At 46.2% G+C, this 144,179-nt stretch overlaps 3 protein-coding genes and 1 long non-coding RNA gene across 7 annotated transcripts; 3 read left to right on the top strand and 1 right to left on the bottom strand.

Annotated features, from left to right (window-relative positions):
• The first annotated feature begins 5,951 nt into the window (after positions 1 to 5,951).
• Positions 5,952 to 7,035, top strand: LOC144110466 (uncharacterized). The gene is made up of 2 exons (XM_077643374.1): positions 5,952 to 6,253; positions 6,337 to 7,035. Exons 1-2 carry the CDS (start codon positions 6,056 to 6,058, stop codon positions 6,613 to 6,615), a joined length of 477 nt encoding a protein of 158 aa, XP_077499500.1. The 5' UTR covers positions 5,952 to 6,055; the 3' UTR covers positions 6,616 to 7,035.
• Positions 7,036 to 24,605: 17,570 nt separating this feature from the next.
• On the top strand, positions 24,606 to 41,673 carry LOC144110669 (uncharacterized). Its single transcript, XM_077643727.1, has 2 exons — positions 24,606 to 24,820; positions 39,132 to 41,673. The coding sequence occupies exons 1-2, from the start codon at positions 24,736 to 24,738 to the stop codon at positions 40,463 to 40,465; spliced, it is 1,419 nt and encodes a 472-aa protein (XP_077499853.1). The 5' UTR covers positions 24,606 to 24,735; the 3' UTR covers positions 40,466 to 41,673.
• Positions 41,674 to 62,291: 20,618 nt separating this feature from the next.
• LOC144111395 (uncharacterized) lies at positions 62,292 to 64,334 on the bottom strand. Its single transcript, XR_013310042.1, has 2 exons — positions 63,107 to 64,334; positions 62,292 to 62,413 (listed from the first exon to the last, which is right to left on the bottom strand). It is a non-coding gene; the product is annotated as an uncharacterized LOC144111395 (long non-coding RNA).
• A 3,657-nt stretch (positions 64,335 to 67,991) lies between these two features.
• Positions 67,992 to 134,178, top strand: LOC144111369 (uncharacterized). Of its 4 annotated transcripts, none has more exons than XR_013310031.1 (7): positions 67,992 to 68,474; positions 124,632 to 124,706; positions 125,371 to 125,445; positions 125,977 to 126,085; positions 126,161 to 126,430; positions 127,060 to 127,221; positions 133,757 to 134,169. XR_013310031.1 is itself a non-coding variant. In XM_077644649.1 (5 exons), exons 1-5 carry the CDS (start codon positions 68,193 to 68,195, stop codon positions 126,256 to 126,258), a joined length of 639 nt encoding a protein of 212 aa, XP_077500775.1. In that variant the 5' UTR covers positions 67,992 to 68,192; the 3' UTR covers positions 126,259 to 127,053. The 4 variants fall into 4 exon arrangements, 1 of the variants encoding a protein (XP_077500775.1); XR_013310033.1 differs by lacking the exon at positions 67,992 to 68,474 and adding an exon at positions 119,447 to 119,781 and having other exon boundaries at positions 133,757 to 134,178; XR_013310032.1 differs by lacking the exon at positions 125,371 to 125,445 and having other exon boundaries at positions 133,757 to 134,172.
• The last annotated feature ends 10,001 nt before the right edge of the window (positions 134,179 to 144,179 follow it).

Here is a 144,179-nt window from a genome sequence, read left to right as displayed (position 1 = left end):
GGTTGCAGACCGCTCTGCAGTCACTGAACTGTGATTGTGTATGTACTGCATGACAGTGCGTGGATAGCAAAGCAGTTAACCAACAAAGAGATGCTTGTTCATATCGTTTACCACACATATAAACAACATCAATGAAACAGGATGCTATGTGTAACTTTTTGACATGTTCCTTTTTGGCAGCCTCTAAAAATGTTTCCGCCTAAATGAGCTGGCTTGTTTTGCAACAATATAACCACGGGACTGCTGTAAATTGCCACATTTTCAAATTGTATGAAAATCATTGCATGTGAGGGGTCACAACTCTATCCTGTTTCTTGAAGGTCCCGTTGCTTTGTTGGCAATGCTTGGACAACCATGGCCAGCTTTCCGCATTCATGTGCACAGGGTATGTCCATTACGTGCATGCCTTTCCACCTAGTAATGGCTTACATTGCAAACTGACAAAAAAAACACATAGAGCACAAGTACAGATAGTATTTGTAGTCCACACTCTTCTTCTTCACCTCAGTAAATATGGCACATACCCACGCGGGGGGATTGGCCAAGGTACAGTGGAGATTGCCAATGAAGTATTTGCACGGGAAAAAAGACGTGAGGCGGCGGCGTAGAAGACTGAATCAAGATAAAGATAGGAAAATTCAATTAAATTTAAGAAATATGAATTACCAGGAATAGAACCAAGCATTTCGGACATGAGACCGAATTTTGTATACAGCTAACAAGGTAACCGATCAGTTGCACTTATGTAATCATGAAGGTAGCCACAAACACTGCTTAACGGGAATTCCTTGGCGCTCGCACCGAACGAGAGAAGAACTGGAAGAGACTGGAAGAGGGACCTCCAAATACTGATTTCCTTGAACAACCGCCGGCAAGAGAGGAGAAAATGGTCTAATGTTTCAACTTGCCCACATGAGACACAAAGGTTTGTCGCAGGGAACCCGTATCTGCGTAAGTACAAATTTAAGTGAGGGATTCTGCATCGCAGAAGCGTCATTGACACCTCAAAACGCCTTGATTTACACCACCGGACATCCCATGGGTACTTTAAGTGGTGAAAATCCACGGTATTGAGAAACGGATCACTCAAGCTGGCTGAAATATGTTGGAACCACTGGAAACGTGAAGTTTCCAACAGAATGAGGTGAGGGACGGGATAGATTAAGATTACAGGAGCGCTGAGAGCTGACCTTGCCAATAAATCAGCCACCTCGTTAAAATAGACACCCGAATGCCTGCAGGTACCCGGACAAAGCGGATCTCACGCACTGTGCACGGAACAAAAAACCTACGCGGCCGATTCAATAAAGATTTTACGGAGTTTTGGAGAGAGCCTAAAACTGAAAGGCAGTCTGCAAGAATAAGAACCCGTGCTACAGGTCTGGGAATTTTGAGAAGAACCAAACCAATAGCCAAAAACTCTACGAAGGATTTAGAAGTATAATCAGGGATACGAACGGAATAGCTGCAAGCCAGATCCTGCGAATATATCCCAATCGCCGCCTTCTGACAGCTGCCGGAGGCATCAGTGGAGAGAACAGTATGATGAGGAAAATTGTGTAGGTGTTCAGAAAGAAGACCATTTAGGATATTTGCGGGCATATGTTTCGCATGGAACGGGTAAATATGGTCGTAATAGAAGACGGGGTCAGCCTGCGTATCAGCAACTCGTTGCAAGGAGATCAGATCAACCTGAAGCGGAGCTTGCGTGAACCTAACTTGCGGAAGCTGATAGCCTGGCCAATGTTGCTGTTGTTGTTAGCCTATCAAAAGATCGCACATACCCACACTGGGCGATCGGCGAAGAATCCGGTGGCTATTCATCTGTACTCAATTAACAAAAAAGAAAACCACGCGGGAACGCAACACTGGCGGATGTGCTGAATTTCAGGAACAAACCATGCAACAAGTAACAAAATATGCCTAAATCAGATTTTACATTGCATAATGAACCATGACTGTACCAAAGCAATGAGACATAAGTGAAGCATTTCATTCCTTTCGTGACATAAATGAGTTATGAGGTTTGTTGAACAATTAAAAAAGTGAATTTTCATGGCAGCCAGCATGGGTCATTTCAAGTTATAGCTCAAGATTACAATCACATCTGATATAGATGACACGCATGCTATGAAAGCAAGATAATTTTTTTCCTTTTTTTGTGAGAAATGCACTGGCAGTTTCAAGGCTTGCTTCACAATTTAATTTCTGGCGTATACACAAAGGCATGTCTATAAATTATTTGTGCGTTACACCAGAACCAACACTACTTAAGTTGGTAAATCATGTTCATTACCTGGGTGTCATTCATAGCAAACATATGCTAATGCTGCTAATGTTATAGACGAAAAAACAGCGGTTTTATGAAGGCGTTAAGCAATACGTGATACTGTTGTGTCCATCAGGTAATTAACTGTGCGGCACTTTCAGTTTCTCTTCTCTTATTTTCAAATTCAATTCTCTTACTTTCAGTTTATCTTCTTCAGAGTTTCAGTTTCAGTCACATGCATGTTGCTTGACACCGCGTATACGTGACGCAGGAAAAGTAGAGGGGGGGGGGGGGTCGGAGGAAACTTGGCGTCAGCATGACATCGCTCGCTCCGGTGTGTCGTTCGATCTTGCATCTACAATACAACAACGTGCCGACGAGGTAAACCTTTACTATGAGTTTCACGGGATCTTACGCCCCCTCGTACATTCCTGCAAACCCCGGATCAGCCACCAATACCATGGAACCAGTGGAAGGCACTGTTTTCTACCTACATAGAGGCGTCTGGCGCCTGAGTTTCCTGCATCCCGGCGCAAAGCTATAGATGCTTCTGCAATCGCGCGGCGTCGGAGGTCAGCGTCGTTCCGGAACGCCTCCCGCCACGAGCGCAATTTTAAAATGAAGGAGACCTCAATTAAGTGAGGTTACGAAACGCGAAGATGCGTCGAAGGTGCCTCCGCCCGCCTTCCGTCGCGGAGACAAAAAGAGGGCTCCTTCCTAAAAACTGAGAGAGAGGGGAGAGTAACAGAAAGAAAATGGGGAACGAAGGCGCGAAATCGCCCAAGTGTGAGTTATTGCAATGGGTTACTGCCCTATATGGAGCATCACGCTCTATTATCTGCAAAGCAGGAAAAAAGAAATAAATAAAATATATAAAAATATAAAACGTTGAGGGGGGGAATAGGCCATATGCTTTGCTCTCATAACTATTTTCTCTGGTCATGAGCAAGAAAGACTGGCAGGGGGAGGAGAAGGGCGGCATGTGGAAGCAAGCACGCAAATTGGCATGACCTCAGGCGATGCAGTCCGGGTGCTGTGAATTTCAGTAGGGCTAGGACTATGATCTCTGAAGTGTGGAGAGAGTACCAGGGTTTTCATTCATACCGGCCTGCACAGTATTAAACTGATATATAAAGTATGACTCTCGTTGCTCACGCTCACGGGCATTTTGGAAGCCGCTCTGTAGCAGCGTAACTTTTAGTTTGTGAAACTCGTGACCTTCCTGGGAAAGATGTTTCGACAGGGGGAGGAGAGAAAGAGATCTGGTGTGCGCGCGGTGGTTGTTGAATCTAATTCGGAAGGAATTCTCTGTTTGGCCAATGTATTGCATCTGACAATCGCCACACTCGAGCATGCATACTACGTTACTACTGTCACAGTTCAAGTTTTCACGGATGGAGTGTTTGAAGTTAGAGTGTGTGCTTTGAGCTAGTGTTGTTGTCCGCATGTGCTGGCAAACTTGACAGCGATTCTTCCTGCATGTTTTTTGGTAGTCTGTAGGTAACCTGTAGAACTGTTTGAAAAATTTTTGACAGTCGATCGTTTTGTTCGATTATGTTGAAATGTTTTTTTTTAGAGTTTTGTTGACATTAGGAAGGTTGTTTGCGAAGGTTAAGACGAGATTAGAGCGGTGTTCATTTGCGGTTGCTAATGGGGGATCCCCAAACATTTCATTACGATCTGTTGCTTCCGCTTTCGTAACGGCATCATCAATAATGGAGGCCGGATAGCATTGGTCCCTCAGAACCTCCCGCATACGGCTAGAATTTTTTTCGAAGTCTTCTGGTCGCGAGCAGATCCGTTTGAATCTGATGGCTTGAGAATATGGAATTGAAGTTTTGCAGTGGCGTGGGTGGCAGCTCTTCTAATGAAGGTACTGTTGCCTATCCGTGGGCTTTCTATAGACACTGGTGATTAAGGTACCCTTCTCCATTCGAATTGAGACCTCCAAGAAATTAATTTGACTGGTGGAGTAAGGGTGTGTGAAACAGATGTTTGAATGTACGTTGTTAAATGCTGAAATAAACTGGATGAATTGGTCCTCTGTTTTCGTCCATACCATGAATATGTTGTCTAGGAAGCGTTTGTAAAAAGCCGTTTTTGTTGGGTATGAGCGGATAAACTCCGATTCAATGCTATGCATATATATGTTGGCATAGTTTGGGGACATTTTCGTTCCCATAGCGGTACCACTCGTTTGTAGGTAAAGTGGAGCTTGAGGACCAGATCAGTAAGTGCAGCGATGGTACTTAATTTGGCTAGGAGCATCATCGTTTTTGTGTTTTCCATAGGATGCGACCAGAATCGGATGCCATCATCATGCGGTATGTTTGTGTACAGAGACACTACATCAAGGGTAACTAAATATATATATGCAAAGTTGAGAGACGCTTCATTTAGACAGATTTATTTGGAGTCGACATTTCGGACAGAGCCTGTCCTTTCTCAAGACAGAAGTTACAGCGATCTTCCTCCCGTTCTTGAGGAGTTGTAATTGGCACACATGTCCGCCACATGAAAATAGCAACAAGCAATCGGGTGCTGGAAAGAAGATGGGCAGAAAAGAAAAATACTAGAGAAGGAAGAAAGAGTAATAAATAGAAAAAGAATACGCGCTTTCGCACCCTGTCCACCGAAAAGCCGCTGGGAGCGTGCAGAAAAAAAAAGAGAAAGAAGAAAAGGAAAACGAGGAGCGGGAGGAGAGAATGGTCGCCCCTCAAGGCAGAGCGGCGGCGAGTACAGAAGCAGACGGTGGCGGATTCGCGGAGATGCGTGTACTCGCGTGCCCCTGGCCAAAACGAGTAAAAAAAAACAGAATAAAGCGCAGACATGGCAGGACACTTCCCTGGAGCCTCTTCGGCAGGAATAGTCAATGTGGAATCAGCGGCGCAGTTTGCTTAAGTAGAGACATGTGCACTGTGCATGCAAACACAAAAAATAAAAAAGGCGACAAAACATCTGAGTTCGGGAAAGTGTCGTGGGGGGGGGGGGAAGGGGTGAATGGCGGGAGCATTTAGGCAAGGGTTCTTCAACTGCACCCCGCTCGGCAAAGTGGTCGAACTGGGTGGGGTGGAGGTAAAGATGCGCTTCTTTATCCCACGCACGCTGCCACGAACGTGGGGAATTCTGAAAAAACTCTAAGGAAAATGTGTCTGTCCCCAACCGGACATGACGTCATTAAAAGTCACGTGACCATGACGTTAGAGGCGTGACGTCACTTTTTTTTGGGTTGTTCAGCAGAAGCGTTTCGGTGCAGGTGGGCTGGAAACGCTGATTGGTCGATGGGATGCGCGTCTCCGTGACGTTTTTCTGCTTCTCCCTCGTTCTCAACCGGACGTGCGTCACCGCGCCCACTTTGGACCTGTCCCTAGAGCACCTAGGGAATCGCTAGGCGCCCCCGCCGCTGCCGCCGCGCAGCATGGCATTCGGTTCGTGGGGCTCGGCAGCAGCGCTTGTTTCGGCAGCTGTCCAGCTATGGCTGTTTTGCGTGGTGTGCTCGTCGGCGACAGCCAGCTGAAATTTTTGTGCAGTTCTCGCTTGCGGCTTTCGCCGGTAGTGAGAACATGCACTTTCAGCTTTAGCGGCCACGACGCAATCAGCCTAGCTGAAATAATTCCCGAGACATGCTTTCGGCGCGCCGATTTTGTGTCGACAGAGGAGATGACCCGCGAGAAATCGCCAGCCACATAAAGTTACGCATTTTATCTCAAATTTTGCTTCCAGCCACATAAAGGTAGGCATTTTATCTCAAATTTCGCTTCAAGAAGTGCTGTACCGCTTACTTACATGTCTTGCGCATTCCAGGACCTCGTTTTGCTGCTGCAGGAGAACGTGGCCAGTGTCGTGCTGGTCTTCAAAGTCTTGCCACGCCATTTCGATGAGCCACGTAAGGCGCAATTTGAGGACCGCCGGCGTCGCCAGCTGAACCGCCGTCTGTCAGCCACGCTGAAGCGCTTGTCGGGCGTGCACATTCTCAACCCCGAGGTAAGGGTTGAACAACATTTTCGCAAGTTTTCTCGAGCAGAACTCACCAAATTGCGGCGCTTGTAACGTAACTTTTTTTGCAGCATCGTTTCCTGGATGCTTCTGGCAAGCCGATGCTGTCCTTGTTTGCCGCAGACCGATATCACGTGGCGAGAGACCGGGGCATCGACCAGATGTCAAAGATTATCGTCGCGGCCCTCATCAAGATCTACGGACCAGGGATAGCGTCGGCTTCAAGGGCAAGACCAGGAGAGGTGTACGTCGTGCACCGGTGTCGTCGGTGCGGAGCCAAAGGGCACAAGACGGACCACTGCTGGGCCTACTGCTCACCGCGCCGCCACGCCGCTGCAGGTCGCGGTTGAAGTGCTCCTGCAAACGGCCCTTTTTAGGGCCACCTCATTGTTTCCTGGCAGATCGCGAGCGTCCCGTTTCGTGCCCGTATTCCCTCTCTGTCGAAATCGACGCCAGACATCAAAATCGCGCGGTGTGAGCTAGTAAATCGCTGGTAGAGACAAAAACTCGTGCTTGTATACAGACTTACCCATCTCCAGTGCGCCTTTGTTTATTTCCGTAGGCACTACTCGCGCTTTGTAGAAATCGACGCCAGCCGCGAAATTTTACATGTTAGACCTCGCTACAGCATTAGCGCAGCGTGCCTTCGTCTCTTTACGTTCTAACTTTTATGCAGCGCACCTTTGTTTGCTGGTTACTTTTGTTCTTTTCAGTCGCTTCCTGAATCCGTCCAAAGAGCCGGGCTAAATGGATGATTATGGAACCACATGGCGATTGCACTGCGTACAGCACGACTTCGGTCCCTGTGTTTTTAAATAAAAACATCAGATGTCGAAGGTCATGGTCGTGTCCGAGGATGGCTTCCACAGCTGGGGCCTAACCATAGGGACCGCACACGCTTTGTCGTCGTTGCCAAGTGGAGAGGCCCAAGATGGCTGGCATCCTTAATAAAGATCCCTTCTCGGGGCCGCTTTAGTGTTTCCTGGCAGATCACGCGCTTTCCATCCTGTGCACATGCTCTCATTTCCAATTAAAGGTCCTTTAAACCCTGCAGAAGGCATGAATTAGCAAGTGCTAATAACAGGATGTTGCATGGTACTTGAACAATAGCGGCTACAATGACAAAGGTGAAGTGCTGGAGTTACACGGAAATAAAAAAGGTTGGGGGTGCCCACATAACAACCTGAAATGGTTTTGGACAGGACTCCTAGTTAATTGCATTTGGAAGAGAAAGACAAGGTTTAATTTTGCAGTGTAAGCTTGCTTCTCTAGAATGAACAGAGAACGTTGCCTCACACTGCTTGGGCCACTTTCCTTGACCCCATGAAAAAAAAAACAGGATGCCTCTGGGAAACTATTTGCGGAATCTCCGCCCCCCCCCCCCCATTCAGGAGGGAAGGGTGGGTGGGGGGGGGGGTGACGGCCTCCTCTTTGTCGGGCTCGGCGCGACGCACGATGGACAAGACGGCGAAAGGAAGGGGGCTGTCAGTGACGCATGTTCCGCGCTCTTCGCTTAGCCAGCGTACAAGTCCCTTCGACAGCCTGAAATGCCTTCGGTGGGCATCGTCACGCATGTCGAAAGGATTGTCATGCACGTGCGACCGCCGATAACATTCCTTGCAAGCTTATTCATTGCCGTGAAAATCGGGCGGTGAGCATTTCTGGTGCGAAGTGAAGGAACTTAGTAAGGTCTGCAAGGAAAGACCTTACGCAACTTTACTGGGGCATAGCCGCCTTTCCGAAATTAACCGTGACAAGTGCCTAGCTATCTTTGGATTCCAGCGAAGTTGCAGCTGTACCTCCGAATCCTCCTCGCCCGTTCCCACGCGGCTTCGCATGCCATGTCGCCATGTGCGGTAAAAAGAACAGTTTGCGGAGTTTAAATGGTTCAAGTATGAAGCTATGCAATGAAGCCAATTACAGACTTCTGTACAACAGCTAGAGGAATTTCAAGAGTATGCTGTGTGATGCTAGTCAAAACTAATGCAGTCAACTATATTTCGTATTTTTTTGACCAAACAGACATGAAATGTCTGAAGATGAATGTGTACCAAACACATCGGTGCATCAGTTAATTGTGATGCGTGAAAAAAATTGTACTAACATATAAATGCCCATATGTCGTCATAATCAGGAATACTGAAGAATTAAGGAAAATAAAAAGTTTTTTTTTTGTTCAGGCTCACACACCTGCTACAAACATCTTTATACGCGTACGTAACAATTTATGACTCTGTAAGAAGCATTTTGGGTAAAAAGTACAGTATGGCAGAAAGGAGTCTTTAGGAAATGCACTGTGTAGAAATAGCCATACCAATTTCATGTGATCGTTCGATAAATGTAACAAATACCGTGCAAACAAGCTCGCTGCATAGTATAGTTTTTTTGCAAGTTACTGGTTGCAGACCGCTCTGCAGTCACTGGACTGTGATTGAGTAAGTACTGCATGACAGTGCATGGATTGCACAGCAGTTGCTTGTTCATTTCGTTTACCACCATCATTTGTAAGAAGGGGCCATTTCTCATATACATGTGTTTCTCTGCGAGTGTCGTTCTGCGCAGCGAGCGTTCTTTTGTGCCCGCATGTGTGCTTTCGGTGCGGGAGGGCGTCCTTGGCGGCACCCTCCGTTCTGCGAACGGACCGATGGGCGCCCCCTTCGTTAGCTTATTGGTGTGGTCGTTAGGGCCGCGGGAAATGCCGCCGCTGCCCGAAGTACGAACCGGAGAGCCGTGCGGCGTCTCCTTTCAAGTGGACCCATGCACGTGTGCGCGTGAGAGTGTGTGTGTTTGTGTGTGTGTGCGCTTCCGGTGCACTGCAGGTGCGCGGTAGCCTGCAGCGCTTGACTCAGTCAAGTGACAGACGGCAAGGAAACCGTGAGAGTGTGTGTGCGATGCTATTTTAGCTTGTAAATAAGTTTTCGTAAATATACCCTTTTGTATTTCCTTCACATGAGAGTTTAATCGTTTCATTTCTTCAGCGCGTATTTGTAACATTAATTTAATCTTAAGCCTCATTTCAAACACAATGAAACAGGACGTGTAACTTTTTGACGTGTTCCTTTTTGGCAGCCTCTAAAAATATTTCCGCATGAATGGGCTAGCTTAATTGTTTTGGAGCAATATAAGCACGGGACTGCTGTAACTTGCAACATTTTCAAATTGTGTGAGTATCACTGCATGTGAGGGGTCACAATCATATCCTAGCTGTTTCTTGAAGGTCCCGTTGCTTTGATGGCAATGCTTGGACAACCATGACCATCTTCCGCATTCATGCGTACAGGGTATGCCCATTACGTGCATGCCTTTCTACCTATTAATGCCTTACAATGCAAACAGACAACAAATAAAAGGAAGAGCACAAGTACAGACAGTGTTTGTAGCCCACACTCTTCTTCTTCACGTCAGTAAATATATATGGCACATACCGACGCGGAGGATTTGCCAAGGTACAGTGGAGATTGCCAATGAAATATTTGCACGGGGGAAAAAAAACACGTGAGGCGGCGGCGTAGAAGACTGAATCAGGATAAAAATTGGAAAATTCAATAAAATTTAAGAAATATGAATTACCAGAATAGAATCAAGCATTTCGGACATGAGACTGAATTTTGTATACAGCTAACAAGGTAACCGATCAGTTGCACTTATGTAATCATGAAGGTAGCCACAAACACTGCTTAACGGGAATTCCTTGGCGCTCGCACCGAACGAGAGAAGAACTGGAAGAGACTGGAAGAGGGACCTCCAAATACTGATTTCCTTGAACAACCGCCGGCAAGAGAGGAGAAAATGGTCTAATGCTTCAACTTGCCCACATGAGACACAAAGGTTTGTCGCAGGGAACCCGTATCTGCGTAAGTACAAATTTAAGTGAGGGATTCTGCATCGCAGAAGCGTCATTGACACCTCAAAACGCCTTGATTTACACCACCGGACATCCCATGGGTACTTTAAGTGGTGAAAATCCACGGTATTGAGCAACGGATCACTCAAGCTGGCTGAAATATGTTGGAACCACTGGAAACGTGAAGTTTCCAACAGAATGAGGTGAGGGACGGGATAGATTAAGATTACAGGAGCGCTGAGAGCTGACCTTGCCAATAAATCAGCCACCTCGTTAAAATAGACACCCGAATGCCTGCAGGTACCCGGACAAAGCGGATCTCACGCACTGTGCACGGAACAAAAAGCCTAAGCGGCCGATTCAATAAAGATTTTCCGGAGTTTTGGAGAGAGCCTAAAACTGAAAGGCAGTCTGCAAGAATAAGAACCCGTGCTACATGTCTGGGAATTTTGAGAAGAACCAAACCAATAGCCAAAAACTCTACGAAGAATTTAGAAGTATAATCAGGGATACGAACGGAATAGCTCCAAGCCAGATCCTGCGAATATATCCCAATCGCCGCCTTCTCACAGCTGCCGGAGGCATCAGTGGAGAGAACAGTATGATGAGGAAAATTGTGTAGGTGTTCAGAAACAAGGCCATTTAGGATATTTGCGGGCATATGTTTCGCATGGAACGGGTAAATATGGTCGTAATAGAAGACGGGGTCAGCCTGCGTATCAGCAACTCGTTGCAAGGAGATCAGATCAACCTGAAGCGGAGCTGGCGTGAACCTAACTTGCGGAAGCTGATAGCCTGGCCAATGTTGCTGTTGTTGTTAGCCTATCAAAAGATCGCACATACCCACACTGGGCGATCGGCGAAGAATCCGGTGGCTATTCATCTGTACTCAATTAACAAAAAAGAAAAGCACGCGGGAACGCAGCACTGGCGGAGGTGCTGAATTTCAGGAACAAACCATGCAACAAGTAACAAAATATTCCTAAAGCAGATTTTACATTGCATAATGAACCATTACTGTACCAAAGCAATGAGACATAAGTGAAGCATTTCATTCCTTTCGTGACATAAACGAGTTATGAGGTTTGTTGAACAATTAAAAAAGTGATTTTTCATGGCAGCCAGCATGGGTCATTTCAAGTTATAGCTCAAGATTACAAACACATCTGATATAGATGACACGCATGCTATGAAAGCAAGATAATTTTTTCCTTTTTTATGAGAAATGCACAGGCAGTTTCAAGGCTTCACAATTTAATTTCTGGCGTATACACAAAGGCATGTCTATAAATTATTCGTGCGTTACACCAGAACCAACACTACTTAAGTTGGTAAATCATGTTCATTACCTGGGTGTCATTAATAGCAAACATATGCTAATGCTGCTAATGTTATAGACGAACAAACAGTGGTTTTATGAAGACGTTAAGCAATACGTGATACTGTTGTGTCCATCAGGTAATGAACTGTGCGGCAGTTTCAGTTTCTCTTCTCTTATTTTCAAATTCAATTCTCTTACTTTCAGTTTCTCTTCTTCAGAGTTTGTTTCAGTCACATGCATGTTGCTTGACACCGCGTATACGTGACGCAGGAAAAGTAGAGGGGGGGGGGGGGGGTCGGAGGAAAGTTGGCGTCAGCATGACATCGCTCGCTCCGGTGTGTCGTTTGATCTTGCATCTACAATACAACAACGTGCCGACGAGGTAAATCTTTACTATGAGTTTCACGGGATCTTACGCCCCCTTGTACATTCCTGAAAACCCCGGATCAGCCACCAATACCATGGAACCAGTGGAAGGCAGTTTTCTACCTACTTAGAGGCGTCTGGCGCCTGAGTTTCCTGCATCCCGGCGCAAAGCTATAGATGCTTCTGCAATCGCGCGGCGTCGGAGGTCAGCGTCGTTCCAGAACGCCTCCCGCCACGAGCGCAATTTTAAAATGAAGGAGACCTCAATTAAGTGAGGTTACGAAACGCGAAGATGCGTCGAAGGTGCCTCCGCCCGCCTTCCGTCGCGGAGACAAAAAGAGGGCTCCTTCCTAAAAACTGAGAGAGAGGGGAGAGTAACAGAAAGAAAATGGGGAACGAAGGCGCGAAATCGCCCAAGTGTGCGTTATTGCAATGGGTTACTGCCCTATATGGAGCATCACGCTCTATTATCTGCAAAGCAGGAAAAAATAAATAAATAAAATATATAAAAAATATAAAACGTTGAGGGGGGGAATAGGCCATATGCTTTGCTCTCATAACTGTTTTCTCTGGTCATGAGCAAGAAAGACTGGCAGGGGGAGGAGAAGGGCGGCATGTGGAAGCAAGCACGCAAATTGGCATGACCTCAGGCGATGCAGTCCGGGTGCTGTGAATTTCAGTAGGGCTAGGACTATGATCTCTGAAGTGTGGAGAGAGTACCAGGGCTTTCATTTATACCGGCCTGCACAGTATTAAACTGATATATAAAGTATGACTCTCGTTGCTCACGCTCACGGGCATTTTGGAAGCCGCTCTGTAGCAGCGTAACTTTTAGTTTGTGAAACTCGTGACCTTCCTGGGAAAGATGTTTCGACAGGGGGAGCAGAGAAAGAGATCTGGTGTGCGCGCGGTGGTTGTTGAATCTAATTCGGAAGGAATTCTCTGTTTGACCAAGGTATTGCATCTGACAATCGCCACACTCGAGCATGCATACTACGTTACTACTGTCACAGTTCAAGTTTTCACGGATGGAGTGTTTGAAGTTAGAGTGTGTGCTTTGAGCTAGTGTTGTCCGCATGTGCTGGCAAACTTGACAGCGATTCTTCCTGCAAGGTAGGCGAACCACAGGGTTTTACTTATTGACAGTAGAGTGAACTACATAATTCTGCATGTTTTTTGGTAGTCTGTAGGTAACCTGTAGAACTGTTGGAAAAATTTTTGACATTCGATCGTTTTGTTCGATTGTGTTGAAATGTTTTTTTTTAGAGTTTTGTTGACATTAGGAAGGTTGTTTGCGAAGGTTAAGACGAGATTAGAGCGGTGTTCATTTGCGGTTGCTAATGGGGAATCCCCAAACATTTCATCACGATCTGTTGCTTCCGCTTTCGTAACGGCATCATCAATAATGGAGGCCGGATAGCATTGGTCCCTCAGAACCTCCCGCATACGGCTAGAATTTTTTTCGAAGTCTTCTGGTCGCGAGCAGATCCGTTTGAATCTGATGGCTTGAGAAAATGGAATTGAAGTTTTGCAGTGGCGTGGGTGGCAGCTCTTCTAATGAAGGTACTGTTGCCTATCCGTGGGCTTTCTATAGACACTGGTGTTTAAGGTACCCTTCTCCATTCGAATTGAGACGTCCAAGAAATTAATTTGACTGGAGGAGTAAGGGTGTGTGAAACAGATGTTTGGATGTACGTTGTTAAATGCTGAAATAAACTGGATGAATTGGTCCTCTGTTTTCGTCCATACCATGAATATGTTGTCTAGGAAGCGTTTGTAAAAAGCCGTTTTTGTTGGCTATGAGCGGATAAACTCCGATTCAATGCTATGCATATATATGTTGGCATAGTTTGGGGCCATTTTCGTTCCCATAGCGGTACCACTCGTTTGTAGGTAAAAGGAGTTGTTGAATTCAAAAAAGTGGAGCTTGAGGACCAGATCAGTAAGTGCAGCGATGGTACTTAATTTGGCTAGGAGCATCATCGTTTTTGTGTTTTCCATAGGATGCGACCAGAATCGGATGCCATCATCATGCGGTATGTTTGTGTACAGAGACACTACATCAAGGGTAACTAAATATATATATGCAAAGTTGAGAGACGCTTCATTTAGACAGATTTATTTGGAGTCGACATTTCGGACAGAGCCTGTCCTTTCTCAAGACAGAAGTTACAGCGATCTTCCTCCCGTTCTTGAGGAGTTGTAATTGGCACACATGTCCGCCACATGAAAATAGCAACAAGCAATCGGGTGCTGGAAAGAAGATGGGCAGAAAAGAAAAATACTAGAGAAGGAAGAAAGAGTAATAAATAGAAAAAGAATACGCGCTGTCGCACCCTGTCCACCGAAAAGCCGCTGGGAGCGTGCAGAAAAAAAAAGAAAGAAGAAAAGGAAAACGAGGAGCGGGAGGGGAGAATGGTCGCCCCTCAAGGCAGAGCGGCGGCGAGTACAGAAACAGACGGTGGCGGATTCGCGGAGATGCGTGTACTCGCGTGCCGCTGGCCAAAACGAGTAAAAAAAAAACAGAATAAAGCGCAGACATGGCAGGACACTTCCCTGGAGCCTCTTCGGCAGGAATAGTCAATGTGGAATCAGCGGCGCAGTTTGCTTAAGTAGAGACATGTGCACTGTGCATGCAAACACAAAAAATAAAAATAAAAAAGGCCACAAAACATCCGAGTTCGGGAAAGTGTCGTTGGGGGGGGGGGGGGGGGGGCGGCGGGGGGTAAACGTGAATGGCGGGAGCATTTAGGCAAGGGTTCTTCAACTGCACCCCGCTCGGCAAAGTGGTCGAACTGGGTGGGGTGGAGGTAAAGATGCGCTTCTTTATCCCACGCACGCTGTCAAAAACGTGGGGAATTCCGAGAAAAATCTAGGGAAAATATGTCTCTTCCCAACCAAACATGACGTCATTAAAAGTCACGTGACCATGACGTCAGATGACGTTTTAGACGTGACGTCACATTTTGTTTGACCAATCAGCGTTTCCAGCCCACCTGCCCGCAAACGCTTGTATCGCTTGTGCCATGGGGGACGCCATTTTGAATGAACTTTTCTGGGCACAACGCTGCCCCCAGTTGTGGAATTATGAACTGCTGGGATAGAGAAACACCTAATTGGAAGAGTAACGTCAACTTTTTGCCGGAGCCTCGCCGTATGATTCTTTTGTGGGTTGATAAACTGCGCGTTGTTTACGAGGCCAGGCCCCACCCTTTTGCACAGGATGGCATTCACTACGGTGATGCCTCTGGCAAGAGGGTGGGTAGTAGGATAGGTCGCCAGGCAACAGGTTTTTTTGGGGGACCCAGAGCTCTGAGGGAACCAGTGTAGAGAAGGAAGAACCAAGATCAAAGGGATGATGGAACCATAGGAGAAGAAATAGACACAAGCTCCAGGGCCAAGTTAATTCAGATATATGTTTCATTAACATGCAAATGGCAGGAATAGACTGAAACGGGAGGAAATAGAAGAACAGTTAAGGCAGGAGGAATTAATGGTATATGGTTTAGTGTTAGAGACATGGAGCAACCACCCTGTAACCCAGACTACGCATGGGAATATTACAATAGAACAGAGGGCAGCAGAAAGGGGGTGGAATTGGGGCATTCTTTCATAAAAGTAAGAATTTCCAAAGGGTTAAACTGGGATGCAAGGAACATTTATGGCTAAAAGGAAAAGTGGCAGGGGAGCAAACACTCCTTGGCTTTGTATACCTGTGTACAGGAGCTAATGCCAAAGAGGAAAACCGGAAAATGTTATAATGTATTTATTGCAAGCGACATTGATGAGCTAGGAGGACAGGGCAACAAAATTATATTAGGCGACATAAACGCACGTATAGAAGACCTGGATGAGTACACAGATTCGACAGGAAGCATGCTGCAGGACATGTGTGACAGGCATGATTTAGTTTTATGCAACAGTACCGAGAAGTGTGAAGGGCTCATAACATGGGAGGCAGGGTGTCTGCACTCGACGATAGATTATGCACTGATGTCACAGAGGATGTATAATAGATTAGAGGTAATGAGCATAGATGAACATGGTTCCAGAAGTCTAGGTAGTGACCACAAGCGTATCAAGTTGAGTTTCAGAAGAGAAACCAAAGTAGGACTGAAGCGAGATTAAGAATAAGAAGGGAATTTTTACTCAAAAAATGATTTGGAAGCAGCAGCCAAAAAAATTGAGAAAGTAATTTTCGAGGATAGTGAAACAGAATGGACTTATACCAAATTAACTCGATTACTGGAGCTATAGAGCTAGCTAAGGTGCGAGTAAAGCTAAAAGGGAAAAGACGCAAACCCAAGAGTTGGTGGGATGAGGAGGTCAAGAGGGCGATAGAGAAACACCAGGGAGCGTCCAGGGAACACAGATATTCCAAGAAGAGGGAGAACCAGAAGTTGAAGTAGACAGAAAATGGAATACCTTCATAAAGTAGATGGAAAGCATCCTATTTGATTAATGAGAAAATTAGAAGAAAGGGTGCCCAATGGATGCCAAAAGTAAATAAAAAGGATAGAAAAGCAGTTCATATATTCTGGAAACATGTAAATGGAATGAGTAATAAGACTAGGCTAGAACAAATGTTTATTGTTACAGATCAGGGTATTCGACTAGAAGGGGATGAAGCGATAAAACACATAGGAACAAGGATGACAGAAAAATTTAAAGAAAGAAATGTTGCACATAATTTATCCAAGGAGGATAGACCGGTTACTGCAATAGCTTCACTTGAGCAAAGCGAGTGGGAAAGGGTAAAGAAGAAGGTTCCTACTGGCACGTCAACAGGACCAGATGGTATTCCGATTATGTTAATAAAGAAGCTAGGACCAAAATCCAAGCAAACATTAATACAGGTAGTGAATAAAATGATAGTGGATAGGAAAGTCCCTAATGAATGGCGATTAAGTAGAATGAACATGATATATAAGGGAAAGGGGGACAAAGCGGATGTAAGTAACTACCCTCCCATAACAGTGACATCTGTGGTGTACAGGGTGGTGATGCATATTATAAAGGACAGATTGCAGGCTTAGGTAGAGAACGAGGGGGTGCTAGGGGAGCTACAAAATGGGTTCCGGAAACAAAGGAGGTTGGAGGACAATCTGTTTTCATTGACGGAGCGTATAAAGATTGCTGAAATGGAACACAGGCCCCTATGGCTAGCATTTCTGGATATTAAGGGAGCCTACGACAACGTTATTCAAGAGTATCTCTGGGACATACTGGGCACATTTAATGTGGAAGATGGAGTAATTAATCTTTTAAAAATTATATATAAAGGTACCAAAGTGCTTATAAAATGGGAAAAATGTATCAGAGCCTGTAGAGATACAGCGGGGGCTTAGGCAAGGATGTCCTCTGTCTCCTTTGTTGTTCATGTTGTACCTGCTAAGGTTTGAGACCAAGCTAGAGAGGAGCGGACTAGGCTTCAACCTTTATTTTTTTCAAGCAAGGAGAGTTGAATAAACAGTCATTACCGGGACTAATATAAGCCGATGATATAGTGCTAATCGCTGACAACAAGGAAGATTTGCTTAAGTTGATAGACATATGTGGTACAGAGGGAGATAGGCTAGGCTTCAAGTTTAGTAAGGAAAAATCTGCAGTCATGTTATTTAATGATGAGGGCGGCGAGCATAGAATACAGGAGTTCACGCTTGAAGTACTGAATGAGTACAAGTATCTTGGAGTGTGGATAAATAACGGTTCTAAGTATCTGACAGAGCATGAAAAAATATGTAATGAAGAAAGCTAGTAGGAATGCAGCTATCATGAAAAATAGGGCACTGTGGAATTGCAATAGGTATGAAGTGGTAAGAGGGATCTTTAAAGCGGTGATGGTTCCTAGCCTGACTTTCGGTAATGGGGTCCTGTGCATGAGACCAGATGTTCAAGCAAGGTTAGAAATTAAACAACGTGGCGTAGGGAGGGTAGCTTTGGGAGCACATGGCAATGCACCAAATCAGGGTACAGGGTGTTATGGGATGGGCGTCATTCGAGAGCAGAGAAGCTAGCTGTAAGATAGCATTTGAGGAGCGATTGAGAAAAATAGGGGAAAAGCAGTAAGGCTAGGAAAGTTTTCAGACACTTGTGTATAAGGAATGTTGATACGAAATGGAGAAAGCGAACTAGAAAATTGACAAGCAAATATCTGGACAGCAGTGGGGGGCAAATCGGCAATTGTCGGTTAAGAAGAAGGTTAAATAAACATAGAGAGCTCTGTGGAAAACAGGGATGCTGACGATATCAGCACCGGGAATATACAGGATTATTAGGCAGGAAATTGCCAAAGAAAATATCTATGATAATTGTAGGGGAAGCTCTTTGTTGTTTGAGGCCAGGACGGGAGTTTTGTGGACAAAGTCAGGTACCACGAGATAGACACGTTGTGCGTTGCGTGCGGAGAGGAGGACGAAACGGCTGAACACTTGATAATTTTCTGTAAAGGGCTTCACCCTACAGTAGAAAGCAGCGGGGCTGATTTATCCAAAGCATTGATGTTTAAGGGCAGTGAAGGGAAATTAGATTTTAAGCGGGTAGAAACAACCAATCGAAGGTTATCTGATATCCATCCATCCGTCCATCCATCCACCCATCCGTCAATCCGTCCATCCATCCAACATCCATCCATCCATCCACCCATCCACCCACCCATCCATCCACCCACCCACCCATCCATCCATCCATCCATCCATCCACCCATCCATCCATCCATCAATCCATCCATCCACCCATCCTTCCATCCATCCATCCATCCATCCATCCATCCATCCATCCATCCGTCCATCCATCCATCCACCCATCCATCCATCCATCCATCCATCCATCCATCCATCCATCCATCCATCCATCCATCCATCCATCCATCCGTCCGTCCGTCCGTCCATCCATCCATCCACCCACCCACCCATCCATCCATCCATCCATCCATCCATCCATCCATCCATCCATCCATCCATCCATCCATCCATCCACCCATCCATCCATCCATCCATCCATCCTTCCTTCCTTCCTTCCATCCATCCATCCGTCCGTCCGTCCGTCCGTCCGTCCGTCCGTCCGTCCGTCCGTCCATCCATCCATCCATCCATCCATCCATCCATCCATCCATCCATCCATCCATCCATCCATCCATCCATCCATCCATTCACTAGGTGCTTTTTAAGGGCGGCAGAACCCGCGCGCTGCGTAGCGCAGTGGTTCGTGAACTCGCTTCACACGCGGAAGACTAAGCTTCCATTTCCGCTTAATGAGAAATCAGATTATTATTGTTTACTTTAAGCCACTGTTTGTTTTAGTGCAAACAAGCCGTAGTAGCTAGAAAAAAAAACAACCGAAACCGAAACTGAACTGTGTGCAGCGCCGCCTGGCTGCTGCCGTGGATTTCGCCTTGTAGAGTGAACTAAAAGATAGCGTGTGTCAAGCGCCTATGCCGCCTGTGTATCAAAATTGAGGCAAAAAAAGGGTAATTTCCGCTAGGATCGCTGCGAACGTTATTTTTCCCTAGGTGCCTTTTCAAGGGCGGCAGAACACGCGCGCTGCATGTCGTAGTGGTTAGTGAAATCGCTTCACATGCTGAAGAGCAATGTTCGATTCCCGCTGAACAATTTGTTTTTCTTTTTATTTTATTTCAAATCACAGTTTGTTTTAGTGCAAACAAGCTGCGGTAGCAAAAAAAAATCAAGCCGAAACCGAAACTGAAGTTTGTGAAGCGCCGTCTTGCTGCTGCCGTGGATTTCGCCTTGTAGAGTGAACTAAAAGATAGCGTGTGTCAAGCGCCTATGCCGCCTGTGTATCAAAATTGAGGCAAAAAAAGGGTAATTTCCGCTAGGATCGCTGCGAACGTTATTTTTCCCTAGGTGCCTTTTCAAGGGCGGCAGAACACGCGCGCTGCGTGTCGTAGTGGTTAGTGAAATCGCTTCACATGCTGAAGAGCAATGTTCGATTCCCGCTGAACAATTTGTTTTTCTTTTTATTTTATTTCAAATCACAGTTTGTTTTAGTGCAAACAAGCTGCGGTAGCAAAAAAAAAAAATCAAGCCGAAACCGAAACTGAAGTTTGTGAAGCGCCGTCTTGCTGCTGCCGTGGATTTCACCATGCAAAAATACAACGGCCTGATCTCCGTGCCGCGGCGGCTGCGTTTTTATGGAGGAAAAACGCTAAGACGCCCGTGTGCTGTGCGATGTCAGTGCACGTTAAAGAACCCCAGGTGGTCGAAATTATTCCGGAGCCCTCCACTACGGCACCTCTTCTTCCTATATACTTTTACTCTTTCCTTTATCCCTTCTTTTATGGCGCGGTTCAGCTGTCCAACGCTATATGAGACAGATACTGCGCCATTTTCTTTCCCCGAAAACCAATTATTATTGAATATCTCCGTGTCCGCAGCGTCAACTTTGGATGCGCGTTTAGAGCACACCCGACGTTAGTCTTCAAGCTCCGATTTGTGCTTTTAGCAGACGAGTCAGACAAACACGCCCTTCAAACAATGCGGGCAATTGTTTCGTTCAGCTTGGCGTCTACAAGTTGCACAGAGTGCGTCACGCAGACGTACGCTGTCACTTTAGAATGACGGCTTCTGGGGCGAGTTGCTGCATAACTGAAAGAACTGCGTCGCAATGAAGACAACACAAGGAAGAAAAAGACAACTCGCCGCACACTGCCAACTGTAATATGCAAATTAAAAGATTAAAAACAAAACGCAGAAGGCTTATCTACAATGCGCTTAAAGCCCTAGCTTATATAAAGATTACACAAAGCACTATAACTTATAATAGAAAGATAAATCAAACAAATCTTAGCAATAGCAGTATCACTCAATCGTAGCAAAGGCAGTGTCATGCATTCGACGCAAAAGCAGCCTAAACCTTAAACGTAAAAGCAAAACAAAACAAGATAAAATAACAAAAAACAAACAACAAAAGCTACAACAACAGCACCACCCAGGTTTGGAAGTCGGTTGCAGGAAAGGAAGAGAACTCTTGGCGGCACGGCTCTTCATAAAAACGTTTCAAGATAGCAAATTTCATTACCTTGTAGAGATACAGAGCTATCAATGCATGTGATCCCCTTCTTTTTAATCATATAGGCCACATCATAATCATAAAACTGGTGTAACCTGGTGAGTGAGGGTTGTACATGTGCCCCTTTTCTTCCAATAAACAGTTGGTAGTGTGAGCATGTGTTGTCTTTTTTCTCCCTTGTGTTGTCTTCATTGCTACGCAGTTCTTTCAGTTATGCATCAACACGCCCCACAAGCCGTCATTCTAAAGTGACAGCGTACGTCTGCGTGACGCACTCTGTGCAGCTCGCAGCCGTCAAGCTGAACGAAACAATTCCCAGCATTGTTTGGAGGACGTGTCTGTCTTACTCACCTGCTGAAAGCACAGATATCGGAGCTTGGAGAGTAGCGTCGGGTGTGCTCTAAACGCGGATTCAAAATTGGCGCTGCGTGGCACGGAGTTTCCGGCCGTTATATTTTGAGAATGTGAAATCCACGGCAGCAAATGAGACTGCGCTGCACAAACTTCAGTTTCGGTTGCCTTTTGTTAGCTGCCGCGGCTTGTTTGCACTAAAACAAACAATGATTTGAAATAAAATGCAAAATAAAAACAAAATGCTTTTCTGCGAAAAATGTACCCTATAGTAATCCACGTATGAAGCGAGTTCAGTAACCACTACGCTGCGCAGCACGCGTGTTCTGCCGCCTCTAAGAAGACTCCAATGCCCCTTGAAGAACATGCCTAAAGCGTCAGGGGCACGTTCCTCCATGGTCAGGGGTTTTTCTGCCCGCCGCTGAGCGGGCGTCCGCCGTATGGCGGCGCTGTGAGATAGGGAAGGGCAGTGTTCCTGTATACAGTATTGTGCGTTTTTATCGCTGACACTTTCAAAAATTTCCCCGCCTCAACCGCTGGCTCGTTTGCGGTGAAACTGCACACAGAGCTTGCGTATTACGGTAACTTTTGTATCGTAGCAAGTTTGACAATGGTACTTACTTAGTTCAGGCGCACATGATGCGAAAACGTAAGCGTCTACTAGAGATCGGGCGAGCTAAAACCCGCAGACAACACTTTTTCGCTGAGAACCGGCAGTGGCGCCATCTGTTTTGGGCAGTGGAAAGCGTAACGACAAGGCCGCCGAGGCGAGCATTGCAAACAATATTCTTTAAAAGGTAAAGCCTCGTTAAATCATTTGTTCTGATATTTTTCCGCTTAATTAGTCGGAAATGTTGTAAGCGCTTCAGTAGAAGCAGACGAAACGACAGGAACGGCATATTCAAACGGCCCCCGCGCTCCTTGCAAACGCTCTCCTCGACGACCTTGCCGTCACGCTTTGCGCTACCGCAAACAGATGGCGCCACTGCCACCCTTCAGCGAAAAAAGCGTCGTGGTGCGGGTTTTGGTTGCCGATCTCTACGTAGACGATTATGTTTTCGCATCATGCACTGCTCAACTAAGTAAGTACCGTTGTCAAACTTCCTACGATAGAAAAGTTACCAATAATACGCAAGCTCTGTGTGCAGTTTCACCGCAAACGAGCCAGCGTTTGAGGCGGGGAAGTTTTTGAAAGTGTTAGCGATAAAAACGCACAATACTGTATGTTCCCGCAGGGAGCATACACACGAACACTAGTGAAGGGAAAGTAGATTTTAAGAGGGTAGAAGTAAGCAAGCGAAGGTTATACGATTGGTGGCTGAAAGCAAGACAGGAGTAAAATTTCACAAGACATGGAATTGAGCCACCGCCCGATTTGAAGGGTTCAGCCGTATTCATTCATCCTAGCAGACGACACGCAGGCAGCACAGAATTTTCTTGTGACTGCCGTTGCATGAAAAAAGTATGCCTTCTGGTGCGCTGTTTCTTATATTATTTGTGTGGTGTGTTTAGTGTTACCGTTTGATAAGTGACGCGTCGATGACTGCAGTTGCTGGAGGGAGTAGCGAGTGAAACTGCATTGCTGTTGCGTTCCGTTTTGGATGGCAAGTCAGCGAAACAAGAAGCCAGGCGTTTTCATTCCATGAAACTCCTGCCGACTTAGAACTCTGGAAAAGACGGCTCAAGGTAATTCGAAGAAGAACTGGCAGCCAAACACAACATCAAATTATTCTGCAGTTCGTAGCTTGCGCATTTCCAGCCAACGAAATGCTACTGAAGACAGTTTGACTGCATGTTCACCAAGACAGGGGTGGACTCTTTTAGCCGTCGTTAGCGCTCCGAAGAGTGTTACACGGCCTCAAGAAGTTCTTCGATATCATGCTCAAAGACCGAATGCATCTTCAAAGGCCACTGGACACATATGCTTGTTCTACCACTATAGTGTGAATAAAATTGCGGGTTTGCCTGTCCTGACGTGCGAGAACAAGGATAGCGGCCACAGGGAAGCACTGCTGCATATTATATGCCAAAAGTTCATCAAACCGTGTCTATAACAAACCATGCACTTGACATAACCGACAAGAACGCAGTTGCGAAGATGTACAACAAGAAACCTCTTTCCCGAAAATTATTGAAACGGCAGCAAGAAACGATTTCCGCCGCCTTCATCGCACCGACGCATGCCATTTTTCCTTGTAAGAGCGCACATGTCTTTGCCTTCAAGCGCAGTTTTTTTTTAATATTCACAAGTCGCTCGCCATGCCTGATACTCTCCTTGTTCCAGTTGGCATTTCATCAATGCACATGCTTGTCATTTGGAGAAATCCGGTCAGTCCAGGCCTGCTGTGTTACTCCCAAAGTCACTGTGCAGGAACCCAGTGAGCTGTGTTTCTTGCGGAAAGAATAGAGAAGAGGGGCATGGGTTTATAAGAAATTTGTCAACGTTATTCAAGGAGGCGCCGTTCGGCGAAAACTCGTCGGAAAAATGACTAGAAACAGCGCAGGCTGGGCCCTCCAAGATCTGCTTCGCGTGATCGAAACATCTCTCGCAATGCTCAGCAGCAAGACTGTAACAGACGCATGCTGCGCAAAGTTCTAACAACATTCGATATGAGGGATTAGCCCCCTGCGGGCCAGGGACTACCCAGGCAGGTTACCCCGACGTCTCCGGCTTCCATCTATCGAGCGCCATGCAGTCCTCCTTTCCCAAGGGTCACCTGACTACTGTTGAGAGCTCAGGTAATTCCGCACTTCTTCCTGTCCTGATGCTATCTCGTGGATTATTTTTTCCTTTTTCATTTCTCCGAAGCAGTTAATGATTTCTTGCCATTGGCAGCAATACAATATACAACCATGCACCGTGCAGGGTAAATACTTATTTTGCGGCATTTCTAGCCACTTCAAGCACTTGTTGCAATATGGATATTTCGAATATGTTTCTTTTGTTGTAAACCGTCCAAGAAATACTGGTTATGCAGCAGACAAAAGGTCCTAACGGCATGATAGAACGGCGTGCGCAGCCCCCTTTCAGATTTCGAAATCGAAACTGATGATCCTCTTTTTGTATTATGTGGAAGTCAGCACAAATTTTTTAAGCATTTCCTGCCCTATGAGATACTGAAAAACATGTTTTTTTGTCATTAACACAATAAAAGTTGCTCAAAGCCTGAAAAAAGAATAAAACAGCACTTGTTCGGGAGCCGCACATCACACTCTCCCAGCCATTGAAAGCGAAATTGAGGGTCATCTTTTAGCGTTGCCTAGCGGCCAGTCTGCGCAATGTCGAGGCGATCTCGGGACCCATTGAAATCGAGGAGACGCTTCAGGCATGTTCGTCAGGAGGCATTAAAGACGCCTAGAGAAGGATAACGTTCGCAGCGATCCTAGCGGAAATTACCCTCAATTTTGATACACAGGCGGCATAGGCGTTTGACACACTCCAGTGAATCCACAGTCTACTTCACTCTAGTTGTGAAGAGGAGTGCAGGAGGCGCTGGTTGTGAAAGGTGGTGCATGGCAGGCGCGTGATCGGTGCGCGCGGCATGCTTTGACTTTTGCGGGATGAGTGCAGGTTATCCGCAGGCACCGCTCCTGGAGATGTCGGAGGTCGGGGAGACGGCGACACCTCAGGAAGTTACTGACTACGGTGAGCAACGGAGACGCCCATCTCGGCTTGCTTCCTAGACGCGTACTACATGGCGCGTCCCTTGTGTTGCACGCGACGCTCGAATGTGTCGAGCAGGCTGGAACGACGGCTGTGTTTTTCGAGACTGCTCGGTTGGTATCCTGAACGCGGCGATGCGTTCCGCCTAGCAATTTATATATTTTGTTTTGAAATGCAACGGCGCTCATTATATTCCGGGCGCTGAGTCGTGTGGGTGCGCGACTTGTCGCAGCGCGTTTTTCTACGCGACAGCGTGAGCAGCCGCGTGCTTGTCTGTGGCTGATTGCGCTGTTTGGCGTCGTCGTCTGCAGGGCGCTACAGCGGACAGTGTGCCTCTGACGAGAGTGTTCATCAGAAGCCGCTGTGGATGGTTTCGTGAGCGCAAGTGGATGGGCGACCCCTATACCGGAGCCGTTCAGCTGCGCGATTTCTTCATGATGTCGTTTTTCGCTCCAGTTTAGGATGAGTGAGGAGGCCGTGATCGAGTTTCACGTGTTGTTCCGACTCTCGCTGTAGTTCAGCGATCGTGCACATCCACTGAATTTTTGTAACGGCGCCAGTGGTGCGCATTGTTATTGGGCATTTTGTCGTAGTGGATTGAGTAGTAAGATTTTGCGTTGATGTATCTGAGCCGGTGGTGCTTTCTATCTACGTGCCTGCCGCCTGCTGTGTTTTTTTTCTTCTGGTCTGCGTGTTTTCAGTGTTGTTTTAATCTCGATTCCGCTCTAGGAAGGCCATGTAAAAATAAATGCGCAATTGTTCTCTGCGTAGCTTGTCTGAACACGCTCGCTCGGTCAAGATGGAAGGTGGAAAGGCGATTTGAATGCTAGACGATGGAGGAGAATATCGGCAGAGGCAGTAGTCACATGCAGTGGCTAGGCCGGTTAGGCCGAAGATGCTAGGCTGAAGATGCAGGACGGAGTGGCTAGACCGAAGACGGCAGCTAGAAGATGTCATGCCACGTCCCGGAGTGACTCTTCAACTGCTGAGGAGACAGGTTTGAGTTCTCGAGAGCGTCGGAATGAGACTCTGCATAGACGACGTGCCGAGGAAACGAAGCTTGCGCAATTCAAATAGGGTTAGCCAGAGCTAAACCACAGCCAATTTTTATTTTAAGCGACAGCATAAAAGCAGCTTGGCAGCGGAAAGCTGGCATCGGTTGGGGGAAGCTACTAAAGCAGTAAAAAACTTCATAGCTGGGGGAGCGCGATCCGAATCCGCGGTGGTGTTGTTGGGATTCAGGTAGCAGCATCCAACCGCTGCAACCAGTTGTTGGGATTCAGGTAGCGTGACTGGGCCAGAGAAGAGGCGAGGACGATCGGAGGAAGAAAACTTGGAAAACTTTATACGAAGACTATTTACATAATGTACAAGTAGGGCAATTGAGAGTGCCTCTCAGTAGAGAGAGCTTCTTAGCAGTCAGGAGTCTCTGGTATCTCTCAAGAATGGGGCTCTCTTCTGGTACCAAACCAGCAGCTCCTTAAAGGGACACTGAGGAGAAGTTGAAGTTGGCTTGTATCGATAGAATAGCAGCTCCTGATCACAAAAATGCCACTCTTACTGAAAACAAAGCTCTTGTAATGTAGAAAATAGCAAGAACCAAAATACAGGTGTCGCCGCCACAGGCCAATCTCGCAAGTACAAGCGTGATGACTTCCTAGGACAAGAGGCGCCACCTAGGAGGAATTTTCCTTCATGAAAACCACGAATCTCTGAGGCTGGCAGAGGAAGGTTGCGCACCGCACCGCTAGCCGTCAGAAATCACGGAGTCTGCGTTTACGTCACGTATCACGTCACTCCGTTCTGAAACGTCATAAGAGTTGCCGTGGCGTCATAAGAGTTCCCTGAGTTTGAATCAGAGCGGCGGGAAGAACTTTTTCATCTTCGAAACCAAATTTATTTGAAATAAATGCATATTTCGCGCCCGGACAAGCGGCAACAAAGCCATGAAATGCCGAACTATCAGATTTTGCTAACAAAAAAAAAAATGATAGAGTTCTCCTCAGTGTCCCTTTAAATACTCTTCGTATTCCCCAGATCCCTAGCTGGGGAATATAGTTCAAAGAATGATGTCCAATCCACACAATGGCACTGATGGTACCACTCACTGCAGGACGGTCCTGATGTTCTCTCGCAGCTCGGTCGAGGGAAAGGGAACAGGACCCGGTCACGTTGTTGTCCATGCGGCCTCCAGGCGGGCGCGCACGTGTGACCGGACTGCGCCCATGTGGACCTGGAAGGCGCCTGTGTGACACAGGAATGCAGCCTGTCTCCCAGCGGGGGTTGAAAGATCTTGTACTGATGACCGGAACGCGGAACCTCTGTCGAAGGCGCGGCACTGGGGCAATTGTTCAACCCCAGCGTGACCGAAGGGGACCACACTGATCCCGCACTTCGTCGTCTGAGGACCGGAACGAATACGTGGGGACGCTATGGTCGTCGCTGCTTCCGGTATTCCTGTACGAATACGTGGGGACGCTATGGTCGTCGCTGCTTCGGGCATTCCTGAACGAATACGTGGGAACGCTATGGTCGTCGCTGCTTCCGGCATTCCTGTTCGATCATGTGGGAACGCTATTATTGTCGCTGCTTCCGGCATTTCTGCAGCCACGTCTCCCCCAGAGGGCTCACCCACCCTCGCGGTGGTCCTCAGGAAATCCTCCCCATGTCGAAATTCGCCGAACTCAACAGCAGGAAGGAAGCGCGAGCACAACAGCGTGAACAGATTACTCCTGCTGTCCACTGCTTCAGACCACTATGCCATCGCCAAAGGTTTTTTTTAGCATGGTATTTATTACATTGAAAATGTATTCTATTTATGTTAACTAAATTATTTACAAAGCTTTTAATAAATGACACGAAACATCACAAAAAGAGCAACAGAGCACTACATGCGAGGTAAGGTTGAGCACATCACCAAGAGGGAGTGCCATTCCGGTTTAATGTCGGTCAGTTCATACACTTCCCTTAGATGAACAATTATTTAGGAGAAATGTTAACATCCTGCCTGTACGAACTTGTACGAACTGCCAAGCTCTCGAGCAGGGCTTGCAGTGTTAGCGGCTTCATAACGTTCCCGCATTCACGTGAGTTAAACTTCGTCTCTGATGCTTTAGTTTAAAAACGTGGTCTTCATCATTTTCAACCTGTGCACGTGGAAGCGTCATGAGATTAGCATGCAACAAGCTGCACGAAATGGTGGGAGATCAGAAGCAGTGAAATTCGAAAGACCCAATTCTATCCCAGTGATTACGACCCGAAGTGTACACAATGTGGTGAAATAGTCGCTTACGAGCACATATTGGGGAACTTTAAAGAGGAGCCACATACCACTTGAATCTCTAATACAAGCTACTCCCGAGCAATGGGAAGCCGTGTTGGTGAGCTCGAACCTGGGCATTCAAACCCGGGCCATTGAATGGCCTACTTAGGTCACTATTAGCCGTGAACTGGTAGCCACCTCGCACGGATCATCTGCATTTTGCCTTCTGATGAAATAAGTGTTTTGCAATCCAATGCTATCGTCATGTCATCGGGTAATTGTAATTAGACGACCTACAAACTTTCCTTGTTCTCAGTTTATTCTGTGCATAGCCCTTAGTAATTTTCGTGATAAATCTCCTGCATTATTTTCTGAGTGTTCTTGGCATATATTGGTTTTTGTACAGAGACACAACAACGTGCTGACCCATTTTAGCAGTGCGTATAGATAACAATGGAATGTTATAAGTGCAGTACACATGTATGCATGCAGTGTGTCCCAGAAGTAAAGGCAGAGAGATATTTTGGGGCTCAGCTCGCAACTGTCTCGGTTTTTTTCTTATGTATCAGTTCAAACAACACACACATACGTTCACACTCACACACAACGATATATGGATCTACCCTCTCGTCCAATAGTGTCTTGAGGGTTTTTCTTATATGTTTATTACTCAGAATATTGCCACAAGCTGCTGACTATAAAAAATAACTCAAGTTTCAAAACTTATTATTGAGGGTGAGGATGAGGGAGGGCCAACGATGTGAGGGCCAGGGAGGGCCTGCAGATTTTTCGAAGTGTGGGTGAGGTAGAGCTGGATAACTTTTCAAAATGAGGGTGACAGAGGGCCAAGGATTTGGAAGTGAGAGTGAGGGAGGAAAAGTAAAAATGAGGGCATTTGCCCACCTCTGGCTGTGGGCTCTAATCTTCAGCTGCTTTTTTCATGCTGCGAATGAACCAGTGTTTAACTCCATTGTAGTTGAGAATGTTTTGTCAGTTGCAATTGTTCCAAGTTATGGGATCTGCGTATAAATCAATAAAATATTCTTTTCGTCCTTGCAGGGTACAAGAATGGGTTAACTGCAATGAGCTGGAGCTATTGACAGCTTTGCCAGGCAACGTCCTGTGCATGATGACATATATTAGCTTGGGCAGAGAAAAGGGAAAGAAAATAATGTTGCCCAGCATGCACCGCCAATGGCACAACGGGCTTACACGATGACAGTGGAAACACGTTATAGGCATATAAACTTGTGTCATGTGGCATAGAAGCTCAATTAGATAGCTATAGGTTTAGTGTTTTGGAGTGCATATTGTTTTTATATTTGCAAAGAAGGAATGGTTTAAAAATACTCCCAGTAGAAGGTGCCACGCGCCCTCCTTATCACGGTGTTTTAAATATACATTGCCTTTGAAATAGTGTTTCAGATTTTCACAATTTGTTTTAAGGAGCACTGCTTTTCATTAGGAAGGGACGACATCGTCGGTGCACTGTGAAATCATAAAACTGGTCTGAAAACTCTTTTGGCACGTATTCCTATAGCACGCTGTTATTTTCTAGGTGCACTCCTGCCTAAGTGGATTAAAGCGTAGACTCCCTTGACCGGGGTGACCACGGCGGCGGCGTCAAGTGGCCAGTCTGCCCTCAGGTCACCGAATGGAGTGATGCTGTTGAAATGTCATGCTGAGGATGCTAATCGAAAGACAGCTCCGACCTCGACAGAGCTCCCGCGTTTCGGAGGATAGGCAGGGAAATACAAAGACTTTTTTTACCTGCTGGGAATCGGGGTACCATTCCTTTCCCAAAGAGGCACCGACTGGACTGCATTGGTGACGTCGATGTGACAGTGTTCGCAGATTCCACTTTCCATTGCCCGAGCTACGAGAGAGCATGAGCACCGCCTCCTGCTGTGGGCATTACCACAGTGGGCCTCTTCGATTATCCATCTCTAGCTGCTCACTGGCTTCCTGCAGGTTGCTAGAACACGGAGCCAGGCGTTTGATTTTCTTGGGCTTCCCAGCACATTTCCAATTGCTTCACAGAACATGTTCATTTTTTTTTCGACAGTGTGCCTGCTGGCTGGCTGGGTGGTTTCAGCCTGTCAGGAGGCAGCCGGACTTGCCCAGACAATTTTGTGCTGGTAGTACTTTGGCAACTAGCTGATGACGGAGAGGTGGCACGGTAGCAGGAAGTGTGCGTGGCCATTTTTATATGGACTAGAAGGACCGTGGTTCTTCATGCAATGTTTTATGTGATGCAGACGCTCGTTTTGACTAGACCACGGTGCATATTGTCTGTGTCGCCAGCAATGACACCTTTTGCAGTAGCTCTCGCTGCTCATTTATTTGTTTTGAGTACTTGTGTATGATCGCAGTTCAGTTGTCTCACCACCTCGGAAGCACAAATGCTTGCTTCATATTACAATTGCAGTGTTATTCACATAATATCTCTGCTGTTCATTTCGTTTGCACGGCTTATATTCCGGTGGTGTTCAAGGCCTTTTAAGAGAGCAGCCGCAGATTCCAGCTCCCAGTACGCGCACATATATGCATGTGCTGAACGTTTTCTGCGAGGTTTAGTGCAATACGGCTGCGTATGGTATTCACTGAGTTTTGCACAGTAGAAAGGTGGATATGCTTTGAGAAATGCTTGATTAATTGAAACGTGTCCTTTATTAAAAGCCCTCACAAGCACATTGCTCGAGGGTTGAACGACATTGATTGGTGCGGGCATATATATGGGTGCACAGTTTTCACATTACGCCAGCCGAGCCGTGCTGATTCTGTGATCGTCGACTGTCATAGAGCTTGATGCTCAAGCCTTCTGCCACAAATGAGAAGTACCGTACGCATGGATCTCCTTGAATTTGGCTAATTAAAGAGATAAAGAGAATTTCCCAACGCAGATCATCATGCAAGCAAACGTGCCAACGACATGCTAGGCCGGATTGTAGCGCCTTTAATTCGAGTGCTAGCCTCTATGGTAAAGCTGTATTATATACAGTTATGATACAGAGCTGAATAGTACAGTACACCCCCTTGCTCTAGGTAAATGTTCAATCAGCTGATATGCACATTTATCGAGATTATGCGTGCATTCCTTGCCGGCAGCAAAAGATGGCGGCTGACAGACTACATTTCAAAGCAATGTATCCTGACTCTTTCTGATTGCAGCCTGGGAAATGAGATTTCGGCAGTTTCGTGTTTTGTTTGCTTCAAGCTGATGCTTGTGTTTAGCGGGGATCAGTGGCACAAGGTCTGATCGTCGATGCATTAGTGCAAGGTAGAGGACCCCTTGAAATTTTTAAAGAACTGGGCATTACAGTAGACCCCACTAAAACAAGAGAAGCTATTTTGGTCATTATGCGGGCGGAGGAGGTGAGAGTCGAGGCAGACGAGACTTGGGAAACGATTCTGGAGCGATGGTTCCACGAACAGAAAAAGCAAGAACTTCGCGTGGAACGACAAAGAGAATGGCAAGCGAAGTGTCGCGAGAGACAGGCGGAGTTAGAGAAACTGCACGAACACGAGCAGCAGGAGCTCACACCTAAAGTTCAGTTGCTGAAATGGAAAAAAGGGAGAGCTCATTGGAGAACTTTTCAAAGAGGAGAAAGTTTTACAACTTTCTTCAAAGATTTTGAGCAAATTCGTGCTTAGGAGGAGCTAGTCCAGGGCTGCTGGTTGATGATGTTGCTGACCATCCTCCCAGGTGATGGCGGTGTATTAGTGTGCCTGTCCGATGAGGAGTTCTACAACTATGAGACGGCGAAAAGCGCTCTCAGGGCAGGTATAAGCCCCGAAAGGTACGCCAGTTCAGCAGCTTCAGGGGCAGCATTTGTCGATTCAGAGGCAGGGAAAAAAGAGTTCCAGCTACCCCTTCGAAAACAGAGCCGAGTGACTGGCTTCGTTAGCGAGCTCTGACAACACGAACAAATGCAAAGTGTCAGTCTCTAGCCCTGGAGCAGAGGCTGCTTTGACAAGTGAGGCTGATGCTTTCTTTCAAGAGGAGAGTGGTGAGTTTGCAGGCCAGTGCAGTAAAGGATACAAAGGAGGCTCCCCTTCGATGCAGCCCGCAAACAATAGTAGCCAAGTAATGGAGACAACGCTTTGCTGTAAAAGATTGACAGCGAGTCACGTGAGTGTGCCGTTTGAACCTGGGGCCAGAGTGCGACGTTAGTGAAAGAGTATGGTTCAGATCAAGTTGCGGGACAAGGAGTTAGGATCGTGGGGTCAGATAGCAAGCCTCAGGAGAGCAGGTTGCTAGGGTAAGCAGAAAGGAAAGTGCATTCGAGACATTTTGGTGGTAAGGCGTACAGGGACTCATCGGAAGCATGAGCCAATAGTTAGAATTCAAGTGGGAAATGCGGCTCGGTGCTGCATCGAAGAGCAGATGTGAAGGGTCAGGGCTCTGCCAGAAAGGGAGATGCACAGGACAGCAGCCAGAGCAGTGTCCGGAAGGCAACCATGTGCAAGGAGAGCCAAGCCATGCAGTAGTCTCCAGAGAAAGGACAAAGTATGGGACCAAAACATTGTAAGGCTGAAGGCCTGTCAACACTAATCGTTCGAGGCTGTCACCGCGGCACTCAAGATGCGATAGGCACCGCACGAATGTGAAACTGACTAGATTGGTTGAGACAAAGTGAAAGCCACCCTCCCCATTGTGGCGACACAGTGGAAGTCGTTGCACGACGAGTGAGTCTTGCAGTGGGCCACAGAGAAAAACGCACCGCTACCACATTAAAGAACGCAGCAGAACCTGCCCCGGTCATGAAAGAAATAAAGGATATTCCGGAACCGAGAGATGAATACACACGTGCATTTCTTTCATGCTGCTCAGGTGTAGGGGACGTGCGGCCGGCCGGTGTGCAGAACAAATCATTGTCATGTGGCATCTGGAGCTCGCAGGCATCAACGTCCACAGGACCTTCAGTAGTTGTCGTGTTCCGGGGCTGCTGAAGCCAGTCTGCAACAGTGCAGGGCGAGGCTGAACAACAGACAACCTCTTCCAAGAACACCTGCGCTGGAGCATCGCTTTGCAGCATGCACTTGTGCATAGGCTTAGCTGCCCATTGTGACCGCAGCGGTGGCCAACTGGTTGAGCATCCGCCTCGTATGTGGGAGGAGCGGGCTTCGATCCCCAGTGCCGCCAGGTACCCGCAAGTGATACAATGGGTACAGTCTATCCCCTGGTCTGGTGCTAGGCTTATTTAGGGTGAAATGCTTGGGAAATGGGTCTTTTACCCCACCTTGTGAAGTCGAAAATATCTTGTGCCATGGCGCTTTTTGGCCATAAGATGCCCTTGTGCCATAAAAATCCTTAATCATCATCAGCTAGCTGCACATTGTGAGAGTGTCCACTGACGAGCAAAAGTACAGCGAAGTAACTCATGGGCCGACGTGGCGTAGTCCCTTGCGTTGGTGCTACAAGATCACTTCGAGCTTTAATTTTGTCAGCTTTGTTATCTGGCTTTGCAAGTAAGTTTACCTGCAGTATTTGTTACTTGTTAGTGTCTCCTGACATGAAAGCACAAGCGAAGCCTCCCTTGGACACTGTAGCTAAGGTTTGCGCACGAGAGCTCCTAGAGATGCTACCTTTTCACCTGTATTAAGTATTTCAGCATGTTACTGCTTCTGGACTGTGTGCAGTGCACGTTTTGCACATTTACGGCATGTGTCATACGTGTCTGCTGTCATGAAGGACGGAAAGGAAGACCGCACTTGTGCCAGTTAGGATTGGAGAATAGCATGGGTCAAATTTAACATCCTCTGTCTGACTTCGGTAGATTCCTGCCTGCCCGGGTGTTATCTGAGATCGTTTCAACCTTTCGACTGATTGTAGAACAATTGTAATTTTCCTTCTACCCTTCTACCTTGAAGTTTCATGCACGATGACAACGCTTTGGAGAAGTCTGGACACCTGAACATTGTATCGGGTTTGTGCTTCGTGTTCGTTGAGGAAAATTTTGGTTGATATCAGATTTTACTTAGAGGGATGTCCATGTGTAATCAGTTTTGTTTTGGTGTTGGTCTTGCAGGACGGGTGGGCTTCAGACGGCATTTGCTTCTGTTGTGCGTGGCTTGGCATTTGTTGTCTCGTTTGGCTCGCCTTCCAGAGATTCGAAAACTGGACATCATCTGTAGAGGAGGAGAGTCCTGGAAGGCTGCAGAACGAAAGCCCATTCTCGCACGTCCAGTTAGATGAGCTGCACAGGAGCAGCTCATCGTCCAGTACGCATTATCTGGCGGCGGGGTGCCGTTATGATCCGAGTGCACTCCAGCCTAAGTGGATTAAGCTGCGGATTCCCACGACTGGGGTGAGCCCGGCGGCGGCGGTGTCAAATTGCCGAGTCTGCCCTCGGGTCGCCTGACGAAGTGATGCTGTTGAAAGGTCACGCTGGGGACGTTATTTGAAATATGGCTGCGACTTCACCAGAGGTCCCACGTTTCGGACAAAGGGGTGGGGGGATCCAAGAATGTTCATTCACGTGCTGCCATTCGGCATGCCATTCCTTTCCCACGGAGGCACCAACCAGACCGCGCAGGTGACGTCGACGCGACAGTGTTCGCGGGTTTGCCTTTGCATCGACTGAGCTGTGAGAGAGCATCAGCACAGCCCCCTACCGCAGGCGTTACTACCAGTGTCTACTTCTGCTCTCTTAATTGGACATCGTTCGCCGAATTTTAATCGCCGGTCATGGATCTGGGAAATATAAACGGTATTTATCAGGCTGCTTGTTTGTTACTGAGAGGCTCCCGGTTGCTAAGAAGCTCCCTCAGTTGCTCTAACTTGTATATTGTGTAAATTGTTGTATGAAGTTTTCCTTGTCTTTCTCGTAATCCCCTCTTTGATCTTCCGCGTTCCTTCTCTGACCCGACCACGCTGCCTGAATCTAAACAGTGCTGTCCTCCTGGGAAGGAAAAACTGGCCACTGGTGGCTCTGTGTGCCCACAGTGGAGGCACCTGGCCGGTGCAGGGTGCCTTTAAGTGAGCGGTAAGTCGATGATCTGCTGTAGGAGCACTAAAGAAGACAGCACGGCACCGTATGTAGCAACGGACAGGACACTGGAAAGAGTTTAATTAGGACTGATATGGTTTGATACCTTAGACAGCTTTTCACGTCTAACATGTCTTGGTCCAAGCACATCAGTCTTACTTTCAGTAAACACTTCAGAGACGTGGGTATCTATGGCGCACATTATGCACTGCGCATCTTCATGCAAAACATTTAGCTTACAAAACTGTAATCCGACCTCTTATCGCATACAGCTCTGTTGTTTGGAACCCACATCAAGAATTGTACTGCGAGAAATTTGAATCTGTCCAAAAGAAGAGAATTTGTTTGATTATCTACTGTTGCTATGACAGAGAATTTTCACCCCTGTCTAATCTCTCGAGCACTATATCCAACCGCACTTTAAAGGCGCAGATGCTCAGAGTGCCTCAGGCATGTATACATGCTCATTAACTCTCTGCACTTCATGGCAGTGAGCACGTATGTTAATTTTTCTACTCCATTATTAACTAGGGTGCGTTTATATGGAGGCAAAACTCTAAAGTGCCCGTGTGCTTTGCGACGTCAGTGCACGTTCCCCTGGTGGTCGAAATTGTTCCTGAGCCTTCCACTATGGCACCTCTAATTCTTCCTTCTTTCACTCCCTCCTTTAACTCTTCCCTTACGTGAACCGTCCATATATGAGACATATACTGTGCCATTTCCTTTCCCTAAAAACCAGTTATTATTATCAACTATGCGGCATCATAGTTTAAATATTTCTCCACTTTACACACTTACTGACATATATATGCAGCTTCTTCCCACATACCATTGGAAGCTGGAACTGCCTGCCTGGCAAAATTCATTCACTTGCACTTCCATATTTTTTGGCTGGTATTGAATGTCATTAGCACCTGTGCTTTGTTCATTTTATATTGTATCTTGTACATACTTCTGTGTATGTAGGCATGCATGAATCAACATATATATGTGCACTGCTTACCATGTATCCTGTATCCCCACTCCTGCAATTGCCCCTTTGGGGCTGCAGTATGTATAAACAAATGAATAAATACGAATAAGTCGGCCGTGAAACTCTGCCTACATTCGGGCCTGCTGCACAGAATTTCTCAATGACATGAAAGTAGTGTGTCATTTGAGTGTTTCTTTATAATAAAGCTAGTCACACACTTAAGACAACAGCCTGGACGCTCGAAAGAGGTGAATTATAATTAGTATGGTCGTATACGACTAAGTCTGAAGTGAATCTCTGCCCGCATTCATAACCACTGCACATAATTTCTGTTAAGAAAAAGCAAACTGTCAAAGGATTTCTTGTTACTTGAGGAGTTTATTCACACACTAAAAAACAGCGTGGCACCCTGTGTAACAGTGGACAGGATGCTTGGAAGAGATGAATTATGACTCGTATGTTTAGATAACACAAAGTCCGGAGTTAAACTGGTCACATTCATGACCACTGAACAGAATTTCTCTGTGAAGTAGTATTATGTTTTTAAAGTGCTTACTTAAGAAAGCTAATCGCATGACTTTATTATCTGCTCAAAAGTTATGATCCATCTTACTTGTTCAACACAGTGGAACTTTAGATAGCTAATTTTGTTTAATGTTGGGATTGGTTCATTCCATCTTACTTGTTCAACACAGTGGAACTTTCGATAGCTAATTTTGTTTAATATTGGGATTGGTCAGTGCAGTAATGCGGCACCCTGTAGGAAAAATTTTTTAAGTTGTACCCTACTACAGTGCACAGAAATTGTACACGTGTTTCCAAGAACTGTTTCATCCCTATTAACAATTTTTGTATTGCTTTTAGGCTGGAAAACTGCAATAAGTGATTGTGCAATTGCCATCGTTTGATCGTGTCTTCTGTGTTCTGTAGCCCATGCTGTTGAGTAGCTGTCTAAAACGGTGGTGTTGAGGATAGAAATCAATTGACTCAAAGTGTGCCATAAGGCCACATGTTATACGTTCAAGCAGCTTTGAGGGGATGTTTGTCGTAGGTATTCGATGATAGTTAAGATCTTGAGTGGTTTTTTATTCAAAGATTGGTGTTCTTGCTTTTTCTTGCTTATAAGTCATGTGAGGCATGAAAGAACTGCAATAAAATAGCTGCTTCCTCGTTTTAATTCACTGTAATGCTAAACCCAGGCTCCCTCAAGTGATGGAATGATAACGAACGCAGAAGCAGCGATTATATTGCAGTTCTGTCATGCCGCACGTGACCTATATGGACACGTTGACGTCGCAGTCATCGTTCAGCTGTTGAAACTGAAGAAGCATGACCAAACAATTCGACTATGAAATATGTACCGGTCCTAGGCAAATATCACGTGGTGATTAATGCATACTAGTGTCTTCTGCATCATTGTAGAGAAGAATACCTGCCATCAAAATTAGGTGTTTATACTTCTTGAACAAAATGCTTGTTTGCAGCATTGCAGTTTTTACTCTAATCAACTTTCTTGCTCTGTTTCGTTTTGCAGGCATTGAATTGAATATTGGCAACCAGTGAGTACACAAGCTGCCCAAACAACCATCTTCCGAAACCAATGCTTTCAGCATTTGCAGGCTGAACTGCTTGACGTTCAAAATGTGAAATAGCGTAGCCAGTAATGTCAGATTGTGGTGGCATGGCACAAAATGGGACGTATCAGACCCTGCCTTGTTAACACCCGGAACACTACCTCACCGTTGCAGTAACGAGCCATGGTGTCTCAGTGGTTATGGTGTTTGCCTGCCGACTTGAAAGATGTAGGTTCAATCCCAGCCACTGTGGTTGCATTTGATGGAAGCAAAATTCTAGGCTGCCCATGGGATGTGTGTGTCAGTACATGTTGAAGAACCCCAGTTGGTTGAAGTTACCTGGAGCCCTCCACTATGGCATCCCTCATAGCCTGAGTTGCTGTGGGATGTTAAACCGTATAAACCACCTATGATTCCAACGTGAACAATGGATATCGTAAAATATTCTACAGGTGGAATTGTGCATGATTGCTGAGGAAACCTGGTGATCCAGTAGACTGCAGCACAAGTTGCAGACAGAAGCTTGAGCACACAGAGCAAAAAAACCTGCAGTAGAAAAAGCGCATGTGTTTGTGTGGCTGTGCCTTTCGTGCATCATACTCTGTCTTGGTTTTTGTGCTGTAGTCTCACAGGTTTAGCTCTTCAGTTTCTATTGTCGTTCTGTCACCCTTTTGAGGTTCCATCTCATTATTTCATGGCTTATTGTTTTCTGTGTTTCTACATATGACTTCTTTATATGAGCGCTGCGAAGCAATAGTAATATCTTTTAATGGGCTGTCAGAGATTGTGGGGTGAATCTTAATCACTGCTGTTTTATCTGTCATCTACACAAACTTCTAGTGCGTGTGCTTCTATTTGCTGTTGGGAAATATTTATCTAGTCTGGTTTGTTGTGATTTGCTATCAATGATTCATGCTTATTTTTAGTGCTATGTGTTACATTCGTGACACTGCTAACAAAATTGGTTTGTTCCTTGTGATTTTTAATGTGAGCTTTTCCGTTGTGCATTTAATTTACTTCGTCAGACCACGAGGCCTCATTATGCTAGATTTTGTAGAGGAGTTCTGCCTTTGTCATTTTTTTACTTTGCTTTAATATACAGAGGGAATACACTCATTGCCAGTGTACTGTGTCTCTAGTGAAAGCTCATAGATATGTTATTATTAAAAGATATGTTATGCCTAAAAGATCTCCATGTAGACAGGCATTATATGAGCACTTTAAGTTGCTCCGACTCTTAAGCTGGCTACAGAGTATGCTCATTGCTGTCAGTAATTGTTCAAAAGCTAAAACATTGTCCATCCAGCTCTATGGAAATTTATAAATACTAGGAAATTTTGTTTAAAAAGTAATCTTTCTGTTTTGAAGGTCACCCACTTTCCTTGAAATAAACTTGTTAGGTTAAGTATTGTTTAATATTGCCACCACCGAATTAGCTATGATGCTCATGGTCCCACATTTCTCTGAAAACACCCCGCCTTTCTTGATGCAGGCCTGGTCACAGCTGATCCCAAGATCGGAGTGCTGTCTGGGGAGAACAAGAGTCAGCAGCTGCACCAGTCCCCCCACTGCAATCGGAGCTTCACGAAGAAAAACAGCCAGGAGCAGCACCTTCTCACCCAAACGGATGACCATCCCTACAAGTGTAACCATTATGTGGGCAGCTTTTCTCAACAGATCACTCTGACAGACCACCCACGTACTAACACTCACGAGCGTCCATACAAGTGTGGCCACTGTTACAGCAGCTTTGCTCTCAAGAGCACTCTGAGGATCCACCTTCGTGCCCACACGGGTGAGCGTCCATACAAGTGTGACCAATGTGGGAACAGCTTTTCTGAAAAAAGCGGACTGGCGAAACACCTTCGTACCCACACGGGTGAGCGTCCATACAAGTGCGACCACTGTGACAGCAGCTTTGCTCATAAAAGCCACATCAAGCGACACCTTCGCACCCACACGGGTGAGCGACCGTACAAGTGTGACCACTGTGACAGCAGCTTTGCTGAAAGTGGCCACCTGAAGCAACACCTTTGCACTCACACAGGTGAGCGTCCATACAAATGTGGCCACTGTTACAGCAGCTTTGCTCTCAGGAGCACCCTGAGGATCCACCTTCGTACCCACACGGGTGAGCGTCCATACAAGTGTGACCAATGTGGGAACAGCTTTTCTGAAAAAGGCACACTGGTGAAACACCTTCGCATCCACACGGGTGAGCGTCCGTACAAGTGTGACCACTGTGACAGCAGCTTTGCTCAACACAACCACATCAAGCGACACCTTCGCATCCACACGGGTGAGCGACCGTACAAGTATGACCACTGTGACAGCAGCTTTGTTGAAAGTGGCCACCTGAGGCAGCACCTTTGCACCCACACAGGTGAGCGTCCATACAAGTGTGGTAACTGTTACAGCAGCTTTACTCGAAAGGACCAGCTGGACCGACACGTTCGCACCCATACTGGTGAGCGTCCATATAAATGTGACCACTGTGACAGCAGCTTTGTTGAAAGTGGCCAGCTGAGGCAGCACCTTCGTACCCACACGGGTGAGCGTCCGTACAAGTGTGACCACTGTGGGAACAGCTTTGCTGGAAAAGGCACACTAGTGAATCACCTTCGCACCCACACGGGTGAGAGACCATTCCAGTGCCAGCTCTGCCCCATGGCCTTTACAGAGAGTGCAAGCCTTGCTAAGCATGTGCGAGCCCATAAGAGTGAAAGACCTTATCAGTGTCAGTTGTGCACAATGACGTTTAAAGAAAAAGACCATTTAAGACGCCATGAGAACAACAAGCATGCTTCAAAGACGATAGTTCCTTAGAGTTTTGATACCTGTTCCCAACATTAGATGTTAAAACCATTGCTAGCTAACTTGTCTCACTTTTTAATTTTTTCCGTATTGAGGAAAGAATTGCAAAATTACATGTCTTCAAAGTACTTCCAGAGTAATCCTTTGGTTGCTTTCACTCCTCCATAAGAAACCTGAACAGAGCAACCTGGTACTGTCATGAATGGGACTGGAACCGTGGCATGTGCAGTTATGATCTTGCCATTTTACTAGTTTCAATGCATTGACTGATGTATGTGAATTGTGGTTGCAGTGTTTGCCACTAGCTAGCCAATTGACTTACGTCAGAGCAGTTTTTCATTCTGTATACAAGTTTAATGCCACCAGAGAAGTATGCTGTTTTATTAATCCTTCCATGCTTGTGTTGTGGCTGTATTATTGGGACTAAAGAGCAGAGAAACCAAGCTCAGCCTCCTGATGGTAAACATTGCTCGCTTTTGTTTGCAGGTTTTTAAAGTTTTCTCTTGCTTTAAATTTAAAAGAATGAAGGCTTTACTGCACTAGATTCCTGTGTATTGTATGTTGTCAAATAATCCACCATTGTTGCATGTGGCATCTATTACAAATTGCATTTGCAGTCTTGACAAACGTGCTTTATTGATTTGGAGGCAAACAGTCACCTCACTGCCTCAACAGCATTTGTTCTCATTCCATTTTATGGCAGAAGTTTCGGGGTATTTAATCATTCCTACAGCAAGCTGCTGTATATTATTCTGTGCTTACAGAAACTCAAGTGAACTTGCTTTGGTGACTGTATTTCTCAAGGTGCAGTTGACATAAAAAATCCCAATTCAAAACAGCTTGTGTAGTTGCACTTGTTAAAAACCAGTTCCATCCTTGGATTTAGCTATGTGTTGTGAGCATTAATACTTTTGAAAACAGAGGCACCAACCAGAAAAAAGGTCTTGACGTTTCTGCTCCTAGCACATGGTCCTGTTCACAGTGAAGATGCAGTCTACTGGTCGGCGTCTTTGTTTTCAAATGAATCCCTCCGTCTAGACAGCATTCCATTGCACTCTCAAATTTGTGCTTCAATACTGCATCTGCTTTTTTCATGAAGTTGATTAGGTCACAAATGGTTTATTTGCTGCTTGGGAGTGTTTTGTCAGTTGTAATTGTGTGCTGTAACAGTTTCCAAGTTTGTAAATCAATAAAATTTTTCTCATCTATACAAAGTATAAGGATGTAGTGCCCACAGAAAGCTGAAGCTGTTGGCAGCTTTGGTCTCAAGAGCACCCTGATGCACCACCTTCGTACCCACACGGGTGAGCGTCCATACATATGTGAGCACTGCGGCAAAGCAACTGCCTTTACACATGATGGCAGTGCAAGCACATTACAAACATGACACGGATGTACGCCAACTAACAACTGGTCGCTCTATTTATTTTGCATTTAAATTTATGGGCTGAGATATATGGGACTAGATTATAAAGCTGAATTAAAAAAATACAAATCATGAATTCAGCCATGCTTAGATGTGTCGCAGATGTTGCAAAGTGGGACGGGTCAAAGAACTGAAACAAAACCAAAACAATGACTGCTACACTTACTGATGGGATATGAATGCAAGCATTTCTTTCTATAGGGATCCAGAACACTTCAGATAATTTGTGTGCGCACATCTTCACGTTCATCGTCTTCATCTTGGCAAGGGATGTTTTGGTTTGCTGAAACAGAAAAGAAATAGATTGGGAAGGTTTGTCACCACTATTTGGGATGGCTGCATTGCGTCAACAGCAAAACTTTAAAACCTTTTTTAACACGTTCAGTGCGTCGTGGGTCACCGGTGGGTCACGTCGTAAATTCCTGCTGTGCGACACGAATACTGAGTGGCGCTATGAAGCCCTGAGGAAGATCAGATTTTTCAAATACCCAGCGAAAAACGCACATTCCAGGTTGCTATTGGCATCTGCTGTCAGTTCCTGCAAGTTTACACCGAAGGCTTATTGCATGGTGGGTCACACCGCACTCCTGAAAAATCTAAGGTTGGCCCACGGGTGGGCCACGACGCACAACATGTAATAGGGCCCTATAAAAACCGCTGCCGCAGTGAACGTGTTAATTACCCTTATATATATATATTATGGGGTTAACTTCCCAAAGCGACTTGGGCTATGATTAACGCTGTAGTTGAGGACTCTGGAAATTTCAACCACCTGGGGTTCTGTGTACTGTGTACTGACTTCGTACAGTACGCAGGCCTCTAGAATTTTGCCTGCTTTGATATTTGACCACCTTGGCCGGAATCGATCTCTCGAGTTTTGGGTCAGCGACCGAGTGCCATTACCACTGAGCCACCACGACGGCCATATATCCCAACAGTTCTATAAAATTATCGCGCCCTTGTTTTCATTCTTTTCTTTCATCTCCTGACAAATGAGATGTGTTGATTGACAATGCTCATTTTCATTTCTTCAGGAAAGTGAGTCTACCACAACCTCATATGACATGCAAGGAACAAGCAATAAAGTAATGGAGAAGCTAGTGAAATATGCCCAACATATTGCATACAGAAGGTTAAAATCATGCACCTCCATGGTGTGGCAGCATTATTTAGGTGGTGTTGCTAATTTAGTTTGGTACCCGCATGTTCTTGAGGGTTGAAAAAGAGTAAGACAGTAATTAGAGACACCTGCACAGAGAGGATGTTATTTGGTGGAATGGTACTCAGCTGTACATACACCTCTACTATCCAGCAGTTCAATAAAACATGACACTAAGGGGACACGACAAAGGCGAACGCTATAGCGTTTGTCTTTGTCGTGTCTCCCTTCCGTGCTCATCTCTTTTGTGTTACATCTTTTTTCAAGTATGTATCCGGCAGCATATGCATGCTTTACACTGCTAAGCACAAATTTGTATGCCTGTTCAATAACCAGTTAGGAGTGGTAGAATATTGTAAAAAATAAGAAGAGTATAGACCTCCTGCATGTTTGCAAACAAACAAGGTGGTGATGTAACCGCTAGTGGGCTCGTGGTAGGCAAGAGGCCTAGGGGTGGCATCGCGGAGAGGTGTGGAGCAATAGGTTTTCGAGCCTTGTAAGTGCGTTTTTGGCTTCTGCGAATGACAGCAGCTGTTGTTGCTTTCAGCATACTTGTACGGCGAAGTATTCAGGGAAACAGTTTGTCATTGTGCATTGCATAGGTATATGGTTAGCAGGAAACAAAGCGTTTCTTCCGTTGATTTATATGCGAGGCATTAAATAAAATAAGTTTTTTAACACTGTGTGCTACTCGGAATGGTTTTACTTCTGGACAGTAGAGAGGGACGCACTAGTATTGTTTTGAAGGTTTGAAGGTTTACTTCCGCATCTAGGTGTTGCGAGGACAGCCAGGAAAAAAGCTGTATAGACAGCTTGAAAGGTCCTGGCTTCCTCTTACAGTGCAGCATTGACGGCGGCAGAAAAGGACATCAAACAAAATGTAAGGAAAAAAAAAACAGGTATGTTCAGTACATAGAACGACACATGTACGTTCAGTACGCAGTACATTCTGCATGTAAAGGAAAAAAAGAACTACTTTAGGTCCAAGAGCCTATAAAGGCAAACGCAGAGAGGAGAAAATAAGGGACAGCAAAATTGACACATCCACTCAAAATGGTAATAGCAAGAAAAAAAAAACTACAGGAACAATTGGGGCAATTCTTTCAGAGAAATATTGGAGACATCAAGATTCTTGTGGTAGTACAACTGGTTCAGAAGTGTCGGTAAAGTATGCTGCAACATTCGTTTACCATAGTTTGTGTGGCATTTCTTAACATTCCAAAGCTCTGCTGCGCCGGTATCATACACAGTTCTGCTTTGCTCTAACCCAGCAAGTGTAAGGAGTCATCATTTTTCATTATGGCGAGTTTATATTTATGGCACAGCCTATAATTATACATGGATTTCATTGGAATAACGTTGTGTCGGTGGAAAAGGCTCGCAGTGTGGAAGAAATACGGCACTTTATATGCAATGCGTATAATACGTTTTTGTAAGACTGTGAGTTTGTTAATATTTTCGGCTGTTGTTGTTGCCCGCACTATACATCCGTAGTTGGCTATGGAAGAGAACAAAGAGTGATAAAGTAACATGTTGACTGACGTAGGAAAATTAAAGCAATGGCGGAGCATGATACCAACTGTTCTGGAAAGTTTCTTAACGACGTAATTAATATGGTTTTGGCAGAGCAGACATGCACTCACCATCAGCTGATACACGTCGCGCAGTTGGAAAAGTAAGGACAGTGCCTTGTCTCTGATCTCCTGTGTCGCGCCTAAGCGCTGTTTCTAGCCGCAAGGTCACGCACCATCCAGGCCGACGTCTCTCTTGTTAAAGTGGTGAAATTGTTTAATTTTTTAATGAAATTGTTTCTTCCCAAGCCCTGGGGTTTTTGTTTCGTATCGAAAAATTATTGGAAAATTTTCAGTGGAAATTTATACATTTACACTTTTTAGATGTGGTCGTCCACGAGGTAACTGTGCTTCTGATTGTCGTGGCATGTCACGAATTCCGCGGGTTTCTGGCGACGGCACCAGCATCTTAGTATCACTACGAAAAAGAAAGATCAGAGGTTTCATTGATTTCAGTGCCACATTTCTTTGACCAAAGCTAAGAGGCCATGAACGAGGGATAAAGTTACAGGTTTGTTTTCTGACGTTTCACATTTTCTGCAATTGCCATTACTCACCCCTTCGTAATTTCGTAATGAATGAAAATAGAATGATTCTATTTGACGCGAACGATTGCTGAGGTGCTTAGGAGTGTAGTAAATCTCTCAATTTTTTTTCCTATGCGTGGAATAGTATATGTTAATTATTTTTGTAAGAAACCTTTTCATGTAACTATGCACATGTAAGTACTAAGCATCTAAAAAGAGAACAAATAGCGTCATCATACACAACGGCTTAGTGAACATGCTGGCATAAAATTTTGTACACGTTCTACTTAATTATTCAAGACCCGGGGGTAAGTTGACAAGGATATTAACTATAACTACTCACGAACTGTGCCAGGTATACCTGAAAATAAAATGCATTACTGTAGTTAGCATATCTCTTTCATATTTGCACCAAACTTGGTTAAATATCTCATGCATTAATACCGAAAACACTTTAGTTTACCGAGTCCCTTCCCAATCACGCTAGGTGTCTTAGTAGCCCACCTGCAGCTGCTTCCTTCCTAACAAGCTTCGCGATCATGTACTACCTCATGAAGCAGCTTACGACACATGCATTATGCAATGTAAAAGCATGTGGCTTTTAGCACACTTGAAGTAAGGTATTTTAAGCATGCCAACATGGCTGCGAAAGATTGACACAACTTACCTGAATTCTTTCTACTCGAATCAAATAATTATGTAAGTGTCTTAAGAAATTGCTTCAAGTGAATAATAAATGCCATAAAACGTGCCATTATACGTTCCTATAACTTCTACACACGTTAAAACATGCTTGCTGTCAACAAAAGAATGCACTCCTTGGCAGCGAGTGAACCTGCCAGTGCCCCATGCACATCGGCTCAAGGTATAAATACGTGCGCAACTACATGTTTTTTTGTTTGCACAATTTTAAGCGCACTATGCTGATGTTCAGGTGAATTAGCGGAGCAGCTTCCTCCTATGAAGTGCATTGACTGGCAGCGCCGATCGACACCCAGACTTTGCGCTTTACTACCGCGGTCCATTTCCTAATGTGACATTTATCTGCGAGAAACCTATCAATGCTAATTTAATTTTCTTTTTTATGCTACTACGGGTATCCAACAGTGACGTAACTAGTCAATACATGCTGAGTGCGCAGGCATCATACAGCTGCCGGTAGCTGCTGTAGGTACGGGCAGGTGGAACCTGTTTTGCCTATCGTGCGAAACTCGCTACTGACATCAGCGCCACTGCATCTTCGTGACATCGAGGGGTCAAGTTGTTCAAACATGCTAGAGGGAAGAATGGCGCAGCATCAAGTAACGAGGACAGCAGAAGAGGACACACACTTGAGCGTGTGTGCGTGTGTGTGGGGCATGTTGCTTTGCATAAATTTGGCCTAGTGGCAGCCAAACAATAAAGTTGAAAGTTGGTGCTTGTGTATGTGTGTGCTCTGCTGTTGTCCTCGTTACTTGATGCTGCACCATTCTTCCCTTTAGCTTTCCAAAAAGTGATGCAAAATTCATGGAGAACATGCCAAAAAGAAAGGCAAAATGTCAACGAAATGGTGACTGCTGTTGAAGACCACATGCCTTCACAAATGTAGCAGAAAAGCTATGTTGTGAAAGCTATAGGCGAGGGATGCAATTGCCATAATTCTAGATATTATTTAAGAAACTTGTGTCACTCAACTGCGTCAATACAGACATGCACTTGGCGTAAGAAAAATTTCCGGGTAAGCTGATTCCCAATAATTACATATGTAATGCAGAGTGTGGCTGGACAGTAAACGAGAGTAACAAATACGCGTTTCGCTCTCAAGCGCTATCATATTTGTGTTAATTGCTGCTAAATGTAGGAAGAATGCAGTATTTCAAACGCTCATGGTATAGGGCTTAACATGTATCCGAACTGTTGTTGCTACAGCGCACTTAAAAAAGTGGCAAAAATGTGAGATCTTTGGCACCCCCCGCGCCCCACGAGTTTCCCCCGCCCGACATCTTCCTCCTCGCTCTCCTATGCTGCCCTCCTCAAAGAGAGTGAGGAGCAGGCTTTTCTGCCCACTCGTTGGCTGCCAGGCACCAGAATGCCCCTTCATGTGGTCACCACGTCGCCATGAGGTGCAAAAACTTGTTTTGCTTGTTTTTTATTTGTATGCTGTCGCAATTAGCCTACATCGTGCAAAGTCCGCTGACACGTGCCCGCACTGCGTGATGTGGTGCTGCTGCTCATTTCGATGTTCAAGCAGGCCGGAAAAAGGATTAACTTTATTTTGCATTTCTCGAGGGAGATGCGATGAGCTGCTTATAAAACAATGGCTGCACAACATATGAAAGACAGACTTTGTCCAGGCGAAAAGGACTGCCTTGAGTGAAGTACTGTGTATCTCTTGATGTTTCAGCATGCTTTGTGGGGAATTTGAGAAATTTAATAAACCACGTTATTTTTTGTCTTCTCGCATTTGCTTTTCTTTGTGTGACTATTTTCAGAAAAGTTGATGTCCACACTGGATTAAGCGGTATGTCGAGAACAGTCGACCCAGGTGAACTAGCAGTTAGCATAAGCAAAGCTGCAAACATTTACTGTTTATGACTCTAACTTGCATCTACATTAATTTTAATCATTGGGCACATCTCATTTGTGCCCATTGAGATCTTCTTTATTACACTGGGCTTTCTACTGTTCAGAACAGTGAACCCAGGTGAACTCGCACTCACTTGTAGCAAAGCTGCAAACTTCTATCATTCGCGACTCTAATGTGCATTGAAATTAATTTTATTCATTAGGCATCTTTTTTTCGCCTCAGCTCTTATTTAAAGAAGTGGCCTTTACTCTGAAATTCTTCATAAATGGCATTCAACACTGTTAATGCCTACGTTGTGTACTAAACTAAACTCTATGAAATGTCTTTTGGGCACCAAAAAACTCTTGCAGCTACATTTAAAAGCTATCTTCAACAACATGTGTAATCATCAGCAGCAGCAGCAGCCTGATTACGCCCACTGCAGTACAAAGGCCCCTCTCATCTCCAATTAATCCTGTCCTGTGCCAGCTGCAGCCACCCTATCCCTGCTAACTTCTTAATCTCATCCGCCCACATAACTTTCTGCTGCACCCTGCTACGCTTGCCTCTCCTTGGAATCCAGTCAGTCACCCTTAGCGACCATCGGTTATTTGCCTTCAATTACAAGCCCTGTCTAAGCCAGTTTCTTCCGCATGAATTAGACCGCTGTCGTTAGCCTTGGTTTGTTCTCTGACCCACTGTGTCTTAATGCTGCACCTATCATTTTCCTTTGTGTTGCTCGCTACATTGTCCTAAGTTTAAGCTGTAGCCTTTTCATTACCCCATTTCTGTACCATAGGTAAGCATCGGTAAGATACAGCTGTTATATAAGTCACTCTTGAGGCATATTGGTAAACTGCCATTCATGATCTGAGAGAACCTACCAAATGTGCTCCACCCCATTCTTATTCTTATAGTTATTTCAATCTCGTGATAGATCTGCAGCCACTACATGCCCTATGTAGATGTACCCCTTTCAACTTTCAACACCTCGCTACCAATTGTAAACTGCTGTTCCCTTTCGAGACTGTTGAACATTACTTTGGTTTTTCTGCATATTAATTTTGAGACGAACCGTCCTGCTCTGCTTGTTTAACTCATTGATCATGTTTTGCAGTTCATCTTCCGAGTGACTTAGCAAGGCAATTTCATCAGCGAATCGTAGATTACTAAGGTATTCTCTATTGGCTCTTATCCCCAACTGTTCCGAATCCAGGCCTCGAAATACCTCTTGTAAACGGGGTGAATAGTGTTGGCGAGATCATGTTTCCCTGCCTGACACCCTGACATCCTTTCTTATTGGAGTTTTATTGCTGACTTTATGGAGGACTGCGGCAGCTATGCAGTAGCTATAGATATCTTCCAGTATTTTTACTTAATGCTCTTCTATGCCCTATTTCCGCAATGTCTCCATGACTGCTGAATTATTTTCGACTGAATCAAACGTGATTAATCTTTAAAGGATATATATAGGGATGATTACACTCTGCACATTGCTCTATTATCCGATCGTCAGTATGAATATGGTCTATTGTCGACTACTTTTTACGAAAGCCTGCTTGATTATTTTGTTGAGGTCTAAGGTTGTCCGGACTCTATTAGCGATTGCCGTCGTAAATACCTAATGGGCAGTAAGCTGATCAATCTGTATCATCTTTTCTTTCAGTTAAGAGTTTTCGGCATTGGGTACCAAATATGTAACTGTTTTTCTATGTATTACTTTTGTATTTGGAACTGTGTGTTTTGGAAGTAATCTGTATATGCCACATCTTACAAGGCGACCAGTGTTGTGACAATGAAATTAAAGATGCTACTCGGGATTGTTTTTAAAATGTGTAAGTGTTTATCGACACATTTGTTTTGTATCTGAAACTGTGTGTGTTGTAATTATTTTGTACGTGCCACGTCTTCTGGCCTTTAAGGGTGACCAGTATTGTGCCAGTAAAATAAGACTGTTTTGCCCGAGTCACTTTGCTGACCAATAGATTTTTGAGAAGAAATAAAAATGACTTTTTTTGTATATGCACTGCCTCTGATTAGCAGTTGTAGGAGCTTACAGATTGAAATTGGGAAATGAAACCATGCAACACTCGCTGCTTTTGCTTCATACATTAGCCAAATGGGATGCCAAAATCAGCCCGTGCGTCATTCATGCGCATATAGATTCAGATTTCTGAAGTGGCTGTCGACCCTGTTCAATGCCATCTGTCTGTTGCCAAGACTGATGGCAGCAATTCCTGGTCAGTTCTACTTTCTGTTCCCGATGCCTCAGTGCACCTGAGAATGTTGCTGAAGTACAAACTTTTCTTGCATTTAGAGCGTGCCTTCTGGTTCGTTTTTTTGTTGTCATGAGGGATACGTGCCACTGCAATGTAACGTAACATTTAGAAGGCGACTGTAATACTTGTGCACAGCAGTTTTTAAATGAACGCTTTCAAGAGCCTGAACAACAAGCCTTCCCATTGACCCTCCCGTGAAAGAATGATTGGAGGAGAACTGAGGAGGAAAGCAGCCAAAGGGAGGAGAGTGTTGCTTCGAAGATAGAAACAACCAACCCAACTGCACCACTTAGCATAATATAGGCTGAGAACAGATAAGTGCACAGTTGACAACAGGTTCTGAAAATTAGAAAATTGGTTTTTGAGCAAAGGAAATATGACGCAGTAACTGTCTCGCATATCTCGGTGGACACCGGAACCAAGGGAAGAGAGGAAGGTGGGAATGAAGGAAGAAAGAGGTGCAGTAGTGGAGGTTTCCGGAATAATTTCAACCACCTGGGATCTTTAATGTGCACTGACATCGCACAGCACACGGATGCCTTTTGCATTTTGCCTCCATTGGATTCTGCTGCCACGGTCGGCTTTGAACCCGTCTACTCCGGGTCAGTAGCCGAGTGCCCTTATAGGTGGTGGGTACGTCGTCTGATGTGTCAAGGTGAGTCGTAGGATCTGCTTGAATGTTATGTGGTTCCTGAGCATGGCCGCGAATCCAGTGTATGCGCACAGGACATTGGTACTTTGCGCAGAGTACATAAATTGATCATGTTACTGGAATGTGCGTTTAACAGCATTAAGCTGTTTAAGGGCGGCGAGGGAGTCGGTGCAAATATGAACACTATTGAATGTGAGAACGGGCGGAAGGGAAGCAAGGGCATTGTAAATGGCTTTAAGTTTCAACGCCCGGGGAGTGCACGTAACCGCGGTATATGTCGCGCGAGAGTTGAGAACCGGATGGGAGGAACTATACACAACAGTAACTCCCCTCTCTGCAATATGTGATGCGTCTGTGTACAATATGCAGCCTTCAGGCAGATGTGCGGCTAGCTGATACCGACGGGGAAACAGTGGGGCGATTTTTTGTGAGGCGCAGTATGACAACGGAGCTAGTGTCTTTAAACGATGAAGTTCGAGACACTAAGCACGCCAACGTGACCGCGCAAGAACTTCTTTCTACTCGAGTCAAATAATTACGTCGGTCATATTAAAAACACTTTCAAGTAAATATTAAATGCCATAAAACGCGCCATTAAAACATGCCGTGCTATTAAAAGAACGCATTCCTTGGTTCAGCTTAAGTTAAGGACCACTCGGCGAACCATGGAAAGGAAAATGATGGGTGTAACGTTAAGAGACCGGAAGCGGGTAGAGTGGGTGAGAGAACAAACACGGGTTAATGATCTAGTCGATATCAAGAAGAAGAAATGGGCTTGGGCAGGGCATGTAATGCGAGGGCAAGATAACCGCAGGTCCTTAAGGGTAACTGAGTGGATTAAAAGAGAAGGTAAGCGGAGCAGGGGGCGGCAGAAGGTTAGGTGGGCGGATGAGATTAAGAAGTTTGCAGGCAAAGGGTGGATGCAGCTGGCAAAGGACAGGGTTAATGGAGAGACATGGGAGAGGCCTTTGCCCTGCAGTGGGTGCAGTAAGGATGATGATGCATTCCTTGGGGGCGAGTGAACCTGCCGGCGCCCCGTGCACACCGGCTCAGGGTGTAAAATACGTGTGCAGCTATATATGAGCTTTCCTTGTGCAGTCATAAGCGCACTATGCTGGTGTTCAGGTGGATGGACGCAGTAACTTGCATGCTATTAAGTACATACATTGAGTGGCAGTGCTGATCGGCTCCCTAACTTCGCGCTTTATTACTGCAGCCCCTTCCCTGTTGGCCAGTTTTCTAATGCGGTATTTATCTGCGAGAAAGCTATCGGGGCTAATTTAAATTTACTTTTATGCTACTACGTGGATCCAACAGTGACGCAGCTGGTCAATACATGCTTCTGCAGTGCGCATGCATGATGCAGCCGCCGGTAGCTGTGGTAAGCACGGGCAGGCGGAACCTGTTTTGCCTACCATGCGAAAGTCGCTGCTGACATCAGCGCCACCGCATCTTCGTGACGTCGCGGGGTGAAGGAGGTGCGCGAGCAGCTCCCAGAGGGGGACGCGAAAACGATTACCCACGCACGTCTGGGAAGCTATTCTGATTAAACCCCTACCCAAGAACATGCACCCCGCGCACCACGAAGGCCCACGCACAGCGAGGGCTCGCGCCCTACACACCAAATACGGCCGAAGCGACAATGTGGCGTAGTGGACGCAGCGCAATACCGACAAAACCCCGGAAAAAACGTTTGCATTGGTCGCGGTGAACGGGAAGGGCGCCCGGTTGGCGGCCGCGTCGGTAGAAACCACCTCCTCCGAGACGGCGGAGGAAGCAGCAATAGCCTTAGCTATAGTGAACACGCGTGCTGATATTATATTCAGCGACTCCAAAACAGCCATGCGCAATTTCGCGAGGGGCCGTGTCACATCTACCTCACTTCGCATCCTTCAGAACACCTCCCTTCCGATTAGAGAAGTTGAATTGATCTGGGTCCCGGACTCCCGGCCCACGTCTAATCCAGAAAACGAGACGGCTCATACGCAAGCCCGAGGTTTCGTCGACCTTGCAGTGAGCGTGCCCTCCGACTCGGATTTCACTAGGGACGGGTTAATTGATCTCATTTCATGACATCACCCATCACTTTAGTACGGAGAGGCGCGCATATCCCCCTCCTCACAAATCGTTAACAAAAGCACGGGAAGTTACCTTGCGCCGACTGCAAACACGCTCCCTTCTGAATCCGGCAGTGCTTGCCCTCATGTACCCTGGCCAGTACGACCCAAACTGCCATAAATGTGGTGAAAGGGCCACATACGACCACATTCAGTGGAACTGCGCAAATGATCCGCCTCCGGCGGAGTTGATACAGCTCCCTTCTCCCGAGCGGTGGGAGATAGTCAGCTCGGACCCCAAGATTCAAGTACGGGCAATCGAGCGGGCGAATGAGGTCGCCGCCAGCCATGGGCTAGCGGCCATCTAGTATGTGTCTCCTGCAACCTGCTCTCGACGCAATAAACGTTTTACAATCCAATCCAATTGTTTACTGACGCACAGAAGATAGGTTTGGCGTCATGATATTCGTAGTGAGCTGGCGCAAAGATGTAGGGAGAGGGGAGGGGTAATATATGCCTTCGTGGCATTGAGATAAAATAAATAATAAACTGAACAGAACGCTGCGACGAGAACTTCACATACGCTTACCGCAAGAGCGTTTAAATAATACGGCTGCCTTATTGGGAAACGTCTTTCTGATCAGGCTGTGAAGAAGCCGCTCGGCAGATTTTGATGTAGCCTGGCAGGTTTTAACACTCGCCTTTCAGCTTTCTTGGCCTACGTTCTTGGCTTTCTTCACCTTGGCCTACAAGCGCTTGTGGTCTGGTGGACAAAACATGCCACTTCTGATAGCGTGGTGCAGAACGTGCGATGTGTACTGAGGCGGCTGTAATCGGGAGCAGAAAGGCCGCGACGCTTAACGACAAAGAGGCGTCTCTAATCAGGAGAAGAAATGTGATGGAGAATGCACGAAACATTAAAACCGAGGCGAAAATGGGCCGCGCCCCTTTTCTTGTAGTGAGCTCGTAGTGTGTGTGATGTAGCAGACAGAGACCAAGTTATGAGGGACTGTTGTGCTCCCGGGTGTTCTGCCTACGCCTATTTGGCTTTGCTCGTTACAGCGCGCGCTGAGAAAAAATTGCCAATCGCAGGTCATACCAGACTGCCGGACCAATTAACAGTTGGCCCCAAAGTATGAGAGGTAAGGCATGCGAAACGCTTGTTTTCCAAAACAATTTCTGCTGGGGGCGGAAGTATAATGCACAACTTATCTTTGCATCTTCATAATTATTTAAATTAGCAGCCATAATACGCGCCTTTCCGCATTGATTTCATGGCTCGAAATAAGTAATCCTGATTCTTGGAATAGTAATTAATTGAAATGTAGAGTATCCCGGTCAAGAGATTGCAGTGAAATATGCTACGCAAGTTGTAAGAATGCTATTATGAAGGAATACATCGCAAAAAGAACGCTACAGAAGAGAACCAACACGCATGATGGTACCGACTGTTCATTAGGCGCCGACTTTCTCGGCAGATTAGCTGCGAAAGATGGCATTATTTAGAGTAACTACCTCTGATTCACTGTTCAAACAATCTCCGTGTGAGGTGCACAACAAATTCTCAGAGGATTTTTAAGTGCGGTACGTGCGCCGACAGCAGAGCGCTGCGCGTGCGAATGGTGTGTGCGAGGCGACGGCAACGAAGAGCGTGGAGATCCATCGGACTTCAGCTATCCGTGCATAAAACGACATACACATCAGTCGCCAACCGTTGGGGACGCCGTAAACTTGCTGCAAGTTCAATCTGTCTTTGTCTATCAGGCACCCTACCACAGGAAAGTCCTAGTATAAAAATCCTTGGCTTAATGATTCACCAATCAGGATCAGCGACTGCATGGCTTTCTCAAGCAAAAAGGCAAGCTATTCAGACTTTGGGTTTGATTAGAATTTCCCCTAAAACTGGTGGTGCAGGCTCGTTCGTTGCACGGCAGTTGGTGACGGCAGTTCTGCAGCTACGCATTATCAAACCCAGTTTCAACATCTTACAAGAGCCCAATGGGATCGCCTTGAAGCCGTGAACCGAGAGGCTATGAGGACCATTACGTGCCTTCCATGCATCACACCGGTCATAGCTTTACAAGAGAATGCGCAGCTCAATACAACTGATGAACTGGTGCAGCAGCGCCGTGAAGCGCGCAGCCTTAAAGCCAGTCTATCGCACTCCACGCATGCACTGAGGACTTATGCAACGTCACACTCCCTTCTTCAGCCGCCAACGCCAGTTCTCCCATGGAAGTTTGTACAGCGACAACAAGCCAACAGATATTCGCCGGCCAACATCTGCTCATACGGCATCGTTGCTTCGCCAGAAATTTGAGGAACAAGATGCTTGCCTGCCTGAAGGATCCATTGTTGACGCAGACGCAAGCATACAAGACTGCAAAGCAACAGCAGCTATCTACTGCCCGTGCAGACCTGCCCTGAATCAAACCTCTTGGTTTCAGCTTAAGGAACCCTTTCTGAACGTAAAAGCGCAAAAACACAAGGACACAGACTAAGGCAGACAACACAAGCGCTTCAGAATGGAAAACCAACTCGCCCAAATGCAGCCATTATTAAGGAACCCCCTTCGTCCTTTTGTGCTGAGCTCGTTGCCGTTCAAGAAGCACTCTGCTCGGCAACCGACATAACTATGCTCCCTGCGGCCCACGTTGTCATCCGCACTGACGCCCTTCAATGTCCGGTTGCTGCGACGTGTTAGCCGCTGTCCAACGATATGTTAGGACATCCACCGGCTCGCGACACGCATCCCGCAGCCAGTACGTATTGAGTGGGTCCCACGGGGTCTGCTGACCTATCAAAACCTGGCAGATTTAGTGATCCGCCTTGCGAATCCAAACTCATCACCGCCTCGGCTGCTTCATTTGGACAATTTTACCCTCCTTTCATCAAGAAAGGAACTCCTCAGCGCCGCACATGTGCTCTTATCCCTCTGTGTGCGGTAACCCTCCCCCGCGGTCTTACCCGTGCAGAGGAGGTTGCGCTTAGGAGGATCCGGGTCGGGGTTGCCCTCACACCAGCCGTCACTCGGAAGTGGCCTCAGTACCGAGATTTGTTTCCTCGGCCAAGGTGTCCGATATGCAAACACGAGGACATTGAACTCGAAATTCATCACTTACTGTGGGACTGCCCAGCTCTCAAGCCTACAAGGATCCTGCGCCTGATGGTAGCGGGTTTTTCACCAAGCAACCCTGCTTCATACATTGCCTGGACGCAGGGACCGTACCATCGTTCTGTACTGGACTTCATCAAATCAGCTAGCCTTTTTCCATTCATTTAATCTCTACTACATCACTCATCACACCTTCACCCATCATTGATGCCCTGGAGCAATAAGTTTCGCTTTAAAAAATAGCGTGGAGAGCACGAGGAGCGGAGAGCTGACGTGTCAGAAAACCGAGGTGTGAAGGGAGACAGCGCAGCGGAGGTGGTGTCATTCAAGCGTGAAGGTGGCAGCCGTCAGACGTTGGGTCCATGCTGCCGTGGACCTCCCTTGTATCATCGACGCAGGCCTGCGTTCTCTGCAAGAGTGGAGGTGGCAGCCGATGGACTGAGGGTCCATGCTGCCGAAAGGCACCCTTGAATAGCCTGCATTAAGCCTCCGGCGTTTCGGAACGCCGTCGACAGGACCTCGTTACGTTTTTCCTGCGGCTGTCAAGTTCTTCGGGCTGTTAACGGGAGACCAGCGGCGTCTCCCTGTGTTCCTCTCCGCTCCTACTACCACCTGGCTCCCTTCCACCGCTTCCTTCGACGCAGCGCCAGCGACGCATCGCACTACATCCACTCGCGTCCGCCCTGTCTGCAAGGTAGGCAAACTCTTTTATTGCGCCCAAAAACAGGGGACCAGTCAAAGGACCGGTTGCGCTGACTTAGAGGAGGTCGGCGGGGATCCTTTGGGATGCCGCGGCCTCCACCGCGCGCTGGATAAGCCAGCGTTGGTCTGCTGGCTTGGAAGTACACAGGAGAGACTCCCACGTCTCTGGGGTGTTTGCGTTGTCTGTGTTGTAATGTGTACAAGTCCACACCATGTGTATGAGTGTGGCCGGAGTTGAGCAGTGTTTACACATGGGGGCTATCTGTTCCGGAAAGATCCTGCTGCATAAGAGGGGGTGTGGGAAGCTGCCAGTTTGTAGTTTGCGCCATTGGACGGCCTCGCGTCTTGTTAGATCGCGGTGTGCGGGAGGATATGTGCACCTTTGGAGTCGGTAGTGCTGGAGTATGTCCGTGTAAGTGGTGAGTAGAGAAGCGCGTGGGATATTAGTGTCAGCGGAAGCAGGGTGGCTGATCATACTCTCGGCTCGGCAGCTGAGATCTCGAGCGAGAGTGTGTGCCTGGGCGTTTCCGCTGAGCGACTCGTGGGCTGGAGCCTAAAGAAGTAAGCGAGATGTGGAAGAGGGTGCTGTAGAACGTAGAATGTGTAACGCCTGGCAAGAGATACGGCCAGCATCGTAATTGCGAATAGCCTGTTGAGAGTCACTGATGACGACTTTGGTATTAGGGTCGGCTAGCGCGAGCGCAATGGCAACCTCCTCAGCTGCGGTGACTGTTTCTGCATTGCGAATGCTGCAGGCTGTGTACCAGCTGCGGTGAGGGGCGAGAGCTACCGCCACCATCGCTGGCCTCGATGGATGGTAAGAGGCGTCCGTATACGTGACGTCCGGACGTCCGCTGAAGCGTTTCTCGAACTGACGAGCCCGGTCGGCCCGTCTCTCGGCGTGGTGTTCCGGGTGCATCCGTTTGGGAATGGGAGGAATGCGGAGATTTAGGCGATATTCCGATGTAAGTTCAGCGTAACTTGGGGCCGATCTCGGCGGGGAGATCCCAACTTGCTGCAGTACCGCTCGGCCAGCGTGTGTGAGTGAGAGCCGCTCATACTGGGCGGTGAGGGTTGCTTCGATCAGTTCGCTCACGGTATTGGAGATACCGAGAGCCATGAGCTTATGGGTAGCTGTGGACATGGGAAGACCTAGGGCCGTCTTGTATGCTTTTCGAAGTGACGCGTCTAGCCGTTCGCTTTCGGCACGAGTGAGACGTAAGTAGGGTCCAGAGTAGGTGATGCGGGAGCAGACGAAAGCTTGAACGAGGCGCAGGAGGTTGGACTCTCGCATGCCATGATGCTTGTTGGAGATTCGCTTAAGGAGGCGTCCGATCTGCACAACCGACTGGTCGAGGCATCCCCGCTTCACCTGGGACGCTCAGTACCTGGTGAACTCTTTCCTTTCATTCTGTAGTGTTGTGCACGTGTTGAGTGTGTGTTTTTTCTTATTTTCGTTTTCGTTTCTTATTGGCCCCTTTCCTTTAACTTATAAACACGGCTTCGTTTTGCTGTTTCGTTCGAACCTGCACGCGATAGCGTTCCCCTTCGGAAAGTCGAAGACGCGTTACCAATTCGCGACACTCTGGTACCACTGTCTCTCAGTAGAACACCACATTTCCTGAATTCCACGCGCCACCTGCAGTTTTCTCTTCGAAACGGCGCGCCGCCACATTGCGCTCAATGCAGCTCAAATATGTGTTCGTTTTTCAATGACGTACTGGAGAACGATACCGTTAAAGACAACGAACTAGGATTTATTTGCCACTGCATAAAGAGAAAAGAAACACTGGCCGGAGAGCGTCGAAACGAGAGCCTCGCTTCTCCGGGGTCGCTGAGTGTCTGGCTTTGCCGACCTTGGCAACGCGATCGTCCCCTCCGCGCAACCGGCCTTCACGCACATAAATCGCCCCCACACATCCACACCGCTCTCCCTCGGAGGGACTAGTGGGCGCTTCCCAACTGTTCTTGGAAGCGGCAGCTGAGCGTCCTTCCCTCGGACACAGTGGGCGGCTCGCGATACATCTTAAGACGTGGGGCATCACTGCCTCAAAATATTTAACACAATGCTCCCTCGCCGCAGCTCACTTGACGCGGCTCATAGCCACTGCTGCGGATATTAAACACGCGCTCGCGATCGCCGCTGCACGTAGTCTGCTTCTCGCTTTCATTTTTTTTTATTTCTTGACATCAGGCCTCTCCATGCCGACCTGCTTTGCACCGGGGAGCAATAGCCGCTATCGCAACGATGACTCGCAGGGTCGCCATTTATTCGGGCCGTCGAAAAAAAACCCTCGGGTTTTAAAGATCGAGCATGCGCTTCGCATAAAAGATCGAAAATTTTCAAAATGCGATGTTTATAATATGCATTTGAAGAAGACCTGCTAAGGCACTATCGTCATGTGTAGTTCAAGCTCGGCTGTTGACCCAAAAGTCGCAGGTTCGATCCCGGCCGCGGCGGTCGCATTTCGATGGAGCCGAAATGCTAGAGGCCTCACGCGTGTGCTGTGCGATGACAGTGACCCAGGTGGCCTAAACTACTCCAAGTCCTCCACAACGGCGTCGCTCATAGCCTGAGTCGCTTTCAGACATTAAGCCCCATCAAATGTAGTTCGAGGTAATTAGGAAGTGCTTTTGGAGAGAAGGAAATGAATGTTGGTACCAGGCGCTCTCCCGGAGCTGTTTCCGTCATTGCCGGCATATATTTCAAAGCCGAAACGCACTGCGCCGGAGAGAGAGCCTCGAACAGGTCGCGCTGCCCGGTGTGTGGCGACAGTGCCGGAAGAAAACTTGCAAGATTCCGAGAGCGCGTCAGCGCAGTACGAACCGGACAGCTGCGCTGCACAGATGGATTGTAATCTTGATCGTCTGGAGTCCGCAGCATTACCGACAATTAACGCAGTGGAAATTTTAATATTTTCGCGATGAGGAAACAGACTAAAGGTACGAGATATTTTACACTCGCCGTCTAATGGAGGGGAACAATCCATCCTGATTGATGAGCGGCTATCATGCACAAAGAAAGCGTACAGCAAGCTGCAGGAAATATTCTCATATATCACGTTGACAGTGTGGTGACGCAGAAGCTCATCTGAAGCAGGTCAAGGAAATGAAATTGTGCGAGTGAGAAACTGTTCAAAGCTTATGCGGAGAGCGGAGACATCACAAGTACTGTTCTGTGTTAACGTCGCTACAAGTTTTCAGACAAATACGACAAGCAAGAAAATCATAAAAAAGCAAACGTGTTCAACAACTAAAGACGCGACGTGTAAAAAAAAGCCCTGATGCGGGCTGCGGCAGCTAACAAGAAAAAAAAAAGAAGAAATAGCGCATTTGAAATATAAGCTCGAAAAGAGCTCAGATGAGCATATATGACATCTGGAGGGCCCTCACTCTCCTGCTTTTGAAAATTACAAATATTGCTTAATATCTGGTATATATCATACCACGTGTACTATAACATGTTCAACCATTGCTGCATGTTTGCGCTTTGCGAGGTTTACGTGTATACATTTTTTTCCCTCACAGCGCAACAAGAACGGGACACGTGGCTGTGCTATAGAGTTAGATTAAAAGCACGTCTGGAAGGTAAATGACACACTAAAGCGATAAGCATAATCTGCCATCGATGAGAAGATACATCGTCCGCCACCAACTCGAAACCGAAACAGCGGCAGCTGTATAACGAGTGGCTCTTCGAGTGTCAGGATTTTCGCGCCATTGTCTTTTCTTTGCTACACGAAAATTTGTTTTTAAGATGACCAAGACTCATCGGCACTCCCCTACTTCTTTTAATTACCCTCGGAAGACAAGAACCAGACGAGAAAATAGTGTTCAATGCACGTACCATTTTGCCGCGGAAAGGTGATGACCTGCATGTCTGTTTTCTTCGGTTTCTCTGAAATTACAGGGTTCCCCAACCAATGCACACATTTCTCGCGTTGAGCTTGCCTATTCCGTTGATGTTACAGTAGATGTTACACGAAAACAACGCGAAAAACTGAGAACGGAACGACGAAAGACGCGACTTTTGCATTGAAATACACAGAAGACACCGAACTTCCGGTGGCTTCACATGCACCATAGAGCTGCACTATAGTGCCTAGAGGAGATTCTAGGCACTATACTTGCACCCATTTCGGAAAGCGGGAATGCAGCATCCAGCCAAGCTCCACTACGGCACCTCTTCCTTCCTTTCTTCTTTCACTCCCTCCTTTATCCCTTCCCCTGCGGCGCGGTTCAGGTGTCCAACGATATATGAGACAGATACTACGCCATTTCCTTTCCCCAAAAAACCAATTATTATTATTATCCAGCCACCTAGTGGAGGTCAGTGGCTGTGACTGTCACTAGGGCCATTCTAGCCACCTTACTGTCACTGTGCCTGCAGCGACATTTGGATGGATACCATCACATTTGAGAATGAGGTGTTCAATTCAAATACAGATACACACATCACATGTGTCATCTACTTTGTTAAATTTCTTTTTGTAGCTGAGCGCTCTAAGACACCCCGACCTAGCTTCAAAGAGTAGGGTACTGCCTCTTGAGTTATCATAGAACCCTTCCTTCCTGATCCGCCTTTTCCAGTATATAGATATACGGGGACTTACGCTTTTATGTGCCAGATATAAAAAAAAATTCTTGTGCGGAAAATACTGGTCTAATCGAGAGCAAACACCGCTGACAAGGTAGAATATTATTGCCTAAGTTGCTTGAGATCTAAATAAACATCGGTACTACTATAGAGGCTAGAAGTTTTGACTAGTGTCGTGAGCAGGTGCCCGCGCCAGCCGCCGCTCCGAAGCCTGTTTCGATGCTAGCGTAGGCGAGTTAGGCGAGCAGAGAAGCCGATGCCGCCGCCGCAGCTCCTCGTGTCGCTCGTCGAGTGAAAGCGCGTCTTTCTGGTGCGCTTCCGCTTCGCTAATCTGTGTCTGCATTGTGACCACGATATTGTTTACTGTGTTAACCGAAGCGCATTTCAATCTTTCCAGCATTAGCCCAGGAAATCAAGTGCAAGGTTCAACATCCCGTGGACAAAACAAGGAACCTTCATTTCATTTCTGATTTTCCTAACATCGTAAAATATATAAGGAATGCATTTACTTCTAAGGGAGTCCAGATCCTAGGTGGTAATGCATACGTCGGCGTTATCAAAGAAGCGTGGTAGTTTGACAAAGACGCGCTTACATTGAAAGTCATGCAACATTTAACTTTATCCCATTTGCAGCCGAATTCATTTGACAAAATGCGTGTCTACCTTGCCTTCCAGCTGTTAAGTGATGAGGTTATGAAAGGAGTTTTTTTTTACAAGGATAAGCTAGACAAAATTTTTCGTACGACGGAGCCAACAGAACGATTTGTGAAGCTCATGGAACGCTTGATATTTGTCATGACATCAAGGGTCCTCTCCAAAGGGCTTCGCCCAGAGTCAGCAAGTGCGAGCTTTCTAGAAGAATTTCTAACCTTCTTGAATGAATGGGAACGGTATGCCGCTCAGCACGGCGGTGGATTTCTCAGTGCAGGGAGTGCCTTCGGACTTACCCAGTCAAAAAAAACCATTGGAAATTACCAATTGGAAATTTCCAAATGTGTTTTCGACACCATTGGAAAATTCCAATTGGACTATTCCAATTGGCCGAAACCAATTGGACTATTCCAATTGGAATTTTCCAATGGTGTCGAAAACACATTTGGAAATTTCCAATTGGTAGACTCCAACTGGTCCACTCTATGGCCGATACCGACTGGGCTGCTCCGATTATCGGGCACCAGATGGCTATTAAACAGTCAGGAGGCAAGCAGTGCATTATCTGTAGCATTTTATTAAAGTATAAGAATGAATAAATAAATAGTCGTGACACAAATCTTCTTGCAGGTCCTAGTGCAGGTCCTAAAATTAAGGCTCCATTTCTTTCGCGAGCTCCCTGCAATCAAACAGAAGCATGACACAGATTGCATTACTGCAGAGAATCTACAGATCAAAAAGCAAATAACAAGGAATAAGATTTAATGTGTGAACAAACAAACGAAATTCATCAAGCTGCACACTAAGATGCTCTTTGTGGAATCAAGTTATGGATGAGCATTCAATGCAGTAACTGCGCGAGTTTTGATACAAGCATGCAGTCACAACAGAAACAATAATTTGTGCGTCATGAAAACTGCAACATGGGAATGCTTGTTTTTATTCAGTTGTTGGCGATTCATAAAGCACCACAGGAACTTGCTATGTTTTCTTTCGTAATTACGCAATGCGATCAAATTAATAGCAAAATGCAATATACTGCATTCCAGGAGTAATGTCCTGCGCTGCAAATACAGCACTTTTATAAATGTATACTCCTGAAGATTTGTATTATCCACATCATCAATGCTGAAAAAGTGCCTAAGCTGCAGCCATCCTCCACGAGCAGAAAAAAGATTCAATCATTTTACCTATTCCCATTATCAAACTACGTTCGTTCATTAATTGTTTTGCACACAAAGATGTGACCACGTGCTCTCCAAGCATAGATCGCGGACGTAGGCTCTACAACAGCTTCACAATTAATGCTTAACATTTGCATCAGGCACACACATATCACACAAAGTTAACAGTGAAAAGTGCAGGTAATTACCTCCAAGCATGAGAATGCGGGCCGGATAAAAGTCTGCTTCTCCTTCGGCATCTGTCCACTTCACCTGATGATAGAATCGCGAATCAAAAGTCTTGGGCATTTTCAGGTGCAAAGTCCTTCACATCCGTGACGGGCACCACCGCACAGCTTATATTGTCTTTATACCTGACGTACGCAAAATCAGGCGCACTCGAAGACATCGCGCACACAGGTATCCTAGTACTACACCTAGAGCACTGTACTGCAGCGCAAGAACCACGCCACCACGAGTCCACGACCATGTCGGCCACGCTGACTGCGCGCGCCATGACACGAACACAGTTGTGGTGATACGAAACTGAGGAATCATTTTATTTTCCGAGAGTAAAACTTTTGAAAGTGATTAACAGCAACAAAATTTTTAATACATTTTTAAAATTAAGTATTGCGATTTTGTTTATAAATTGTTAATATTTGACTATTTTGTGCAGTACTCTGCATTATGTGAAAATGTGGATAACATCGCTCACTAGCTGACTGGATCAGCTTGAACTGCAATATGGCGGTCTATGGAGTGAGGCTATGATGGAGCTGCCAGTTTCTGAAATATTGACTGTTTGTATATTTGTAAGAACAGGTGAAAATGCTTATGTCTCGCCAGTGCCGAGTTCATTCACAATTTAAACTCAATATTGCCGCAAATCTTTGTACTGAATGTTTGTTCTTTCATGAAAGCTGCTGGCACACAAATTTATCTCAGTTGATCGCACCGAGGCGGAGCCTTTTCTGCGTTGTTCCAGACTTATGGTAACTTTGCACGCCGTATCTCAGAAGTTCGCTATCAGCTTTAAATTGGGCACGGCCGAGAACAGTGGGCACTCTTTTCGGCGACCGCCGAGCATACTTGTTGCTTTCGTCGCCGCCAAGTAATTCGATCAGTTCATTGTGGGCACAAGTCAGCCGAAAGAGTTTCGTTCAGAAGCTATTTTCGCTATCTTTCCGACCCGCTGGACTGCCGTCATCACAACGTGACATCTGTTGGACCAGTCCATTTGGGAGCAGGGAACCAATTGGGTAGTCCAGTTGGAACAAGGAAAAACAATTGAGCTGACCAGTTGGAATATAAGTCCAATTGGAAAGTTCAGTTGGACCCAACTGGAAGTACACAATCAAGTGGATGGTCCACTCGGAACTAAAGAAACCAATTGGGCTGTCCAGTTGGATTCATCAGTCCAACTGGCTGACCAGTTGGCTCCCAATGGGTCCAGTTGGCTGACCTGTTGGCTCCCAACGGGTCCAATGGGTCCCATTGGCTGACCATTTGGGTCCAATGGGTCCCATTGGAAACTTCAATTGGACCCAATGGTTTTTTTTGACTGGGTAGTGACGCTGAAAAGCACACTGTCACTTGTGAATTATGCGACGTCATCACTAAAATACAATTATTTCCTGGCAGCCAATTTGAGCCAAGACAAATTAAAGAATTTATTTGGAATTGTAAGACAATCATTCGGCTGCAATGACCACCCCTCTCCAGAGCAGTTTTTGCTTATAGTAATAACCTTGCCTTCTAAAATAATTGGCAAAGCCACCAAAGAACGGAAATTCACCAGCTGAGGTTGTAATTTCTCTTCTGCAGCCCTGTGATGCAAGGAAAGAAAAGGCGGCACAGATAGCAAGCCTAATTGATGACCTGTTGGACGAGGGAAACCTGGCACATGCTTCAGCAGTGCTGCAAGAGCAGGACAGCATGTTTGACCATAAAGGCTGCGTAGAAAAGAAAAGCAACAGCCGACTCATTTTCTATGCCGTGGCTACGTTGTCAGGAAATCACTGAAAAGATTCCCATGCCCCGCATGTGCATCTGCCTTGGCTATTCAATTTGCCCCTACAGGCTGATAAAAATGAGATCTAGAATGCCTCACTGACGAGACAGGCTGACCATGGAGGTTTGGTGTACGCTCCAAAGCGCATTGAAGTGCTAGTAACTAAACTAGAAAACGCATTCACTGCCTTTTTCAGCAGAAACGAGCTGCATGCTGGGAGCATGATGTCGTTTTTACATTTTCTACAAGGGCATGAACTCCAAGAAGTTGGCTGCAACGAGCACTCCCGCGCTCTTACAAGGGATGTGATTAGTGTTATGTTTGACGAGGTTGCATTTTTTTACTAAAGCAATGAGCAAAGATAAGGCGTCCAATCGCGAGAAGCAAAATTAAAACTGCTCAAACTGAGGCGATGCCGGTGAGACTGCATCAGTGAAATGTTCCTGTAAATAAACATTGCGTTAATATGTTCTGTTTCCTTATTTATGTGATTACATTAATGTATTCGGGGCTGTAACGACCATCCGTGAATGGTGCCTTCCACACGTGAGGCCGTAATTTCGCTCATTCGTTATATACAAGACGCGCTCAATCTCTTGGATGACGAGCCTTTCTTGTTTCTACGCATGTCGTGTTGTGCTCGTTCATTTCCCTTCGTCAGTGTCTTGTTGCGCACCTTTTCCTTGTTCCTTTTCCCACGAAAATGTGTTAACTAAAGCATAAACAAGCAAAATAACCGCTCGCGGCTTCAACAGTCTATGCCCACCTGAAGCAGTAGCTTCGAAAGTGTTTTGCTGAGAATATCGCTGCTGACCGACGCCGCATGCACCGCAGAACATATGGACACTCGTATTATATTTTGTGCTTTGGCCAAACGAATATCGCAGCCGTTACAGCGAGATGCGCGCAGCGAAATGCTTTTCCCGGCATTGCTGCCGAGCGCGCGCACAACACACCTGCTAGCTGCAGCGCCATCTGTGAGCCGTCATTGCAAATTATTTCCTCTCCGCTGGCGCGTTCACGACACTGGTCAAACCTTCTACCCCGTATCCGGATAGATACAGGCTATCCGGATACATAGCCTGTATCGGGCGGAATTAGCGCGAAACGGTTCTCAGCTACGAGTAAAAACCCCTGCGGTGGCTCAGTGGTTAGGGCGCTCGCTACTGATCCGGAGTTCCCGGGTTCGAACCCGATCGTGGCGGCTGCGCTTTTATGGAGGCAAATCGCTAAGGCGCCCGTGTGCTGTGCGATGTCAGTGCACGTTAAAGATCCCCAGGTGGTCGAAATTATTCCGGAGCCCTCCACTACGGCACCTCTCTCTCCCTTTCTTCTTTCACTCCCTCCTTTATCCCTTCCCTTACGGCGTGGTTCAAGTGTTCAACGATATATGAGACAGATACTGCGCCATTTCATTTCCCAAAAAAAATCAATTATTATTATTATTATTATTATTATTATTATTATTATTATTATTATTATTATTATTATTATTATTATTATTATTATTATTATTATTATTATTATTATTATTATGAGAGTACAGTTTTTGCAGACGCGAGCCAAGCAGCCGGTCTTATAGGCTGCGCCATCTGCCGGACAGCGAGGCAAACAATGCCTCGGCGGCTCGGTAATTAAGCGTGCCTTAGGCCTCGCTGTCCGGAAGATGGCACAGCCTGTGAGATCGGCTGCTTGGTTCGCGTCTGCAAAAACTGCACTCTTAGCCGAGAACAGTTTCTCGCTAATTCCACCAAATACAGGCATGTACCGATGTTTATTTAGATCTCAAGCAACTTAGGCAATGATATTCTACCTTGTGAGCGGTGTTTGCTTTCGATTAGGCCAGTATTTTGCGCACAGGAATTTTTTAAAAATCCGGCACATAAAAACTTGTCTCTGAAGTTGTACACTATGCTTCTTTTGCACTGAATTAATCCAATATTTACCTTCCGCGTTGTTAACCGGTGGTTTAATGCTCGTTCTTTCTCCGCCCCTTGTCCGGCATACTTACTGGTTAGTTTCTTAGTTCGTTTCCGCCACTGTGATTCAACGCTCTTTCTGTATAGGTATTTAAATACAGTATTGTGCGTTTTTATCGCTGACACATTCAAAAATTTCCCCGCCTCAACCGCTGGCTCATTTGCGGTGAAACTGCACACAGAGCTTGCGTATTATGGTAACTTTTGTATCGTAGCAAGTCTGACAATGGTGCTTACTTAGTTCAGGCGCACATGATGTGAAAACGTAAGCGTCTACGAGAGATCGGCGAGCCAAAACCCGCAGACGACGCTTTTTCGCTGAGAACCGGCAGTGACGCCATCTGTTTTCGGCAGCGGAAAGCGTCATGACTAGGCCGCCGAGGCGAGCGTTGCAAGGAGCGCGGGCTCGCCTCTTTAAATCAGTTGTTTTGATATTTTCCCGCTCAATTAGCCGAAAATGTTGTAAGCGCTTCAGTTGAAGCAGACGCAAATGCCGAACGGCATATTCAAAGGGCCCGCACTCCTTGCAACGCTCGCCTCGGCGGCCTAGTCGTGACGCTTTTCGCTGCCGAAAACAGATGGCGCTACTGCTGGTTCTCAGCGAAAAAGCGTCGTCTGCGGGTTTTGGCTCGCCGATCTCTCGTAGACGCTTACGTTTTCGCATCATGTGCGCCTGAACTAAGTAAGTACCATTGTTAAACTTGCTACGATACAAAAGTTACCATAATACGCAAGCTCTGTGTGCAGTTTCACCGCAAACGAGCCAGCGGTTGAGGCGGGGAAATTTTTGAAAGTGTCAGCGATAAAAACGCACAATACTGTACATTATAGCTGCCCGCTTGTTATCGTCCAATTTTACTCTGAGCTGTGTCTGATAGAGATAACAAAAGTCATGTAAATAAATCTGCGGGGGAAATTAGTAAAAAGCGATTGGAGGATTGGTAGCACAAAAGCAGAGAGGAGACATAAGTTTTAAAGTGTAGGAAGGCGTTTTTTAAAGAAAATGGCGAATTTTATTAACAAATTACAGCAGAGCTAAACAAAAATAAAGGAAAAAAAAAACTGAACATAGTGGCAACAACCACTGCTCCGTTTCAAAGGAGACGCTCCTACCACCTTCCATCCGTCCATCCATCCGTCAGGGGCGCAGAATGCAACCAACTTGCCACCCTATCCGAATGCTTCCGAAGTCAGATTTGGAGCTTTGTCGGCTTTGTTTGCTTCAGTACTTCTGAGAAACGGCCGGAGTTGTTGGAAGCGGCGGTAATTTTTGTCGCAATCTTCGCCGCACGCACCATCAAAATGAATCGTCCTTGCTGTGTTGCCGGTTGCAAAGCGAGGTTCGGGCAAAGTAGTGATCGTCGACACTCATTTCCGAAAGATGAAGGCGATCGAGCTGCCTGGATTGAGCGCCTTGGACTCTCCCTGTCGGACAAGCGCAAGCACCTCCGCGTCTGTGGCCGGCACTTTACGCCCGATGATTACACGTACAACCCCGAGTTCATGAAGCAGTCAGGTTTGGCTTGGAAGAAGCTGAGGCTGAAACCCAAAGCCGTGCCGACGCTGTTTCTTCCAACCACAAAGGTACGCTTGCGATACGCACTCGCGATGAAGAAAAAAAAAAGGAGCGTAAAGCAGAGCACGCCACTTTTCGCATTTCTTACATTGCGATTGTACGCAGACTCCTGTTTTATTGAGTACTATATTGTTATACTGACTGCTGCAACGCTAAACGCGCACTGTGCGAAAGCTGCTTGTCATAGGTCGCTGTAGACGACGCGGATTTATAATTCTGATCAAATTAGGAAAGTACATCATCCAGCTTCTTGTAAACAGCGCAAAAGACGTGCACGCAGAAGAGACACACAGGACACATACAGCGCTCTGTATCCTGCGTGCCCCTTCTGCGTCCGCGTCTTTTGCACTGTTTAAAAGAAGTATGAACCACCAACTAGCCCACATGTCTACCCTTGTACAGTACATCATCCAAATTTGGCACTGAAAAAGCTAGACTGTCGTATGCCATCTCTGCGTAAGATTGCAGCTCGAATAAGCGAGCGGTTTAACCGAGAGAAGAATTTTACAGTGCGCGTTAAGCTCTAGTTCACTCTAGTCAAGCGCTGGAACAGTCTATTGGCTATTTTCACGAACTATAGGCGGCGTCACAGTCGAGCCAAGATTGCAACCATAAAAAGGACTCCGTTTGTGGTTGGTTTGGGCTAACAAGTTTTCTTGATGGCACAGTTGAGCCAGATTTTTTTTTTTTTTTTACTGAAGGTGAGTGCCTAGATTTAGGTAAACACTTTGTATTAGTTGGTGTAAGACACAGAACCGATGACAAACTGAGTATCGTTGCCTGTGTCTTCAAAGGTCTGCCATGCAATCTGAACTGCACATGACCGTTGCCCCCCTTCAGGACATTTTCGGCAATGTCAAGATTGCCAGCACACAGTGTTCCCAGACAAAGGGAGCTAAAAAAATGCAAGCACATCTCGTGTTTGCTACTGTATTGGTTAGGTAAGCAGGTCTTTACGAAATCATTGCATAACACTGAAAGAAAATGGTTCGCGATGGTTTCACTTTTGACTGCTTGGATTTCAATTCTGCAAGCTTATCTTCACATGCATTCGCGTGTGGCCATCACTTCAAACGTTAAAGCAACGTCCTTGTGTATAGATTCGTGCAAAGACTTGTTCAGAGAGCTGGAGCAGTATGCTTTGGAACAAATCATAGTGCACAAGTGCTGTGTTAAGGGCAGTGTGCTCGTTCATTGCTTTTATTTCTATGCAGCTTGACTTCAGCATGAGCACTGGTCATGAAACGCAGTGCCTGCTGTAAATTTTCTCGGCATTTACTCTGCAGAGGACCGTTCGAGCTCTTCGATACAAGCCTGCTTACGTTTGTATGTTGCGGTGTGAACTCGAGATACCATTGAGTTGAGGCGCGCGTGTCTTTTCGCTTTCAGGTTTTATTTTGATCACCGTGAAACAAAAATGTTTGGAACAAACAATCACCAATACATATAAAATGCAGAGAGAAAAAAATAAAATGTCGGCGCTTTAACTTCAGCTTGGATTACGACGAGGTACAATTTTGCGAGTTTTACGGTTGCATTGCGGCAAAAATTACAACGACCAGTCACAGTTAACACCCTAGTCGTTCAATTAAAGCCAAAGAAAGCTATAATGACACCGAGTCCTTACCTGGAAGAAAGTAGTCTTCCTGAAACTGCAGCGAACACGTGACTATCGACACTGGGATTGGCTTGCACTTTCTGCTTCCAAAGCTGTCTTCTGTTCGGGCTGCTGGTGGCATTTAAGCAATGCAACAATGCCTCCCGGCTTGTCCATCTCGTTGACATACAAAAAGGCGCGCAACAGTGCTGCCGAGCATTCCTTTTGCTGTGACATTCCGGGGATGGCGTCAGAAGGCGCTTGATATGCAGCACCAGCAGCATGCAGCGTGAATCTGTTTGACTAGTTCTCTGTAGATGAGATCGTGGCACGGTCTCAGTGTCGTCTGTCATGAAAACCACCAATATTTTTGCACGAGAACTGCGGCAAAAACGTCTGAATGCGCTGCGAGAGGGAAAGCACTGAAACGAGGAGGAAAGGACGTTGCCTGGTTGGCTGAGTGATTCTCGCGGCTGGCTGTTACCAGCAGTGGGCAGCATCCCCCACGCTGCCTGTCGCTGCCGCGCCGCGCAAGTCGTGCAAGGGGCAGGGCGCGTGTGTTTGATGGGCGCCGCGGCTGCTGCGGCCACACCGGGCACGCATGTTTGCTAAAGTGGATATGCTCGTACGCCCGCATGAGGCTATCAAATGCGATATTCTTGTGGATGTATTCATACCGAGTTGCTGAGATAGTAAGCGCGAACACTGGTTTTGGATATTTTTCCGATAGATGGCTCTTGAGTGTATCTGTTCCATTTTGATTTTTATAATGCTGCAGATATGGCGTTCAAAGGCAGATAATGGTAATGCTTATGCTCTGTTATCTGGCTTTTTGTAGTGTGCCAGATGGCAGTCAGTGGGAGTGCATACAAATGCCTTTGTAAAGAGAAATGATGGACATATTTTTCTTATAAGGTAAGCTGTAATAGTGATGAGAACAACAGCACTGAAGGGGCCGCCAAAAAAACTTTCAGCACGCAATACACGGCACTATAGGTATACAGCACCATTCTTTTGTATAGTTCACAAGCGCAATCCTTAGAATGGTAGTTAGTATTGCAGCAGACAGCAGCAGATACACAGCCCAGTACAAGTGCTGACTAGAGTTAAAACTTTTCACTGAAACACACACACACATATGGAAGACAGCATTACTTTATCCATGTCGACTGAACATGATCATCATTTGTCAAGAACAATCTTGCATATTGCACACATTTGCAAAAATCCATTTTTTTGAGGAAGAGATTGCTAACAGTTTTATGTAATAATAGTAACAATACTTCATTGCTCCACAGTAATAATACGTCTATTTGTTGAGTCAGCCCAAACTGCAATTTCTTGTAATGGTGTGTACCCAGCAGTCAGTACAAAAGAGTTGCAATAGAAATCAGTTAAGCAATGCAAAATGAATGAAGCATGGTCATTGGTGTTGTTACCTAGAATGCCTTCAGTGAACTATTCAGGTGCACAGACAATCTATTTGTTAGAAAAGGCAAAAATTTTGTAGACAGAATTTGGAACAAGAAAAGGAAAACAAAACACCTTTTGATGGAAAGATTTGGGATGTCTTAATGAGTGTGCAGGTATGTGACGTGTTAAGTTTTCTTGACCTATAAATGTGCAGTTACCACTGCATTATCTGTTAAAGTTTCTGGTTGTTCGCTAAGACAGAAGACCGGGCTTCTTGGTAATTCATCTTTTATGGAAGAGGGCAGAAAAAAACATGATGCCAAGTGTTTGAAACAGGTCATTTCTCAGCAATGTGCAAGAAGCAAGGAAGTTGCTAAATTTGGCATGCTTTCACATTGTTAGCCTGTGCATTTGTGGCATACCTTTTCCATTACTGTCCATGCAGCCTTCAGAGAACTGCACTTTGTGCTACTGGTACCGTATAGACAAATTATCCATGTAAATCAGAAAATCTGCGGTCATTCCACAGTCACTATAGTATTTGGCTGCTCCTCTTCCTCAACCTCGCAGGGGGCCGCAGGGGGATGATGGTGAACAGTGCATCACCACGGACCCGAGCACCCGCGCTTCGCCGTGCGTGGCATCGCCGTGTCCGGGGAAAAGGGGATCCTGGTGGTTGAGCCGATGCCGAGTGTTTGGACCTTTAAGGCCCCTTGGCGGAGGCAACACACCACTTTGGCCCCAGCTTCCTGTAGACGGCACCTCCGGCCTGACCCGACCGGGGGAAATCGGCAGTCGCCTTTTTTCTATCCTCCTCCCCATCTTTTGCTTTTGTATTTTCTTTCTCACAACTATCCTGTCTCCTACTCACTTCCTGGTTTTTCCTTACTTTCCTGGCGGCGAGTGTTAACCTTGTGTGACCAACTACCCTGAGTTGCATCATATTTTGTTATAGTTAGGGTGTACAGCTGGCGTGGGCAGGACTTGCATGCAAGTTCCTGTCCCGTCGCCAAGTTAGGCTCCATGGTGGGTGGCTGGCATCGTAGCTGAAAAACACGCTTATTCTATGGCTAACGTTCTCTTAGCAGCTGATCGCCCTCACAAGAAAGGATGAACCGAGGTAACCGAGAATTTCATGAAAAAAAAAAGTTTCCCTAAGTTTCAGGTGATTCATAGTGAGCAAAGAATAATCTCCCCATTCAATGTGAAAAAATATTTGACGGGTGCTTTGGGCTTTGGCTACAAGGTTAAAAAAATGGCCAGTGGAGACCTCTTACTGGAACTCCAAGATAGCGTCTAACATTCAAAACTTTCCAATATTGTGTCCATGGGTGGATACCCCTGTAACCATATATGCCCACCGATCCCTCAATACAGTCCGTGGTGTAATTTCAGAGAATGATTTTCTCCACCTCACTGAACAAGAAACCAAAGAAGGGCTTGCTGAACAAAATGTCGTTGATGTCCACTGGATAAAAATAAGAAAAGAGGGCAGAGAAATCCCAACAAAGCACATAGTCTTGACATTTGCACATAGTACTCTCCCAGACTCAATTGAAGTCTGTTATCTAAAAATAAATGTGAGACCCTACAATCCTAACCCTCGACGATGCTTTAACTGCCTAAGGTTTGGCCACGGTTCAGTGAGTTGCCGCGGTCGTAAAACTTGCGCAAAATGTAATTCAAAAGATCACTCTTCTGATGACTGCGACGGCGCCCCACGCAGCGCAAACTGTGAGGGAGACCATGCTGCATACTCCAGAGCATGTCCGTCCCGGAAGAAAGAAAAAGCAATAATCACAGTCAAAACTACTGAAAACATTTCTTTCAAAGAAGCAAGAAGGCGATGCACACAAACAAGCACATTCTCCTTCACAGCAAAAATAAACTTCGCGGATGTGGTGTGTGGGCGCGGCGCACCACAACAGGCTTCGGCACCTGCCGAGGCCACTCGCAGTGAACCTGTGGCGGGGCCATCCGCGCCCCCAGGTGGAGTAGGTAACACTACCCCACCAACCCAAAAAGAGGCCTCGCAGACCCCTGTGTCCGTGGCCTCCAAAACCTCCTCCCACAGGTCGAGGTCCAACTCTAACGTCCACGTGCCCTCTGCACAGTTGTCCTCGCCTCTGCAGAGGCGATGGACACAACCCAGGGCAGCCCCATGCCATCCACGTCGGGGGTCGGCGGAGCTCTCTGGATCGGTCAAAAAAAGACAGGTCCCGAATCAAGGGGCGATAAATAACGTGATCTAGTTTCTAATTACATAGGAAAACAAAATTAAGATGGCTTTCATAATGCAGTGGAACTGTAGAGAACTTATGAATAACTACAGTGACATAAAAGAATCCCTAGGAGCACATGCTCCTGTTGCGTTATGTCTACAAGAGACAAATTTAGGGCCTCAAAACAATAATTTTCTTCAGAATTATACTGTTTTCCGCCGCGACCGAGAACAGGCAAGCAGGATGTCAGGAGGTGTGGCAATTATAGTAAAAAACTGTGTCCTGGCTAGTGAGCTTAAACTAAAAACAAGACTTGAGGCTGTAGCAGCCACTCTGCTTGCACATAAAACCATTACAGTGTGCTCTGTATATATTGAGTCACAGCTGAAAATAACACTCCTTGACTTAGAGGGTCTTTTAAAGCAGCTACCAGAGCCATACCTGGTAGTTGGCGACTTTAATGCACATTCTCGTTTTTGGGGAAGTGAGAAAACTGACGGTAGAGGGCAGCTCATCGAGGATTTTATTCTATCCACTAATGCCTGTTTGCTGCACTCAGGTAAACACACATACTGTTCCCCATCCTCGGGGGAGAATGAGTGTTTTAGATTTGTTTTTTAGTTCGCCGTCTGTTTTTAGCGACTTTAACTGGAGTGTTTTAGACAATCCATATGGAAGCGATCATCTCCCTGTTTAATAGGTCTGTCATCCTCGCCAACAGTTATTCCAACAAAACCGCAGTGTTGGAAACTACATTTAGGTGATTGGGCATTGTTAAAAAAAAACCCAGTTTACAGGATATAATTTTAGAAAACCACAGCATAGATGAGATAAATGAAATGTTCACAACATGCATTCTTTCTGCTGCACATGTATCAATTCCAAAATCCACAGGAGTGGTGTGCCAGAACCACAAAGTTTAGTACACATGAGAATGTAAGGAGGCAAAAAAACTGCAGAATAAAGCTTGGGGAGTCTTTCGCAGATACCCAACTCGTGAGAACCTTACTTTTTTCAAAAAGGCGAGAGCACATGCAAGGGGTATCCGGCGCAAGGCCGAGAAAACATCATGACAAACTTATGTCTCTTCTATAAACAGCTCAACCACATAAAAAACAATGTGAGAGCAAGTTCGAAAATTAAATGGCCGCTGCTCACCTTTCACAATTCCTCTTTTCACAGCACCTGGTACACAAACGAGTTTAGGGGAACAGGCAGACAAACATATTGGGGGAGCTCTTTGCTGTAGATTCCGGTTCATCACACTATACGCAGTCATTTCTAAAATACAGAAATATAGCCGAAAAACAAAGGCTCCCAACAAATGGAGGTGCTAATGAAAAATACAGTGTTCTTATTACACTCCAAGAAATCAACACTGTACTGTCTGCCAGTAAGAAAACTGCTCCAGGACCCGACCAAATACACTATGAAATGCTTGCCCATCTTTCCAAGCCTGCTGTAGAGGCACTTTTAAGATTCTTTAACAAAGTATGGGTTTCGGGGAAAATACCTGAAGCTTGGAAAAAAGCTAATATTGTACTGTTCCTTCAACCTGAAAAACCCCAAACCTCTCCTAGCAGTTATAGATCCATAGCACTGACTATTTGCCTCGCAATATCCTTTGAAAGTGTCCTTAATATAAGATTCAACGTTTGTCCTTCAATCCTGTGAACTTCTTGATGCCCATCAGTGTGGTTTTATAAAGTTATGCTGCACAACAGATTACCTAGTCCGTCTTGAAAATACTGTTCGAGAAGCTTTCGTTTGTAAGCAACACTGTCTCGCTGTATTTTTCGATTTAGAAAGGGCATACGATACGGTCTGGCGGTTCGGGATTCTTCGAGACCTTGCCGAGCTTGGCATCCGAGGAAGAATGTTGAACTGCCTAAAAGACTTCTTACCTAACCTTTCATTTCATGTCCTCCTGGGTGCAACCCTTTCGAGGAATTTCATTCAGGAAAACGGAGTACTTCAGAGGTGTATTTTAAGCACAACTCTCTTTGTTGTAAAAACAAACTCTCTTACGAAAATAATCCCAAGGTCTCTTATGTACAATAAATAAACTGCCAACATGGGCAGACAGAAATGGTTTCCGGTTTTGCCCACAGAAATCGGTTGCAATTTTATTCTCACTCAGACGAGACATACATATACAGATCCCACCCTACACCTGAACGAAATAGAGTTACCAGTGAAAAATGAGCATAAATTTCTTGGTATAGCGTTTGACAGAAAGCTCACTTTCCCACCTCGCATAAATGCGTTGAAAAAGAAAGCTTCTCGATCCCTAAACATACTCAAAGTGCTGTCGAGAAAACACTGGGGAGCCGATAGGACATGTCTCTTACAAATTTACCGTTATGTAGCACGCTCCACCCTGGATTACGGAGGTATAGTGTATGGGTCAGCGAGGCCATCGTACCTTAAACGGCTAGGTCCTGTACATAATTTAGGCTTGCGTCTTTCCACTGGTGCATACAGGACGTCGCCCATAGACAGTCTGTATGTAGAAGCGAACGAACCATCACTTACAGACAGAAGAAAGATGCTCATGTGTTCCTACATTCTAAAAATCTGTTCACTACCTGAACACAGCTGTCGCCAAATAGTCCACAAAGTGCCCATCCAGAATACTGTTTAACAACAAACTGTAAAGTACCAGGCCACTAGTCTTGCGTTTTGAAGAGATGTGGCAAAATCTCGGTGTACTGGACATTGCCTGGCAAAAAAAAAAAAAAAACTCCACCACAGCATATATTACAATAATATTTTGCACTCCAGGAAAAATACAGTACTTGCACAGCTTTTTATACAGATGGCTCAAAAACAGATTTTTACGTTGGAAGTGCAGTCGTTCAAGGGAATTCCAATCATATAGTGAGACTACCACAGTGTGCCTCAATCTTCAGTGCCGAATGTTACGTTGTGCCTGTAGCCATTGAACAAATAGTAAAAGAGAACCTCACAAATAGTATTATTCACAGAGACTCCCTAAGTTTACTTGCAGCTCTCCACTCTAGAAATGCAGTCATTCCTATACTTGGTGATATCATACACAACATAGTAATAGCCACTGCTAAAGGACAAAACCTAAAGCTCTGCTGGGTACCAAGTCATATCGGAATTAGAGGCAACGAGAGAGCAGACTTCTGCGCTGCTCAAGCACGTGACAAGCAAATCAAGAAAGTAAATATTCCATTAAAAGATTGCATTAACTTAATACATCGTAGCATAAGACAGAAATGGCAGTCTGCATGGGACATCGAATTAAAAAACAAACAAACTACACAATGTAAAACCAGCTATAAGTGAATGGAAGCCCTGCACCCACCAGGAACGTTTTAAGGAAGGGATTATCTGCCGTCTTCATATAGGACACACGTACCTCACAATTTCCTGCTGACAAAACAAGATCAACCTGTTTGCGAAAGTTACGATTAACCACATCTTAATTTCTTGTGCGAAACTGGAAAAACTAAGGAAAAAGTACTTTACTCAGTTTTATAACAAATACATTCTTTTTCATCCCACACTGCTTTTAGGAGATGATGCAATTGTTGATATATCATGTGTTTTTAGCTTTCTTAACGAAACGGTATTTCTTAAGAGACACTAAACTTTTCACCCACTGGTTTGTTTGAATTTTAGTACACCTCAGCCACTTTCTCATGCCTGAGAAGAAGGCTGAGGCTATTATTTTGATTGGTTGGGAGCCTCAATATCCTTGCGCAGCCAAGGAAAGCTACTGAGGTTACCCAGCCCTCTTTAAAGCTTTTACTAGTAGCCATTTCTAAAATTTGTGTGTGTTCACTGGGTAGTATTAATGTTTGAGGGCCTCTACGCTAGGGATGATTCTTACATTTCTATAATATTCAACAAAAGACTTTTCCTATACCTTGTTCTTGGCACATGATGGCCTCATTTGCCTATGTGCCATAAAACCCAACACAACACAATGCTCCTCTTCCTTAGATGCATAGTCCTCTTCCCATGAGCACATCAATTCTCAATATAGCCCCTAGCAACAGGACTACACATCAACCACTTCTGCATTAAAAGAATAAGAGCACCTGCTTTACTTCACCCACCCTATGCACAGACCTTGTGTCTATAGGCTTCTGTCTGCTTACCCAGGATAAAGGAAAATATGAAGGGTACGAACTTTTCATCTCATGAATAGGTCACCTATGCAGTGTGCACTTGTGCAGTGTGTAGTCGACAGATGCGCTAGTAACAGTGTAACAGTGTTACTGCCACTAGTGGAGACTGTCGAAAAGTTGGGACTAAATTCATTGCAAACTTACTTTTGAATGTAACTTCCTTCAATTTCATCAATTAATAAGTTGCAAGGCAAGAAGCGAAATTTATTGATTACACCTTGTATTATCAACACTGGTCTTTAATTCAGTTTAAAATATTGCAGGTTAAAAGGTGTCTGTTTGCACAAATGACCAGTGGCTGATAAGGTCATAACAAACGTCTTTGTTCTGTCATGACCCACGAAAGACCAACCTTTTCCATGGGCACAGTGAAGAACATGATGGGCTTCTGTGCTTTCTGTGTTGCCAGACAGCATCAGTTATTGCCAGCATGTGCACTACATCCAGGGTCTACATAACCAATAGCGGGTTCTGACTATTCCACAGACAGCTTCCGCAGATATACACCTGTACCTTTTCACTTTGAGATAAAGACCCAGGAGCAATTTCACTTCTTTAAAAATGAAACTGTCGAGAATCACCCCATTCAAGTTTCACTTCACTTGAATAACGCGACAGCCAGCAAGCTGTAGTGTCCTTCTTTCAGGAATAGATTTGAATAAAATAGAAGCTTTATTGTCCACAATTTTACATATGGATTTTCTGCCGCACCTAAGCACCTCGGTAGTATTGAAAGCTTTAGTCATGTCTAGGAACAACGTTAGTGTTATTTCATTGCTGTCTACAGCTGCACGAACGAAATCATTGAAATCTTCTAATAATGTTGTAGTACTGCGATGTTCTCAAAATCCATTCTCAGTATTACCTAATAGTGAGTGTTTATCACAGAAACTGATCATAATCCCATGCAGACATTTTTTTATTATATGTGTTATTACAAGAAGAATGGCTGTTGGTGTATAGTTATTTAGCTGATTTTTTCCTTTTTATGCACAGGTAGAACAATTAAAATTTTCAGTTCTTCAGGCATTTTGGCTATAGCCAATACACAATTTACAATACGTAACAGCAAGTTAGTAAGCTTGTTGATATTAAGGATCAGGCCACGAGGTCTTATTTCATCGTATCCAGCTGGTTTATTGAGCCACCACGGTAGCTCAGTGGTTATGGCGCTCGGCTGCTGACCCGAAAAACGCGGGTTCGATCCCGGCCGAAGCGGTCGATTTTCGACGAAGGCGAAATTCTGGAGGCTCGTGCTGTGCGATGTCAGTGCACGTAAAAGAACCCCAGGTGGTCGAAATTTCCGGAGCCCTTCACTACGGCATCTCTCATAGTCCGAGTTGCTTTGGGACGTTAAACACCCATAAACCAAACCAAACCAGCTGGTTTGTTGAAGGGGATCGAGTGTATAATATCAAACAAATCAAAGCGAGTCATTTCGGGTAAGCATGCAGAGTATATATTACTTTCTCCTTTGAGCTCATTCTTATTTTCAAGGCGCATTTTCTGTCTTAGCAATGCAGGTTCAGTTAAAAAGTAATTGTTAAAATTTTCACAAACTTCAATTGTGCCATATGAGTCACCAAACGCTTTTTGGAGCATTTTATCTACATTGTGGTCTGTACTATGCCCCATTAATTGATCCAAACATGACCAGGTCCTTTTGGCATTCCCTTCTGCCTGGGCTAACTCTTTCGTAAAACAGCTTTTCTTTGTTCATCTAAGCTTTGCTGTAACCTGGCTGTGTAGGGCGCGAAACTCTTTCTTAAGAGTATCATTGTCAGGTTTATTTTTACATCTTTTCCAAGCATTTTCTTTAAAAAAGTAAAGCTCTAAAATCCCTTTGGTAATCAGTTTATTTTCATCTTTGTTTTATTTTCACTCGTTTTCTTGAGTTTTTATATATTTCATTAATTTTGTTTACAACCATGTGATATAGTTCTGTATGATCATCGGCTAACAGTGAATCCCAGTTACAACTCTGAATCATATCACCAACCTTTTGTCAACAATTTCGATTACGTGCATATCCGTACCAGCATCTGCACCTACGCCGTCGCCTAGGGCACTAGGGCGGTATAGTAATGATCCACTAATTTTTTACTCAAAATATCAAATAATGATGTTAAAATATTACTTTTTAACACAATATGATCAATGCATGATCTGGTAAGTTTTTCCTCCATCTATTCTTTGCGAATAACACCAGTGATTACGTGTTCTTAATTAGTGGCTAAAGTATCCAAGTAGTCATTTACTTCGACTTTCTTCAAGCACAGAGTATCTATGCTGAAATCACCCGCTAGTACTAAATTGTCCCTATGGTCAAGTTTTCCCAGAAGCTTCTCAAACTCACAAGAACTCACCTATTGGTCCGCTAGGTGGATGGTAAATTGCACAGATGACAAAAGTGTGTTCATCAGACGTTATATTTACAATTACTGTTTCCATGGGTTGTGTAGGTATAACGATGCATTCAGTAATCCATTCATTTCTAACGTACAGCAGAATGCCGCCTCCTCGACCAGTTTCACAGCAAAAGTGATATGACTGATAACCTGGCAACTCATGTTTCACATGTGGGTTCATGCACATTTATTTTTGTCAATGCTAGTACATCTGTTTGCTCTTGCTTCTTTGATAACTGTAAAAGAAATTCATTCCAATGCTTGCAAATACTTCTTATATTGACATGAAGTAAAACAATGCATTTCTTATACCGTTCTTTGAACGCAAACTGCTTTGCATACACATGCCATCCGTATGGGTCTGTAAAATTTGGGCACCCATTATAGTTCTAAGTCATCTATTGACTGAATTCGAATGACTTTGTCTCCCTCTTTCTTTCTCATGAAGACCTTGCCATTTCTTGTCCACGTGAATTTGAAATCTCTTTCACGTGCTTTTGATTTTTCAGCGCACAACTGCCGAACATGACGAGTCAGGTTGTCATTGATGTAAATGTCTTCCGATTTCAATTCATCTCTCTTTGCGGCCCATGAATTGCGAACATTTCAATCATTGAAGCGGACCAAGGTTACTAGAATATTTCCTTCTTTAGCTTTTAGCCTGTGAGCAGCTTCGACACTCTTGGAATATGGTGTGGGCAAACCAAGCTTTTGTGAAAAGGATGCCAAAACACTGAAGATATCTTCATTTTCTTTGAAAGGGATGCCGTGTATTTCACTGTTCTTGCGCCATGAATGCTGTTCAACATCATTTACAGCTATCTCTAGTTGTTTCGTCTCATGGTCACTTTTATCCAGTTGTTCGTGAAGTTCGCACATGTGTTTATGAAGCTCTGCAATGTTTTTTCATTTTCCAGTTTTTTTTCCATGATGTCACCATACTGCCCTGATAAAAATTTCATCGATTCTTCTATGCTGGCAACTGTTACAGCTTGCTCTTGTACTGTTTCTAAGATATCGTCTTTTCTTGAACTGTGAATGCTCATTTTCTGCTCTATCGTTTCCATCCTGTTGAGCATATCAGCAAGTTGCTGAAATGTCTCTGTTCCCTGTTGCACAAGGAGTTGAATATTGTCAGCTTCTGTCTGACTGGCCTGTTCTCTGGTTCGGTTAAAAATAGTCCTCTATACTGTTATTGTCAGGCAGAAGACTCTATGGTACGGTTACTGTGTCAGTAAGGGTGAAGAAAAGGTACAAAATTCTTAGTACACTGAAGCTAGTATTTAGAGAATAAACAATATTGGAACATTTGCATCTCACAGCATTGTTGATTTATATTGTGCCCCATCTTTGTTGTCAATTTAAAGCGCAGCGAAAAGTACAACAGCACGAAATGTGGACCGCATATAAACAAGGCAGCCTTTTCGCTACCTGTTGCAAGTTTATTCTCGGTGACTCGTGAATACAGGACTTCAAAAAATATTTGCTATCACATGAGGACGGCACCAGAGTCAAAATGGTTAAATAGCTGTGATACTCTCCATGCTTTCTTGCATATTCTGCAACCTGTGGGTACAAAATATAAATCAGTCTTTTTGTGGTGGGAAAGCTCCATAGGAAAAGCAACATGCCATATCTTTTTTTTTTTCTAGTGCTGCACTGAAGCCAGAAGGACCCTTTATACTATCCTGGGCAGAATTTTTGCAAATAATATCCTGACTTTGGGTGTAGGCAGCTTAGTGAGGTGAGGTTGAAAGGGCTCCCTGCATTATTTTGGAATGTCTGTTGGGTTCGTTGGTAGCCAATGGTTGTGATGGGGCACCACCAAGAGTGTTGCTGGCTGGTGTTGATGGAGAGTTCTGGGGCTCTTCAATACCATTCTAAGGAGTTTGGCAAGGGCTGTAATCACCCTTTTCTTGGTAGGACACCTCTCCTGTTGGCTGCTTGACTTGGGACACCTGATGATCTATAGCATAAAACCATCGGTGCAGCATGCCCACAGCTGCTTCTCTTGATAGTTCATGTGATCTAGACCTTGTCAAATACACACAGAGCGTATGACGCATGAGTCGTATGCACTACAGAGTTGTCCTCAGTATGATATTGTCATGCATCCAGAAACTGCATGCTTCCCTGCACTCTACCTGTCTCTCAGTCTGTTAGCGTGCCAACTGAACTTTAAAGGGACACTGAGGAGAACTCTATCAAATTTTTTTTGTTAGCAAACTCTAATAGTTCGGCATTCCATGGCTTTGTTGCCGCTTGTCCGGGAGCGAAAGATGCATTTATTTCAAGGAAATTTGGATTCGAAGTTGAAAAATTTTTTCCCGCGGCTCCGATTCAAACTCGAGAACTCTTATGACTTCATAGGACGAAGTGACGTGAAACATGATGTAAACGCAGACTCTGTGATTTCTGGTGGCTAGCGGTACGGTCTAGCAGCTGCCGAAATGAAAGCTACCGCTGCCGCACGTTGAAGGCATCTATCGGGGGACGCTACCGTTGCTTCGTTTACGTTTGCACCGGCGCCTTGCCAGCGTTATCATGGACGCCGTTCCCGAACCCGACGACGTAGTTCTCGCAAAAACTCCGGCCTGCATTTCAGCGACTTGAGCCCCAGAGAGTGTGCGATGCTTTTGAGGGAGCACGGTTAGGTTAGGCGCCAGCGGGTCATTTCCCCCTTCCGCCGTGAGCAGCCGTAGCAAACTAAATATCATAACCTCATTGCGGGGAGTTGCGAGGGGACAGGACAATGTCGGCGCGTTGCGCCGTTTGGAGGCTGGCCGGGGCTTTGGGGCCATCAGACTGTGATTCCTTGAACGGCGCGGTTGCACGGTGCAGCAGGCGGCGTCGAGGTCTCCCACGGTTGCAAGGGCAAAGTTATTTAGTTATTTTTTTTTGCCACAAAAAACGTATGGCTGCTCAAGGGCAGTCGCGTTTAAAGTTGGCGGCTTGAAACTAAAGCCGGCGCACGACGTTTCAACGGCTTTGCTAGATTTAACGGGTCCACTGGATCGAGTTCTCTCGCCCACTTGCATGTACCTTAAGATATGTACTGTGAATGGATTAAATTAGCCGAGAGCTTGAAAAGAGCAGCCCCGCCCAACTGCCGAAGCTATTGAATTACGTCACACCGCGCACCTCGCCGCGGAGCCGAATCAGTCTGGCCGGGCTGGCCGCGGCTTGTGCATTCGATGCGAAATAGAGACATCCTCCAAGTCCCCGCCAGTGCGGTCAGAGTGCGCCGAAGCCGCCGAACGCGTCGGCGGTCAAGCGCAGTTGGAGTATAGAGGGTCTCGCTTTGGCCGACGTGACGTCGCCGTGCAGCGTGCATGCGTTAGCCGGATTATAAACGCGCCTTAACAGAGCCGGCGCTTAACCGCTAACCAATGTATTCGGTGGCAGAATCTATGGGAGCCACTGAAACCCCCCGCCTATTCACTGCATAAAAAACGAAAATCCTGTGACGAGGCTCGGCATCGAACCAGGGCCTTTGGCGTTTGAGGCGGAGATGCTACCACTCCGCCACGGCGGCTCAAGGTGTGATCATCAATAAAGGCGCATCTACTGAATGCACTCTTCCGATGCAGAAATCAGTGCGCTTTCGGTACGTATATCCTGGCCTAACAGAGCTAGGCCATCAGCAATTTTTCTTAACTGCCTTGTACCTTGTCTCTCTATTCCACAATAGATTATATTCACATTATTAATCAGGTGATAGAGAAATGCGCAGAATATAACCAATCTCTATATATAGCTTTCATTGATTACGAGAAAGCATTCGACTCAGTGGAAACCTTAGCAGTCATACAGGCATTGTGTAATCAGGGGGTAGAAGAGCCTTATGTCAAAATACTGGAAGATATATATAGCAACTGCACAGCTACTATAGTCCTCCATAAAGTCAGCAATAAAATTCGAATAAGGAAGGGCGTCAGGCAAGGAGACAAGATCTCGCCAATGCTGTTCACCGCATGTTTACAAGAGGTATTTCGAGGCCTGTATTGGGAACAGTTGGGAATAAGAATAAATAAAGAATACCTAAATAATCTGCGATTTGCTAATGACATTGCCTTGCTGAGTCACTCAGGAGGTGAACTGCAAATCATGATCAATGAGTTAGACAGGCAGAGCAGATCGATGGGTCTAAAAATTAACATGCAGAAAACCAAGGTAATGTCCAACAGCCTAGCAAGGGAACAACAGTTCACAATTGGCAGCGAGAGCCTAGAAATTGTGACGGAATACGTCTACTTAGGGCAGGTAGTGACAGCTGATCCGGATCATGAGAGGGAGATAACTAGAAGGATAAGAATGGGGTGGAGCGCATATGGCAAATTCTCGCAGATCATGAGTGGCAGTTTACCAATTTCCCTCAAGAGGAAAGTGTACATACCGGTACTCGCCTACGGGGCAGAAACGTGGAGGCTAACGAAAAGAGTTCAGCTTAAGTTAAGGACAACGCAGCGAGCCATGGAAAGAAAAATGATAGATGTAACTTTAAGAGATCTGAAGCGGGCAGAGTGGGTGAGGGAACAAACACGTGTTAATGACATCCTAGTCGAAATCAAGAGAAAGAAATGGGCTTGGGCAGGGCATGTAATGCGAAGGCAAGATAACCCCTTAAGGGTAACGGAGTGGATTCCAAGAGAAAGTAAGCGTAGCAGGGGGCGGCAGAAGGTGAGGTGGGCGGATGAGATTAAGAAGTTTGCAGGCAAAGGGTGGATGCAGCTGGCAAAGGATAGGGTTAATTGGAGAGACATGGGAGAGGCCTTTGCCCTGCAGTGGGTGTAGTAAGGCTGATGGTGATGATGATGATGACCTTGTCTCCCGTACCCAATAAACGATTTCCGTTAAGTAGTTTGAAGTTGACTGACACAGCCGGGAATATTTTGCCGGGCGTTAAGTAGTTTGAAGTTGACTGACACAGCCGGGAATATTTTGCCGGGCGAGCGTGCAAAGACACAAGTGCTCTTTATACTGCGAACTGCCTTGTACGATCACCGACCATCGTGCCATCATAGTTTTTCTACGACCGTGGCGATCATCTGACCAGCCTTAACAGGCTCCTTCAAAGTTTAACTAGCACTTGAAGCGGCACATGGAGTTCCTCTGCTGTTCAGCGCTTGTATATCGAGGCGCATCAAAAACAAAACCACGGGGCACGCAAAGCTCATAGATGCGAAGCGCCATAAAAAATTGAAATTCTCCTGGCCGCTTGTGGCGCCGCCAAGCATCGATTTTCTTTGCTTCCAACATTCACGTTGCATTTTGTCTGCCTTCCTTGTGTGATAAAAATGCACTATCGGTTTTAAAACAAAACTTACTTCAATATTGAACTGCGCAACCTTCCTTTGTCAGCCTCAGAGATTCGCAGAAACATGTAAGAAGGAAAATTCCTCCAAGGTGGCGTCTCTTGTCCTATGACATCGCCACGCTTGTATTTAGGAGATTGGCCTGTAGTAGCGATACCTGTGTTTTGGTTCTTGCTTTTTTCTACCTTACAAGAGCTTTGTTTTCAGTAAGAGCGACGTTTTTGTGATCAGGAGCTGGTATTCTATCGATACAAGCCAACTTCAATTTCTCTTCAGTGTCCCTTTGAACATGCAATTTTTCTCATCACAATGGAAAACGTGTTTCTAAGGTACTCAATTCCACAACAGTTTTGTCAGGAGCACTGTAGAAGATTGTAATCGCAAACTTTTTGATCACCGAATGCCCGTTTTTATGTATCCCAAAGAAGCTGGAAACCTTAATTAGTGAGCGAATGGCCGTTTCACGCCGACAAAAGTGCTGCATTTTGAGAAGTAATAAAGAACACACCTGCCAGACAGTAATTTTACCGTTTTCTTGTATAGAACAGCACCCATTTCAGTTTCCGTACCAAAAGCTGTTACGGTGCAGTGATGTATGCCTTGTCGACAAAACTTTTGTTACCGCTTCAACCAAGAAATGCAGAACACTTTCACGGCATTTGGTGACAAAAGCTCGAAGCACCTCATTGGCAGTGCGAAGGGAGCATTCCTTTCCATCGAAGGACTCACTGGAGAGAGCGTAAACTAAAATAAAATATGACGAACACTTCCGAGAGAGAAAACAAATTCTACACTAAACAAATCTAATATTTTACTGACATGTGGTCACATTGTGGGATACACTGATATATTGACTAGGTCTCGTTGCAACGTGTCATTTCAGTTTATTTTATGTAATTTTCTACAAAAAATTGAAAAAAAAAAAAATTTAAGCGTCGCCGCGCTGCACAAGATCGTTTGGTTTTTGGACTGGCCGTCGGCGCTGCCCGCCGTCCTGCTCGCCGTTTTGTGTCACCCATTGTGAACTCTTTCCCCTGACTTATTTGTGCACAAACCTCCTTTCACTTGGTGGAGGTGTGGATTTGCTGACGCCCTGCAGCTTTGAAGTCGTACGCTTCCGGTCATCACTATGCCCAAAGATTCCAGCCCCAGTCCTGCCACACTGCCGCCGACCGTCGTCTGTGCTGGAGTTTTGCACCAGCGTGATCCTGCTGTCTTCAGTGGTACCGGGGACCGTGACGTCGAGGATTGGATAGCCTGGTACGAGCGGGTCAGCACCCATAACAAATGGGACGATGCCCTCAAATTGAACAATGTCATCTTCTATCTCATAGACGTTGCGAATCCGGTACCGCAACCACGAGGCTGACATCACATCGTGGTCCGCCTTCAAGCAGAATTGCACCGACGTCTTCGGCTGGCCTGCGGTGTGCAAGTTGTGCGCCGAGCAATGCTTACGTGCTCGGGCTCAGCTGCCTGGTGAAAATTTCAGCAGCTACATTGAGGATGTGGTGGACCTGTGTAAGCGTGTGGATTCTTCAATGCCCGAGCGCACCAAGATCGATCACATCCTGAAGGGCAGCGGTGACGATGCGTTTCAGATGCTTCTGGCCAAAAATCCAGCAACCATCTTGACGTCCTTGCCCAATGCCAGAGCTACAACCAACTACGCAAGCGCCGTCTTCTCACTCGCTCTCTACTCTCGCACCCGGAGCCTCTGGCGGCTTTGACGTCTGACTCATACCAGTCGCCACTGTTACCCCAGATAAAGCAGTTTGTTTGAGAAGTTGCTCGTCGGCTCTCTCTCGTCCACCCGAGTCCTGACGCTGGCTCTCCTCTTGTGCCTTCGCTACAGCGCATCATCCAAGAACAAGTCGCCGAGGCTCTTCCTACCCTGCCTGAACTTTCTTCCGTCCCTCCTTTGTCGTATGCCGAAGCCGTGGCACGTTATAGCCCCTCCACTCCTGTGGCGGTACCCTTGACATACGCTGTTGTGGCTGCGCGGCCTCGGCCTGTGGCGTTTCCACCCAGTCAGCCTGTCCTGCGTCCGGCACCGGTCCCACCAGCGGCCCTGCTTCACCCTCCCTCTTCACCTCATCGTTCTCCGATGAACATTCTAGTGGTGTCTGTCGACAATCTGTGTCCGCGCTTGACACGGCTGCTGCTGTGTCAGTGATTGATGAGAGACTGTGCCGTCGCCTACGGAAAGTGACTACGTCATTTTCTGGTTTGTCGCTTCGCACTGCAACCGAAGAGAGGATCGCACCTTTGGCCACATACACAGCGTGGGTTGTCATCGCTGACATTTTGTACAGTGTCGAATTCTTGGTCTTACCGCATTGTTCCCACGACGTGATTCTCGGGTGGGACTTTCTGTCAAAAATTAAGGCCTGATTGATTGCGCCCGCGCTGAGGTAGAATTTTCTGCATTGTGTGACGAACTGGCCAACGACCTCCATTTCGTGTGTCTGCAGAAGCTCACTGTCACTGAAGACGTTCATGTCGCTCTGGAGGCTTCAGCGCTTGTATCCCTCTCGTGTCCTGCCATGCTGGCCGTCACCGTTTTATTTACGTTGTCTTCTTCCTTTGTCCACCGCAAAAACCTGCCGCTGCCGCCTGCTGTTCTCGATGTTCACAAAGGTTTCACGAAGATGCTTATCAACAATCCATCTCCTTGCCCGCTTACCCTGCTATGTAGCGAATCTCCTGGTTCAATTCAACCTGCCCACCTTCTCTCTGACCTGAATGCCCCCGTGACCTCCCGCCGTTCCTCCATCAACGCTCTTCATTCTGATTCGGCACCTGATCCATTGCCCGACACCACTTTCCAAGCCGCCATCGACGACGCTCTTCCTTCTGCCCACCGGACGCAGCTTTCAGCCCTTCTGCACATGTTTCGCTCCGCTTTCGACGTTGTCCACACTCCTGTAGGCCAGACTTCCACCGTCGCTCATCGCATAGAGACCGGTTCTTACCCGCCCTTTCGACAGCGGCCATATCGTGTGTCGGCAGCAGAGTGCCGCGTGATTATTGAACAAGTTGAGGACATGCTGCACCGTGGTGTCATCCGTACATCTCACAGCCTTTGGTCTTCGCCGGTGGCACTTGTAAAGAAGAAAGATGGTTCAATCCGATTTTGTGTAGACTACCGCCGCCTCAACAAAATTACCCACAAGGACAATTACCCTCTTCCCCGCATCGACGACGCCCTTGATTGCCTCCAAGGCGCTGAGTACTTTTCTTCCCTTGACCTACGTTCTGGCTACTGACAAGTACCGATGGCTGCACCTGACAGAGAAAAGACAGCATTTTTTACACCCGACGGCCTCTATGAGTTCAATGTGATGCCGTTCGGTCTGCAACGCACCCGCCACATTCGAAAGGATGATGGATAACATCTTGCGGAAGTTGCGGAAGTTCAAGTGGCAGATATGCCTCTGCTACTTGGACGACATTGTTGTCTTTTCCGCCGAATACACCACGCACCTCGCACGCTTACGACAGGTTTTAACTTGCCTAACTGACGCCGGCTTGCAGCTGAATCTCAAGAACTGCCACTTCGCCGCTCGGAAGTTGATTTTCTTGGGGCACATCGTCTCCAAGAAAAGCATTCTCCCTGACCTGGCCAAGCGCTGTGCTGTGGCTCAATCTCCTAAACCTATGTCACTCAAGCAACTTCGAAGCTTCATAGGTTTGTGTTCCTATATCCGGTGCTTCGTGCACAATTTTGCGCCGATCATTGCGCCACTGAAGAAGCTACTTGAAACAATGACATGTCTGGCTGGTCGGCCAAGTGCGATGAAGCGTTTACTACCCTGCGTTATCTTTTGACTTCCCCACCAATACTCCGACACTATGACCCAACAGCACCTACCGAGGTCTATACGGATGCGAGTGGCGTTGGCCTCGGAGTTGTCTTGGCTCAGCGAAAAGATGGGTTTGAAGAATACGCAGTTGCGTATGCAAGCTGCGTGCTCACCAAAGCTGAATCCAACTATTCCGTCACGGAGAAGGAACGTTTAGCTATTGTAAGGGCACTAGCGAAATTCCGGCCCTGTCTGTATGGCTGCCGGTTGGACTTCATCCCGGATCACCATGCGCTCTGCTGGTTATAGTCTATTAAAGATCTATCTGGTCGCCTCGCTCGATGGGCTCTTCGCCTTCAAGAGTTTGACATCCGCGTCATCTACCGCTCCGGCCATAAGCACATGGACACCGATGCTTTGTCTCGGTCTCCCATTCTCAGCGACGCTGCCTGCTCCTCGGTGACAGATCCCGTGCTTTCGTCTCTTACCATCGCTGATATGCCTGCGGAGCAGCGGAAAGACCCGTGGCTTGCTTCCCTAATAGATGCCGTGTCTTCGTCACAAAATGTTGCGTTTTCAAGAACATTATGGCGTCAAGCTCTGCACTTTGCCCTCCGGGACGGCTTTCTATACTGCCACAACTACATGCCTGATGGTCGGCGGGGGCTTCTCGCGACGGTGGGTTCTCGCGATTCCCCACCATTTACGATCTCAAATTTGTGCCCCTTGCCACACCGACCCTCAGTGTGCGCACACTGGTGTGCTGAAAACATTCAAAAGACTTTCTCAGGGTTACTATTGGCGCGGCATGTACGCCTATATTCGGAAATACGTCCGATCTTGCACCGCCTATCAGCGGCGGATGACCTCCGCTCCTCGTGTGACCGGCCCATTGCAACCACTCCTTGCCCGGCACATCCTTTCGATCGCGTTGGCATTGACCTTTATGGCCCGCTTCCCTGTACGGTCTCTGGGAACCGCTGGATTATCGTTGGCGTCGACCACCTCACCCGGTGTGCCAAGACAGCCACCCTTCCTGCTGCTACTACCTGCGAAGTTGCGATGTCCCTGCTGCATCATTTTGTTCTTCGCCTTGGTGCTGCGCCAGATCCTAAGTGACAGAGGCCGCGTTTTCCTTTCCCACGTCATTGAAGCTCTGCTTACTGAATGTCGCGTTGTACCTCGGACCACCACTGCCCACCATCCCCAAACTAACGGGCTAACCGAGTGCTTCAATCGTACTCTCGGAGACATGCTCACGATGTACGTCGCAGCGGATCAGACCAACTGGGATGCTGTCCTTTCTTTCGTGACGTATGCGTACAACACCGCCACGCAGTCAACCACCGCTTTTACCCCTTTCTCTGCTGTATGGGTGTGAGCCGTCGTCCACAATAGATACCATCTTGCCATATACTGACGCCTCCGAGTGGGCGCCCCTCTCCGAAGTCGCTAAGCATGTGGAGGAAGGCCGCCAGTTGGTGCACTCTTTTACCTCGACATCCCAAGGCCGCCAAAAGCATCGTCACGATAACGATAACAGGCGACACATTTTTTGAATAGGATCCCTAGTTTGGCTCTTGGTTCCAGGCACACCACCAGGATTGTCGTCAAAATTCCGTACAGAATACCACGGCCCTTATCGCGTCGTCCAGCAAACGTCGCCTGTGAATTACATCGTGGAGTCGCACAACCCCTCTTCGGACTTGCGTTATCGCGGCCGAGAAACTGTCCACATCAGCCGCCTGAAAGCCTACTATGACCTGCTCCTCTTGTCCTCGCCATAGGTCGCCAGGGTGGCTCCTCTTCATTTCCAGGGCAATTGTAGCGAACCATGATGGCCGCGCCTGATGCCGCATAGGCAGATCACTGACCAAGCGCCGATGAAGACGAGGCTCTGATGAAAGACGAAGTGTCGGCACGCTGCACGAGATCGCTTGGTTTTTGGACTGGCCGTCGGCGCAGCCCGCCGTCCTGCTCGCCGTTTTGTGTCGCCTGTCGTGAACTCTTTCCCCTTTCGAATTATAAATCTGTGTTTGCTTATATTGCAAAGCTCAGTTCTACTACATGAGGCAACACATTTCCACCACAACCTCAAGGCATGTTTTGGTTAGTCTTCGGTCCCTTTAATGTGAATTTTGAAGAAACTACCCATACATCATTCACCTGCTCACTGTTTGTGCTTCTACTAAACACAAATGCAATAATGCAAAGCTTATTCGGCTCGCAGCATCAGCTGTGTGTTTCCTTCTTTCGAATGATGCACCAAACATTAGTGTATATGGATCACCACGTGGTGTTTGTCTATGACTGCTATATAATTTATAATGGATTTACTTCTCACATGGGTTCAAACCCTGCTGCGGTGGTCACATTTCGATGGAGGTAAAATGCTAGAGGTTCATGTACTGTGCAATGTCTCTGCAGGTCAATGAACTCCAGGTGGTTGAAATTATTCGGTGCCCTCTATTACAGCGACCCTCATGGCCTGATTAGCTTTGGGATGTTAAACCTATGAATCCAAACTAGAACCACATTTTATTTCTTCTCTCACCTGTTTCGGTTTCGCCGCCGCGATGGCTCAGTGGTTATGGTGCTCTGCTGCTAACCCGAAAGATGTGGGTTCGATCCCAGCAGTGGCAGTAGCATTTCAAGTCAAAACGCTACACTCGTGTACTGTGGGATGTCGGGGCCTGTTAAAAAACCCCAGGTGGTCGAAATTATCCAGAGCCTTCCACTATGGCGTCTGTTGTAGCCCGAGTCGCTTTGGGCTGTTAAACCCCACAGTCCAAACCAACATGGCTAAGCACCTCAGGTGCCGTAAGCAGGCAAGGCACTCATTGTCTTAGCAGCAAACGCGGGAGAAGTCATGCATAACATTGGTTCGGGTCATGGAAGATGCGTGATAAGTGACCACTTCCTTCCAGCGTCGAAACCGAAAATTGGACAAGGAGCCTGACAGCCCTGGGCGGCTTACCACCACATCTGTGCAACCCAGGCTATGCTAGGGAACTTCAAGTAATGCAGAAAGTTGAGCGAGTTGGTGATTCATTATTAAGCTAGGCACTAGCTTAAGTAAGAAGACACAGAAGAGGCACACGGGCCAGCGATTGTCCTGCGTGCCTCTTCTTTGTCTTGTCTTTCACTTATGCTGGCGCCAAGATTAATAATGATAGGCGAGCCACGTGCGTCGTCGGCCGTGGCAGTAATCTCATCTCCTTCATTGTCAGCAAACAACGAAACAGTGAACGAACGTAAATGTCTGAGAGCAGATGTGAGCATGAGATGTTAAGGCAGGTAGGCGTGAGAGCGAGTGAGTGAAAGGACCGGGGTTCGAATCCCTGTGCCGCGCAATTCTCCACCGGTTAAAAAAAAATCCGCGTGCCGATGGAGTTGCATTATCAGGCGCGGCGTGCTTCCTGACCACGGTGACGAGAACAGACAACACACTCCCTCACCAGAATAACATTTTGTCACCCTGGTGCAGTGCTTGGCCACAACCTCCCATATGAAGAAACCAATTGAAGGCAAGCGTAGCAGGGGATAGCAGAAAGTTAGGTGGGTGGATGAGATTAAGAACTTTGCGTGGGTACGAACCGTGGCCGCAGTTGGCACAGGACAGGGTTAATTAGAGAGATATGGCAGAAGCCTTTGTGCTGCTGTGGGCGTAGTCAGGCTGATGATGAGCGATTGTAAGTGGACATGAGTCTGAGTGAGTGGTTGCGAGTGTGAGTGAACCACCTCTCATGGTACTGTAGTATGTGGGAAATACAAAGTGGGTGGAACTGCCATATAATGACAGCATTAGAAATGTTAGGTTCATTGGATAGAAACATTTTACTCCTGGAGTGGGCCTTTGCTAAATTCCTGGTTTAGTGATTAGATACGCTGAATCGTCGCTGATGTATAACTCGTTCTCTGAATGACTTGCCTCTAGATTTTGATCTTTAACATACAGGAAAGTTAGGTGAAAAAAAGATTTGAACTGTTCAGTCAGCAGTGTAAAATTCAAACTTACCTAGAGTGAGTAGCCACGATAGCAAATGGTTTCGTTGTGCTCATGGTCACCTTTCTGTCTGCGAATTTTGAAATGCAGATTTTCAGTACTTGCTCAAACCCATGGCAGCACTCGCGCATCCACTAAGTGTCGCCAAAAAAGAAAGTCGCAGACATATGAAAAAGAAGCACGATCCTCTTCTTCCAGCACAGGAGGTACCTCAAAAAGGTTGGGTTATCTACAGCCTTGTCAGCAGACGTGTTGAGTCATGAGCAACGCTTATATTTCGTCCCAAGCGAAGGGCCATCTTTCGTTCTTGCTGTGTGGAGCGCATCGGGTCCACGCTGCTCGATATTTTCGTGTTCCCTTCAAAGACTCGAGCCATGATCCACTGCCGAGGTTTGAAGCGTGTCTGAATGTTGGAAGTGCCGGCTCGATATCTGTAATATTAATCCTGAGCGAAGTTGCTGTCAATGTAGGCCGCCATGCTGCTATTGTTACTGCTTTTGCCGCTGCCTCATTAACTGTGAGACAAGTGTTGATTTATCTTGTGCGACATAATTATTTATTTTCAAAATTTTTAGATTTGTTTTATTGTTAACTGCTTTCCGTGTGTTTCAGCAAAGTTGCACATGACTGAATTTGGCAGATTTTATTTTTCAAAGTAGTGTTAGTTTTTAAGATGGCCGCGCCCAGAAGATGCATTTGTCCGTGGAGCTGTGGACCAGGCGATGGTCCAGATCGGGAAGGTTTGTTTTATTTCTCCCGAAGACGCTATTCTTTGAAATTGGTGTGGATATAGCTGTGCTGCACGTTAACATTTGTTTGGCAATGATCTTTAGTAGTAGTGGTGGTATTCTGATGCCTACTTTTTATTTGAAATGTCCGATTACAGGAGACATATGGCGGAAGCAACAACCACTGAAACCAAGGCGCATAGGGTGTGTTTCTATTTGTTTAAAAATGAATTTGTGGTGCTGGTCAACAGGAGATTAATAATGTATTCCATCGCTGTAAGGTAATCATAAGAAATCAGAAGAAAAAACAACCACATGTCGCCGGCGGGATTCAAGCCCACAACCTACGATTTTCACGTCCAGTGCTCTATCAAGTTCGGTTAGTTCACTTTTTAGCCATTTCTTCAAACCTACGAGGCGTTTCATCACAAATATGCATGAAATTAGCCTCTGCGTGCTTTTGTACTCTCAGAAATGCACCACAGAGTTTTTTGTTCTGAGCGCATATTGATTTCACCGACGTGGTCCGTTGCTGCTGCTAGACTCGGTTCTGGCTAGAAGCCAAATTTTGCGCCGAGTGTTTCTTCAGGTCTGTCCGGTGTGGCTGTGCTAGTTCTGCAAGGTTGGTGCCGCAAAATGTGGAGCTCTGGTTAAGGTGAGGCAGCCTCGTAATACTGCTTCGACCTTTTCATTTCATTTTATTTCCTTAAACACCCCCTGTATGGGGTTTTACATAGGGGGTTTTACCCATGCTTAGAACTTGGTAGAGACAGGTTGGTCAGATGGTTCTAGACAATCACAAAGCGAACAAGGGAATGTTTTAACAAGAGGACGGTTATTAGTGACTTTCTTATGTTTCCTTACAATTTTTTATTATGTATGTACAAGCGGTGACTTACATCAACAAAAAGTATTGAATATCATTGTGAGATTACTCGGGTTCTTCATTTTTTTTCTTCTGTAGTTGAAACCCGGTTGAGTTCAGTGAGCTAATGTGTAGTTGAAACAATTTTTAGGCAACAAAACATGCAAATTCTTAACATCAGAGGTGCAAGAAAAAGGTGAGCATCACCGTCTTACATCAGGTTTCAAATCTTGCTCAACATGAAGCCATTGCAAAGATGCTCGCATGGTGTTGGAAAGCACCATCTTGCATACTGCACAAACTGAAGCCAGCTGCTAACAGCTGGTCAGAATAATTGTGCTCACACCAGTTCAGACAGAGGATGGTTGAGGTCATCAAAGGCCAGATTACAGTACACATGCTTCCTGCTGGCTTTTGAAAAACCTGGTTACTTTGCGTTTTATTTGATGTTTCATTTGTCGCATAAAGCAGGAGCTAATGCTATCCACGTGTGCCCATGAGGGTAATGCCAGAAGTAAGCTGACGTGCAAACACTTGGAAATCTCTGTCTAGTAATAAGCCAAGGTGGCTGCTTTGTGATGCTCCTTGTGTGTATATGTTAATGCAGGCCAACATTACATACACACATTACACATACAACTTGGTGCCTGATGTCTCTCTGCCAGCAGTGAGCATATTTTTACGTGATGGCAAGCCAATAAAAAGAGGACTACATGAGAGATGGCGATGGAATGATTAATTTGCAGTGGGCCTAGCGCAAGCGCTCCATGCCGTGCCACTGCCCACTTTGTCGTCTTCTAGTCCATGACACTACTCGGGGCCTCTGAGCGATCGTCCCGATCCTGCGAACTACAACCTTTGTCCGTAAAGTTCCGAGACTGCGTTCATTAAAATAAAATGTGTTTAACATTGAAATAATTTGTGCAGCACCCCTTCGAAATAATCTCCCTTACAGTCTATACACAGCTTCCAGCACTTCTTGAGGTCTTGGAAACAGTTGGAAAACGCTTCTTTTGGCAGGGCTGCCAGCTCCTTTGTCGTGGCGTCTTGAATGGCCTCCACGCTCCCCATCCAGTGACCTTTCAGGGCTCTCTTCACACGAGGAAACAGGAAAAAATCGTATGGGGAGAGGTCAGGCGAGTATGGCAGATGAGGAAGTACAGTAGGGCTGTGCTTGGCAAGGCATTTTGTCATGCTGAGAGCAGCGTGTGGCCTTGTGTTATTGTGGCTCTATTGCTCAGATGCCCATAAGTCAGGGTGACTACGTCGCAGTGCATCACGCATGTGGTGGAGCGCGCGGATATAAAACTCCTGATTCACCGTCTGCCCTTGTGGGACGAACTCATGGTGTATGACACCACTGGCGTCGAAAAAAATTATCAGCATCCTCTTTGTTTTGGTCTTCTGTCGCCGCACCTTTCTCAACGCCGGAGAGCTTGTCGACTGCCATTTGGCGCTCTGACTCTTTGAGGATCGTATTGAAGACACCCATGTTTCGTTTTTGGCAATGATGCTGTCGACGAATCCTTCTCTGCCTCGGAGAGCAAACCAGCGCTCACTGATGCCCGCGTGTCCTTCTGGTCCTGTGTGAAGGAGTGTGGCAAAAGTCAGGCATTCAGCTTTCGTTTCCCCAAGTTGTCACGCAAAATTTGGTGGCATGTTGTCTTACTAATGTCGAGAGCATCTGATAGCATGCAGACTGTAATGGTGTGGTCTTGCTGTACGATTTCCCTGATCCGAGCCACATTGTTTTCATTCTGAGGTTGAAGGGCACCCCTGCCTTGTGTCATCTTCCACTGACGTTCTACTCGAAACGAACCTCTTGTGCTACTCGAAAACTCGTGCCCGCGATAATGTCTCGTTGCCGTAAGCATCACGAAGGATCTCATACGTCTGTGTGGCAGTCTTGCCAAGTTTCACACAGAATTTTATGTTTAAACTCTGTTCAAGGTGGACGTCCATCTCTCCACATTCACTCACAGTAGAATGCGCAGACAACTAGTGACAACGTATTTTTCTACATGTTGTACCATCTAGCGGCTGCCAAGGCAATTAACATAAATAGCTCAGATTAGCCTGAAAAGATGGCTCTGCACATATGCACCAACATTTGTTTTGGGGAATCATTTCTAGAGAAGAAAATAAATCAGTCTCGAAACTTTACGGACCAAGGTTGTAGAATGCAGTGACGCTGAAACCTAAGATGAGGCGATAGGCATGGTAGAAGGGATCAACAGAGTCCGTGACAATATTTTGTATGAAGTAACCAAAAAATTTGTGCTGTTCTTGACACTGCATGAAAAAAGTTAACATTGATTAGGAAATAAATGACTTATGTACAGTAAGAAATGGGAACATTGCTGTGCCAGATGCATGCATGTTGCATCCCCATAGCAGCCATAGCTTGAGCAGTGGCAAAGGGAAATGGAGCTGGCAAAACCGCTTATTTGGGGTTGTTCATTCTTTGACTTTGTTTTAAGATACAGCTGTGAGCAGGTAAATCAAGGCATAGAATGTAAAGTGTTTGGGAATAATGCTCTGATTAAATGTACTGCCAGGGTCTGGGTTCAAAAATTCAGCTTGGGAGGTGTGCTTCTTAATTGCGCATCCCACTCACTGGACACATTTTGGATGACACAATACTAAATGTGCCCATAGAAGAAGACAGCAACTTCACATGTCACTTTGCCATACATTTCTGCATTTCTGGGTTAACTGCCAGACTTTTGCCCCCACTGCATTGGAAAGGCATTCAGATTGAGAAAGTGAGTACTCCACACACTGTCACATGCAACAAGCAATGAGTACGGCAGCCTCTGTCGTTTCTTTTCCATCACTGCAATGGTTTCATATTCGATTGTGTTAGCCACAGTCTGTTTCTGCACGCACCCCAGGTATGTTTTCAGCACACGGGTCAGTTATTTCCATATCAGTGTTCATTTTTGTAACGAGATGTCAAGAACAGTAAGAACTTTTCTGGTTACCTTGTGCAGTGGTGGTGCATATTCCACCAGTTCAGTTATTTTGGTCAAGCTTCGGCGGTGGTGGACTCTCGAAACAGAGGTACAGCATCTACAGGCGTGTGACGGTACAACAAGAAAGATGAAACTGAGAGCCAGATAGCACTGCTGTTCCTAGTTAGACAGGTGGAACTCCAACAAAAGTATGAGACCACACTTCAGTGCCACAGCAAAAAATCTAAGACATCCTGAAACGCTTCGATCAGCATTTCACAAGGGACTGCAGTACAACGTATGCATCTTGAAGCATTGCACAACATGAAGAAAATGACGGGTCAAGCTTTTGACATATTCGTACAAGCTGCTAACGTACAAGAGTATCATATCAGACTATGCGCAACCAGATGATTACGGACTGCGTAAGCATGGAATCAGGGACACTGCACTCTGCAAATGTTTTTTGCATGAAAAGACACTCGTGCTATGGAAAGCAATCAGCCAATGCATGGCAGCACAACTATCTATGTTGTACGTCAGAAAAATGCAAGCGCCTAGGTCGGAGGGTCTCGCACAACACTGTAACCGACCAAAAGCTTCTGACCTTATGCTAGGTGAAAATTCAGAATGTGTGCCTGCTTGCCGGCAACCGTTCCAAGGTGTCCTGATGGACAGAGGCCCACATCAGTGCCAGCTTTCAAAGACCAATGCAACACGTGTGGCACACCGAGCCATTACACTGTGTAACGACGAAGATGTGTCAATGCGGTAGCGGCAGTGCTATTGCTGAGCATGTGCTGCTGCCTGGTTCCAGAACAACCGTCGACGGCCAGAAGAACACCGTTCAGTGCCTGGTTATTTCAGGGCCATTGAACCCCTCTTCAAGTGGTGGAGGTTGCCCCTGATACCGTCCTGAGCTGTGAAGTGGCACTGTAACATCAGAAATGCCGAATAACGCCTCCCTGGCTCCCCAGCCGCCGCCTGCTCCGCTTGTTTGCTCTAGCACGCCTCGACAATGGGACCCAGCTGTCATCAGTGGGCTCAGCGACTCTGACGTTGAGGACTGGCTGGCTTCCTACGAGCGGGTCAGCACGAACTGCTGGGATGACGCCATGAAACTTAACGTCATCTTTTACCTCGCTGATGTCGCAAATCTCTGGTTCCGCAACCACGAAGCGGATATCGCCACATAGTCCAGATTCAAGATAAGCTTCAGTGAGGTATTTGGCCGTCTTGGCATGCACAAACTTCGCGCCGAAGAGTGCTTACGAGAGCGGGCTCAGCAGCCCGGCGAGACATTCACTAGCTATATTGATGACGTGGTAGATCTTTGCAAGCACGTGAACAGTGATATGTCCGAGGCTGGTAAGATAAAATATTATAAAGGGTATTGATGAAGATGCATTCCAAATGCTTCTTTCCAAACAGCCGGACACCGTAGCCTCCGTTTTCAGCTTGTGCCAGAGCTACGAGGAGCTCAACAAGCAACGTGTCCTCACTCGCCGCACCGTACAGCATGCAGAGGTCCTGTTCGCTGATGCCGTGATCACAGGAGGGCCGCAGCTCAGGCACGATATTCAGCAGTTCATCAGAGATGAGATCGCACGTAAACTAGCACTCATCCCTGGAGTTCAGGACCCCCACCAGCGCTGACTTCCACCCATCAGCAGACTATCTGAGACCAGGTCACGGATTCCCTGCCACCCCTGCCTCAGCAACCTGTGGCTGCCCCACTTATGTACGCTGCCGTTCTGGCCAGACCACCATCCCATCCCTTGGACCCTTTTCAAGACGCCACTCAAGTGCCGCTGCCTTCGACGCCCCTGCCTGTTTTCTCATTTCGGGCTCGGGTGGCACAACCGTCGCCTCGCTTCACGCCGGCAGTCCCTCACTACGGCCGTTCGTGGCGTACTCGCGAGAACAAGCCCACCTGCTTTGCCTGCGGTTTCGCCGGCCATGTAGCCTGCCACTGCCGCAGTCGTCCTTCTTCGCCTGCTGACATCCTGCCGCCATCTGCGTATGGGTCTTACATGCAGCCACACTGCGTACAAATGGACCCCCTGCCTCCTGCCTTCTCCACCGACCACCAGGCGGCCACCTCTCGCCGCTCTTCTCTGCGGCGCCATTCCATCCCTCCTATGCGGCGTTGCGCCAGCCCTTCTGCTGTGGAAAACTAATGAGCGCAGTTCCCGAGGCAAGAGCTGTGCCTCCTCTGAACTCTACAAGGCCTCTGATCTCTCCCAACAAACTATATTGATGTTTTTTTCGGTGTTGCAACCTGTGCTCTCGTGGACACTGGTTCTGCTGTCTCAATTATGGAGACGAAATTTTTGTCAAAAACTGAAGAAAGTTATGACGCCATTTTCTGCAGTTTCTCTTCGCACTGCTATTGCCGAACAGGTTGAGCCGCTCGCAACATGCACAGCACGAGTCGTTATTCAAGACGTCTTGTACTTAATTCAATTCCTGATCCTCCCCTCTTGCTCCCATGACGAATTCTAGGATGGGACTTTCTTTCTGAGCACTCCGCCGTTGTCGATTACGCCCGTGCCGAAGTTACCTTCTCTGCCCTGCCCAGCGCCTCCCCAGCCGAGCCGTCTCCTGAGTATCCGGCCAAAGTACTTAAGTCTCACGATGTCGAGCTCCCTGCAAACTCCGCCGTCCTTGTATCCCTGTTGTGCACCTCACCACGCGACCAACCCGCCGTACCTGTACTCTTTACTCCCTCTGAGTTATTACTTCGCCGCAAAAACATGCCGCTTCCCTTCGCTGTTATCACGGTGACCTCCGTAACGACAGCCATGCTCATCAGCAACCCCCTGTCATCTCCAGTGACCCTTATTCATGGTGAATGCCTTGGTTGCGTCGAACCGGCTGAACTCCTGCAAGCCGTCGACGAACGCGAATCTGTTCTTGCTCCATTGCTGGACTCTTACTCCTGTTCCCCTGTCATTCCGACCGCTGTCTGACATCCTGTATAGCGCCATCGATCAAGGTCTCAGTTCTAGTACTGTGACCAGCTGTTCCAGCTGTTGCACCAATTTCTGTCATCGTTTGACGCATGCCAGCCTCCCCTCGGGCGTTCTCCAGATGTCCATCATGCCATCGATACTGGCTCCCATCCACCTCTGCAACAGCACCCGAGTTGTCACCGAGCAAGTGGACGACATGCTCGAGCACGGGATTATAACGCTGTCGCACAGCCCTTGGTCATCCTTGGTCAGGCTGGTCCGAAAGAAAGATGGCTCGATAAGATTCTGTGTGGATTATCGCCACCTGAACGCAATTACTTGGAAAGATGTCTATCTTTTACCGTGCATAGATGACACCATCGATTGCCTGCACAGTGCGGAATTATTTTCGTCACTTGATCTGTGTTCTGGATATTGGCAAATCCCCATGGCTGAATCCGACTGTGAAATAACTGCTTTCGTTATGGCTGACGGATTATACGAATTTAACGTCATGCTATTTGGTCTTTGCAGTGCCCCCACAATATTCGAACGCATGATGGATAACGTTTTGCGTGTCTTGTGCTGGAAGACGTGTCTTTACTACCTTGACGACATCGTCGTTTTCTTGGCCGACTTCTCTTCACATCTAACTCGCCTATGCCAAGTGTCGACCTGCCTCACCGCCGCGGGCCTGCAAATAAATTTGAAAAAATGCCACTTCGAAGCTTGCCAACTGACCATACTCGGCCATGTCGTGTCCAAAGCGGGCATTCTTCTGGACCCGGCAAAGCTTCGCATGGTTGCCGACTTTCTTGTAGCACCCTCTCTTGGGCGGCGCCGACAACCCGGCTAGCGAGCGCCACCCTGCGAAGAGAATAAAGACGGCACCTGGTCGTGGCTCGTGCAGCTACGGCTGGCAGTTCTGTTCTGGTGTCGGCTCGTAGCAGTGGTCTCGTTTCCTTCGCTCCTGAAGCGTTAAGCCCACATTGGTGACCAAGGACGTGCAATGACTGATCCCGCAACATCCACGCAGCAGGATTCGCGTCCGCAGAACGTCTCGTCGCTGCAGGTTCGCCTTCCACCTTTCTGGCCCCAGAACCTGCAAGTTTGGTTCCACCAGGTTGAGGCACAATTTTGCCTAGCCCGCATCACGTCGGAGACGACGCGCTACTACCATGCTGCCTCAAGCCTGCCTCCTGACGTTGCCGGTGAGCTCCGACGTTCTCTCCGCTCCCATGGGTGCTACGCCATATCAGCACCTGAAAACCAAGGTGCTGGAGAGATTTATGCCGTCGGACCGCACCCGCCTCCAGCAGCTCCTTACCGGGGAAGACCTTGGCGACCGACGCCCCTCTCAGCTTCTGCGCCGCATGCAACAGCTTCTAAGGGAGCGCGACATCCCCAACCACTCAGCGTTGCTTCGAGAGCTTTTCCTCCAACGCCTTCCCCAGCCCATCCGCCTCGTCCTTGCGGCGGCCGGTGACGTCGCCCTCGACCGCCTGGCTGAGCTTGCAGATAACGTTCATGAGGCCACCTCCCCGTCCGTCACTGCTGTTTTGCCGCCAAGAGACCCAGCAATTTCGCGCCTTGAGGCCCGTCTCGAGGAGCTTGCCGCCTCAGTCGCCGCACTCCGGAGCCGACCTCTGGAGACCCGTCCGTCTCGTCTTGATCATCGCGCTCTTTCGCGCTCACGTCAAGCTTGGAGTCCCAGCCCTAATCTCTCTGCTGGTACCACAGGCGTTTTCGCCACCGGGCCACGAAGTGTACACCGCCCTGTTCGTGGCCGGGAAACGCCCGCCGGGATCACTAACGGCGGCGTGTGGTTCCCCCACTCATTCAAGCCGCCTGTTCATGGTCACTGACAAGTTCTCCGGCACTCGGTTTCTTATCGACACGGACGCAGAAATTAGCGTGGTTCCACCGACTAAGGCAGATCGTTCCAAGCCATCAGGACTGTCGCTCCGTGCTGCCAATGCCTCGTCTATACCCACGTATGGTCTACGATCTCTCACCCTCGACTTCGGCCTACGCTGCAATTTTTGATGGGTCTTCGTCATCGCAGGCGTGGTTCGCCCGATCATCGGCTCAGACTTCCTCTCCTACTTCGACTTAGACGTCAGCGTGCGGCATCGTCGCCTTACCGACGGTCTGACTCATCGCTCCATCTCAGGAGTCTCGTCTGACCTTGCTCCCATGGGCATTCGCACGCTGATACCTTCCTCTCCGTTCGAAAAAGTGTTGGCGGATTTCCCGGAGCTCACTAAGCCATGCAACCTCACTCAGGCGCCTAAACATACTGTGACAGACCACATCGTCACCGGGGGTCCACCCGCAGCTGCTCGACCGCGCCGCTTGTTTGGAGACCGTCTAGCTATCGCCAAACGTGAGTTTGACCACATGCTGGAGCTCGGCATTATACGCCCGTCGTCCAGCGCGCGGGCGTCTCCGCTGCATCTAGTGCCCAAGCGTGATCCTGGTGACTGGCGTCCCTGCGGCGACTATCGGGCGTTGAATGCCAACACTGTCCACGACAGCTATCCGCTGCTCCACATCCAGGACTTTACATCGCGCCTTGCCGGCTGCGCCATTTTTAGCAAAGTTGACCTGGTTAAGGCGTATCACCAAATTCCCATTGAACCCGCCGACGTACCTAAGACCGCCATCACGACGCCCTTTGGTTTGTTTGAGTATGTCCGGATGCCTTTTGGACTACGCAATTCGGCTCAAACCTTCCAGCGGTTCATGGCTGAGGTCACGCAGGGCCTACCGAGTGTATTCGCATACCTTGACGATGTCCTCATCGCTAGCCCTACACCTCATGATCATGAGCAAGATCTACGTGCTTTGTTCAAGCGTCTACAGCACTACGGCCTGGTTGTGAATGCCTCCAGGTGTGTTTTTGGTACGTGCTTCATTCAAGCATCTACAGCACTACGGCCTGGTTGTGAATGCCTCCAAGTGTGTTTTCGGTGCTTCCGAGCTCGAGTTTTTGGGTCATCACATATCCTCAGTGGGTATCCGCCCTCTCGCGTCCCACGTCCAGACCATCGAGAATTTTCCCCTGCCCACAACCCTGCATCTCCTGCGGCAATTCCTGGGGCTGGTGAATTTCTCTCACCGCTTTATCCCGCACTGTGCAGAGCTACTTCGCCCGCTCACCGACCTCCTCCGGTCAACCGCTGGCCCGTCCTCCGCAATCTCTTGGTCATCAGAAGCCCAGGCCACCTTTACTGCCGCGAAGCAAGCAGTCGCTAACACCTGCTTCTTGTCCATCCGCGCAACGATGCCCCTACGAGATTGATGGTGGATGCCTCCAGCGTGGCCATCGGAGCCGTCTTACAGCAGTACATTAACTCCGAGTGGAGACCATTGTCTTTTTACTCTCGGAAGCTACTTCCTGCTGAGACCCGCTACAGCGTCTTCGGTCGAGGGCTCCTAGCCATCTACTCCGCTATCCAGCACTTTCGGCATTTTGTAGAAGGATGCAAGTTTCACATGCTAACCGATCATGAACCGCTGGCATGTGTGTTCCGGACCAACTCATCGAAGTACGTGTCACGTGAACTCCGTCAGCTCGCTTATATCTTGGAGTTTACTACCGACATCCGGCATGTGAAAGGTGCAGCCAACACCGCCGCTGACGCCCTCTCTCGTATAGTCGCGGTAGACGCTCCATCTTCCACCGTCGACTGGGCCACATTCTCTTCCGCCCAGCAGAATGACGATGAGCTCTCCGCCTTTCGAGCGAACCCTCGTTCTCTCCGATTACAGCTTGTGCCCCATCCTTGCTCGCCTGAGCCCTTGTGGTGCGATTTTTCCATGGACTTTCCTCGCCCTTTTGTTCCGGCTTCACTACGTCGCCCTATCTTCCATTCTCTCCATGACATATGCCATCCAGGCATTCGGGCTACTCAGCGCCTTCTCACCCAGCGCTATGCTTGGCCCGGAATGTAGTAGTAGTAGTAGTGGTTTATTTAAAATAACATAAAAGGAAGGTAAAAGATTTTTGCTAGCCCCGGCATCTGCCATCACGTGCGGCGGCACCTGAGCTGGGGCAGCGGAAAGAAAGGATAGCAGGCAGGTGGGAGAAATGAAATAAAAGAGGTGAGGGGACAGAAGAAAGACATGGGGGGAGGTAAATAGTACACTACATAAAATATACACTGCATAAAAACATTAAAAGTGAACACTATAAATGCAAAATAAATATACTGTATACATTATTTACACAAAGAGTCAAAAAGTCAGTTGTCTTCTCACGCTGATGTGCGTGCTTGGACGCGCCGGTGCCTACCCTGTCAGTCGATCAAGATCTGTCGACATACGAAGTCACCTTCCCAAGCCTTTCTACCCCCTGGCCGTCATTTCGACCATGTTCATCTCGACATAGTGGGCCCTCTTCCCATCTCTCGAGGCTACCGCTATATCTTGACCATAGTCGACCGCTTCACTTGCTGGCCGGAGGCAGTCCCCATTCCCGACATCACCGCAGAGACTGTTTCGCGCCTTCATTTCTGCGTGGGTATCTCGATTTGGTTGTCCTGGCACTGTGACAACCGACCGTGGACGCCTCTTTGAGTCCTCCCTGCTTGCTTCCATTAATAATATTCTCGGCACCAGGCATTGCCGTACCACTGCATATCACCCGTGTGATAACGGCATGGTGGAACGCCTTCACCGCCAATTGAAGGCCGTCCTCGCTGCCCGCCTCAATTGCGCCTCCTGGGTCGACTCCTTGCCCCTTGTGCTGCTTGGTCTAAGGGCCGTCATCCGAGAAGACTTACAGTGCTCAGCTGCAGAGCTTGTGTATGGTAGTGCTTTGCGTCTTCCAGGCGACTTCTTTACATCCCAGCAGGTTTCAGCCCAGCCCCAAGAATTCCTCCAACGCCTGCTGGACTGCGTTAAAGACCTCCGGCCTACTCCCCCACGTCCGTCCCGCCACCATACCATTTTCGTACACCCCGACCTGGCCACATCGACCCACGTTTTTGTGCGCCGCGACGCTGTCCGAGCTCCACTCACACCGGCTTACGACGGACCTTTCCGCGTTCTCCGCCGCACCCTGAAAACCGCCACCATCCTCCAAAACGGCCGCGAAGAGACCGTCAGTCTAGACCGCCTTAAACCGGCTTACATGGAGACCGCCCTGGAATGACTCCCAGCGCCGCCTGACCTAGTGCTCGAGTGCCATCGCCGGCCCTCCGTCCGTTTCGACTTCCAGTCTAGGTGGAGGGCACTGTAGCACCCTCTCTTGGGCGGCGCCGACAACCCGGCTAGCGTGCGCCACCCTGCGAAGAGAATAAAGACGGCACCTGGCCGTAGCTCGTGCAGCCACGGCTGGCAGTTCTGTTCTGGTGTCTGCTCGTAGCAGTGGTCTCGTTTCCTTCGCTCCTGAGGCGTTAAGCCTACATTCTAAAGCAATCTACTCTCAAACAACTGCGGAGTTTCATTGGCCTCTGTTCCTACTTTCGGCACTTCATATGAAATTTTGCTACCATCATTTCGCCTTTGACGCGGCTTCAAGCCCAGAGCTGTTTGTTCTCATGGTCCTTTCAGTGCAATGAAGCTTTTGCTACCTTACGTCGGCTCCTTACTTCACCCATCCTTTGTCATTACGACCCTAACGCTCCGACAGAGGTATACTCTGATGCTAGCGGCATGGGCAGTGGTGTGCTCACCCAGCAAAGACCTGGATTTCAAGACTACGTTGTCGCCTATGCGAGCTGCCCGCTGTCCAAGGCCGAGATTAATTACTCCGTCACAGAAAAAGGATGCTTCGTCATTCTGTGGGTGATAACCAAATTTCGACTATACCTCTATGGTCACCTATTCGACGTAGTGACCAATCATCGTGCTTTGTGCTGGCTGTCGTCGTTGAAGGATCCATCGGGTCGCCTTGGTTGTTGGGCTTTGCGCCTTCAGGAGTACGACGTTCGAGTCGTCTACCGCTCCGGATGCAAGCACTCTGGGGCTGATACCCTCTCCCGGTCTCCGCTGCCGTTCGACACTGCGGCCATCTCCAGCATTGACTCCGTGCTCTCCTCGTTGCGCCCACCAGACATGCTTGTGAAACAGTGTAAGGACCCCTGGATTACATCTCTCGTGCATCATTTGTCTGCGCGCCCTACGGAGGCAGCCTCTCACTTCCTTCGGCGTTGAGCCCACCACTTCACTCTGCACGACGGTGTCCTCTATTGTCGTAATTACATGCCTGACGGTTGAAAATGGCTCCTTGTCATTCCTCGCCACCTACGAGTTGAAGTCTGCGCCTCTTTCTATGCCGACTCCCAGACTGCTCATGCTGGTGTTTTGAAACCCTACACTCGACTACTGGCATGGAATGTACAGCTTTTTACGCAAGTACATTCACTCATGCCTTGACTGCCAACGCCGCAAGTCTCCACCACAGCGCCTTTCTGGTCCGTCACAACCATTACCTTACCCTGCCCGTTCCTTTGGTTGCGTCGGCATCGACCTTTACGGGCCCCTGCCTGCTTCTTCTTCTGGTAACTGTTGGGTTATAGTCGCCATAGATCATCTCGCGCTATGCTAAAACGGCGGCTCTTCCGGTGGCTACAGCGCAAGGTGTGGCTTTCTTCATTCTCCGCCACGGCACCCCTCGTGAGCCAACCGCCTCACCGAACGGTTTAACCGGATACTCGGTGTCATGTTCACCATGTACATAGTCGTCCACTTCTACATTGAACACCGCTCTGCGTGGCCAGCGCTCCGCTGAGCGCCTCTCGCGGGCGCCTGGACAACTAGTGCGCAAGCGCAGTGACAGCTGTAGGTGGGGCCTCCGCTGCGTCGTCTGCTTAAGCACGGCGGCTCTGCCACGGCGCGCTTGGTTCGTGGTAAAGCTAACTTTGCTATTGCTATGCGCATGAAAATCGAGAGTCCGGCACAGTTCCTGAGAGGCGCTGCAACTGCGCTTGGTTCTGTGCAGCACATGGTATATCGGGGGCAGTTGCTTCTCGTGTTTTATTTTTTTTATGCACTCACAAAAGTAAAGGCTGTCACGGGCAAAACTTGCTCGATGCCTGCGCCAAGTCTCCAAGCTGTGACAACACTTCCACAACTTAGTTGCTCAGCTGCTTCATGCCGAGCAGCTAGAATATGCCCGTGACACGTACTATTGTTTTCATCAGCTCAAAGTTGGGCTCCGCCTAGTCACTGATCAATGCACGGCGTCGTAGAGATTGATGAAAAGCGACTATGAACGGTCCAGCAGTGTGCCGGTTAAAACGGCAAAAATTGAGAAGAATTGATAGAGAACTAAGTAGACATGGACAAAACAAAAAATGAGAAATTCTAAAGACAAAAAAAGGGAAGGGTCGGTTAGAAATGGGCATTTTGAAAGAAGAATGGCTGTGACAGCTTTTAACAGCCGGGATGAAACGAAAGCACATACGCTCTTGCGACGACTTTGGCGCTGCTACCAATCACCTAGAAGCGGTTGGCATCTCCGCCACCTTCAGTCACTGCACTCATCCTATCTGGAAGAGATCCGTAAAGTGCGTCGCATAGCTCGGCGTTCACCCTGAGTTCCTCTTGCCGTTCTTGCACGGCAGACCAAAGGTTGTCTGACGACAAGCCGTGTAGGGTGCGGGAGCACAACGCTACTTTGGTGTTTCCCCACAAGCTCTCGAAAATACTCAAGACCGGGGATTGTGATGGCCATTGCAACTGCCTTCAGAGTTGTAATATATACTCATCGCCATCCTACAGCGTGTTAAAATTACTCCACGCTGATTCTAGTGTTTACCGATTACCCGGAATGAACTTAACTAAATATTCAATTAGAACGTTTTTATTTCTGTTTGCATGAATAGCACGTAGAAAATTGTTGCAAATGAGCAGTAGTTTAGGGCGGTGCGAAGGCGAGTTAAATTCCCTAGCACATGAAGGCCGTGGTGCGGATAACACCACCCGTAAGCTATGAGACTTTTTCTCTGAAATTCCCAACTTCACATTCTTGCTTTCAGGTTAGTAACGAATCGAACGTTTCGCAAATTGAAAGCTCTAAAGTTAGGCCGCCCTATGAATTCATCGCTGACTTTGCGGCGCCCAACTGAGCTGATGAAATGAATCGTATGAGTCGCGAGAATATTCTAGCTGCTCGGTACGAAGCAGCTGAGCAACTGATGTGCTGCTCAGATGCATCAGTTGGAAGTTCAGTGCTGGTTTGTGTGTCTCGTCTCCTTCTTGGTCTGTGTGTGTTTGCACTGTTGAACCACCATTATGCATCAACAGCAACTAGCCCAATCTGTAGTTCTTCTAGAGCAACCAAGTTGTGGAAGTGTCAACACAGCTTGGAGACTTGGCGCAGGCATCGAGCAAGTTTTGCCCGTGACAGCCTTTACTTTTGTGAGCGCATAAAAAAAATAAAACACGAGAAGCAACTGCCCCCGATATACCATGTGCTGCACAGAACCAAGCGCAGTTGCAGCGCCTCTCAGGAACTGTGCCGGACTCTTGATTTTCATGCGCATAGCAAGAGCAAAGTTAGCTTTACCACGAAGCAAGCGCGCCGCGCTTAAGCAGACGACGCAGCGGAGGCCCCACCTACAGCTGTCACTGCGCTTGTGCGCTAGTTGTCCAGGCGCCCGCGAGAGGCGCTCCGCGGAGCGCTGGCCACGCAGAGCGGTGTTCAAGGTAGAAGTGGATGACCGTGTACATCAGTCCCGACCATTCTAACTGGGACCTTGTCCTTCCATTCGTTACCTACGCATATAATACTGCCCTCCAGTCCACCACTGGATATTCTCCGCTGTTTTGTTCTTTACGGACGCAAACCTACAAGTATACTTGACACAATTGTTCCCTACCAACCTGACGCATCCGACTGCACGACTGCTTCTGAAATTGCCAAGTATGATGAGGGATGCCGCCAGCTCACCCGTTCCCTCACGTCCGATGATCAGAATCGACAAATAGAGTGCCGAGATTCTGGTGGCCAAACGCACGTACCCCTCTCCACCGGCTAACTTGTTTGGCTCTGGATCCCTGCTAGCTCTCCTGGCCTGTCGCCCAAATTCCTCGCCAAATATCACGGACCTTACCGTGTTCTGTCTGAGCCTTCCCCTGTGAACTATGGCGTTGAACCCTTGACACCCTTCTCTGACCTTCGCCGTCCTGGCCGTGAAACGGTGCATATCAGTCGTCTGAAGCCTTATCATGACCTCATGATGTGCACTACGCCTTGAGTCGCCATGATGGCTCCTTTAATCCCCGGGGGCCAATGTAACGACGAAGATGTGTCAAAACGTGGTAGCAGCAGTGCTATCGCTGAGCTCGCGCTGCTGGCTGGCTCTAGAACAACTGCCGACGGCCAGAAGAACACCGTTCGGTGCCTGGTTCTTTCAGGGCCATTAAACCCCTTTTCAACTGCATCATGTTGCTAGCCCTTGACCATTTGCATATGGCGTGAACATTGTTCAAAGGTGCACCCTCCTTCGTTAGGTGCATTCACTGTTTGTACTTTTCATAACTTGTTATAGCAGCAAACCAAAATGAATGCACGTGATGCCACTTGGGAACTGGACAAATAATCAGATGTCAGCCTCCTTTCTTCTGATGAGATTCAAAAGCAGTCCTACCTTTCAGTGCTCATTGCCTTAATATGAGTGCAATCACCTGCACTGATGCAGTAGCACCATTACAGGGAGAGAGTTCTTTCTAGTGGATTTCACCGGATGCATCAGTAAGACTGAATTCTTTGTTATTAATCTTCCAAGTGCAGTAACTTTGGAGTAATGTGACTCCCAGAAGCTGAAGTTCATTCCATACATCGACAAACTTCACTGCGGGTCAGCTGATATGAAAGCCAGAAATGAAGAGTTGGCAAACATAATTGAGAATTACAGTGATGTACTTGGTGAAGGGACAGGTCTTGTGCATGGAGAGTTTACAGCTGCACTGGACAAAAATTCGGAATATTAATTTTGGCACCATATGAATTCTCATTAGACATGAAGTTGCTGGACCAGCCTACTGCAAATTCTGAATAAAAAAAAGATGGTTGTGTTCAGATCTATCTTGACCCATGAAAGCTGAATGAGGAAAGCAAACATCCATAAACATCCATACATCAAATTTAAATTTGCATCAGCATTGATTCAGATAAGCTGACGCTAGCAGTGACCAGCTACACTGGCTCAGAGGCTTCGGCATTTGGATGCCGGCTTCAATGGCTGTATTTCAATGAAGGCAAAATACAAAAACACCTGTGTACTGTGCGAGAACAAAAGAACCCTAGTTGCTCCAAATTAATCCGGAGCTCTCCACTATGGCTTCCTTTATCGCCCGTGTGACACTTTGGGACATTAAACCCCACAATCTGTGATTTAAAGCCAGCTGTGGTGAAGATTGGTTACCTTGGCCATGTGGTGTCTGCTGATGGAGTCAAAGCAGATACAACAAAGGTCAAACCTTTCATGCAAAACATTCAGCAAACTGGCCAACAAGACCTACTGTGCTTTCTGGGTATGGCTAACTTCTTGGCAATGTTTACACCACAAGGAAAACTATAGTTTGGGCTAGTTGGTTCATGATTCACAAAGAAATTGGCAAAAAATACGGGGTCAAAAGAGAAACAAATACGACAGGACCAGCGCCAACTTACAACTGAATTTTATTTCGCGTAAAACCTGCCTTTTTATAAGCCAACATGCCGTAACAACCGTGCAATCACGCATTCGCAAAGTCACGAAGTCAACACACGCCGTACAACAGATCACTGAAAGGGATCTAATACATGAAGCATGATAAGTAACCACGTCACATATATTATCATGGCCATCCGGAAGAAAAACCCAAATGACGTGAAGAAAAATATAACAAACAGCTCTACACAAGTATGACAATCAAACGATTATGACCACGCAAACCCTTAACAACCGAAAACAGTACAACCGCATGAGGAGCGATACCAGATGACCAACAAGAAATGTGGAAAAAAGTGCAGAATGAAGATTTAAGACCAAAGCCGCGTCAAAGGTAAGAAAGACGGTGAAAGGCGTGATGAGTGCAAAAACCTTTAGCAACCAGAACCGGTCAACCAGCAACCATATTAGTGATATTTGATGACTAACAAGAACATGGAAAAAAAGTGAAAAAGAGGCTCGGACCAGTCTGCGTCAAAGGCATAAAATGTGAACAGCAATCCGTGCAAACAACGGCACTTTGTCAGAAAGAATAGCACCAAATGCCGAAGGGAGTGCATGACAAAACGATAAACCTACAAAAATCCTTCTAGCAAAGTGAACTCCTCATTGCTAAGCGTATTGGATGGCATGCTGACGCATCTGCTCCCTTCTTTCCTGATATAATAGGCTTCTACCACCTCTCTTTCTAATCTGTCCTTTCCACTCCTCAAGAAGATGTTTTCTCTAACTCAGGATGGCAATTCCTGCAAGCTTTGCAGTGATCCACTGGGAAGCTTCCTTCATTATTTCGCAGATTTCGGCAGTGCTCACTGGCACGCTCATTGAAACATCGACCTGTTTGGCCAATGTAGATGAGCCCTCAGCTTAAGGGAATCTGATAAACAACCCGAGTTCTGCACTGTGTGAACTTATTTGGATGTTTCACAGTACAAGCTGGTTGTTTTTCTCGGTTATTCATGGCGCAAAGCCTAGAAAGTGTGCATAGGGTTGAGAATACGACCTGAACATTGTGTCTGCCTGCTACTTTATTAAGTTTGTGCAAAACCTTGTGGATGTACGGTATTACAGCCACGTGGCTGCACGAAACCAGATTTCTGCTTTGAGGACCTTGCTTCAACTTCTGCAGAATGGCTTCACACACGGAAGAAATGACACAAGAAGGGTATCCTGCTTCTTTTAACCACTGAACTTGAGCGCTGAAACTTGACGAGGCCATATGGGGGCATGATTTGGTCAAAGCCGCTTGTAAGGAGTTTGAAACAATCGCTCTCTTCACGAGCTTCGAATGAGCACTGTCAAAAGGGAGCAAACGTTTCGTTGAACGCGGACAATACATCCAACACAAGTCATCTCTAAGAAACCGTATCCTAAGATCCAAGAACTAGAGTTCACCATTTGTCGGGACCTCTTTTGTCACGGTTGTTACGGCGTGTTGGCTTACAAAAAGGCACGTTTTATGCGAAACAAAATTCAGTTGTAAGTTGTCGCTTGTCCTGTTGTGTTTGTTTCTCTTTTGTCTCCGTATTTTGCACTGTTTTTTTTGTGATTTACACCACAATTAGCCCAACAAACCCAATTCAAGTGGCTGTTGCACAAAGCACCGTTTTGTTCAGTGTTCAGCTCCATGCAGTTTTGCATGGGGAACTGCATCCTTGACACTCAGATGCAAGCTGTGAAGGCGTTTCGTTTTCCTGCTGCCAGCTGCTTTCAAAGGCCGACTGGCATGAACAACTCTGGCTGTGCCTCGTGTGACACCTGGACGGCGCCTTGCTAGTCCGATAGGTTGCACCTTGATGATGCGACCGCGCCTCAGTGAACTTGCTTTTGCTGCTGTTGAACAAGATATATCGCAACTACTTGAGGCTCCGTGCGCACTCTCTTCAACAGTGCCAGGCCTCTTTGGAGCAGGGTGAGATAAAATGGGTTATCTGCGGCCAAATTGTATTGCCGCCACCACTACTCTGTGATGCTTTTGAGTACCTCAGCAACATCCTGTGAAAAATCCAAAATTACTCAGAGATCTGTGAAGTGAGGCACTAAAGTACCAACTGTAATGACTTTTGCAATGTACCTCTAGCACCCCACTCACTTTTCTGTACTTTTTGTCCTTTCATCTTATTGTTTACAGCTGCCCTTGGTTATAAAGGCCATGTGTTTAGGTTATTTCGATATGGGCACTCTAATTTACGAAGCAAATTGCACTGTGGAAGTTCGCAAGGGGCCAACATGATGGATTGTGAAAAAGAACATCACTGCACTGCATCAAGTGAGAGCGTGGAAGGGTTATGATAAGCTGGAGTATACCTTGCAATAAACCTGCATCCTCATATACTTGGCACTACTAATGATGCTCATGTCATGAAAGTTATATTACATACATCAAGTACATAAATGTTCAATGCTCAGACACAGAGATGTGAGCTGTTTATCGATCATTTTTGCAAATAAAGCTGTTTTTTGGACTTGCTGAATTATTCAACATGCCTTTGAGACGTGGTACCACAAAAAATTTCCAATAAGAAGCAAGAAATACTGAAATAGCTGTGCACTCTGGTTGTGAGGAAAGTTTCACAATACACTTCTACTCTGTGACTAATGCTGCATTTGAAAGCTCTGTTAATTGCTGAAATCAGTGTAGTAGCATAGTGAGAGGGTTGGTTACTGTGAGTCCAGTTAAGGATAGAAAAAGGTTTCAGCTCCTCTTAAATCAGAACCCTGCATACTGCTTTAAGTACCTGCCATGCAGCCAGAGTTGAAAGTAATATATTGTAATGCACAAAAAAAATGTGCCCGAGACCTCACAGCATTCATAATTGGAACTTGGCCCTGCAACAGCAAGGTGCTCCTCAATTTACATTGTGTCTTGGGGCAAGCTTGTAGCATCTTGCACCAAGGTTTGTGACTGTGGCTGGACAGGTTCACTGCCTGGCTCGTCTGAGCTGCTCCCTGGCTGGTCCCATGCAGACTCACGGAAGTCACGGAAAATGGCAGGATTTTGACGCTTGCCACCTAGGGTGAGCCATGCGAGCTGGTGGCGGTCTTGAGTGCTAAGTGTAGGGGCATTGGGAAATCCTCCCCTATAGGTGCTGTGAACGAGTGCCTGGTGCTTGCAGAACGCCCCCTGCTGGCCAGCTCAGCAGGTGCGAGTGCCAACATCCTGCCACACTTCATAGATTTTGCCATCTTCTTTACAGCTGGGAACTTCAGATTGCTGCCAAGGGTACGGATGCTTGCAGCAGCATTTTCAGGCATCCTTTCGAGGATGTTGTCATAGAGGAGCTTGTGGCTTGGTGCACGGCTGTAAGCGTGCTTCAGCAGCCTCTTTTGAAGGTGACCTTCCCATAAGCTCGTGATAAGGTCAACAAGGGCGACAACATTAAATGCTTTATGCCTGCTCAGAACCACATCCTTAAGGACCCGTATGTATGCTTCAGTAAAATTATTGATGTTGTGGCCCCTTGTGAGCATACCAGAGCGATACAGAAGTACCCATTCTGCCTTCCGCTCCAGGAAGCCAAGAACATGCCCTACGTACCCCTTATGGGACTTGCCCTCCATTTCCACTGTGGCAGCATTCAGGTCATTAACAGTTGATGCACACGTAATCTGCAAAGGAGATTATAAAACACATGTTGCATGCACACCAATATTTCCCTCCTGTAATGGCACTATTTGTGCATAAAGATTTATATTGAGTGATCCGTCTCTCTGTCATCAGTGACTTATGCTTCTGATATTGCAAGGTCACTAACATTTCTGACGCTACTCAATATCAGGGCGCTAAACATGTAGCAATGACAATTTTCCACGGACTATCACCTTGTCCCAAATATTTCACCAAAGTGGTGTTTCCATTCTCATATTCTGTGTTTGTTTGCCCCCTTTTATGCTAAAGGAGATGTGACTTAACTGTCTGATATGTGAATGATCGTACGTTGCATTTTTTGCATCGTCTAAGATTGTGTGAGTGTTTTGGGCGCTTTACATCCAAAGCTCACTGTTACCTTCAAACGGCACAAGACTGAAAACAGCAGGCATTTTCAATCTATGTTGTGCACACTTGTTGCCATTACAGCTATTGATTCATTATCTATTTGTGGGCACAAGTTTGCCTAATCAGCAGTTTTCCGCCAAAGCTTTCTTTCACCTCTCTCCTTCTTGCCACCACCGCATGACAATTTTGTATTAACAATAGCCAGCATGGCCCCATTCTAGAATGTAAATACTTTAATACCTATGCTACTAATAACCTTTGTTGGAAAACTCATGTTAACTACATAACATAGCACCACATGCTTGCTATTAAAAACATGATTGTTCACATCAACGTTGCTCAAAACAAAGACAGCTATATATACTGCGTCCAACCCTGTTTAGAATCCTCTTTCTAAAAGCTTTGCAAGCAGATTTTCACTAACTAAAGCTGGAGTGAACACATAGAGTCAATTACTTTAATGTGTGTAATTAGCAACATAGCAGAAACATTACAAATATGCAACTCTAAACATGGTTTGTCACTATGCGCATTTTTCTCAGGTTTTTCGTAATATCGATCTTTTCAAAGGATTTCACTCTATTAAAACCACCTAAGGGTACCTCTGATCACTCATGGCACTTGCATTTATATAATGTTCATCATCCTCAGAAAGTTGATGTACCTATGACGCATATACAGTTATTTCTGTCAGAGACATTCCGTACTTGAAACTGCTTGCCAGACACATTAGCCACTATCTCTGGACACACTACCTATTATTCAGTTCAGTATGCATTGAATTTTATTGCTCTGGTGGTTTCTGTGAGCATGTAGTTATTGTTTTCTTTGAATTTTACTTGCAGCATGCCTTGTATTATACTTGGCGTTTTTGACTTGCCTCTTCGCTCGCCAACCCAGTGGCTTTGGCTGTCAAACCCAAGCTCGCAGACTTGATCTTAGCCGCAGTGACTGTTTTTCGATGGAGGTGAAATACAAAAACATCCATGTGTATATATATGATGTCAGTGCACATCAAAGAACTCCCAGGCGATGTGAAATAATGTGGAGGCCTCCACTGCAGCGCCCCTTGTAGCCCATGTGTCACTTCAGCACATCCAGTCCCACGATATACATTTTTCTTCTCATCTATGCATCTTCGTGACTTTTGACCAATTTTGTGCATTGTTGCCCCTCCTCTCCACAATGCTTCTTGTAAGCTGTGAGGGTAAACTAAATAGGCATGAAGTTTGCATTTGTAATGAATGCAGATAATCATTATTTTATGACTACATAACAGAACACAATGCTTGACAAGTCAACCTTGATTATAGGCCAGACCTCCCAGCCCAAACTTTTGGCAGAACGATGAAAAAGTTGCAGAATGTTTGCTACCTTCTTGTTACATATTTCAGTTTATGTGGTACTGTGCTCAAATAATCCATTCATTACCGCACTTCCATTGTTTACGAGCTCTGCCTATCCCAAATGTAGTAGGGATTTGATGGATTACCCTTGTAAGGTAGAAATTTAAAACTTGTTGTTTATACAACTATCACATGCTAGCCATCATATCTTCAGTGCAACTGTTTCATTACTTGGATGTAGTATGCCAATTTCCTCTCTTTTAAAATTGCATTGGGGCAGCTAGGCTTGTTTGTTGGTACGGTAGCTGCTGATAGTTGTAACCCTCCTCAGTGAAGTATGAACAGAGGGCGGTGGTAACAACTGAGCATACTTTACAATAATTTCACATCATAGTGACATGTGCAAGAAGGGCACGTGACTGAGAAAATGGTGTTCTTTGGTACTGCTCCTTTGGTGCATGAAAAAAGCCAAAATATTCCCAACATTTGCAGCATGTTTTGCTGGCATTCACAATCATTAAGGTGCACATGATTGTGAAAGCATGCTCATTTAATTTAATGAAATCATGATTTGCCTCTAGTGGCACAAAGAAATGAGACACTGGCCCAGTGCCCTAGAATACCTGCTTCATTCTTATGCTTTTAAACCCCGCGCCCATGCCAAGAACTGATACTATACTACTTCTGTTGCAGATCTGTCATTGATTTGAGCACATATAGCATACTTAACTTCATCTTTGATATCATGAACCACAATGCCACTGCCAGAAATTTAAGAATTTGCCTTGCCTTCAGTGTTGATAGCCATTAATTCTACAATACCACCATCTCTCTATGCCTTAGCAAACCAAAAAGTATGACCCGAATTCTTATTTCTTTTAACTGCACTCTGTGATTGACATCATGTTTATATTGCATTGCAATCCACTTGCACAGACCATAGAAATGTTTCTTTTCTGGGTATTGAAAAAAAAAAAGTCTGTGTTGAAGGGAAAGAAAAACTCGCCATGTGTAGTGTTCCAGAAGCCTAAAATGCTACAGTGTTGCAGATAAAATGTGCAGCTATTTCATGCTATTTCAGAGGGATCATTGGCACGAACTTGTGCTCTTTGAAGCTCCCATGATGCAGTCATGTGTTACTTTGACAGCACCCACCGAAGTACCCTCACTGGGCCCTCTGAGCCATTCATGCACATTCCTTTGATATTTGTTACTTAACATTACAAGTCCGACATTTGATGTTATTTTATTGTAAGAATTCAAACAGCTTGTCTCGTCGCATTACCAGCATTTTGCATCACTCATGCGGTGTTAAATCACTGACCAATTATTTTTTGCTGTCTTAGCAGATGTAATGCAATATCCGACAGCCACATTTTCTAGGAGAAATTGACAGAACTAAAAGTAATGCATTCTTCATTTGCATTAATCTTATGAAATGTAGTCATCAAATCTCGCTTGTCATCCCTGCTGGTGTCGTGTGATGCATGTAGCCAGTGCCACTCGGCTTGCAAGTGGCAAAGGAGCTACTTGCCTTCGGGCCATGTTGCTTGCAAAGCAGCTTTCGCAGCTGCCGAATTATCTGTCATAATTGCTTGCCGTGCCTTCAGAAAATAAGAAGCAATATTTTGCACCTTTGTTGCTGTAAGTAAGCAACTGTATTATTCATTCTAAATAGTATGAAGTCTCCACATTGCTTTTCATTTGAGGCTTTTGTGTTGCGAAGTTTGAGGTGCAAAAGACAGAGACTTTCTGTAAAAATTGAATTTGACTGCCTAGATGCCCTTCCTCATCATTTTATTAAACTATATGCCTAAAATATTGTCGCAGCGGTAAAGTGGAAAAGTAAGATATCTTATCCATTTTTGATTGGTGAAGCTTTTAAAAAGGTGGCATGAAAATGTGGTGCTAATATTTCATTATGCCAGCAGAAAGAGTATGAGGTTTAGTGGTCATAGCTCATGCTTAAGACACCATTGCTTTTGTCCTTGACTGGGAAGCAAACAGCCATTCATCTTATATGCGGCAAAAACACTGACAAGTAATTGGGCTTTGAATGGTGTAATGAATCGGCATTTTTGAAACTGAGCAACAATGACAACTAAGAGACACTAATGTTTGTATGTGCTTTTATCCTCTCCTATGAAGCCATAAATCAAGCAGCCAAATATCGCAGCAGAAATGATGATGAATAAATATCATCATTTTTATTCTTGAATATAGCGCTCTATTAGTATGGACATGACCTTGATACTCTAACTTTTGTTATGCAGTCTGAAGTAAGATTATTTTATGAAATATTCTATTAATTATGCGCATGTGAGTAAATGACAGCTTTAACATGTGACCACTAGGAACAAAAGTACTCCAAATGTCATTCCGCCCCCCCCCCTCCTTACCAAAGATGTGAATACAACAGAAGAAGGTGTGAACAAAATACTTGTGATGGGCCACTCTTGTTTATATCCACTGCAGTAATTATAATTTGATAACTTCAAATTTTATGAGTATTATTCTTTACTTACATAAGTACCGCCAAAGCAGGTTGGGTAGCTCTGCTTCAGAAGGCCAAATGCACCTTTGCAGCTCTCGCTGCTCTGAGGACTACTTAGTAGTACAGCAAGAGGCATTGCACCAACTGCAGTTGCTGTAAGCACCACCGCGAGACTGCTTTGTGACTCATCACATGAGGCTGTAGAGTCTACAAATATTATCTCCTTAGCAGCACTCAGTCCTTGCGTCCTCTACATGACCTGCATCACCACAAGAACTGCCCAGCAGGCACCATCCTCTGACCTCGTGGTTCTCACATCGGCCCCTGCAAAAGGCAATATAGGACTCCTACTTGTAGCGGCATTAAGCAGAGAAATGAAGGTAAATAACGGTCTTGTTAAGATATACATTTAAAAGTAGCCAGCAGTCAAAGCAAAATGGAAATTGCAGAAAATAAATTTCATGTTCTTAATCATCAAATTAGGAGCAGCAGAATCATTTGTTAGATGTCAGATAATTCAACACAAAGTAGGAGAAAAGGCACCTACATACCGCCAATGGAATCTGAATCCAAGACCTCCACGTGTTGCAGATGGTGCTCAACCAACCGAGCTATGGCACTACTACTATCAAGTGTACCTCTCCTAGCGTGCACTTTGCATGTTGAACCTCATTATGCCTGTTTATGGCATCAAGAGTGCCAAACCAGATATCATAAATATATACACAAGATTCAATGAAGTCCAGGAAAGCATAGGGGAATATCGTTCTATTTATTATTTTAATGTTGTCAACTGTATTGAGAAATTAGTGACAGCATAATTATCTTTTGGATGTAGCATAACTGCATAACATAACGTGACAAAACACACAAGAAAAGACAACCACATGCTGCCGATGGCATCCAAGTAGGTTGCACCCGCATGCCCATGTCTGCAATGCTATGCTTCAGGCTTAGGGTGAGGCAAATGTATCACTGGGCAGAGTAATGTTGGCATGTATGGATATTAAATCTCGATATTACAGATAATGAAAAGTAGACACTCTAGCATACTCACTGTTTCACAATGCAGGAAGTATTCACCATGGATATGATTTTTGTTGTAAACCACACAGCTTTAGCAATGCAGGCCAGAGGAGGTTGCTATAAGCTGATTTAGACATGCGTATGGCTTTTCATCCTGCTCTATTTTCACCGAAAAGGCGGCCACTGTGGCTTGAATGAATATACTCTAAAGCATCAGGTGGTCCCTCTAAGGGAAAGAAAAACTACGGCACGGCTAGCCGAGAGGTTACCCCCGCTGACAGCGTGACGGGCTACAACATTTTTTTCTTGTTGGTAATTCTGGCATTTATGAAATGCCTAGACCACAAAAATAAAAGTAATTACACACACAAATAAGTGCAAATGCAAACAGTGAAACACCCAAAACCTTTTGCAGTTAAGCCCTTTCAAAAAGTCACAGAAATTTCAAAGAAAAGAAACTACACTGCTCAGATATAATGTGGCTTACCCTTGTCAAGATGGCATGACGCTTTCTCTGAAAGTTTGCTGACAGGGTCCACTGCGCGCGCGTAATGATGATCCTGCCACAGCCGGAACCAGTAATAAACAGTGCCTGCACTTGGGTTCACGACACCACTGGCAAGCTTTTCGGCTGCGTCAGCTTCTAGCTCCTGCTGGTGCATAGCTATGGCCAGTGTTGGTGTGAGGCCATCATGAAAATAGCTATGGAACACAGCTCAAGCGTCGGCTGTGGTGCGCAGGAGACGTAATGCATCAGCACAGTCTAGCGCATGATTGTGTTCATCCCTGACCTTTACAATGGCATGCAACGGCGTAGCCCTCTTCAGGAATGTATCCTGCTTCTTAGTGTCCCTAGTAATATTTTTTATTTTGATGTCCACAAAGGCTGGACAGTTGGTGGCTGTTTGGCCAGTAATTTTATTCCTGTTTGAGTTCTAGCATTTCCACTTGTTGTGGAATGCGATCCTAGTAAAAAACAAATGCAAATTATTTTTCTTAGAATGGCACTCATATTTTTGCGTAAGCTTATTTCATATTAGAGAGCCACTAGTAACAATAGTGCAAATATTGCGTAATTCTCTGTACGACATTGCTGCCCTGCGGTGAAGCCAGCCTTGCGAAACTGAAAATTGGAATCTATCACAGTCCACAATTACGCAGTTCTAAAAGAAATGCAAGCGATTTTCCATCTCAGAATAACACTCATCTTTTTGCTTTAGTCTATTTTACATTAGAAAGACACTAGTAGCAATTATGTAATTATTGCGTAATTCTCTGCACTATACTACTGCCATGCGGTGAAGCCAGCCTAGCAAAAAGCTGACAATTGGAATCTGTCACAGTCCACAATTATGTAATTATTCCATGGCAGGCTTCAGATATTGCACACAGCACCTTGAAGCGCGTGAATAACTTTGATACGTCAGGCAAACTACGTTCGGCCTCAGCGCCGCGCGGCTATGCACTTGCACAGGTGGCCTCGGATGTAATTAATGCGTAATTATCTGCATCACACTACTGCCATGCGGTGAAGCCAGCCTAGCAAAAAGCTGAAAATTGCAATTTGTCACAGTCCACAATTACGTAATTCTTCCATGGCAGGCTTCGGAACTTTCACACAGCACCCTGAATCGCGTGAATAACTGATACGTCAAGCAAAATACGTTTGGCTTCAGCGCCGCGTGGCTATGAACTTCTTCCACGGGCGGCCTCTGAACCCGCACAGAGGACATACAATTATGCCTAGAGTACCGCTGTTTCGAATAATACATCGTGCATGGGTGAATAAAGGTGAATAAAATGCAAAATTTCACATACCTTTTAGGCTTTGCAACTTCTCAGTCAACGATCTACGAGGTTCTTGTCGCTACACCGTAGCTGGGGAGCCACTCGTACGTGTCTCCATTGGTGTTCAGAGCCGCACGGAAACAACTCACGTTCTCGACGCATTTCTCACTGTCCAACTCGCATTCGAATGGCAGCGATGATGCCGCCATAATTCACGGAGAGAAACAAGCTACTCGCATAAAAAAGTCCAAAGCAGCCGCGGGCTACTCAAACTTCTTTACGCGGGAGTGTGGGGAAAAGGAAAGGCGGGAGTTGGGAAAGGGGATGCTGCCCGCTGCATGTAACAGCTGACCGTGAGAATCGTGCAGCCAACCAGGCAGCGTCCTCTCCTCCTCGTTTCAGTGCTTTCTCTCTCACGACACATTCATGTCCAGGCGCGAAAAATACGCCGCTGGGGAAGCACTGGCATGCAAACAAATTCTGCATCGTTTTAGTGCAAAAGCACTAGTTCATGAGGTAAAACTGGCTCACTGGCTTTGTGTGAAGCTTGACCTTGAGGGTGACCTTGGCCAGACCATAAATAAGGGAAGTAAATATTGCCGTGACTTGGATCTGAACGTAGGGTGGCGTGAACAGATCAGCTTCGCCAGCCACTGCATGAGAGCACTATGCTATCGCCACAGCTGACCATGTCTCATATTACACTGCAACACGCTCTCGCGTCGTACATTGCACATCGTTGTCCTCATGAACTAATACTTCTTTCAAACTAATATTGTCGCTAAATGTGCTGATGACCCAGCAAAGCAAAACCGTGAGCCAATCAATCTAAACACATGCTTTGCACGTCTACTTGTTTGAACTAGGCGAAATTTCTGGAGCCTTTCACTACGGCATCCCTCATAGCCAGAGTTGCTTTTGGACGTTAAACCCCCATAAACCAAACCAAAACCCTACCTCTTGATTTTTTTTTATTATAAGACTTGCCGTGTGGCATAAAAAGAGGTTGATGATAAGCTAAAGTAGGTCATGGAGCTTCGTCCCAAGAAATCTCAGGCTCTGGCTCTTTGCATTGTCCATTAGCCGCAAGGACAGATGTTGCTTCCTTGCAGCTTTAAGTCGAACTTGCAGTAATCGTCTTCTTCATGAGTCCTGCATTCCTGGGGAAGTCCACAAAAGGGTTAGTTTGGCAGCGTGTGCGATATTTGAGTGGTCCATGCACAGTGGTAGCCACGGTAGGAAGCACCTGACGAATACAAACTTTTTCCTAATATGTGCAAGCTAAGGCACGCTGAACACAGTGATAGAGCTTGCGTGTGGCGTGCATTAAACATGGTAACTTTGACTGTGAGAACCGCTACCATCGAGTATGTGGTGTGCATCATAACAAGTAAATTCCCAATTTCGACTGTCGAGTATGGGATAATGGTGAAACAAGGCAAGTGTCACTGATAACCTGATTGTTTGCATTGAAATGGTGACCACATGTGTAGCTCGAGGAGACAAATCCCAGCTGGGCTCCCATCAGTTTTCTTTGGGTACAGTGCCAAGCATGAAGCTTTCACACGACGCCAACGCAGAGTGTGACACTATGCAGCGAAAAGTGGTGAGCTGAGGCCCAGGAACAGCATCCTGAGGCCAATGTGGTGGAGTCACCAATTGAGCCATGCATAGTGTGCTTTGTTGCATGATTCCGTATCCAGGTGCCGATTGACGGAAGAAATCAATGTTTCTGCAACCTGTATTTAAGCAGTGAAAAAGTAACATATAGAGGCGATGCAACATTAACACCTCAAGATAAGTTGACCCAACGCAAAAAATTTAAAAGTAAAGAAAAAATTTTGTGCTCACCTCTAGCTAAAGAACCATGTCTTCCTCGAGCTACGTGACTGACAAGCTGTGAGCATAAAAACTGCGCAAAAGACAGAACACGGAAAAGAAGCTTGCTCATACGATGGGCTTCTTTTCTGTGTTTACAGAATGTTGTACCAACTAGCCTACCACTGCACTCTTATGGATTGCTAAAAAGCTCTCACCTATGCACTAACGAATGAAATGGGTGAATATAGTGATTTGTGCACATTTGTCAAGGGTTGCAGAGTAGCTGATAATGTAATCATGTAACGTCTGGAAACAGGCTAACGCTCGCGCTCTTCTCTGCTTTTAATTTTAAGGGGCCGACGTTCTCGCACCCCAGAACTTTTTTCTCACACCGAACACACACTGATACAATCAGTAGCAATTTGTGATCCTTGCCTCGTGAAAGGACTGCAGATTTGGAGATGTCATGTTCATGCAGAAAGCATGAAGGAGCCAGTTGCAGCACAAAACACCTTGTGCTTATTTGCGTCTCAAAGCCTGTGCAGCAGCCAGGCTTTTAAGGTGCTGCAAGTAAGAGTTCATGACTTCCTTACAGAGTCAAGCCCAGCCACAGACTTTTCCAGAAAACAGTGCAGCTACCGGGGCATCAATCAGCCAGACAGGAACTCCAGTAAGTTGCTGCATATGTTGTGAGTTGTATATTAGCCTTTTAATACAAAACTGTTTTCATCTATTGCTTGATAAGTCCTGGCTCCACTCATTACCATTATTACCACCGCCACATACCTGAAAGTGCGATTGAGGCTTCCACTGACCCAGGGGGCCAGTTATGTGCATCTTGAACTTTTTCGTTGTCAATGCCAATTTACCCAATGTTCGCCGGTGGCCTATGCTGTAGTGCCATGTTTCTGCCACAGTGCTGTCCATGCCAACGCATGCAGTGCACATTTCTCTGCCACTACCGACCCATAGCTCAAAGTGCGAATATTTGTTTGATAGTCGTATTAGTGGATGAAGAAAATGTGCAGTGCAGAGTGTGAGAGCGTGTTGAGTTTAACACAAAGCATGTTCAGGTGCGGCGGTAACCTAGTGCATTCGCGCAGTGGCCTGCTAAACTGATGTGTTTGCGCCGCCGCGGGTTCGAATCCTATTCGCGGATATTTATTTGATTTATTTTTATTTATTACTCCCACTTGCCAGATAGCCACAAACACCACAAGCATACAGATATCCCAAGATCTTGCTCGGGGTTGACCTATCGGAATAGTGCTTGCTCACTAGAATGAACTATTTTTGTAAGCTGCTGCAGGTAAGAGTTCATGACTTCCTTACAGAGTCAAGCCCAACCACAGACTTTTCCAGAAAACAGTGCAGCTACCGAGGTATCAGTCAGCCAGATAGGAACTCCAGTAAGTTTCTGCCTATGTTGTGAGTTGTATATTAGCCTTTTATTATGAAACTATTTTCATCTGTTGCTTGATAAGTCCTGGCTCTACTCATTACCATTATTACCACGATATGCACTTAACATCCAACCAAAAAATTCTTTTTATTGTTTGTGTCACTGATAGCTGTTTCATAGCAAGAAGGAAAGCAGTGAAGTTGATGTGGTTTGGCGGCCACAAGGCGCACCATTCGAAATGTCTATGCTCGAGCTTCCTTGCTTCCATATATGGTTGACATGTGCCATACAGTGAGCAGGGCATGTTCAAAATGTTTGCTGTGGGTACTGCTTGTTTTCGGCTAGATTGTAGGCTATAAGGTCAGCTACAGGAATGTTATTGCTCTGCATGCACTGCAAGAGCATCTCGGGAGCATTTGCATGTAAGAAAGTGGCGGCAGCACTCCCACCGCAAGTGTTGTACCTCTTCGCTGATTCCAAACTATTCAATAAACCATGAACTGTCAGACTTCATGTAAATACATCTGCTTTTCTCTAGGAGCCTGTTCGGAAGTGCACGTGCTTTCCTAAAATGCGTGACGTCACAACACAGACTGCAGAACAAGAGCCTGAAACGTCTTCCTTCACAAAACAGCGTCGATGTTTTGGTAAGTAGATGACCAAGTAAATTAGGTGAGAATTGCATGTCTGAATATGGCAGTGAGTGTTGAAAATCATTGCAGCTACGCAGGTGAACTTGGATTTAAAGATTCTGGCCACGGCCAAGACCCAAACCAGGCGGCTGCCAGTGCGACGAGCTCCCAAACCACCCAAGCGTTAGGGCAGCAAGTGCCTCAGCACAGCAACCAGTAGATCATCCACTGTTTCTTACACCACAGCCGCTAGAACCATTGGGTGCGATGTTGAAGTCAGTGGAGGACAGGCTTGACAAGGGGAGCCAGCTGCGGAGAGCGACATACAAGCATGGCATTGTTTAACACCACTTTTGGCAGGTGTGTGGACTGTATCGTCATGATGCTTCATTACACTCTTCCATCTTTCCTTAAAGAAGTTCTCAGAAAGATGCAGTATTCCTCGGATGTTGAAAGACGCTGCTTCATAAATATCATCCAGCAGGAATTTCTCAAATGCATTTTGTAGAAGAAAAGTTATCTGTGGTCAAAATTTGAATTTCAGCGTCTTCGTGCTTTTTGCTCGCCTCTCGTCACTTTTTGCACACTCATAGGTCGGCTGTCCTCGTACGGGAATTCCCCAGGAGGCAGAGCTTCCTGAACTGCCAGAGCGACGCTGCTGACTGGCCACGACCATGGTAGCTGCACGATGGTTGAAAATCTAACCAGTGGCCATCTCTGAACAGAGGAGCATGCGAGCATGAAAGGACTTGCCAATTTTTGAGTGCATTTGTGGGTTCTCTGTTGCATGTAGAAGTGTGTTATTTGGCTCATGAGTTCATGATGAGAAAATGTAGTGATTGAGCGAGTTGATGTACCCTCCTCAGACAGTGTTTCAGAGCCCCTTTAATATGTATATTCTCATGAATTTTGATTTGTTTTCCTGCTTGCACCAAGAGCTCTGTACTCTGTATTTAAATAACGCGGCTTAATTTTATTTATATTGCCAGGTGGCGCTGAAGCAAAAAGACGTTGACGCTGGTGGCGCTCGGATTGAAGGACGTTAAAGTTCGCCGTCTCCCCCACCGAACGACGTACTGCCAAGCCCTCTCTTGCCGGGTCTCTCGTCTTGTCACCCACACCGTGACAATATGTAAATCTTACTGTTTCAGGTATTCTTTCCTGTTTCATTGGTGTTTTGTTTTTGGTTTTAAAATTGTATGAACCATACATGCTATAGGAGTGTAGACTTGTCAAACTTCCCAGGTGCAGTTCTTTCTACAATCCCCTCCATCTGTATCTTTGAGATGGGAAATGAATACTGTATACATGAGCATGTGCTGAAGTACCTGTCACTGTGATTTCATGGTTATGCCATCTGGCTGCTGAGTCCAAGGCTGCAGGATCAAACCCTGGCTGCAGCGGCCATGTTTCGGGAAAAACGAAACAAAAAAGATGCCTGTGATAGCTGATCTGTTATCAGTTCAAGTACATGCTATAATGACGTAGGACTGCCTTCATAGGTGCTATATACCGTATAAACTCTTGTAAGGGCTGCACCCCGTCTTCACCAAGGAATTATTACTGAAAAATAATATCCGGGTAAGGGCCGCACCCAAACTTTCCACACGACCCACGCAAGAATAGCCTTCGAAATGCACACGCTGTGGCCTCCGCGATCAGCTCTGGCTGCGAGCAACGGCGCACTCGATTGCGGAGGCAACGCATGCGCACAGGAGTTTTCAGGTGCCACCCACGGATGGCGCCCGAGGCGGCGGCTTATCATCATCAACTTTTTCCTTCGATGCCAACTCCCGCTATCCATATCAACATCAGTATCACCAGCTCCACCCTTTTGCGGCTGTCAAAGGCACGGGAGTTGTGGTAGCGTGGTAGTTCACCGTCGTTGTGGCTTTCGTGGCTGTCGCCGAGCGTTGCAGTTTTAGCACGATAAGGCAAGCACCTTAATAGCTACATGGCTGAGAGTTTGCTGTCGAACACGGCGAGCGTGCGGCGGGCAGGAAATTCGACGTGGCCGAGAAGTGTGTCCGATGATGATGCAACCAAAAGGATGCACTGAGAAACACAAGCTGTGAAAAGCCCAACATTATGTGCGACTTTTTGTAGGAGAATGGCTGTGAAGAGAGCTTATATCATGCAAATCCTTAGAAGAATTTTGATACTTTTTCAACACCTGTTGCGCCGGTTCAGTGGTAAGAGCGCTCGCCGACTTAGCCGATGACTCGGGTTCAGTACCGTGGCCGTGCGTTTCGATGAAGGCGAAGCGCGAGAGGCACGAGTGTGCTGTGAAATATGAGATTCTCTTTGGTGGCTCAAATTAATCTTGAGCCCTTCACTACAGCGTCCCTCACAGACTTGTTGCGTTGGAACGTACTGCACAATTTAAAATTTTTTGCAAATTTTCTAGTATTTGCAAAACTTTCATGTGCACAGCATCGGAGTTGCAGAGGTTTCTTGCCGTGTGGTATCACATGAGCTGCCTTTGCCTGCAAGCAAGGTACACCGCGTTTTACTTGCCGTGCTAAAATTGGCACATGTGGCACGTCGAGTTCTTCCTCTAGAAAGTTTGTGTACTTACCAGCTTCACATCCTTTCCTAGGCGCACAGCCTGCTTTTTTTGTCGGTACATGTCCCTGTCAGAACTGTTTTTGTTCAATATTTGCTGTGGCTTATGGCATAATTACTGCAGAAACTTCCATGCTAAACAACTCTCCCCTACTAAATTTCAATTCGGCTGTGACGGAAAAATGCAGCTGCATAACAAATATGTTGCATTTTCAGTGCTACTGATTTCTTTCTGCTTGCACGAATTATGCGTTAGCAAGCATGCACCGAGACTATGTGGCTGAAAATCTCTACTAATGTGTGTCCAGGGCCTCGATAGGCAAGTGACACAGCAACTTTGCCAATGTCCACTTACTGAGGCTTTCGTGCATGTGTAAGAACCTCACTCACGCACACGCACAGAATTAACCAAACATAAATATGCACTGCAATGCATTGTAGAGCCTGCATGATGGAGCGGGACATTGCATGCCATATATATCTGTTGCAGCTCTGAATGTTAAGAATTCCTGTCCTCTATTTCCTAATGCTGGTTCCTACATTGTGTAGATAAAAAAGAAAGTACTAAAATAAATGCTTTGTTTTATGGGGTCTCTTGAAATCTTCAGTAGATTCAGAATGTAATATCAATGTTGCTTCCCATCAAGGAAGAGGAGACCGTGTAGCCATTTTGCTGTCAAGTGCTTTGTGCTGGGAGCCTATTCGAAAGAGAACCACCAACCCATGTAGGGATAGGTATCCTCACTGCTCGACACCTCGGCTGTTAATGCAGATGTACAGAAATGTGTAAATGCATTGTGTGCAAAATATTCACAGTAACCTAGTTAAATAATAACACTTAACAGCTAAGCAAAAGATGAGCTTGCTTTGTGTTTTTCCTAATGAAAACCTCAAATCAAAGCATCAAAGCCTGCTGCTCAGCTTTGCTAGAGGCACCGCAACAAACACAAAGTCAGGTACAAGGACAAGACAGACTGCAGCCAAAAGCAGAACTAGCTCTTGACATTGGCAGCTTTATTGCTGAACCGCAAAAGGAGCAAGTTTTTTCAGCTGCTAATGGAAATCTTTTCTTGTTGTGTTGTTGCTGTGTTTTTCTTGCAAAAACTTTTGCAGTAAATTTTTTGTCATGTAATAAATGAGTTTAATGCAGGACGTCTAAAGAACAGTAAATTATAAATAGTATGGTAGAGCATACAAGATTTTGCATGGGCTTTTCTAGGACGCCAAGAAGCTTGATCCAAGTTGATTTCAGCATATTTTACAACTTCCTTTGACTAAGTTCAGCCAAAGGCATTCCCATCTGGGTTTAGTTTTGGAGTTGGCACTGCAGCATAATGTGTGATAAAGACATTGTTAAAGCATTCCTAAGACATTGGTGATATCAAAAAGTCCGGAATGTCTACGGACACAGTCTGTTCCTTGGCCTTTTAAAACTATCAGTTTTATAGCATAATTGTTACTGTATATCCTTATGGACCCAGTGGCCATTAGACCAGCCTTTGCATTCTTTACAGCATCTTGCACTTTTTGAAATCGCCAACTGCCCTCTCAGTAATGATTCTGAATGGTAACATGTTCTTGGAGTACGTTACCTTCATTTCTAAAAGCTGCTGCCTACATCATGAAGGAAGCCTCATTCTGCCAGCATCTGGTTTCCCTCCTGAACCAAATCCATATCTTTGAAATGACAAAAACATAGAAAATGTTCAGTGCAACATGCATGTATGCAGACGTGCAATGCATCACATGTGAGCTACAGATGTAGACATTTACTTCATATGCAATTCAGCACCTAGCAGTTTGCAAATGATGCTTTGCTGGAAAGCAAGAATTCATTTTTACATCATTTGTCTCAGATGTAAGCTCTCCTACGTGCTGTAAAATGAAAGGTGAAAAAAGCTAGACTATGTTTGCTGCTACTTGCTTTAAGTTATGTTACCCTGAGTTGAAATTTTTCATAATTGACTGCCTCAGTATGAATTGTGCTAAACAATTTTTGTCGCTTTCTAATGCGGTCACCTTGTCCATTATCCTCCCTTCCCGCACACAGGACACGAAGAAACAGAACTCCACCATGTGGGCATACATGAGCAGGGAACTATTAGCGTCGCACCTTGCTTGTAAATTCTTCATTCTTGCCTGCTCATGCCCGTTGGTCTGCTGGTTGAAATGTGTTTCAATTTGGCCATGCAGTTAGAAAAAAAGTCCTTACGTAAGAATTTATGAATCCAAGTGCACACAAACATGCATAACACTGTGACCTGCAACCTTATGTACAGTCAACGAGACCCCACTGTGACTGATGTCGCCCTTTCAGCAGCTGACGGTAGTGATCACATCCTTATGTGTTAGCTCTGATTTGATCAACTCGAGTGCAGCACAAATGCCTGAAAAAAATCGTACCGTGCATGTTTTACGGGACACAGGGAGCAATACGGTGGTTGTGCGGAGAGCCCTAGTTCCTGACTCAGCTCTCACCGGCTCGACATCTACGGTGTTCCTTGTTGGCGGCAGTAGTCTTGCAGATCGCAAGTGTCAAGCCTTGCCCACGATAGCCCGTTCGCAGGGCATCAGGGCATTAAGAAGACTACAGATCGAGTTCTGGAAGTATTATATTGGCCGGGAGTGCAAGAGGAGATTAAGAGGTATGTCAGGTCGTGCGACACCTGCCAAAAGACGTGCCCAAAAGGCAAAGTAGGAAAAGCTCCGTTGGGACGCATGCCTCTTATCGACACTCCATATGATCGGGTCGCAGTCGATATTGTCGGTCCGCTGTCGCCCACATCGGTGAAAGGGAATAGATATGTTCTCACTCTAGTCGATTTTGCCATGCGCTATCCAGATGCCATGGCTCCAATGTGCAGTGGGATGGTGGAGAAATTTAACAGCACACTCAAGCAGATGCTGCCGAAGCTCAGTCAGGAGCAGCCCAAAACATGGGATCATTACATTGCTCCGCTTTTGTTCGCATATAGAGAGGCACCGCAGGCAAGTCTGGGGTTTTCTCCATTTAAGTTGATATTTGGACGACATGAGCGAGGAGCGCTCGCAGTCCTCGGAGAGCTCTGGTCTAGGGAAGAGCTGGGAGAAGACGCGAAGACGACATATTGTTATGTTCTGAATCTAAGAGAATGTCTCGAGCAAACTGTGAGACCGGCACATTCAAAATTTGTTTTGTGCCCAACAGTCTCAGAAGAGGTGTTATGACAGGAACAGCAAGAAGCGGCATTTAAGGGTTGACAAGCCCTCATCCTTTTGCCGAGTAGCCACAATAAACTCCTGATGCAGTGGAAAGGTCTATTTGTGGTTTCTGGGAAAAATAACTACATGGTTTATTCGATTGACTTGGGCCTTCCGTAATTTTGTATTTTGTAATGTAAGCATTCCGTAACTTGACCTGTGGTTGTTTCACATATGGCACATTGTCAAAGGCAAGACACCCTGTTATTGCTGCTGGAGACCTGTGGTAGGCTTATCAAGCATGACGAGTTTCACGTTCTAGGCTTCATGAAAAAAAACTGAGATTGTATTCAAAAGTACCCCCGTCATTGAAGGGCAGATAGAAAAAATCAACCACCTGTGCTGGTATAACTGCTATGGGCCGAAGAAATGGGGACTCATTGCTCAGTATGTGAGGGACTCTGCAAAACATATCTCTTTACTCAAAGCCTGGTTGACATTAAACCCTAGGCTGTAGTAATGAAATGATCATTGGGCTTCACTCCCACACGCTATTTCTTCAAAATCCAATGGCTTTCCAGCAACCGAAGGAAACTGGGCTGTCCTTGGTCAGGTGTCTTCTGATGTCCAGACATTTTCATTGAAGTCATTCCACAGACTGCTGGTGTAGTTTGCTCCCAAGGCGAGTGCTTTCTAAGAAGAAAGGATGCAGGCAAAGTATATGCTGTGTTCATTCTGTGGTTGTCAAAATTTACAGTCCCTCACATATTAAATGCACTCCTTTCAACATGCTGTCAGCTGTTGATAGTGAATGCTAACAAACTCAGTTTTTTGAATGCCGAAAGAACCTTGTGATAATGATTTAGGTGCTAATGCTTACTTTGTAAAGGGGTGGATAACTTTTGGCGTCCCCTTTGACCTTTGGATCAAGCTGGTCGTGCATGATACCTGGCCTAGTAATTAAAGTGGCTGCTTTATCTATTTTTTACCTTGAATCCTATTCTGTTTATTTTTTATTTCTTTCATGTGATGGTTCATGCAATTTCTCCATTCTGCTTTTACACCACAAGTATTCTTGTCTTCTCTATGCTGATGTGTTAATCTTGCTTTCACTATCCCTAAAACCCAAAGCCTCTGGAAGCTCTAATTATAAAGTGCCATTTCGGATGTCAAGATAACTATACCTCACCCTACAGGACAAGCAGCCAATGAGAATGTTGTGTGAGGAATTCGAAAAACAATCAAAACTATGCCTGGTTACAAATGATATCACTGTTCAATCTGCCATATTAATGATTGTGCCTTATTAATGATTTTAGCATCTTGTTGTGGTGGGCTTTCCTGCTGCATGGTGCCAGTTGTGCTTTCTTCGGATCGAGTTACAGGCTGATGCACGTGATATGTGTGCGGGTTTAAGATGTTGAAGAGTTCGTTTTTGCTTTGTTTAGGAGGTAAGTCTTATCATGTGAAATTTTTATTCCACCAGCCTACAGTACCTACACGAATATTTCATCAGGGAGGAATTTAAAATAAAAAGTACTATGATTATAATGCGATCTCAGCCGGTTCTTTTAGTACTGTCTCATTCTCAATTGCCCAGGCCGCCTTCTTTCTGCGTTCATAGCTACTCTTTTCTTTTGCTCTTGCCCACCACGTTGCCTCAAGGGTGTCAAATTGTCAAAAAGTTGGCTTTCGTAGCAGCTCGGGTGTCAGATGGTGAACGTCGCTATAGCTATCTTGAAGAACGAGAACAACAGTTGGTATGCTACTTTTTGTACCGTTATTACTTCAGATTTTTTTCTGAGTATTTTGCCCGATGTAATGAATGCGCCCCGCCTAAGTGCGAGGCTTTTTGGGAAGGAACTTGTTTATTGTGCGAGTAATTATGATAAGCTTTGATACATGGGATGCAAGCAAATGACATCACTTCTCTTCATTCAGGATTCACTTGGCCATCATGCACTTCAAGGAAAATACCATGTGGAAGCTGTAAGAACTTCTAAAGCAAGAAGGCACCTCTCAGTTTCTGTGCTACAAAAGAAGCCTACGTACAGTAAGCAAACAATGTATAACAACGCATACACAGTAACATTGTGCTCAAAAAAGCACTTTTTATGGAATTATATTTTTGGCACTTGGGCTACTTACTAGACTTGTAGTAACACCCAAGGACTTACCTCAAGTCTGTGGTTCAATAAAAAAGCATGTTTTATTGACTTTCCTGCGATTTGGTCAGAATTATACAAACCTCTACAGATATTTGTACATTGCTTTCTTACACTTGAACAATACACAGTTTGATGCCTTTCTCTCCAGGTTATGTTGAAAAGGTATTGAAGTATGTGATAGAAAGGTGTCACAAAGAAGGTTTCATTAGAAATGTGCCACCAACTTTGCACCATATGACAAGCCACTATGACAGGCCTGCAAACAAGACCATATTTCTACATGACATTCCCGCTATTAAAAATCTCCCCACCACCATTCCCGCTGCCTTTGTGCCATCCACTTTCTCAATCCTGGCACTACAGAAACCAGTCCTGTGCCGCGAGACCCACCAAGGGAGAAGGCTGGGCTCCTGTACCTGCCACCAGCTGAACCAGTGTGTGTAGTTACTTAAGATCACTCCAGCAGCTTCAACATTGTGTACATTATGCAGTGTGATGGGTCATGCAGCACACTGCGTTGGTTCCTGCAGAGTGCAGCATATGCAGCATCATGCAGCGTCATGCAGCATCTTTCCTCTGGACCGTGCGTAAGCAGGTTGTACCCTGGCGTGACAGAGAGCGGGAATACTGTAGTGTGTGGACAGCCGTTTACCAGTGAATTAATATGCTACAAACTCACTTCTGGAAATGCAATGCTGCTTATGTTTCACCATAACTTGCAAATTGAGAGCCATGCCGTGTCTGTCTTCCTGGTGGCTTGTCAGATGATACATCACATTGGGTACAAATGGTAGTGAGAGCCATCCTTAAACCGCAGAGACAATAAAGTGGAGGAAATACGAGCATGCAGACGCAATGCTAGACCTCCCTGAAGCAACAATGACCAACGAATAAAGGAGTATGAAATGTGCTACACATCTCCAGACCTAGCCGTACGCCACTGTTTGCAGAAAAAGTTAATTCAGAATAAGCTGTTAAAGCCAGCTGCATGAAGCGACCACAAGGCTTGAGCATGCCAAGCTTTGCGCAATTTCATGAAAGAATCATGCAAATACAAGTCAACTTAATGAGCCTGTATCAGACACTTTGTTGAAACTCTCGTCACTTCAGATTGCACACAGCTAGTGCATTACTGGCTTCAAAGAGACTTCAGCAATCTGCAAATCATCTCACTTCATAGATTACAGTTATGTACTTGACTGATGAATAGATCCATGCTCTTCTGCACGAAAGTGAGGACAGGCTGGACAACACAGATGACCGGCACGAACGGGAAAGACTGCACTTGGGTGGAGGAGCAGAATTTATGCATTTTTGTCTTTCTAAATGCTCAAGAAGTGAATTACAAGGCCACCTCTGGACAGTAGTATCGGAACTGTGCGCTTTCGTCCGCTTTTTCCTTCCAATCAGATTTCCTGGCTTAATGAATAGAGGAAGTGCTGAGCAGTCTGGGACGCCAGGGCCTGGGCGCACCACTGTTTTTCACACTTTCCTGAACGTTTGCGGGAGAAATGCACCTTTCATACACCTCAATTCCATCCAGGCAAGACAGAATTCACGTCAAGCAGGTTCAAAGCAACTCGATATCTGTAGGCATCTACATGTCATAGGAATCCTAAGTACTACAGTAGCGAGACTTTACTGGTCTTGAATGTTTCGAGTCTATTTGACTGCACAGGCGACGACTCAAAACAGGTTTTTTGAGCTCGGGAGCTATGTTCACTTTGATGACAAGGTGTCACTACCAGAAAAAGAAGACGTGCTGTTTCTAATAAAGCCAATCATCAACTTATTCAGAAATGCCTGCTTGGAGCTACCCTGATCTTGTGAGGTGTCCGTTGACAAATAGATTTCGTTTTCAGGAAGGTGTTCTGCATGGCAATGAGTTCCTCCGAAACGGAATCCTGTTGGTCTCAAGAATTTTTTAATTGCATCTCCAGGCGGCTTTGTTCTGGCCTTTGCCATCTATGTTGGCAAGAGCATAATATGTGTTGACATGCAGGTGTTCAGCCTTGGTGAAAGCTAAAGGCTTTTGGAAACATTCAAATGGGATCAAGATACTTTCGCGTTCACAAACAGGTACTTCACAGGGGTGACGCAGCGATGGCTTAGAGGTAGGACATCTGCCTTGCATGCAAGAGGACTGTGATTTGAATCCCAGTGTTGTGCAATTCTTTACAAGATTAAAAACAAAAAAATCAAATCTGCGTGTTGATGGAATCATACAAACAGTAAACTGACTTGGCCTGTGGTCCGAGTCGGCCAGAGCCAGCAATGCACTCCATCACTGGAAAAGGATTTGGCCATCCTGGCGCAGTAATTGGCCGCAACCTCCTGTGTGAATACATCAAATAAACCTCGGCTCTTGGTCCCTGGTGGCTGCAGAGCAACTGACAAAGGTGGCGGTCACACCTTTGATGCAGTGGAGGGTGCTAAAAATCTTTGGCTGCATACAGGTTGCTCTTTGAAACCGAACCTGGTAACACTTAACATGAGAATCTTATCCACTGAGGCTAGTATAGCAGTGCTCTTTGAAACTAGTGGGCATTAAATGGGATGTCACAGGGTTTAGTAAACTTAGGAGGACAAATGAGGCATTTACAGTACTAAAGGGCGGGCTTGTAGTATGGTATCGTGGCTTAGCGGACAGACAAAAACTTGGTGTGGGATTCGTTTTCAGTAATATTGCTGTCAACAGAGGAATTTCATAGCACTAATGAAACGGCAGATGTAATTAAGCTTAATGAGGTATAAACTGAAGGTGGTACTGCTGGATGAATGTGCCTGCATCCAGCCATGATGACCAGATAGTGGAAATCATATAAGGTGTGAAATCAGCAATGAGTAAAACCATAGTACACCTTACTGATGGGTAACTTCAGTGCCAAGGAAGGCAAGAAGCAGGCTGGAGATCAGGCAGTGCAAGATTATGACATAGGTTCTAGGAATAGCAGGAGGGAGTCGTTGGTAGAGTTCGCGGAAAGTAATAATTTGCAGATCATGAATGCCTTCCACAAACGGGAGAACAGGGAGTGGGCATGGAAGAGCCTCAGTGGCATGAATATGGAGGAGTTTGGAAAGGTGTATTGTAGTGACCGCAGGATGGTAAGGTCTTGGATTAGCCTAGACGGGGAGAGAACCAAGGAAACTAGTAAATAAGAAGGCTGAAAAGTTAGCGGAGAGTGGGAAAGTAGAGGAATTCAGGATAATTCAGGATCTTGCTGCAGAACAAATATTCAGCTTTAACCAAGGACAATGACCTTAGTGCTCAAGCAATGAATGATAATCTCGCAGCTATCATCACGGAGTGCACAGTAGAGTAGGTGGTAGAATATTTGGACAGAATACCAGTCTCTTAGGAGGTGAAAGATCTGATTAAGAAGTGCCAAAGCATGAAAGCCTCTAACTTGAATTATCAGTTAATCAATAAGGGCTAGGTAACTTCAACTATTGTCTAAACTTTCACACCCGCTGAGTCTTACAGTACCATATTTGCGACATCCAAGTTTTCTTCAAGTTTTGAAAATAATTTTTTTGTCCTTTCTATGCAGAAGTGCCAAATAAAAAAGTTTGAAAGAAATTTAACTAACACTATTTTGTTGGAACTGAACAGGATAATGCTTTCAGTTCTTCCTCACTGGGCACAAAAAGCTTTTGCCAGTGATGTTTCAGAGGACAGAACAACTGTGCTGTAGACTGCAAGTCACGTGGCCTGCGGTGCCAACAATGGAGCGGAGGCGATGCTCCCGCGGTCGGCGGAATAAACATCGTTTGCAAGACAGTACCATATGAGAGAGGCCATGCACTGGGAACATGGGAATGCAAGTGAAAGAATAGCATTTTGTACCTAGACATTGAACGTATTGGTCGTTTTCTCAGCTTGCTGCATGCGTGCTAATACTATATGCTCGCAGTGCACGAATAAACTTAGAAAGCGGCACCTACGGATGGTGCACACTTCAGACTGAGATGGCCACATTCAGCTTCCAGTGCAAGCTTTCTGTAGAATCCAACTGCACAAGCCCAAGTGAGTGGCCATCATGCAATGCCAGGTCGATTGTTTTCGAGTTGCCTCACCGTCGATTGTTTTCGAGTTGCCTCACCGCAAAGTCCATCGAGCAGCAGGTGCACGCACTGATCTACTTCATGGGGAATAAAGCAGACTATAATCTGCTCAACCTCAAGTTAACAGATGATCAGAAGTGTTGCGATGATATACTGCAGGCATTTGAGAAGCACTTCACACTCCTGGAAATGTCATCTATGAACAGACTGCGTTCTTCAGAAGAGAGCAGAAGAAAGGCGACAGAGTCAAGGAGTTCATAATTGACTTGCAAATCTGTGCAACTGTGCACAGCATAATGAAATAAAGTGTGACAAGAGCGTGGCAGGCATCAGAGACCGCTAGCTGTAGGAAAGAATGCTGAGAATTGCTATCTCTATGGGCGCCAGCCAGAAGTTGTAAAGCAACAAGCTGCAGATTTACACAGCTGTGATGAAGAAAAGGTGGGCAGAGTCACCAAAATTTGCAAGCCAGCAGGTTCTTTGGCCAAGAAAAAAGCATGTATTTCCTGCAGCAACCAATGAACACCACTTCAATAAGCTTGAAAGCGCACTCCTAGACAGATGTCAAAGCACAAGAACATTATTTCAGTGACATCATAATGGGGGTCAATTCTGCAAGATAGGCAAACAAGTTTATAAAAGAGAAAAACAATTTCTTAAAAGGGTGTCAGTGAGACTGAAAATTTGTCACAAATGAAAGCATGTGAAGCTAAAAGAGTCGGGGCCCACACAAGACTTCTAGGCATCATATGCAACATAGGTCAAGATCTATGGACCTCCTTCACCCCGCGACGTCACGAAGACGCGGTGGCGCTGATGTCAGCAGCGACTTTCGCATGGTAGGCAAAACAGCTACGGCCAGCCGGTGCCTACCGCAGCTGCTGCAGCTACCGGCGGCTACATATCATGCCTGCGCACTGCAGAAGCCGCATGTATTGATCAGCTGCGTCACTGTTCGATCCACGTAGTAGCATAAAAGGAAATTTAAATTAGCCCCGATAGGCTCCTCGCGATAAATACCGCATTAGTAAACTGGCTAACGGGGAATGGGCTGCGGTACTAAAGCGCGAAGTCTGGGAGTCGATCGGCACTGCCACTCAATGTACTTAATAGCATGTAAGTTACCGCTTTCATTCACCTGAACATCAGCATAGTACGCTTATAACTGCGCACGGAAAAAAAGCACGTATCTAGCTGCGCACGCATTTATCACCTTGAGCCGGTGTGCACGGGGCCCCCGCCGGCAGGTTCACTCGCCCCAAGGAGTGCGTTCTTTTGTTAATAGCACAGAATGTTTTAATGGCACGTTTTATGGCATTTGATATTTACTAGAAAGTGTTTCTTAATATGACAGACGTAATTATTTAATTCGAGTAGAAAGAAGTCTGGTAAGTTCATGCGCGGTCACGTTGGCTTGCTTATAGAATAGCGTACCTTAAGTGTGCTAAAAGCCACATGCTTTTTCATTGCATCATGCATGTGTCATGTTTCATGATGCAGTCCATGACCGCGAAGCTTGTTTGGAAAGAAGCAGCCGCAGGCGTGCTACTGACAGACACGTGGCGAGATTGAGAGGGGACGCGGCAATGAAAAGTATTTTCGTTATTTATGCACGCGATATGAAACTAAATTTGGTGCAAATATGAAATTGCTACGCTAGTTTCGGTAATGCCTTTTATTTTTAGCTATACCTGGTGCAGTTCTTGGGTAATTATAATTAACACCCTCGTCAAGTTACCTCAAGGTATTAACTAATTGAGTAGAAAGTGCGCAATTTTTTTTTTGCCAGCATGTTTACAAAGCCTTGTTCTGTATATGACGCTATTACTTCTGTTTTTTAGATGATCATGTACTTATGCATTAAGGACAGTTGGCGGGCCAGTTGGTACATGATCTCACCGAAAAAACAGCGCGCTTACACGGGACACGAGAACGAGCGCTGTGTGTGTGCGTGTCTCCTTTCTCGTGTCCCGTGTAAGCGTGCTGTTTTTCGATGTACTTATGCATGCATAGTTACGTGAAAACGTTTCTTACAAAAATAATGGACATAATACTGCACCTGTAGGAAAAAAAATCGAGAGATAATTACATTCCTCAACGTCTCAGGAATCGTTTGCGACAAATAGAATCATTCTATTTTCATGCGTTACGAAATTACGAAGGTGTGAGTGATGCCAATCGCAGAAAATGTGAAAGATTAGAAAACGAACCTTATAATTAACGTTTATTTCCTCGTTTTTGGCCTCTTCGCTTGCGCTTTGGTCAAAGAAATGCGGCCCTGAACATAAAGAAAGCCTCAAAAGAATTACCTCACAATTTTCGACGACACCGCATCTCGAAAGCGTACTTTATAAATTTCTACTGAACATTTTGCTATAATTTTTCGTCACGAAACAGAACACCCCGGGCTAAGAAAGAAAATAATTCTAGAAATCAAAAATTTTCACCAAATCGGCCAGTTTAACAAGGGGAGAAGTCGGCCTGGCTGGTGCGTGATCCTGCGGATAAAAAAAGCGCTTAAGCGGGACAGCTAGATCCTGGAGAGTAAGTACACGACGCAGTCCCCACTTTTCGCACAGCACGACACCTACGTATGTCAGCAGACGGTGAGCGCACGTCTGCTCCGCCGAAAGATCGCCAGCACATCCTCTCACTACTGTCCCGAAGCAAAATTATCCTGGCTTGAGCAGAGTGTCAAAAACTTCCAATTTTATTCAATGCCTAGCGTAGAAATGAACGCCAGAAACGCTTTCTGTTTACTACTAACCATATATACAATACACAGTGGCGAACTATTTCTCTGAATACGCCGCACATGGCCAATGCGAGCTCGTGTACTTCAAGAAATTACTAAGCTGTAAACATCAATCATTGCTGTGATTCGCAGAAACTGAAAACGCGCCTACAAGCCTTGAAAACCCGTGCTCAACACCTCTCCGCTACGACACTCCCTGGCCTTTTGCTGCTTTTGCCTACCACGAGCTCGCTAGCGACTGCAGCGCCACCTCGTTTGTTTACAAACATGCAGGAGGTCTATAGTATTTCCTGCCCCCTGTTGTTGGAAAGAGCTCCACACAGTGCCAGTTAACAAAAGGAGGGCTTTTACATATAGTGACAAGACTGCGTGACCGAGTGGCATTCGAGGTACTTTTTACTGTTTGAGCAAAGCTACACATGGAAATTACATGAAAGGAACAAGGTAGGATCTAACTTATTCGAAGAAAAGAAACAAAAAAAAAACAGGATCAAAGAGGCTGTGTGCCTGCAGAGATACAGCAAGGTAAGGTGGTATGGTGGTTAATGCCAAATGACGATGGAACAGGCACATGTGCATTTTTTTGATAAAAGCCCATTTTTATATGGAACAACCAAATATATATCCACTTCAGGTGCCAATTAAATCTGCTGAAAGGAAAAATCTTTTTCTGCATAAATTGCGACCAGTAGACCAAATAGAAGTGATGTGCAAAAAATTACGCAAAATCATATTTTATTCGCGTCCACATATGTTACCACGGCGCCTCAAAGATGCTACATGAACGTAAACACCAACATTTTTGCCTTTTCTATCAGTAGACATGAATATGTTTAGCTGTCAGAATATATGCTTCAGAGAATTATTCTCTAGTTCATGACATATGAAAGATAAAAACAGTGCTTCGGTGATGAGGCAGAAGAAAATTTGGCATTTCCGGCACCAAACGTGGCTTTCAGATCTGCAGCCTTCACATCGGCACCGTTGTGCAAATAACGTGATCCGAAGTTGGGGCCAGTGGTTGCTTCTGTCATAGGCAGTGCTTAAAGTCTGGCTCCATCAAAGGGGTCTCGAGTGATCTGATGACAGGTGGAGAGGGTGAGAAAGGAGCTTGCAGCCTGTTTTACACATGGTTTTTACAATGAGGTGAAATCATTTTTAAAGGTCATTTTTACGTTCATGTCAGAGGCCTGAAACAAACTATCCCCACGCTCTGCCAGTGTACTGATTGTTTTGTAGCCTCGGAGCTGAGTGGCCAGCTCTGAACTGACTTGTGGTGTAAGGGTATGGGTTCCCTCTTTTCATCCCCCTTGTGTAGTGCTGCCACTCTATTTTTTGTCTCGGGTTTTATATGAAATGGTTCTTGCTAAATACCACAGCGAAGTTTTCAAAATAGAGAACAAATGGTCTGACCACCGTTGAAAAGGAGCATAAAAAAAAAAGGTTTCTCACTTCGGATTCATGCAGTCTAGATTCTAGTATGGGAGGTCTCAGATCCCTTTTTAATATTGGTAGGGGCCTTAATACCCTCCGAGACCCCCCTGACTCTTAAGCACTGACCATAAGCGCTGTGTTTGTCAGCAGCGGCTCAGCGATGTGGCTTCTTTGCGACCCTCTGTGGGTCTTCGTTGCTCAGTTGGCTGTGCTTCTCCATTTCGTGTTTTCATGAACAATGTTTGAGAGTAGAAGTCGTTCAACGTACTTCTTGTAGAAGCATAGTTTTCAACACCGGTAAGCAATAAGCCCATTTCGTACTGCAGCTGCCGGAAAAAAAAAGAAACGGTGCATGGTGGGCAGGAAACGCCCCTGATATTTTTGGCATTAATGCGCCATGTCCACGTGTGTGGACGCGTTTCTGAATGTCCACTGCACTACTTTTTCTTCGTCTATGACAGTGAAAATTGATGCGCCGTTTCTACATTAACCTGATGACACATTCCGAATAGTATATTGCATCATTCACGACCACTTGAAAATGCAAAAATAAGCTTTTCACTCGTCCCGCCAAAAAACGCCGGGATGTCGATCTTTTCTTATTTTTTACAAACACTTTTCGCTGTAGCTGCAAGAGAGGGCGCCACAAACTTGACAGCGAGGGTCAAAATGGTAACAGTGTGGAATTCAAAGGTGGAAATCCGCCGGGTGTACGAAAATATGAGCAGGCTTAAGTTGCGCCTACGTATGTGGACACAGCGTCTGAAGGGGATATACAAGGCAGACTAGTATGATGATAGCTAAGAGCCCCAACACTATTGTATGCAGGATGAAACAAACAAATGGAGTGAACCCCCGTTCGAGAAAACAGGATAAAGGAAATACTTTCCAAGACAAAGGTCAGCTTGGAAGCACACCTAACCATGAAAACCTGGCCAACATGATTGTCACATATATTAAGGAGCCTAAATTAAATTTTAAAGGAAAATGGTGTGAAGAAGACGACGTGAATTAACCGAAGAATAAAGAGGAAGAAGAAGCATTCGGTGAGGTGGAGAGAGATGATTGGGGGGAGAAGCATTCGGCGAGGTGGAGAAAGATGATTGGTGGAGAAGAGAAGAAGACGACGACAAGGCTTACGTGGACTAACACCGAGGCTATATATAAAAGGGCGAGTGAGAGAGAGGCACGGGGGGGAAGATTAGAGAAGCGGAGGCTCCGGCGGGTCAGGGACGCTTCGGCTGGAAGAGAGCGACGCAGGCTACTGCTCCGGTGAGCTCGCGTTATATAGCTTCGCATCGTGAACTTTCTGCCGTGTCTGAGCCCGTTCCGGGGAGTCAACGGAGGACGCTACCACCTGCTACGGCCATGGGTGTCTCCAGTGTTGTTGCTACCCATCCGGGTGGTGCCCCCAACGCCAACAACACCGGCATCACCTCCACGGGCGCTTGGACCTGGAGCTTATACGACGCAGCCAGCGACGCTGCCCCCAAAGCCAACAACACCGGCATCACCCACGGGCGCTTGGACCTGGAGCTTGTACGACGCAGCCAGCGACGCCAACCCGAGCACGTCGAACACCGCCAGCGACGCCAGCCCAAGCACGGCGAACGCCGCCTCGACGCCGCCTACGGGATTCATACAACGCCGCAGCCGCATCGAACCAACCGTGAGCATGAACGCCGACCACGAATAGTAGAACGCTAGTAGTAGACGCTGGTAGTAGTGTGCCCGGGTCGTGTGTAATGCCGCGAATATTAGCAGTGTGTTCGTTTTTCAAATCTGCCGCCACATCACTTTATCGCTTTGTTTGCTACGCAAGACGCGACTAGATTTATCTCGATTGATCGCAGCCATGCAGAGCTGATTCTACGTTGTTCTATGTTCTAGTAACTTTGCGCTCTTTATCTCGAAAGTTCGCTATCAGCTTTAAATTGAGCAC

Source organism: Amblyomma americanum, chromosome 11 (assembly GCF_052857255.1).
Source record: "Amblyomma americanum isolate KBUSLIRL-KWMA chromosome 11, ASM5285725v1, whole genome shotgun sequence".
NCBI classification, from domain to species: domain Eukaryota; kingdom Metazoa; phylum Arthropoda; class Arachnida; order Ixodida; family Ixodidae; genus Amblyomma; species Amblyomma americanum.
Note: the sequence above shows the minus strand (reverse complement) of the source record. Positions and strands in the feature narration are given on the sequence as shown.

Bases quoted from the DNA above. Each gene is read 5' to 3' on its own strand.
- LOC144110466 (XM_077643374.1), top strand. From the start codon at position 6,056: ATGTCTTGCGCATTCCAGGACCTCGTTTTGCTGCTGCAGGAGAACGTG. The intron at 6,254-6,336 runs GTAAGGGTTGAA...CTTTTTTTGCAG, and splicing joins TGCACATTCTCAACCCCGAG to CATCGTTTCCTGGATGCTTC.
- LOC144110669 (XM_077643727.1), top strand. From the start codon at position 24,736: ATGAGTGCAGGTTATCCGCAGGCACCGCTCCTGGAGATGTCGGAGGTC. The intron at 24,821-39,131 runs GTGAGCAACGGA...TTCTTGATGCAG, and splicing joins TCAGGAAGTTACTGACTACG to GCCTGGTCACAGCTGATCCC.
- LOC144111369 (XM_077644649.1), top strand. From the start codon at position 68,193: ATGAATCGTCCTTGCTGTGTTGCCGGTTGCAAAGCGAGGTTCGGGCAA. The intron at 68,475-124,631 runs GTACGCTTGCGA...ACTTCCTTACAG, and splicing joins TGTTTCTTCCAACCACAAAG to AGTCAAGCCCAGCCACAGAC. The intron at 124,707-125,370 runs GTAAGTTGCTGC...ACTTCCTTACAG, and splicing joins TCAGCCAGACAGGAACTCCA to AGTCAAGCCCAACCACAGAC.